Source organism: Lemur catta, chromosome 2, assembly GCF_020740605.2.
Source record: "Lemur catta isolate mLemCat1 chromosome 2, mLemCat1.pri, whole genome shotgun sequence".
NCBI lineage: Eukaryota > Metazoa > Chordata > Mammalia > Primates > Lemuridae > Lemur > Lemur catta.
In genome coordinates, this window is record NC_059129.1 from 119,579,951 (window position 1) to 119,724,129 (window position 144,179).

Here is a 144,179-nt window from a genome sequence, read left to right on the forward strand (position 1 = left end):
TGTTTTATTTTCAAATCACACATGCCTCCCTGAAAGTCTAACATGCCCCACAGAGGATCACTGATCTGGAATGTGGGTGATCTCAGCGGGATCCCTGGCCACCCTGGACTGGCAGTGGGGGGTGAGGAACACTGGACTTGTCCAGTTCCCTACTCTGCCTTGGGTTGGTTTATCTTTATTACCTTTATTATCACTCCTGGTATTCTGGTTCTATTAGGAGTGTGTGGCATGCCCCCCAAGGGAATGTATATGAAAGTTATATCAGTGATTAGATTAAGGGGAACAACGAACTGGAATAATGCAATTTGATAAACATATTTTTTTCTTTCCTTCTAGTTTGCCTCCTATTTATTGCATAAAGCAGATGATTCCTGAATCTAAAACTTGTGCATTGATTGGTTCTAATAATGGTGGAAAATTTAGAAACAGAGGATGCTATGCAAGCCAAGGGATTATTTTCTTATGAGCTTATTTTTTCATTGCAAGCTTATCTATGCAAGAGAATCATTTCAAAGTGCTGTTTCTTTGGCAGGATATTTTTCAAGGACTTCTTTCCATTATTAGTCAAAGAGTAATTTTAAAATCAGCAACATCTTTAGTTATTCATAATAATAATAAATCTTTGTATTATTATGTCTAATTATATTGTGTATATTATATAATAATATTACATCTTTGGAAAGAAAGAAACAGGAGATACAGGAGATATTGACAGCAGGGAAGGAAAGTCAAGGAATATCCAGAATCTTAGGAAAGGATATCTGAATGTTGCTTATTTTTTGAAAGCTGTGCAGGTCACCTTGGAACAACAGACTCAAAGGAAGTGAGAAGAGACAAGGATGGGGACAGAAAGAAGTAATGCTAAGCAGCAAACAAACCTTATGTGATTTCTTTAGGAATGAAGATAATTATGGCGGAGAGAGTGGGGAGAGAGGGCATGTCTGTTTATCTCAGTACAGATCTTACCAAAAAAACACAATGACTTTTATTTTTAATCCCAAATTTTACTTTAAAATAAAGGATCATTTTATTGCGCAGAGTTCTGTATATTTAGAAATTTACTGTGGATCCCCAGGCATGTATACAAATTTACAACAACTATCACCTCAGGGTAGAACGTGCTTTGAAACACCCAAGAACAACCAGTTTGTCTTCTCTGTGGTTATAACCTGTAAATTTTTTTTAAGGAACCTTTTTTTTCCAATATCAGGGTATGAAATTAGAAATGAATATTAACATAAAATATGAAATGCTTACAAGTTTCATTTGCCAGTATTTATTTAGTTTGAAACATTACAAAATAAAATCCTAGAAATTTTAGAGGAAACAAACCAGCACCTCAAAGTGGCCAGTCTACCCTTTAGGAATAGTTTGCCTTTAATTTGCAACTATTCAATAGTAATTGCAACAGGAACATCATCACCAACCCAAATGGTTCCTTAAAACTTACAAGTTCTTTCATGTCCAGAATGTTAATTAATATTTCAAAGAGCCCTTTTTGAGGTTGGCAGGGCAGGTAGTATTATTATGCTCATTTTTTAAAATATGGAAACCAAAAGCAGAAAGAAGTCAAATGACTTGGCTCATGTCATCCCACTATTAAATAGAGAAACTAGGACTTCAAGAAAGGTGTTCTGATTCCAAGGACTTTTCTTACCACATCATGACATTTCTTTACTTGTATTTACAAACAGCTGCAGAAGCCCATGAAATAATTCTTTTTGGGTGCAGTCCAGTTAGCATTCATGGATGCTGGGCACAACCCACCCATGTACTTCCCTTCCTTCCTGCCACCCGCTCCCCTTCTTTTCACCCACTCCTCAAACACAAATCTCCTAATAAAATATCTGCCACCAAAGAGGAAGTTGTGTTAGTAAATATACTTAAGAAGCAGATCTCTAAATATGCTGGATTTCAGAAAACAACTATTTTTAAATACATCTTATGACTACTCTGGGATTTCACATAAACAGATGGACACGTACGGCTTGATTTTGGACTTCCAACATCCCAAACTGTGAGAGAACAGACTTCTGTCAGTTTAAGCTACCCAGTCTGTGGCACTTTGCTATGGTAGCCCTAGGAAACTGGCCTTAAAACTCAGAGAATGGATGCCGGCAAATGAAAATACTGACCTCATATTTTAATTACATCAGTCCATTCTAAGTTTGCACAGAAAAATGAAAAAACAAAGCTTGTCAGGAAAACTTCTGGAAAAGAATTATAATAAAGAAAGACCAACTATAACATACATTAAATATAAAGCTTTAGTAATTAAAGAACATGGTATAGTTATGTGAATATGTCACTCAGTAGATAATAGTCTTAAATAGATCTAAAAATTTGGTTATTATAAAAGAAATACATGATATTTTTCAAAGATGTCTGAAATTCTCCCTTGCAATGTGATTTTGACACTTCTCATTTCTATGGGTCTGATTTGTGTTTTCTCTTCTTGAATCTGTATGGGTTTTGTAATTAATGTGGAAGTGATGCTACATGACTTAGAAGCTAGGTCATAAAATGTAATATTAATAACTACCACTTGGCTCTTGTGGGAAGTGAACCCATCCACCATGTTCTGACGAAGCCCAAGCAGACACGTGGAGGGACCACAAATAGGCATTTTGGCTGATAGCCCCCAATGAGGTCCCAGCTAATAGCCAGTAGCAACTAATGAGTGAGAAAGTCTTTAATCTTCATATGATTCCAATCTCCATCATTCTATCACCTCAGCCCTCAAATCTTCCCAGCTGAGGCCCTAGACATTGTGGAGTAAAGGCAGCCTTTTTTGATATGACATTTCTAAATTCCTGACCCACAGAACCCGTTAGCCTAATGCAGTCATGCATCACTTACAACCAGAATACATTCTGAGAAACATGTCGTTAGGTGATTTTGTCATTGTGCACACATACATTATAGCATGTACTTGCACAAACAGAGCTGTAACAGCCTGCTACACACCAAGGCTACATGGTATGCTCCTAGGCTACAAGCCTGTACAGCATGTTACTGTACTGAATACTGCAAGCAATTATAACATAATGGTAGACATTTGTGTGTCTAAACATATCTAAATATAGAAAAGGTACAGTAAAAATATGGTGTTATAATCTTCTGGGACCACTGTTGTTTATGTGGTCCACCACCAACTGAAATGTTATGCAGCACATGACTACATAATGGTTTTTCAATCGTGCCACTAATTTTGTGGTGATTTGGTATACAGCAATAACTGGAATAGGCGGGGAAAAGGTAGAGTATTCAATAAATGGTTTTAGAAAAAAATAGGTAGTCATTTGAAAGGTAAAACCTGTATCTTATACCAAAATAAATTCCCAATGGGTCAAAAAGTGAAATGTTAAAGCTTAAACAAAAAAGTTGCTAGGATAAGATTGGATAATTAAAAAAGAAAAGCAACTTGGAAGATTTTTAAGTGTAATATAAAATCCTGAAACCATATACAACCAATACATATGGCTACATAAAAATACTAATATATTGCATACAAGAAAACACTTATAAGAAAAATCATAAGCAAAGTCAAAAGATATTGACTGTATGATGAGTCAATAATAAAAAGAACAGCAACTCAGTAGAAAACAAACAAACAAACAAAAAGGAATAGCCAATTCACAGAGAGAAAACAAAGCAAATTCTTACAAAAAGAATGTCAGTCGTATTATCTGAGAAATATAAATAAACACTGCAATGAGTACACCCTTTTTCAGCCATCAGATTGCAAAAATAAAACTCGATCTGAGGAATTTAAAAGCATGAACCCTGAATCCAAAACTTGCCTGAGTGACTAGTTGTGTCACCATTGGCAAATTTGTTAATCTCTATTTTCCCTCAGCTTCCTCATCTACAAAATGGTAATGAAATAATAGTACTTATCTCTTAGAGTTTTATGAAGATTAAGTGACTAAATTCACGTAAGTCATTTAGAATATCACCTAGAATGTAGCAAACATCAACATGTGATCGCTGTTATTATTATTATTGTATATTGAGAAGTTAGGGGTGGGATAGGAACTCAAATGCATCACTTGTGGAAGAGTAAATCTGCTTACCCTAAATAGAGGACTATTTGCAAGGATCTTCAGAAACTAAAAAAGTGATGACCTAGCATTTTCATTTGTAATTATGGACCCTACAAATGTGGTCACACATGTGGAAAATACAGCACGTGCAATGGTGTTCTTTGTAGCATTGTCCTAGCAAGATTAGAAGCAACCTAATGTCTGGCTCCATCTAAAGGAGGTTGGTTTGAAATGTGGTTCATCAGTGCAATGGAATATTGTGAAACTATTGAAAACATTATAGGCTGCTCCTGAGCAGAGATGATGGTCACTGCCTCATACAGAGGGATGACAGAGGCACAGCTCTCTAGCTGTTGCTGTTTTGTAAACACAAGTGAAGAAGTCCCAAGCAGAGACAATCTGCAGTCACACAGCTCAGTGTCAGCCTATTGTAAATGCTCAATAAGTGGTAGCTGTTATGATTTTATTATTTATCATCATTTATTTTCTCGATATAATGGAGTCATCTCACAACAAGGCTCTCTGAGTTGTTTGTATCAGTGCCTATGAAAGTCATCATTGGCTTAAAGCCTTTGCTTCAAAAAAGCAACTCTGGCTGGGTGCTGTGGCTCACACCTGTAATCCTAGCACTCTGGGAGGCTGAGGCCGGAAGATCGCTCGAGGTCAGGAGTTTGAGACCAGCCTCAGCAAGAGCGAGACCCCCATCTCTACTAAAAATAGAAAGAAATTAGCTGGACAACTAAAAATATATATAGAAAAAATTAGCCAGGCATGGTGGCGCATACCTGTAGTCCCAGCCACTCGGGAGGTTGAGGAAGAAGGATTGCTTCAGCCCAGGAGTTTGAGGTTGCTGTGAGCTAGGCTGATGCCACAGCACTCTAGCCTGGCAACAGAGCGAGACTGTGTCTCAAAAAAAAAAAAAAAAAAGCAACTCCATGTCTCTCAGCTGCGGGCTAGAATGGTCTGTCACCAGCAGCTGTTTCCCAGCCGGCCCCAGTCATGGCTTACTGCTGAAGAGCATACTTTAAGGATTCACTTAAATCCTTAAAGTCCTTTTTGTCTCTGCTTATCTTTACTTCTCTGTGTTTATAATACAGCAACTGCTAGAGAGCTGAGCTGCCCATTCATCTCTTGTGGCAGCCTCGGCTCTAACTTGGGGAGCCAACTGCTTCCTTGGGGACAGACTGAAAATGTCCTGTCATTGTGACCTACAGAGTCCACATCCACCTGTTTTAAAAGACACATAATAATTTACCAAAATAAAATTTTGCTGCATTTTTCAATTTGTGATCTCTAAGATTCAAATGTCTCCATTCTGAAGAAAGTATAAAAATTACCAAAATGAATCTTTATGTTGCATTTGTCAGTTTGCTAAACATTCCTATAAAATGTCTTTAAAAGTCCAACTTTTTAGGATTGTGAAGAGAAAGCACATTCAATTCCCCATTATAACCTATGATAGAACACTTGCTACTTACAAAAAAATATCTTTATGGATTTCCTTCCTGTATATCATTCTGTGACTTGCTTTCTTTTCCAATATCCTTTCAAATGTATAACATTTCTTATTTACTGTGACTCCCTTTATTGTTTCTCTTTCTATTTTCAAAATGCATGTACCCAAATCATATTTCAAATGTACATTATCATTATCAGCCCTTTGGAGTTTGTTTCCTTATGAGTTCAAATGTCTCCCTTCCCTCTGATTTCTAAAACTATATCTGGCAATGTTGGAGGGTATCTTGAATTGTTCTCATCTATAAAAGCGAAATCCATAAAATTGGTGGTTTAAGAACCGATGTGTGAATAGTCTCAGTTTGTGACTCATGGTCAATTTGTCTCATTTCTTCCTATATACAGATCTTACACAACCAACAAAAACCATGTTTCAAAATCATCAGGGTCTGTGGTCTTATTTCCACTTCCTCTAGTTGGAAGCCCTACTTATACCTCAAATCTTGGTTCAAGCATCACTTCCTCAGGGAATCCTTCTTTGACCACATCCTAGCCCAGCCACAGACCAGTGTAGACACTTCACTTATATATTCCCCTAGACCCTTATACTTTTTCACCACAGTGTTTATTACAATTTTTAAAATTATATTTCTCTGCACTTAATTTGATTAATATTTATCTGTCTTCACTAGACTAAATTCCATGAGGAGGCTAATGTTCTCTTACTCTTGTATTCTGATCCTAGAATAATGCTTGGCTCATAATAGAGCTCAATAAATATTTGGTGAATAACTGAATTTAAAAATCAATGAACAAATAAGTGAAAAATGAATAAATGGCTAAGCCTCCAGCACATGGTGGCACTCAATAAAGTGATAGCTAACATTATTGTCAGTTCCCACTCCAGATCAATTTGCTGAGTATTTTAGTTTGTTGAAGACCTGATTATGACTGCAGAAACTGAAAGTTATGTATTCCTTCAAATACATTGTTTCTAATAATTGAATTGTTTCCTATGGTAGTATGAAAGATATATACACAAAGAAAGAAAGACAACATATGTTGTATGTATGTGGGAATGTGTATTAATAAAGCATATGGCAGGAGAATTTAGATTTGAAAAATATATGAAATAATTTTCATAAATTTTCTCTAGTAATCATGTATAAAATATTAATATATTGCCAAGAGGAAACAAAGTTAATTATTCATACATTTTTTCATTCTTCAACTTTTATTTCAATTTGAATATTTTAATACGATTTTTATAGTTTTAAGACACTTTTTTTAGGAAAAGTATATAATCCAAATAATATGGGAGATTTCTGGATACTTCATGATTTTCTGTTATGATAAAGTTAATTTTAATTTTGATCCTTTGTTAATTTTAATTTTCTCCATCACAAGGACTAAAAATTGTTTGATTATAGATCCCCACAGAAAGTTTGTGACTTGTGAATAATTACCATTCCATTCATCTTACATTTAATTTCTTAAAATGAATTCACGTACAGTTCATGAACAATGATGATATTTTGAGAGCTTTCTTTCATCCACCGGAATAATTTTGTAAATAGAATATTTACACATAGCAATACTCTGGTAAATCTTTCTCTTGGAACCAGAATATCACAACGTGTCTTTTCATTGGCTTTTCAAACTTATCGGTAATCTTACTTATATTTTCTTCCAGCTGTAGAAGGGAATTTTTCAGGATATGGATGGGCCAAGAGTTCACTGAATCACCGCATTCATTCAGTGCCTGGACGCCAGCGGCCCATCCCGGGTCTCGCTCCGTCCAGCTGTAATGAGCTTCCGTGCGCCCAGCCTCGCGCTTCGCAGGTTCCGGGGCAGCGACACCGTCTCCTGCCTGCGGCTCTGTGGGTGCGGCTCCTTCCGCCCGGAATACTGTCCGGCCTCTCGTGCTTTGGCTCACTCTTGCTGGTCCTTCGAGATTTGCTCAGGCGTCATTTTCTTCCGGAAGTCTTCCATGACCCTTATTCTAGTCAAGACTTTTCGTAGGCAGGGAAAGAAACCGACTACAATTGGTTCGTGGCAAAAAGAAGGGACTTTTCTTTTAAGAATAAAGTAGCAGGTAAACCCCTAAGACAGTAAGCAAGGCAGAGTTCAGCCACACAGGTCCCGGGCTCGGGCACTGAACATCAGGTCACTTCATATTGGCTCCTGGCTCTGCTTCTCTCCAAGTGCCTGCGGCATGCTTCCCTTTCTGTTTATACGAATACCAGATTCCTCCGCTGACTCACCTTGCACACAGCCCAGCATAATCTCTCTCGGCCCCTTGTCTACATCATGACCTTCCTGCTATGTGTCTGGTGCAAAATTCTCAAGTGACAGAAAACCTCAAGCCAAGCCAAGAAAACCTCAGTCACAGCTGAGTTGCTGGATTTCTGAGGCCTCCGTCTCTGTCCCAATCATGACCACAGGGGCAGGGCCGTGTCCCATAGTCTGTGGGCTGCCCCTTCTAGTGGCTGCCAGGGGAATAGGTTTTCCAAAGTGGACGACAGGAGGTGAAAACAATGACGCTCAAAAAGACAATGATTCTCAATTTGGGCTTGGTACCTTTCCTATGGGCTCCCACCACATTGTATTCCCTTTGATAACTCTTAACACACTGTATTGCAATTAACTCTTAATATATGTATCTGTCTTCCCACTGGGCTAGAAGTTTCCTGTGAGGATGGGCCATTTTAATTTTTTTTCTTTATCCCTAGTGTTTCTAATATACAGTAAGTAATCAAGAAATGTGTGTTCAAAGGGCAAGTATATTAGCATTCAGTGTGAACACTTGCTATCTTTCTTCCATATTGTTATGGTAATTATATGGTAATTAATCAAATATATTAATATGGTAATCTCTCACCTCTGTTTTGGAGTCCTAGAGTTCAAAGGCTCTGCCTTATTTTCTCCACAATTCAATAAACTTCCAGTCTTCTGCTGACAAAGGCAAGAGTCAGTTACCAGCAGTATGAAGTCAGAAAGAGAATCTGCCTTTCTAACTGCTTCTTAAACAGACTCAATCAATTTTCCTTTTTTTTGCCTCTAACAGAAGTACCTTGTGCAGCTCATTCTGCCTATAAATCTGGTTGCATCTTGACTTTCTTCACTTCTGTTTTAGGGTTAAGTTTTCTTGGATCTACCACAACAATTACGAAGTGTTCATTTGTTTGTCCATCTAATATTATAGTAATTACCTCTCTGATTCTCTGTCTTTGTGAATTTGTGCCTTTAAAAAAGTCGTTCTGCTGTTTTAATGTGGTTTTGCAAGAAAGTGAAAGTAAATGTATATGTTGATCCATCATTTTTCCCCCAGAAGTTCCTATTTGCATTATTTCATTTTTATTTTTAAAAGTCACCTTTAGTGAGGCATATTTTATATACAATGTTTTTTTTAAAATTTTACATATACTATTCAAATTATTCTTTCAACTACCTTCATTTCCACTGTTGTTATCTGACATTATCATGAGTCCTTTTCTTTTTTCCCAATCACATCCATCATGTCTTAACTTCATGACCTATGTAGTAGTTGTGGTTTGAATTGTGTCCCCTAAAAAGATATGTTGAAGTCCCAACCTTAGGCACATTGGAATGTGACTTTATTTGGAAATTGGGTTTTTGCAGAAATGATTAAAGTTAATTAAGGCATGCCGTAGTAGGATGGGCTCTAAAGACTGATGTCCTTAGAAAAGATGAAAATTTGGACACACACAAGTGAAGGCAATGTGAAGACACAGAGGGAAAACGCCATGTGAACATGGAGGTTGGGGTTATGCAGCTGCAAACTAAGGAACACCAAGGATTGCTAAGATTCACCAGATGAAGAGCATTTCCACCACTCCAAAAAGTTCCCTTGTGCCCATTTATAGTCAATCCCCTCCTCCCACGATGATCTGGCCAACACTTACCTGCTTTCTATAACTATAGTTTCACCTTTCTAGAATTTCACATAAAATTGTTTGTAATATTTCCTTATCTTTGCACTATTTGTAGGATCTGTAGTGTTTGTGTCACTGATTTCATTCACAATATTGGGAATCTGAGGCTTCTTTCTTTCTTTTTTTTTCCTAAATGTGATTAGAGCTTTATCAATTTTAAGTTTTCAAAGAAACATCTTTTGCTATTATTGATTTCTACACTTTTTTCTGTTTTTAATTTTGTTAGTTTCTGCTCTTTATTATTTTCTTCCCTCTGTTTATCTGAATTTAATTTGTTCATCTGTTTCTATATGGTTCATTTGAGACTTCTTTCTTTACTAATGTGTTAATGCTATAACTTTTCCTGTAAAATTGGCTAAGCTGCATAGTACAAATTTTGATATGTGTGTTTTCATTTTTATTAGGTTAAAAATATTTTCCATTTTTTCTTGAGATACTTTCTTTGACCCAAGGGTTATTTAGAAGTATGCTATTTAATTTCTAAATATGTAGGATTTGTTTTCATTCTTAGCTTAAATCTGTTATATTCTGAGAGCACACTTTGTATGATTTCAATACTCTTAAATTTATTAAGCCTTATTTTAGCATCTATGTTTTTTTATGTGCCATGTGCATGTTGTTATTGGGTGGTGTAGTTTTCAATACATGCCAAGTATGTCAGTTTGGTTGATATTGGCATTTAATTCTTCTATATCCTTGCTGATTTTCCATCTATTTGTTCTATCAGTTACTGAAAAAGAAATATTGAAATCTCCAAGTATTATTATAGATTTGTTTATTTCTCCTTTCAATTCTATGAAGTTTTGCTTCAAGTACTCTGTTATTAGGTGCATTCTCATCTAGAACTACATTTTCTTGATGAACTGATCCCTTTATTATAACAAAATGTCCTTTACCTTTAGCAAATTGTTTTGTTTTAAAAATTATTTTGTCTGATGTTATTACAGCCACATTAGATCCCCTTTGATTAGTGTTTTCATGGTATAACTTTTTCCTTCTTTTGTTTTATCCTACCTGTCTTTACATTTAAAGTAGTATCTTGTTAACAGCGTATAGTTGGGTCTTACATGTTTATACAATCAGAAAATCTCTCCTTGTAATTAGGGTGATTTTAATCCATTTGTTTTAAAGGTGATTATCAATATAATTGGACTAAATTTATGATGTTGCTATTTTGTCTTATTTGCCTCATCTGGTGGTTTTTGTTTTTGGGGTTTTTTTTTTGTTTGTTTCTTTTCTACTGTTTTTCTCCTTCATTTGGATTAATTTGGATAATTAATTATGATTCCATTTTATCTCCATTGTTGTCATATTAGTGCTTTGTTTTATTTTCATAGTGGTTGATCTGAGATTTACACCATACATCTTTTAACATGTCAAAGCCTATCTTCCAATAATTTTATACCACTTCACATATAGGGTATGAGCCTCACAACAGTACATTTCCATTTCACCCTCTCATCCTGTGTGCTACTGTCATGTTTCTAACTCCTACATATGCTATAAACCCTGTGATAAATTGTCATTAGTTTTTCTCAATTGAATTACATTTTAAAGAGAAAAAAATGAGAAAAATATATTTATGCAAACATTCACAATTTCCATACTCATTATTCTTTTTTGTAGATCTAAATTTCGGCCTGATATCAATTTTTTTCTGCACAAAGAACCTCTTTTAATATTTTTTGTGGTGCAATTCTGCTAGGGGTTTATTCTCTCAGATTTGTTTGTCTGGATATGCCTTTGTTTTGCTTTTATTTTTCAAAGACATTTTCACTGGGTAAAGAATTTTAGAGTAACAAATGTTTTCTCTCTCTCTGTACTTTAAAGATATCTCTCTGTTGTCTTCTGGCTCATATGCATTCTGACAAGAAGTCTGTAGTATTATGTTTTTTTCCCCTTTGAATACAATGTATCTTTTTTCTCTGGCTATTTTTAAGATTTTTTTTAAATACTAATTTTCAGTAATTTGATTATGAAGTGCCTTGATGTTTTCTGGTATCCTGCTTGGCATTTGTTAAAATTCTGGAATCTGTGGGTTTATAGTTTTCTTCAAAATTGGGAAATTTGGTTCCACTATTTCTTCAAATATTTTTCTTTCTCCACCTTTTCCTGAAATTTGAATATGTGTATGCTAATTACATGTCCCTTAGCTACCTAATGTTTTGCTAATTGCTTTTTAGTAATTTTCTCTGTGTGCTTGTTTTGAATTTTATTTCTATTGCTGTGTCTTCAATTTTACTGCTATTTTCATCTGCTATTTCTAATATGGTATTAAACCTACCCACTGTGTTTTTCTTTTCAGATATTGTATTTTTTATCTCTAGAAAGTACATTTGGGTCTATCTTGCATCTTCTATTTCTCTCTTCATTATGCTGATATTTTCCTCTAACTTCCTTAATACTTGGAGAATATTTATAATATCTAGTTTAAAACCTTATCTGCAGTTCCACCATCTCTGTCATTTCTGGGACTGTTTCTTTGATTGTCAATTCTTTCATTATTCATGAGGGAATTTCTTTATTTTTTTTGGCTATGTGCTTTTCTATTTCTGCTAAGAGGCAATTTAGAAAATTTATTGGGTTGTTTCATTTTTTTTAAAGTTTAAACATTTTTCCTTTTTTGTTTTGTTTTTTCTTTTTTTTGAGATGAGCTCTCACTATGTCACTCAGGCGGGTCTTGAACTCCTGGGTTCATGTGATCATCTTGCCTGAGCTTCCCGAAAAGCTGGGATTATAGGAATGTACCACCACATCCAGTAAAAGTTTAAGTTTTTAAAAAATGTCATTAACTTTAAATGATTATGAAGTTCTTTAGATATTAAGAAAGATAGTACTTTATGTCTTATATTCATTCCTTTTGTCAACAAATATTAGTTTGAATGGATTAGGAGCTACAAGGTAATTTTCGATAATCACTCATATTTTCTTAATACACTTTTTTCATGTATGTGTTTACATTTTTGTCTGCTAGAAGTTTATTTTGGAATAAAATGTGGGAGAGCTATCTTTTTTTTAAATTCTATTTTGCCAGTATTTTTGTTTTCGGTGGGTTAGGTACAGACATGTAGAGAGCTTTTCTCCCCCATACTCCATTTTATGAGAAATAACAAATCTGTCCTACACTGGGCCAGGGCTCAAGGTGTGATGCCCTGGATGATGTCACCAGCACTATGAGGAAGAACACATTCCTTGGGGCCCGTAGCTAGAATGTTCTTCCCTAACTCCCGAGGTTTCAAGAGTATTCTACAACTACGGCATCTTTGTATCAAATGTTCTCTCGGACGAGTGAGAAGAAAGGCCATGTGCTCACCCACGACTGGGCCCTCTGCTTCCCATGGTCATACCTACCCAGCTTTGATGATCCCATCAGTAGAAAAAAATAGATGTCCCATATTGGTGAATTTAAAAATGTTAGAATCTTTTATAAATACATATTGTATGTAATTATATCATTGCAGGGACAAAAGTGGGTAATAATTTTTGAAAAGAATAATGACTTTTAGTAATCTGGTACCTGACCAACCAGAATTATCTGCCTGCCTCAGAGCAGGGGGAAGGAGATAAAGTAGGGAGGCTTGGTTTTATCATGCCCAAAATACAAAGAAAATGTTATTGTTAGCTTTTAGCTACAAAAACAGAATTTTTAATTACCTAGTAAAGCAATAATCTTCAAAGCCAGGTGTTAAGAGAGAAGATGATTTCTCTTTCTTATTTTTTTTGAGATAGAGTCTTGCTCTGTTGCCCGGGCTAGAGTGCCATGGCGTCAGCCTAGCTCACAGCAACCTCAAACTCCTGGGCTGAAGCAATCCTTCTGCCTCAGCCTCCTGAGTAGCTGGGACTACAGGTATGCACCACCATGCCTGGCTAACTTTTTCTATATATTTTTAGTTGTCCAGCTAATTTCTTTCTATTTTTAGCCGAGACAGGGGTCTTGCTCTTGCTCATGTTGGTCTCAAACTCCTGACCTCAAGTGATCATCCTGCCTCAGCCTCCCAGAGTGCTAGGATTACAGGTGTGAGCCACCATGCCCGGCCAGAAGATGATTTCTAAATATCTTAAGTTCCTGCAAATATATTAAGAATGAGGCCTGAAAGCCTTCAATATTTAAGTTTACTGTAAACCATAGGAATATAGAAGTCAGGAGATGTTGTGCCATCCTGGAGTAAGAAAAAGTTGACTCTTTTGATTCCGTGGAGTATGGAAAGGAAGAGTGAGAAGAGTTCGGGGAAGCCCTCAGTTACACTCTGTTATCATGGCTTTCCCTGTTCTGAGCTGAAATCCTGGGTGTGGGGTAAGTGTTAGGTGAGGTGAATAGAAAGCCTGAAACAGAGATGTTTTAATGCTGCTTCTTGATTGGGCCTCCTGCAGGAGACTACTGGCCGAATGTTCCCTTCATCAACATGGGGGGTGCTACTTCCAAGAAAAAATAGCTGCACAGTGTGGCTAGGCAAAATTTGAGGTAGCCCTCTGAAGTTCTATTGACTCTCCTGTAGGAAGAGGGCAGTCCAGAAGCTTCCACATATCTTTTGAGGCTGTGAAAGGTACCTGAGTTGAGAACCAGTGGAGTAACACTATGGACCTCATAGTTAAATGAGGTGACCTTAACTCAGAGAGCCAAATGTGAAGAGCTTAGACCATGGTTGGATGGAGGATGTGATTATACTCAGAGGTGTCTGTGGTCTTCAACAACTGGTGCTGGAACAATTGTATATCCATGTATAAAAGAATAGATTTAGACTCTTATCTCACAATACACAAAAATTAACTCAGAATAGATCCTAGACCCAAATATAAGGGCTAAAATTACAAAATTCTAGAAGAAAACATAAGAAAAGCTTTTGTAGCTTTGGGTGAGTCAGAGATTTCCTAGATATGATTCCAAAATCATGTTCCATGAGAGAAAATATTGATAAATTGAATTTTGTCAAAATAAAAAATTTTGCTCTTTAAAAGATTGTTAACATTAAATACGTGCAAATAATAAATATGATAAAAGACTTGTATCTAGAATATATAAAGATCTCTTATAACTTAATAATTAGATGACAAACAAATCCAATAAAAATGGGTAGGAGATTTGAGTAGACATTTCACCAAAAAGGACATATAGGTGGCAGATAGTCACATGAAAAAATGCTCAACATAATTAGTCATTAGGGAAATGCAAAGAAAAACCACTTTGAAATACCTCCAAGCTCAGTCAAAGAGACTGAGAATAGCAAGTGTTGGCAAGTCACTGGTAATGCTGAGAATAGCAAGTGCTGGAAAGCATAACAGTATGGACTCATTACACTTTGTTGTAGGAGTGTACAACGGTACAGTCTCTTTGATAAACAGTTTCCCAATTTCTCACAGAGTTAAATAAACAATTTTCATACAACCTAGCAGTTCCATTCCCAGTTATCTACCCAAGAGAAATGAAAATATAGGCTCACACAGAGACATGCACATGAATGTTCATAGTAGCACTATTCATAATAGCTCAAGCTAGAAACAATCCAAATGTCCAGCATCCAGTGAAAAGATAAATAAAATGTGGTATATCTACACAATGGGTTACTATTGTGTATAAAAAGGAACTACTGATATATGCATCAGCATGAATGAACTTCAAAACATTATGCTACATGAAAGAAGCTAGACACAAAAGGCAACTTAGTACCATATTATTTATATGAATTTCCTGGAAAAGGCAAAGCTATAGACAGAAAGCAGAGCAGTCTTTGCTCAGGACTGGAGTGAGAGCAGTTTTTGACTGCAAATGTGCAGAAGCAAACTTTTTGAGGTGGTGCAATTATTCTAAAACTGGATTGTGTTAATAGTTGCACAACTGCATAAATTACTAAAAATCATCGAATTGTATGTTTACAAATGAATACATTTTATAATATGTAAATGACACTTTAATAAAGATGTTAAAATTCAGATTACCTGGCAACCCTACATTTTGTTTGAAATAGAGGTGTAAGAGATAGTGGAGGAGTGGCAGAGAATGTCGGCAACCAAGAAGTGAAGAACTGGACGGCTCCTCCCTTTAGACAGGGCGTGCATTTTCCAGTTTCCAGTTTCTATTACTCTCTATTGTATCTTATGCTTCTGGGATCAGTTCATTCATTTTGTTACCTGATTCCTGCAGACATCTCTCTTCTGTTCCAGAGCAGCAAGTATTCTTTCCCCTTCCTGAACCTCTTTGTAGATGCATGTTCAACAGTAACTCTAATACTTTCCCAGAGATTATAAATACATCATGCATAATTCATGTAAAAATTAAATAGTCATTCTCTCTTAGGGATAGTGATTGAGTGATACAAAAATGGAAAGGATAGATTTGAATTTTTAGGTAAAGTTGGTAAATAGAAAATATTTTGTTGGCATTTAGAGATAGCGCAATTTTATGATATCATTTGTAAGGCCATTTCATAAATGAGGAAACTAAGGCTCAGAGACATCTTAAAATTTGTTCAAGGTCACATAGTTATCCAAGCTTCTTGCTCCAGAGGGCATATTTTTGTGCTTTCAAATAAAAACAAAGAAAAATCAGGATGTCATACAAAATCTTCAAAATAAATTAATGCCATGAAAAAATGTTTTTTCTAGGCCTCATAAAGATTAAAGAGACTTGTGGTTCTTTTTCTTTTTAGACTTGGCTAGATGTCTTTCATGTTTTACTGGCGAATTGAATAGAGCTGGAGAAGCCCTGGAGCAGCTGCTAAAATAATTACCCTACAGCAGACTTCATTTTTTTACAAGCTAAGAAGAGTTGTTTCTCAACTTGGAGAAGTCACAGTTTAAACATAGATCAATTGGTTTTGTTTTATGTTTTGGCCTTATCTACATCTAAAGTTTCAGGCACCAAGGGAGAAACGTTTAAATATTTATGTGTTATAGTAAAACTCAAGGAATCTTTTAAAATCTTAAACTATCATCTTTACTGCTGTACTAAAGTTCTCAATCACTAAAGCAGAGTGATTTAGAACTAAGGATAAAACATCCATTATTCACCTTTGTACTAACTGGAGAAGTTGTGTTGCAGTTTTAAGTCTCATGACCTTATTGTACTTTGGAGTGTGAAGTTGTCCCTAGCACATTTTAGAATAAAGAAGACTGAAGCAAGACTTCATTACAAGCATTGCAATGTCCATAGCTAAACCATACGAGTGGCATACTTGACTCCACTTTTATTACTCTGATTTTAGACTTCCAACTGGGTTTTTGTAATTACCCGTAAAGTCCCAGCTGGCACAGGTGAGGCCTCAACTTAAGGCAGAGGCCACATCCTGGTGGCCTGTATGCCAGGTCCACTCTGCAGATGTGTTACATTTTGTTTGGCTTTTAAAGTGTTTAAAGAAATTGTTTTTCTGAATTTTGTAGGCAACATTTTGCAATCTGGAGAAGTCACACAACCATCTAAATTTCCTGCTTCTCTTGAAAACTCTGACCATCTATCCCACACGAGGCACACAATCCTGTCGAGTAAGTGCTGCACCCTTTAACAGGGCAGGCACATGGTTTGCCTTTGGCCATGTCTACAGGGGCTGCCTCACTCATTTTGGGTTCCTGACAGTCCGTAGACGTTTGAGATGTTTGTGACTCTGAAGACTACATTGACTTTTCCAGATGGTGAAGTCTTAAAGTGGTTCCTTGCTTTGAGATGCAGGGAGTATACTTCTTCCGCTTGTTTTGTCAGGTTCAAAGCCACTTTGGAATGTCTCCACTGAGTTGTTTTCAGAAGTTTTGACACTCATTTGACCAGTCTCAGTGGTGCAAATCTTTGCCCTTGAATCTGATTTTTGGAAACAGTCAGAGGAAAGTTTGGAGCCAAGTTTGGGGTAAAAAATATGTGACTATGAAATACTGAAAACCTGTTTCTCTTGGGTGGCTTATAAGCAGACTCAAAGGTAACTTTAAAAACAAAAGTTCAATAATGCTTTGAGGGAAGGCTTTTACTTCTTCCAGATGTCCATTGCTCTTTCTACTGTACTAAGTTCTCATAATATCCTATGTGTGACTCTATTATGCATATATGACTTAGGTTTTAATTTTTTTTTACAAGTTGGTCCTACCCCCCACTTTTACCAGACTGAGTGTCACTTGAAAGAAAGATGCATTTTGACTCATTTTTTTATATGATATGCACAGTGGGGGCCAAAAGTTTGGATTCATTACTTAATGAATGAATAAATCAGTCAGTATAAATGGAGAGCATCTCAAGTTGACTATTTTAAGGGGAATAACATCCATTCTTATTTTCTAAACATTTGTATATATTTCTGAACTAAAATACAATCTTAAGCACCTCCCCCCCCAACTAAATGGACCCCCTCTAGGCCAAGGGGATACCCTAAAACTGAGTTACTGGCCAGGAGAAGGGAGGTCAGACATGTCTCATCATGCCCCCCCTTTCTTCTTGGAGATATCCTTTGTAACCCATTATCAGGTCGAAGGCTGCACAAGACAAACCTGCAGGTCCTCAATTTACATGACAAATCACTTGAATCCGGGTATATGGCCTGTGGCTAGTGTCTGATGACTAACAGGCTTTCTTATCTTAACTTAAAACATTACAAGCTTTTAGACAAAGCTTCATTTCTGCAACCAACTACAAATCGGAGTCTTTAAACCCACCTATAATCTGTATAGCCCCGAATTTGATATGTTCTACCTTTTTGGGGCAAACCAATATACATCTTCCATGTATTGATTTACTTTACCTGTAATTCTTGTCTCCCTGGAATGTGCAAAACCAAACTGTAACCCAATGGCAGTGAGTCCATTTGCTCAAGGCTTCTTGGGTGTGGCTCTGGGAGTTGGTCCTCAACTTCGGCTCAGAATACACCTCTTTAAATTATTTTACAGAGTTTAGCTTCTTTTCTGTCCATACATGTAATCAAGATGCATTGAAAATTAATTGTTTCTGGCAAAACTTTTCTTCGTTCCTGAAGTCGGTCCTGGGAATTGTAAAGCAGTTCAAAGTCTCTAGTTTGCCCTTGACGAGTCAAGACTCACTTCACTAGCTCTTGTGGTTTTGCTGAGGAGCAAGGAAATGTAGAAGTTCTAGAAGCAAAGGTGAAACAATACCCACCAAGAATTATAGCCTTCTGTTCCTGTCCTAGTATATATATATAAAAAAGGCTTATCAAAGTATTTCGGATTGCGTTAACATTTTTTATATAGTTAACCAAGTATCAGTGTCAATCTCAGGAAAGCGCAACACCAACACTCTGAAACTTTTAGATTTAGAAAGTCTAAAAGAACTAATAACTAAGTACATTAAAACAACAGCAGCAACAAAACTCCAGAAACCACATAAAACCGTGGGAAACTAAACATGCCTTATATGTGTGTGTGTACAGTATATGTAAACCTATATATTTTAAGATAGACTCTCAGAGTGGCGTAGGGAGTGGGCGACAGGACTTTGAGGGAAGTGTTACTCGTTCCGACGTGGGAGAAACCAAGTCGCCTTCCCCCAGGGATCATTTGCATTTCCATCCAGAAACACCCAGGTGGGTCCCAAGACTCCGCCATCCCGCCTTTGAGAAGCCGGAACAGCATCAGCGGCCGCATCCTTCTCCTGCCCGCTCTATTTTGGGGCCCCATGAGCTCATGCCCTCTGCAGCCCACACTCTGCAATTCCAGTCCAGCCCGCGCCGCGAGGCCACGCAGGGCGATTCCTGCAAGTGTTCGCACGGTGGCCGGGGCGCGGGCCGGGGGAGGCTAGGGGGGAAGTTCAAGGCACGCCCACGTAAAGGACCCAAAATAACAGACACGCAGAGTGCCCGAAATCAGACAGGAAGCCAAATAATCCGGGGCGTTGAGTCGCTTTGCCCTCGCTTCGCGCGCCAGGCGCAGGGACCCGAGCCAAGGGTCCGACCGCGAGGGCGGGCGGGGCGCGGCGGGCGGGGCGGGGCCGCCGCGGAGCCTATTAAAGCCGCCGCGGGGCCTCGGGGCCGGAGCGCCCGGGGCCGCGATGGAGCGCGACGGCCGCGCGGGGGGCGGGAGCGGCGGCGGCGGCGAGGGCGGGCGCGGCCACCGGGAGGGCCCGGCGGGGAACGGCCGAGACCCGGGCCGCGGGCGTGCGGCCGAGGCGCCCGGGGACCCGCCGGCGTCCGCGTCCCTGCTGGCCCCCATGGACGTGGGGGAGGAGCCGCTGGATAAGGCGGCGCGCGCCCGCCCGGCCAAGGACCCCAACACCTATAAAGTGCTGTCGCTGGTAGGTCTCGGCCGCGCGCCGGGGAGGGCGGGGAGGGCGGCGCCGAGCTCCTGCGCCCGCGGCCGGGCAGCCTCGGGGCGCCGCTCCGCCTGCGCGCGCCTCCGCGGGCCTCGCAGGTGCCCAGCGCCGCCGCGCCCTGTCTGCATCCCAGCGGGACGTTCCCTCTCACTTGTGTTCTAAATGCTTATGAGAACAGGCTATTAAAAGTTGTCATCTTTAGACATGCTACTTCCTCTCCTCCGCCCCGAGAGAGTACGGGGTTCTTAGAGGGGAAAGATGACCGACCAGAAAGATGTTGGCCTTAGCAAGGTGCGGCAGCGTTTCCCCCTCTTCGGGGTGGCTCTGGGTGCGGTTGTGATGACTACCTGGATTAACTGACTCCGACTGGAAAGATTTAGCAGAGCTCTTGTAAGTTTTATCCGGAACTTTAGAAGACACTTTTTCTGTTTGGCTCTGTTTCGGAATTTCCTTGCAGCTGTTCAGAAATGCCATCAATATTCACATTATGTGACTGAAGAAACGTTTGTGATACAGTACTTTGAGGAACCACATTCCTAGAAAAGAGATGGTGTTGTATACTAAGTGCTTGAAAACAAACTTAAAGTTCAAAGATTAAGTGTCCTCCCCAACCACATGATGTTTGCATCTCCAGATATATTTTGCATCACGTATCACTGAGTCTATAATAATGCAATATTGAGGAGACTTGTTTACTTTAGTCTGAGTCACCTTTTTGTTGTTGTTAATGGAAGACTTTAGCTTTTACAACATGATCACCTAAATTATTTAGTGTCAATACCTTCAGGTGTTTCACGCTATGAGGTATTCAATAATTGTGCGTTGAATCTGCATGTAGCTCCAGTGTAAAACCATTTCTACATGGCTGGAGGTCCTGCAAGGTTTTCCATTTGCTAAGTTCAGTTTTTATATTTTTCCTATTCATTTAGTTATAGATCCACAATAGGTATCAGCAGAGGTCTACATTTGGAACAAGCTTTTCAGTCTTTGACACTTGTAGTCAGCTGATCAAACAGCATCCATTATGCTCTGATGATACAACTCTGGGGATTTGAAGTGTCTTAGAACTTCCACAAGTAGGACTATCATGGATATTTTTATCCCATTAATTGGGGTCTTTTGTTGTAACAGGAATTGGAAAGAATTCTTACCTTATGTCTTTTGATGGAATACTGTGGGACATTAAGTATCACCAGACTCATTGCTTTATTGTTGAAACTCTTATTTCATGACAACTGAGAGTGAAACCTCCTACTCATTCTTCCTTTTCTTTCCTGGTTCCATACCTTTCTTCCCCTAGACCTTCCTCAAGTGATGGACTCCCAAAGAGAAAAGTCCCCAAAAGGAGCTTGACAGTTGTCACCAAAGAGCTCAGGAACATGTCTTCTAGAGAGAAGCTGCAATAATAGAATTCCTTTTTTCAGATTAAACATCAGCACACTTTTCATAAAGCAGAAGAAGTGGATTGGACTAATTGCATTTTGGGGTTGTGATTAGGAGAGGTTGACCACTGTGGTCCTTGGCTACATAGTTTTAATCTAGCAGGATAAACAAGAGTTGCCTTGCAGGGTAATGATTAATCAGTGGCAACATGATTGTTACATTTTCCTGCAGTTTTCTCAGATAAAGTAAAATGATGTAGTTGTGTGGGAGTGGATGAAGAAGGGAAGATCCTGTCCTACTCTTACTTCTCACTCGTATAGTATTTGATCTTGGGGTGGACCAGAAAGCTGTGCTCAAGAGGCTTTTGGCCATGGGGCCTGGGAATGCTTATGTCTAGGCACTGAGCCAGACTGAGGAAAACAGCAAAAGGGAAAATGAAGTATTATTCTCTATATGCTTTGGTAGGTGTGTTAAATACTAGGTGCCTTTCTTTGCTTCCAAATCAAGTTTTGAACCAAGTGCAGACTTCCACTGAGGTTAGATTTAGAGATGTGTTTGAAATATCTTTCTTGTTCTCTGGCATAGTTTTAAGGGGCAGGTAATTTTCAACCACATTGCAATACATTTCCCCAGTTAGCTCTTCTAAAGCAGTATTTTTGTGCATTTATGACCTGCTGTACTTGTGAATACATATATCTCTCTGTGTATAAAGGGCTTTGTGTCTGGGTGCTGGTTATTGAAAACTACTTTCATGTTTTGATGAAAGAGTTCTTTATGAGAGGCAAAAATTGGCCTTGCTTATCTGAGATTTGGGTGTGAAAATTATGAATTCAGTTAGCTTGCTTTCCCTTCCCTTGCAATCCATTATCTTATCTCTGGAATACAGCATCAAGAATATTTCAGATAACTCTCTGCTCTTAATCAGACTTAGAATTGACATTGCTATTTGGTTTATACAATTTAGTATCTGTCCAGCCATAGTTTAACATTTTATTTCAAATTAACCAGAGCATAATAGAGGCCACAGAAGTCTCCTGTGTCCCTTATGATATTTGCTTCACATGTTATAATAAAATGTGCAAAGGATTTCTAGGAATCCAGCAAGACTGTTGTGTTTACTAGAGCTAAAATAGTACCTAACACTCAATGTCAGCTTTTGGTTGGCTGAAAGAATGCACTGCACTTTTAGTTAGACTGAGTCATACTTTGACTGGGAAAAGGGCGAGATAGGAAGACTGAATACGTAACCACAGACCCATAAGGCCTGTGAAGGTCAGGAATCCAGATAGAGAGGACACTTGGGTAAGAGCAGGGGTAAGATCAAAACTGGGACATCATTTTATTTGGGCACAGGGAGGTGGACTAGGTAGTGAATGAACAAAAGTTCCCAACTAAGGCCAATGTGTCTAAGAAGAGGCCAGACAGGGCCTCTGTGATAACTTGGATTCAGAATCAGAAATCTAGTCACTGGGCTTTTCCTCAGGTACAAACACCCCAAGTGTGGCTGTCTGGCAGGTACAAGTAAGGCCATCCTGCAGGTACGAGTGAGAGTCTCCCTCACGTATACCAAGGCCTCTTTTGTTCTGGTGACTTTGCTGTTATTCCCTGAATTCAATGTTTATGACGCTTGTGGGCAACTTTCTTCTCCAGCATTGCTTTCTATTCTTTTCTTCTGCCTTCAGTCATGTTCTGGTATGTCCCGCACTGGCACTGTTTATGTCTCAGCTGTTTCCTCTCCATGTAATCTCTTTCTCGGGCTTGCACAGCTACCCTGTCAGCAATATTTTTTATTTCCCTTCTGTTCACTTGTTCGATTAAATCTGTCACTCAGTTTGCCACCTCCTGCCCCCATCATGTCCTGATCACGACCCTGAAGAGAATCTCTAGTGGCCGTGTTGAGAGATCTTATGTGTTCTGTACAATAAAGGACTGGAGCCATGAACCTTTCTGGAATATTCATATAAATTTTTATCTATCAGATTCTCATCTTTTTCTAGCTAACATTTTCCCCTCAGGTATTAATATTTAAAATAAATGAATATAGTTTCATATGCAAATTTTTCTAGTTTGATTAATATGATTGCAAAATATTTGTGTAATTTTTAAGAATTTCATCTATATTATGGGCTTTTTGGACAAACCAGAGTGCTCAATAATTATTCATAGCTTTTTTCTTTCTTTTTTTTTTTTCTTTTTGCTAGAGGAAGAGGCATTTTGAGTTCCAGACAACCTAGGAACAAGTAAGCTTTTGGAATACAAGTTGTAATTAGAGATCTGCCTTTGGTTAAAATAAACATACCTCCATCAACCATGAAATATCCCCCAAACAAGAAAAAATAAACAAGAAAGCTTTTAGCAAATGAGCCCAAGGCAGAACGTGGATTACTCTTCTAAGCGTAAGTCTTGTGCAACAAGAACTGGTCTTCAGAATGCAGACCCAACTTGAAAATCCTTTGGCATCAAATAAAAACTGTTATGTATTTACCAAGGAAAGACTGTAGTAATACATTTAAGAAGGGTTTTCAAGAGAGTGACCAGAATGTTCAGCTAAATATTAACTACAAGACTCTACTCTCTGAGTCTTTTAGTTATCTGAGGTTTAGTTACAAGAATTAAGAGAACATTTATAATATTTTTCATTATTTTCTTGTCCTTTTAGTTTTTAGAAGGACCATTGGTAGAAATGTAGGTGGTATAAAAGTTTAGATGATTATAATAATTTATATGGCACTTTCCAGAAAGCATTTTCCTGTACATTTTTAATTGCTCTTCAGTGTGTCAACAACTCTGAAATAGGAAAGTATGGTGATAGTCACTTCTATTTTATAGATAAGGAAACCGAGGCTCAGAGGAGTTCAGTCAAGTTTCTCAAATATTAATGTATATAGAAAACACCTGGGCAGAGTTGAAGACAGATTCCTGAGCTCCAATCTCAGAGATGATGATTTAGAATATTTGGAATGGAGCCAAAGAATCTGCATTTTTTTCACAGGCACCTCATATTCAGATGTAGGCGGTACACTTATTCCATTTCTAGAAACAATGGGTTCAATTTATAGGCAAACGCCATACCATTAGTAAGAAATAGACTATGATAACAAGAAGGACTTTTAATTACAGATTTTTATTGTGGAGTAATGTCTAATGCCTTCCCATTCATTTGCCTTCTCCATGATGACTAGATGTTACATCCTGTTGATCAAGCTTGGTCTGCCATTGGGTTTCCATCTCTCCTTTGTCCACTTCTATATAAACAATATGTAAGTAGAACCTAAGAGATTTCTAGTGTGGTGATGCCAAAGATTGTGGCTATAGTGAAAGAAATGTGTTTAGTGACTAAATTTTCCTGGGTAGAAAGCAATATTAGCACCCTTTTTAATATTAGCATTAAGCCAATAATAATCATGTGTTTTCATGAACTTCCAATGTATGCAAACTTTTGATTTTCTGCTTTTGAGTTTCCTTCTTCACAGATTTTTAGAATAGGAAAATAGAGAGTCATGATAGAAAGTCATTTTGGAGGGAGTGAATTTTCATAAGCTTATCTCATTTACGCATAGATCAATCTCATCATATTTTAGAACTTTACACATAAATAAAACTGTCATTATGAGATTTTTTTTCCAAATATAGTCTCATGTTACTCCAGATATCTTTATGTGATTTGGGGTAAATATGTTTATAAGTGAAAGACAACACAAGTAGAACAAAGTTTAAGCTAAAATATTTAAGGTTGCAGTTCTCAAAGTATGGTCTGTGGATCCCTGGAGGCTCCCTAAGAACCTTTCAGGGGGACCTCAAAGTCAAAATTCTTTTAACAATAGTAGACATTATTCTCACTTTCCTTGTATTGACTTTACACTGATGGTGTTAAAGTAGTTGTGGGTAAAAACTGTTGGCGCCTTAGCAGAAATTAAGGCAGTGTGTGGTACCAATTGTGCAAGTAGTCATGCACTTGCAATAAAAAAAAGTTATTTTCACTAAAAAGAATGTCTTAGGTGGGTCATTAAAAATGTCTTTGATGAAGCAGATTTTATTAAATCTCAAACCTAGATTGCCTGTCTTTTTAGTATTCTATGTGACAAAATTGGAAGTACCCATGTAGCATATCTGCTGTATACTGAAGTACTGTTGTTTTCTTGAGGAAAAGCAGTTGTGTGATTAAGTAGGAAGCTGAACTAGCTGCTTTTTTTCCCCTCAAGAAACAACATGTTTATTTGAAGAAACCGACAAATTGTTTTTATTCAGACTTGGGTATTTGACACACATTTTCTCAAAAATGAATGATGTTAGCTTGTTACTGCAAGGAAAATCAGTGAAGATATCTGTTGCTTATGATAAAAATCTGAGCTTCCAAGCAAAAATTAGAATTTGGAAAAACTTGTTATGTGCCATTGAGAGCTTCAGAGCTTCCCAGTCCTTAAAGACTTTTCTGATGAAATTGATGATGATAGTAAGCAGGTGATGTTTTTTCATATTATTTAATGACATGTGTCAATATTTGGAATAATGATATAACTCAGTGAACCAATATTTTCCAAAGGATGATGTTACAAAATTATGCATTGGTATAAGTTCTGTTCAAAGTACAAGATAGACTAATGGATTTTAATGTAACAGTATGAAACGTTTGTTAGTATCATTTCAAATTTCATGTTGCAGTTTACTTTTAAGAAATTACCACTTGTAGAATTTGGGTGTAGTTTTAAAGAGGAATGTCCACCATCATCTGAAAAGGCTTCTTAGGGTTAGTAATTTTTAGGAGTATAATGGGATCCTGATACCAAAAGTTTTGTGAATATCTGCTTTTAAGAAAGGTGTACATTCAATATTTTAAGAACTAGGGAGAAGGAGAGTGGAGATTAATCTGGTTAAAATGGTTATATCTTTAAGTTCTTTTATAGATTTTAAAATACTTCTATATTTACTACCTTGTTTGGTCCAAACCACAACTCTATCATTATCTCCATGTTAGATATGAAAAAAATAATCATGGCTCAATTTCTTTTCGGGATTTTCCAAGATCACAAAATGAATAATTCTGTTAATATCATCTCAATGACTAGTTCTGGAATCAGTGAGAATTGGGTTTAAATCCTGCTACTGTTATTATCTATTTGAATGTGGATAAATAAGTTTCCTAAATATAAGTTTCCACACTGTAAAACAGAGGCAAAACCATATTAGAGTGTTGTTGGAAGTAAATTATGTGAGGTATATAAATTGGCACATAGTGTACGCTGAATAAGTGGTAGTTTTTATTTTTGTAATTGAAAAACTTCAGTGTGACTGTGAATTTTTTATTTTTCCTTTCTCTTTACATCCTTGCTACCCAAAGTGTGGTCTGCAGACGAGCACATCAGCATCATTTCCTTAGAATTTATAAGAAATGCAGCATTTTGGGTCCCACCGAAGACCTACCCAACCAAGGTCTGCATTTTCACAAATCCCCAGAGATTTGTGTGCACACTAAAGTTTGAGGAACAGCATTCCAGAGGGCTATGAGGTGGTATGGAAGGCATGCAACTGGGATTTCTGTAGCTGGGAATTCTTATTAACCCTTACTATGCCATTGCCTCCATACACGGTGCTATGATTGAAAAAATAAAGCAGAAAAACTAAATGTTTCTCCATAATATTAGCTGTGATTGCATTGGGTTGAACTGGTCATATTTGGCCCTTTTTCCTTCCTTAGACCTTGGCGGCACACTGATACAAGTAGCCCCAATGCTCTTGTATGTAGAGAACACCGTGTAGTCTCTTACTTTCCTTCATGTGCCCAGTTTTTGTCTTTCATGAACCTACCTGTGCTCTTGTTTGCTGCCTTTGCTTTAATTGCCTTTTCCTTACTCTGCACTGGCTTGTCTTTTAATTGTTTTTTGTTGCTCTCAGCAGTGTCAGTCTTCTGCCTTTGCTGTTACATGATAACATTCAGATGTTTTTCCAATTTAGCCATCTGTCTATCAGAATATCTTGTAGATTTCTCTTTCCAACACACCATCCATAGAACTCTCCTATTCAAAGTTTCCACTGCAATACCTTCTCAGCAATCAACAACATACTTGACACAAAACCAAAACAAAGGAATCTCATACCAGGGCTTTTTCAGGTGATATTGAATCGGGTTAAATGTCCTTGGCACAGATTTTATTCCATAGTACTTAATCATCCAAACATACTAGCTTCCTATAAAATGCCACCTAGAATCATCTAGATTAAACTCTCCAGGAGACTAGGAAACAGGTGAATGAAATATTCACAGGAGAAGGGTGTGGGTTAGGAGTACCATGAATAGGCTATGGTAGTCTTATCTATTTTTGGATTAACCAGGGAAATAAGCATGAAACAACTCTACTTATACATGATTTTTTTAAATACGTTACTGATCAGCTTTAAGGAAGTAAATGTGAAGAATGTCGACATATGCAAGTATTTATATGTTTGTCATCTCTTGGAAACTTTCAAAGAAAAAGAACATTGATTTTTTTATGGAATGATTCAAGCAAAGATCTTGAGAGATTGGGATCATGTAAAGATTCTAAACTCTAGTCACAAGAATTATTTGCTGTGTGACCTGTGAACAGTTATAATACTTTGCTTCTCTAACTTTCAATTTCCTTACCCATAATATGAGGGGTATGCATTAGGTGCATTTCTTCTAGTTCTAAAATATTTGTAACAGAACTTACAATATTTTTCCCCCTCTTATGAAATTAATACATATTGCAGAAAATTCAGAAAATACAAAAAAGTGTAAAGAAGAAAATAAAAATTGTTTTCGTCTTGTTATTTGCTGTTTAATATTTTGGGTTTCCCCCAGGATTTTTCTATATGTATGTAACAAAAATGGGATCATATTGTATTATATATACTGTTCTGTTGCCTTTTTTCATTTATGAGATTTTACCACTGATAGACAGCTTCTTAATGTACTTCTTACAATATTTTGAAATTTTTATTTTACTAACCTTAGTTCAATAGAAAGTCTTTGAAACTATCTCTATTCGTACTTTAGACATAATCAGTCCCCAAGAATTTATTATTTTTTTGTATATGTTTTCTGTTTTATTCATTCCTCAGCTCCATCTCTGTTGCCCATGTCTCTTCTTTATGGTTAGATTATTAGTTTTCCTAAAACAATGACTTCCCTACATTATGTTCCCACGCAGAATTTTCCAGGGACTGCCATAAGATACATCGCAAGATGTGTACTCCTAAGCTCAGCCTCCTTTTTAGGGTTATTTCTCATCACTTGGGTAACACTAGCCTTAATTGTTTGAGTGTTTATGAACAGTTTTATCCATTTGTACCAGTCCTGAAGGTCTGTGACATATGCATGTAGTCATTTGAGTTAATATTTGTTAACCACTTAGAATAGACCCTTGCACCTAGTAAGTGCACGTAAGTGTTTGTTACATGCTTTTATTGAGTTTACTGTTTGTCAGACCCTACGCTAAGCACTTTGTCTCCTCTTACTGGCACAATTCTTGGAGGTAGGAAGGAGCAAACTTGTTGGCTGGGGAGTGTGTTTTTTCTGGCACCCACACTTCAGTAGGACCCAGTGTCCCATATATTGTCTGGGACATGCATATGTTATATGCATAACGTGGAGTTAGGAGTTTGAAGGGCTCAAGTATTTTTCAGTCATCTTCTGCTTCTGGTACTTTGCCAGTTTAAAGAGTCAAAAAGGGACTCATGAATATGTCTTTCAAATGTTTCAACTCTGCTGAAACACACATGCCAGTCAGCTCAAACTTGTTATCAGAACATACTTTGTACAGATTATATCAGTTTTCTACCCCAGGAGTGATTTTTTTTTTTACCTCCCTTTTTCTCATCTAACAGCAGATACTCCCCAAGTTCCAACTCAGTGTATCCTCTTGCATGAAACATTCCTTAGATGTTCTTTGGCCCCATCTTCTCCGTCCCAGAGCCACTCCATTGCCACTTAATCTTATAGAGGCCATACAACATAGTGGTTAAGGGCCAGACTGCTGAAGTGTAAATCCTGTCCCTGCCAGTGACTGCTGTGTATCCTTGGGCAAGTCCCTTAACTTCTCTGTCCTAGTTTCCTTGCCTATAGAAATGGGGGTAACATTAGCTACTTAGTAGGTTTGTTTTTAGGGTTAAATTAATTATAAACTAATTTTTTTTTTTATTTTTTGAGACAGAGTCCTGCTCTGTTGCCCAGGCTAGAGTGCCGTGGTGTCAGCCTAGCTCACAGCAACCTCAAACTCCTGGGCTCAAGCAATCCTCCTGCCTCAGCCTCCCGAGTAGCTGGGACTACAGGCATGAGCCACCATGCCTGGCTAATTTTTCTATATATATATATATATTTTTTTTTTTAGCTGTCCATATAATTTCTTTCTATTTTTTTAGTAGAGAGGGGGTCTCACTCTTGCTCAGGCTGATCTCGAACTCCTGACCTCGAGCGATCCACCCGCCTTGGCCTCCCAGAGTGCTAGGATTACAGGCATGAGCCACCTTGCCCGGCCTAAAATTCAGTTTCTTAATCACACTGGCTCCAGTGCTCAGTGGCGACATGTGGCTCATTGCTCCCACATAGGTGGCACAGATATACGGAGTATTTTTGTCATTTTAAAAACTTATTGAATAGCACATAAAGATTGTGACATAGAGTTTTTTAATAAAACTTTTATAGTTCTTCAGCTTGTAATAATGTAAATGTGTAATACATAGCACTTGTTCAAGAAACATTTACTAAAAGAACAGAACAAATTAAAATAGTTAAGTTGTGAATGTTCTTATAAATATTTAAGATTCGTTATCCAAATGATTATGGAATCTAATTGACTTAACCCTAAATATACACATGAATAGGTGATACATTTATCAAATTATGTTTCCTCCCAAATTATAAATGCATGCATCCATTACCAAATTTTAAGTTCTGTGTTTAAGTTGCCACTGTAATTGTGATTGAGTAACCACTGCACCTTTACAGAAATTAAATGGTTGTTTATAGCTCCCTATTATCCCATATCCTGTGCTCAGTAAGAATTGCTCGAAGTCCTCTGTATGGTTGTCTTTTTGTTTCCACTGATCCCATTTTTTAAGGATAAACACAAGGTGCTCTAGTGACTGTTCTAAAAATTATTTCAGAAAAAAAAAAAAATTACGTAAACTTAAATTGCACATGATGTTCTTTCCACCTTTTGTTTTTCATCTCTGACCTACTTCCTGCATAGGTAAGATACTTGCCTAGCAAGAAAAAAAAAAACATGTCTTTTGGACAAGATTCCTAAGGCTTTACCTTTTAGTCAATCTGTTTAATCCACCGCCTGAGGGTGGGAAGGGCTGTTCTGCACCATTAACAAACTGCTTTCCCCTCTTTTCTGTCTTTTGAGGTGAACTAAACGTTAAAAATTCTTTGCTAAAATCATTCAATACTACATGTATTTAATGAGTCATATCTTTCTTGATAGTAGCTTCAAAAGAGAAACTATTTTCAGGATTTGGGGGCAATTTTTCTTTTTTTTTTTTGGAAGTCCAACTGAAGCAAGAACAGACAAATCTCCAATACAAGAGAATTCCAAATAATTTATGTAGAAACTCTATCAGCAAGGAGGTGGAACATAACTCTCTACCTCGTAAGTATGGGCTGGGCATAGTGACTTCTTTCCAAAGTTACTGTATGGTAAGGGACAAAAAAGTGTCTTTACAGTGGAGAAACCTGAAAAAGACTACCTCAGCCAGGTAATTAAGGCTAACATCATCAATGATACATCATATTGATAGCGTACACTCTTGATATGATGGGTTGAGGATAGAACTTTACCTCTGTGGTCTGCCTCCCCAAAATACATCATTCAAGTCTAATCATGAGAAAAACATCAGCAAAATTCCAACTCAAGGACATTCCACAAAATACATGACTCACACTCCTCAAAACTGTCAAGGTCATCAAAAAACAAGGAAAGTCTGAGAAACTTAGCCAAGAGGATACTAAAGAGACATGACACCTAAGTGTAATGCAGTATTTCTGGATGGGATACTAGAATAACAAACCAAAAAGGACATCAGGGGAAAACTAAGTCATTCTGAATAAAGTATGGACTTTACTTAAAAATAATGTATCATTATCAGTTCATTTGTTATAAAAAGTATACCATACTAATGTAAAACATTAATGACAGAGAAACTGGATGTAGGGTATATGAGAATTCTCTGTACTAACTTCACAACTTTTCTGTAAATCTAAAATTATTCTAAAATAGAACATGTATTGAAAAAGAAAAAGAAATAGGCATGATTGCATATTATTCTACTACAAAATTTCCATTGTTTAAAATTTTGGTCTATTTTCTTTTCATTATTTTAAATGCAGCTATGCAATCAAACTCATATATGTACATAATTGAGAAATTATTCTATATACAATGTTGATTCATCTTTTTGCATGTAATACTATTCTGTAAACATTTTCTTATATTATCAACAAATCTTTTTCAATCTATTTTAATTTAGGTAGGTCTGTCTATAGGTGGGGACTGAACTTGCACTTCATACATTTAAGCAATATATAATTTTTTAAAATCAACACTGCATTCATATCTGTTCCTTGCTTTGATGGACACTGGGGTCAGCTGCCTGCACTCCCCTTCAGGGATGAAGGAGTTGCTCCCCCAGCCTCTGGCAGTGGTCCACTACAGGGATTGCCTCAGCTGAAGAGAGCCCCCTTGCCCAAGGTCACACTCCTTCCCAGAGCAGAATGGCCCACAGAGTGGGTGAGGCCTCCACTGAGCATCACATGCATTGAGCATCCAGTGAGCACTGCGGCTCACCTTCCCCGCTGCATGGTCCTGTTTTGTTGCCTTCCCTTCCACAGGTGCTGCTCTCAATCACATACTCCAATAAAACCCCAGGCATGCATGTCTCCATCTGCAAGTCTGTTTCCCAAGAAACCCAAACTGTAACACTGCCTTTCCCCTGATCTGCTAGCTCAGTGAAATGACTTTGGCTACTACATCTTCCAGGCTCCCTGTCTCCAGGCGTCCGGCCAGAATAAGCCAATGGGAAACAATGAGAGAAATTGGAGGGTGGGAAGAAGGGAAAAATCAAAATTAACTCCCCTGTTCTCCGGGCTCCAGGAGGGACCCCTACAGTGGCTGCATCTCCCCAGGGTCCCAGCTCTTACAGGGACGCTCTAGCTCCCAAGCTCTGGCTTCATCACCTTTCCCTTTTGCCCTTCCTGCCCTCTAGGTGGTAGCAGCTTCCTTCAGTTACTCTTCTCTGGGTTGCCTCAGGGACCCACCATCCCCTGTCTGGAGATTTGCTCTTCCAACGTTTTTGGAATTTGTTTCCTATATTAAATTCTCTTGATTAAGTTACTAGGTACGATCTTTGTGTTTCTGTAGACTCTAACACAGTAAATAATCAGACAAAGATGTGTACACATTCCAAGGCACAGTCTAATCTAAATTTAATATATCAACATGAACTCATTGATCTTTGTTTTATACTGTGGATTACAACCCTGTACTATCTTACTTCGTTTCTCAGGAGTTAGCTTCTGTGACCCTCTGACATACTCCCATGATATGTGTGTGTGTGTGTGTGTGTGTGTGTGTGTGTGTGTGTGTATGTGTGTATACTTAGCATTTCTTAACTTTCTGGCATTATAAGATGTTTCAGGCTTTCAGGCTCATCTTGTCCTTTTTTTTTAATTACAGATTTTCTCTTGATACATAAAAATTAGCATTTATAATCAAAAGGCCATTTCTCCACCTACAACTTAGGAATGGATTTACATAAACCTTAGTGCCTGAACTCTATGCCTTTACCAAAGGAAGAAAAGTATGCATTACATCACCTATATCCCCGTAGTGCTATGCATGTGGAGTGGTTTTCAGGTATTTCTCTTCCTCCAATGAAGTGATGAAGAACCAGGTCATTACCTCTGAATGAGGCTGGCTGGGTGTGTACTTTGGGCAGAGCCAACTCAGATTCCTTCATTGATCATCTTACCTTGGGAATGATTTCAGCATAAAATCTGGGAGAAGGAGAAAGGCAAATGTCCTTCCTCAAGGGAGCCATCTTGGTTTGTACTACCAACTTGATAGATTTATGTCTGTTCAGCATCTGACCATCAACTCTGTAGACTCAAAAATCTCTCACAGTTTTTGGTGGGTCATGGGGTCGGGAAAGGCTTGGCTGGGCAGGTGCAGTTCAGAGTCTCTCATGCAGCTGCAGTCACAAGGTAACTAGAGTTGGAACAGCAGGGGATGGAGCGTCTAGGGGCTGACCAGGCATCTCTCTCTCTCTCATTTAGCCTCAGGGTCTCTATGCATGGGATAGTTTGGGCTTCCTCACAGCATGGTGACTATTTACTTGGCGGCCATTTACATGGAAGCTTAGGCTTTAAGAGCAACTATTCCAGAGATGGAGCTACATAATTTTAAAATAATTGGATAGTATTTTATGTTTGGATTCACCACAGTGTATTATATTTACTCCATTGTTTTAAACAGAAATTTAGATTATTTACAAGTTTTTGGTATTACAAACAATGCTACAATAAATAAATATGTGTGTACATATCTTTGTGTGCTTATGTGACTATTGCTAGCATATAAATTAATACAGTTGGACTTGGTGGAGTAGAAAATATGGACAGGTTAATGACCTTTTAGAAAGGGAATTATACTTCTATATGACAGTGTGCAAGTGCCTGTTTCTCCTCACATCCTTGCCAACACTTGCAATTATCAGTATTTTTAATGTTTATTAATTTCTTGGGTAGAAAAGGGACTCATTGATTTATAGTTCTTTAATTTTTTTATTAGCTATTGTAATTTCTTCAAATAGCTGGTTTATTACTTTTGGTATTTAAAAAACTTGGGTCATTTGTCTCTTTCTCCTTAATTTTTATACCTTATTATTTATCATGAAAACTAGCTTTTTGTCCTTTATTGAAAATATTTCACTGTAGTTTGCCCTACCCAATTTTGCCTGGTGGATGTTCTTTTTTTTTTTTTTTTTTTTTTTTGGCTTTATAGAAATTTCTAATTTTTGGATTTTGTGCCAAGCTTGTAAAGGTGTCTACCACTTATAATTATTTCCTTATCTTTTCTTATAGTGATTTTATTTTATGTTTAAATATTTACTCCATGTGCCATTTTTATTTTATTGTATTGTACTGTATTTTTTTGCTGTATGGAATACCATGACACTTTATTTTGTTAGAAGGCAAGAGATAGAAATCTCACTTACTAGACACCTTCCTCAAGATCTCCTTTTTTCTCAATAGATTGTTTTTCTTAAGAGGCTGAAGTAAATCAGAAGAATATATAAAGAAAGGCCACAAAAAAGCATCTTGCTATAATGGCAATTCTATTGAAGAGAGAAAAAATTTAAATAAACCATCAAACCAAGAACAGAAGTGTTGATATTTAATAATTCAGTGATCACTCCTAGGTGTTAACTATTTGTGGATATAAATAGAAGCTCTCATGGCAGGAGGCTGTATCTGAGGAGAGACCCTCCAGCCTTTGAAAGAGTGATCCTGCTTTGTTGTTGGGGTGTTTTCTGTCACTGACATTGTTGATGAGGTGCTTGTGTCTCAAGGTTCAGTGAGGGTGTACAAGTCACGGAGTGCAGGTTGACATCAAAGCTGAGGGAAACCATTACACTATCAAATGGATGTTTTATTCTTTGACCTTTAACTTCAGAGAGAAATGGTCTGTGAAAGCACTTGGTGAGATCTTGGAGAAGTGATTTGCTCACCGAGGCAGAAATTATAAGTACTGGTTGTTCTTTCCTTTGAAAATGCTCGGTACTTACTGATCAAAAATAAATGCGCATGATAGGAAAGAGTATAGCTGCCCTAGATAAATTAATTCTGTGGAGGGCTTGGAAGGATCCAGGAAAGAGTTTAGATATGAAGGCTGGTGGTGCAGGTGAGTTCCCGACCCCTTTTCTACTCTACCTGGGAAGTGAAGCTCCAGGACCGGTGTTCCAGGTGCTTGTTACGACAGGCTTGATAGTTTATTCCAATGGCCTGTGTTCAAACAAGAATTTTATCCATGTATATATTTAAGGTAGTAGTCTTTAAGAGAAGACGGTACAGGATTTAGGGTCAGGAGTAATCCAAATAAAGACAGAATCAGTTGCCAGGGAGAAGTAGATTTATAGATATTTTAGATTTTTTAGGGATCACAGAAAATATCCAGTCCAGCCCTATTGTTTTTACCAACAAAGGGACTTAGATGATATGACTCTCTTAAGATCACAAAGCTCCAAAAGTAATGTATATCTTAATTCAGATATAAAGGCATGAGAGTTATTGATCCCTTTGTGATTATGGCCATAATTTTGCCATACTTATATCTTTAATTGATAGTGGCTGAAATTTTAATATGTAATTGGTATAGTACTAATATTGTTTCTGCTTTCTTAAGCCAGCCTTTTAATTTGATATTTCATTTTAACCTGTCCTCCTAAAAATTTATTTTTCAATTATCATTACCAACTCCTGTGGGTTACTGATATAAGTTTTCTTTGAGTCTTTTCTTCAAATACTTGTTTACCAGGATAATTCATTGAAAAGCATGGAAAAGATAAAATGACTATTGGCTTAAATATCAAAGGTACCAAAATACGTTTTTTAGAGTACTAATGTTAATATACAGAAGAATCTGATGGTTTTATCTGTTCAACAGATGAATTCAACAAAATCTGTACTGTGTTTATTCAAAATAATTGTTTTGAACTACCCAGAGCCCCTAAGTGACTTGTGGGGAGCATTTAGGAACACCTGTATTTAAATTAATAATTTAAGGATTTCTCTTCTGTGCCTTAATCACAAAACTTGTCTACTTCCTCTGACTTCATTTTTCCTCACAATTATAATCTACTTTGATAAGTCCATTAAACTCAGCCTGTTTACTGATTTTCCCTACTTACTAAATAAGAGAAGTATTTGGCACTTTTTAAAATGCACCAGATTCACAGCACTATTTCTGACATAAATTAGAAGCAAGGACTAGTTGAAATGATGGCATATATACAGCACTTGTTAATCATTATTATAGAAAATGTGTTACAGTGGATTCTTGGAAAGTCAAATATAATTGCTGTGATATGTCTTTGAAGCAGGTTTTCGTAGATATCTGTCTTAATATTACTCATTTTAAAGCCAATATTTTCTCTTGTATGTTTGTGAAAAGTGCTGTACTGGCATCCAAAGGGCAGAGATTCTTTTACCCGTAGAAGTAGGAGTCCCTTTTAGGGAAAGTGCTTGTGATTTTAGCTTGCTTGGAACCTTGCACAGAGAGGTCCTAAAAGTGGTTTAGCAGTTGGGCTTGAGCAGGTAGTGACAAGTTCTACCTCGACCTGTGGATCTGTGCAGAGCCAAAGAAACCAGCAGTGTTCTTCTGTGTTATGTTGCCACTGGCCTCTGACTGCTCCTTCTAATCACTCATACAAGCAGTGGTTTGGTAATAATGGCTTTGTTGGCCAAGAACAATAGTGAGTTTACTAGCTTATTTTGGGTTTCTATTGTCATTGTGTGTATGTAGTTTAATAAGTTGTTTCAAACTTTATAGAGTAACTCTTCCATTACTCTTTCTTTTACCACTTCCTCTTCTATCATTGTAGTCTTCAGCCTATGCTATGGACTAACCAACTATAAATTGGTAGATATTCCTATAATGATGTCTGTAAATACTGACACCTGTTAATGAGATAATAAATATTACTGTTCTCTTAATTGCCAAGGCTGCCATGATTACTAGGATGAAGAACATTCTGCTCTAAGACAGTTATTCCCTGGCACTGTAGAGGCAGGCATTAATATTCTTTAGTATCTTCTACTGTGTCTCTTCTACTGTTGAGTCTAATCATTGAGTTAATTTTGTTCATTTCATTTTTCATTTCTAGAAATTTTATTTGGCTCTTTAAAAAACTTTCTGGGTCATATTTTATAGTTTACTATTTTCTGTTAACTATTATCCATCTTGCTTTATTTTATTTTGGACACTATTTGAAGAGTTGACAATTCTAGAACTGATGAAAGACACCAATCCTCAGATTCAAGTAATATACTAAATCTTAAGCAGAATAAATAAATAAATAAATTTTGACAAACAACACAATAACATTATAGAACACAAAGGTAAAAATAAAAATTTTAAAAGTATTCGAGAAAAAAGACATTTCCAATCAGATGGCTGGATTCTCAATACCAAGGATTAAAACATAACATAGTGTAATGATATCATCACTGTGCCAAAAGAAAATAATTGTATACCCAGTAGAAATATCTTCCAAGAATGATAACAAAACAAAGACATGTACAGACTAAGAAATAAGGAGTCTGGCATCAGGAAAACTCTAAAAGGTATACTATAGGCAGATGATTTCAGATGAAAGGTGAGAAGGGAAAATGCATAAAGAAAGTGGTAAATATTTGGGTAAGTCTAAATGAACTAATAAAATAATAACGTCTTAAATGGTTTAAAAGTTAGAATAAAAATAATATTAAAAGAGAAGAAAATCTAAAAAGCTACAACCTAACCATTCATATCAATAGTTTAGTAAAACAAACAAACAAACAAACACAACCTCAGAAAATGAAACCTCGGTATGAAAGGAAAGAAAAAATAAGGGTAAGATCAGAAATTAATTTTTTTAAAAAAGCATACAAAACAGTAGATTGACAAAGCAAAAAATAGAATCTTTGAAAAGTTGAGGTTACCCCTCCCTGGTGAGCCTGATTAAACAAAACAAACAAGAAAAAGAAGGCACAAATAATATTAGGGATGAAAAAAGAACACAAATAGAGATGCTACAGAGATTGAAAATATAATAAGAAATTATTATAAATAACTTTATACTAACAATTTGAAAATGTAGATGAAATGACAAATTCCAAGAAAAATACAACTTATCAGAACTGACTCAAGAAAAATTAGGAAATATAAGTAAGTCTGTAATCCATGAACCAGATCATTCATTGAAGCAGAAATCAATCAACTTTTTACACAGGTCTTTCTAGGTCCAGATAGCTTCACCACTGACTTCTACTAAACCTTCAAGGAAAGACTAATTCTTTATCCATTCCAAGAGCTTATTTTAAGTCAGCATAGCCTTTCATTTGATGATCTTTTTAATGTTGGTGTCTTAGAATTTCATAATGACATTCATAAGTATAAGCCTTCTTTGATTTATTATTCTGGATACTTGATATTAGGACCTTTTAATTTGAAGGCTTGTATATATCTTCTTGAATCCTGCTGAGTATACTTAATTAGATGATTGTTTCTAATACATTTTTTTCTTTTCCTCTCCCCCTTTTTTCTTTCTGTGTTTATTTAGACCTTTTTTGTTTGTTGAGCTCTGTTATGGGCTTACCTCAAATGACTGGTGAATCACGGTTGTTCATTTATATTTAAAAATAATGGTGGATTAGGTAGATTAGGAGCTTTGGGTATTCAGAGGAAGTTTGTTGATTGGAGTTTGCTTAAGGCAAATAGGCAGGGAGGGAGTTTACTGTTATGCTGAAAGCCCCTAAAATGTTAGAAGTGAGAAGGACTTCACTCTGGGTCACTAATACCTATACTAGCCCCTGTTGTCATGTTTACTGATTCTAAAAGTATATGGGTCCCTTGTGCAAACTTTGGAAAATAAGGTAAGCACTGGGAAGATAACAAAAATCACTTGTAAGTGCATTCATCAACCATGGATTTATGTATTAATATAATGATATTGTCTATTCTGTTTTATAATTTGCTGTTTGTACTCAGCAATATGTCATTTTCCCATGTCATTAAATATTCCTCTAAGTTGTCACTGTTAATGGCTGTATAATAGTTATATAACTAGTCCAAATTTTCTTTAATCATTTTCCTATTGTTGGACATTGTGTGTCTTTTTTTTATTATAAATAGTACTGCAACGTATATAGTTGCATCTAAATATTTGTACATAATTTTTTAACCTTAGGATAAACTCCAGGAAATAACATTTTTGAGCCAAAGCTATGGATATTTGAAGGCATTTGTTTTAGGGTTTTTCTATAAGTTCTTGTACCCAAAGTGCTTGGATCAGTGTAAGGCTATACTTTATGAAATGTGAGGACATGAATCTGTGGAAATGTCTAATATACAAATTGGTGTTTACATGGATGCTCTTTTCACTAGCATGGGTTGGAGAGCTGCTGTATAGATATAACTAGAATGTCCAGTACCATCATTTCCTGCAAAATAGTATGTTACATTTCTTCCCATCTCTATTATATTTTTTAGACCAATTTCTTTACCACTGCATCGTCTTCATCTACTTTTGAATACAGATTACTGTAGAATTAAAAAAAAGAGAGAGACATGTTAATGCACTGGTTTATGGCATTTCTTTTAATAGGAAATAGGGTGTACTGCAGTTTGATTAACACTAGTAAAGTTGTATTGCCCGTTTGGAAGAATCTATAGTGGACCTGGTCCTCTTAGTGAGCTTAAATATTCTTAGTAGAAACTGTTATTTACTTAGCAATTCTGTGCCCCCATCACCTATCTAGGCGTTTTCTGTACATTCAGCCAAGGATCTTGCCAACTTTGTGAGGTGGGTATTATTACCACTTTGTAGATTAAAAATGAGGCTTAGAGAGGATATGAGACATTCTTAGGTCTCGCAGTTGGTGGTTGTCTAGAAGTCACCAGAACGTAAGCTCCTGAGAGCTCTGCACTTGTTTTGTTCATGGGCGTGTATATCCAGCACTCGGTCAGTGCTTGAGGTGTAGTAGGGTCTCGAGAAACATTTGTTAAATGCTGAATAGATGAATTGACAGAGGTGAGATTTGAAACCCAAGTCATTTTGAACCTGAAGCTCATTCTACCAGGCAGATGTGAACTTCTTCAGAGTTTTAGTGTTATACTGAGAGACGGAGTGTGAGGTTTGCCCCCTAGTGATGTGCTTGTCAGTGCTTGAAGTCTCTTTTCTCCATTTTCATGTGACCAGTTATATAAATGGCTTCACATCAAATTTCACTTCAGTTTGGGAGGATCATCTTCAGATTAAGTCAAATGTAACTAAAATGATGCTGCATGCATAGGAAGCCAAGTGTGCATGAAAAACTTTTTGAGTGGACTTAGAAATTTTTTTAAAGAAAAGATTCTGACCTTTGTTTTGACCTTTGTAATGCTTACAAGTTGTTCAGGAACTTGTTATCTTTGCATCTCCCTTTGAATCTCCTGTGGAAGTTTCTTCGTACTGGATGTACTCATGAGGGATCTAATCCCCATCTTCCAAGAAACAAAATCCGATGAAGACTCACAGCACTGTGCTGGCCTGAGTTCTCAGTTCTTTTTCAGAAAGCATGCAGCTTTGGTCAAAGGTCAGAACTGATAGGCAATGCGCTCAGCTAATTCATTTCAGATGGCGTTTTTGTTCCATCTGTCACGTTTGAATACCAAGTCCAGCAATCTACCATTTCCTAAAAAAAAAAAAATTTCATTGTAGGTATCCTTTATATAAAGCAGATACAAAGTCACTTATTAACAAACTGACTTTGTCAATGCAGATGGGAAAAATTGGGGAATTTATGGTTTTCCCAAAATTATGTTTAATTAAATCACATCTTACTGATTTTCAGCTTAATGATTATTTGTTGAATGTCCACTGTGTCTGCTGTGCTAGATGTTGAAAATACAGAAATGAATAAGTAAATCCGTGCCTCCTTGGAACTAACTCACAGTCCAGTGAGAGACAGGCAAATAAACAAATGTCATGGAACGTGGCCAGGGCTGCAGTAACTAGGGGTGACGAAAGACCTAGAGGAGCACACCTGGCCTCTCCCATGAGGAGAGAGGCAGGCGGCTCCAAGCCTTCATTTCCCCAAATCTAGAGTTTGTAAATCCAGCATGTCACTTCCACATCTAAGTGCCACAGCAGCTCCCCACTGACTGCTCCCAGGACTCGGTCGCCTTTCATCGCCTCCCATTCCCCCTCCCGCCCCACTCCCTTTACACCCTGCCTGTCTAAATTCAAATCTTGTCACTGATGCTTGTCAACTTCACGGTCCTTGGCAAGTTTCTAACCTCTCTGAAGTTCAGCTTCCTTAAACTGGGTTAATCCTAATCTATCTCATAATATTATTGTAAGGATTACATGATCCTGCAAAAGTGCCTGGCCCATAAGAAGTGCTATGGAAGTGACAGCCATTATTGGTGTTACTGTTTTCTTTTTCCCAGACTGCTATTATCTTCCATACTTCTGTACTTTGCATGAAGCACCATTGCATATATGGTCCCTCCTAGGTGGTTTAATTCTTAGGTTGCTTTCCTAAGAATTAAGCTGCATGTTAGTTTAATTCATATCTTTATCATAAACATATGGCATCATTCCAGAGTTGTTGCCTTTATTAGGTTATAAACTCTGACATTAAAGTTTCACCACAAATTCTTTTTTTGTTTTGTTTTTATACTTCCCCACAGAATCTAAATACAGTGCATATTGCAGACACTCAAACATTTGTTTATTGATAGAGGGGGAAATCCCTTTTTTTCCATATCTGTCTTTGTAAAGCCTCCTCTCCTCTCCTCCCCTCCCCTCCCCTGCCCTTCCCCTCTCCTCTCCTCTCCTCTCCTTTCCTTTCCTCTACTGTGTTAAATGTTAGCATGTTAACATTTTTTTTGCATATTTCTATTGTAGTTCTTTTCTAGTTCCATTGCAATCATTCATTTTAATGTCCACTTCCCCACCCTTTGTTTCTCTATAAGGGTAGGAGTTGCTTTCATTGTATCTCTGGCCTTTAGCACCTTTTTAGCACAGGGACTGTGCATAGTAGACACTCCTATCTGAATGAATGCTTGATTAAAAAAAAGTATAGTACACATTATATTAACACCATTGTATTTGAGGGAATCAGTGAGAAAATAAATTTTTTTAAGTATATATGTCTTTTGGCTCACTTAAATGTCTAAGAAAAACCTGAAGATTCGGGGACTTAAACTACACAAGCAGAAAACTCCAAACAAATATTCTTTTAACACAGAGACAAAACATTCCTAAAACTTTGCTTTGACTTTATGTCTCCCAGTTTCATGTTTTCTAAGGTAAGATGTTTTTTCTATAGTTTCTAAGAAAATATAAAAAATACCTACATTGTTATGGAGATAAAAACAGATGATAGATTTTGACATTTCTGAATTAAATTACTTTGAGAAGAAAATTCAAACTCAGATTTCACAGCTCTGAAAATTGTTGAAGAGAAATTTCCTACTGAAAACCATTCTGATTGGGTGTTTTGTAACAGAGTAGTAGATATTCTAAATTTCATTTTTTACGGATGCAACTTTAAATGAGAAATGATACTATCGTCATACTTTTGTTTCAGTCCCATGCTATGCTGTCTTATTAAAAGTAAATCTAAGTGACTTCTTTTTAACAATGAAGAGGTGATTTAAAAATCAGCATGTGTCTTCTGCTACTTAACAAGAGGATGAAGAACTGTATAAACTGTGTATTTTAAACCATGGTGTATCCAGTTATTTTAAAACACCAAAGGCCAGAAAAGTGGAGAATGGAGGTGGTGCAGTGTTAGCGCTGGAAAGATTTTTAGAGGTCCATGTAGTCCAACCCTTAAAATTTATAGATGAATAAACTGCTGTCTAGAAAGCTTAACTGATCTGATGCAAATCACACAACCAGTTTGGGGTAACATTTGGGCCTGGGATGTAGTGAACTAACCCTTTTCCGTGCTTGTTTCCACAAACTGCCATCGTGCATACGAGGATGTTATATTATGTTTAGCTTTGTGTAGTGAAACTGTTAAAAGAGGATTAGAATATTCTCATTGCCTTTAATGGATTAACGATAGGAAATTGAGTCTCTAAGTAGATTTCTCTCTCTTTTTCTCATAATTATAATTTTTCTGACTAACTCATTTCTACTAACTGGAGAGTTTCTGATTATATTAACTTTGGCTGGCATAGGATCATTTGCTGACATTTAAGTAAACTTTTTATTGAAGTATAATGTACCTATAAAAATATATAAAAAATCATGTGTACAGTTTGAATTTTCAAAAAATGAACATATCCAGATCAGGAAAAAGGGTAGCACCAGCAAGTTTAGGAACATTTGAAGAAATAAAACATTTAGAGGAATGAAAGGATTTTGAAACTATATAATTTTCTCTTTTCTCCCCACAGGTATTGTCAGTGTGTGTGTTAACAACAATCCTTGGCTGTATATTTGGGTTGAAACCAAGCTGTGCCAAAGAAGGTAATTAGTGGTGTGTGTGTGTGTGTGTGTGTGTGTGTGCGCGTGCGCGCGCCCTTGTTCAGGATGTGATTGAGGTTAAGTGTTATCTCCTGATCCAAGGAGTACTCCATACATATTACAAATTTGATGCTGATTTGAGCCGCCTTCTTGAAGCTCTTTTATTATTTTAGCCATATAAAATTTTACTTACTTACAAAGCTTACCACAAAACAAGAAAGAGGACCTATGACTGAAACACAAACAAAAAACCCCCAAATAATAAAAAATCAACTAAGAACAATGATACAAACAGACGCGGCCGGCAGGTTCTAGTGCTGCGCCCCTGGAGTCCTGTCCCCTCCAGGGACTCCTGGGACACTCTCTTCCCCTAAGGAGTTAGTTGCTGAAGCAGCCCTGGAGGTTGCTAGGTTACCAGTTAGCATCCCTGGACAACTAGAAACTTATCAATACATGCTCTCAAGGTTTTTAAAATTATAGACCTTGGTGGTTTCAAAACAGTGCTGATACTTTTAAGCTTTTGGATACTTTTTTTCTTTATATTAATTGCAGAAATCTCTGTAACATTGACAAGAATAATCAAACTGAATCACAGTAAATTATATTGGTTATTATTTTGGCTCAGAGGTAGCTTTTTCTCCCCAGAAAATTAAATTATTGATAGTCATCCTAGAGAATTCAGTTTTGAAAATTGAACAAAATCTCCTGTTCAGCCATTATGTAATTGTAATTTTAGTCACTTAAAAACTTTTAGTGATTATGAAGCTGTCATCTATTGTTGAAATGAATGAAATGTAGTAATTTTATGTATTTAGTCTGTAAAATGTTAAGAACAAATGTATCTAAGTTTAAAAAACAGTAAAAAGTTATTAGTGTTCACTCATGTGGTCTTTTGACATGAAGTAATTTATCCTGACTTCAGTTTGACACATAAAAATGAAGGATTGAAAATAGCAATTTTAATCCAAGCCCATTATAGTATGCATCATATTTTAAAAAATTAATAGGAATGTATTATTTTAATAGCTTCCTCTCCCATCCCTGGGGCCAGGAAAGTTAGTACTTCTGACCCTAGAAATTATTATTGTTACTTCATGTTCTTAAAATTGCCGAATTTCCCAGTGTCAAATGAGAGTTAAATTCTATGGCAGTGTCTTATTGGGTAGTCACATAGTCACGAACTAAGATTTTTTTTGTTGTTGTTGTTGGATGTCCATTATTTTACATGTGTTTTGTTTCTTTCTCTCACCATCTTAATTTTCTTATAATCCAATAAAAACCTAACTTATTCAAGGTATCTAGTAAAGAGTTAAAACAATAAAATTGTTTTTCATGAAAAGTATTTTCCTTCCATATTCACCATTTATCCTTTCAGCAAAAAGTTGTTAGTACCAACTATACATCAAGCACCTTGCTGGGAACTAGGGGTACAGTTTGCTGGACAAAATCCAGATGTGATCTGTGTTTTTGAGAAGTTTGTTGTCTAGTGTGATACCTGTATATTAATCAAACAACTTGGTTACAAGTGGAATTAAGTGACTGAGGGAAAGGATGAGGTTTTATAAGAGATTAAAAAATGGAAATTGGGTCTAGCCTGGGGGAAGCCTTTCAGAGAGAGCCAGGCTGGGTCTGCAGGTGAAATGGGTGTTTTAGGTCGTGGCGGGAGAGGCAGTGCTGAGGAACACGTTCTGCACACAGTACTTCTTTACACCAAGTGTGAGGGTGACATACGTTAGGTATTCTTTCTCTTTCTACAATATTCCTAATCACTTAAAAAATCTTTCCCCACATTTAAAAATTTTGGGGAACCCTAAGACTGCTTAAGCAAACTTTTTCATAGCATAAAATATTCAGAAAAAGTCCTTGTTCTGACTTTTCTTTATTGTATCATAGGTATTTAAGTCTCATCAGACCCAGTAAGGCTTGTAATCAATAAAAGTTCTTTTTTCTATGGCAAGAGATAAAATCACAAACTCTGTACATAGAGTTACCTTCTGTTGTATCACTTTTTGTGTGTATTTATGAAAAGATTCTTGGGTCATTTTATTATCCCATCTGTATTTTCGAAAGCAGTATTTGAACCTATTCTGTACCTAACTAACTTAGCTGTACTAGTGGATGTTTGCTTTGTAATTATGTAATGATTAGAAACATCTAACTCATCGTTCATATTTTCAGTCAGGAGTTGCAAAGGTCGCTGTTTTGAGAGAACATTTGGGAACTGTCGCTGTGATGCTGCCTGTGTTGAGTTTGGAAACTGCTGTCTAGATTACCAGGAGACATGTATAGAACCAGGTAAAGATGTGCAGGGAAAAAATGGAGTTTATGGGCATTAGCAAAAGATCAAGGAAAGTTCTGCATCTTTTAGGTACATGACTTACCTAACTCATTTGAGGTTTTTAATTAATTTAGCCTGCATACACATTTTGACATTAGCCTTTTTACTTTCTTTCAACAGTTCGTTAGAGAAAATATTTTGCATAATGTGCCTTTGTGAAACATTTTATGGATAGCAAAATTGTGCCTATTTTTAATGTATGCTGAAAGCCTTTGTAGTCTAATTTGCATTTAAGCTAAGTTCTAAAAGGCTGCTTGAAATATGTAAATATTTTCATTATGAACCTCTTATAGCAAGAGTTCTTAGATGCCCACCTATCCTTTTTAAAAATAAAATTATCAGAATATGAAGATTTTCTCTTTGATTTAGACTTCTCTATATATGACATGGAATAATATGTAAATGCAAAAGAGTCAGATTTAGATTAAATTTTTAGAACCCGAAAGTGTCTGGTGGAAGAAACCAAGTCTACATGTGAATTCCATAATAATAACTATGTGTGTCCAAGTTTGAAAATGACAAAATTCTGGAGTTTTAGTGAAATAATATAAATTGATGCCTGCCTTTATCCCTGTTCAGAGTGGCCATGGTAGAGGCAGATTCTGTGAGTGACCAAGAGTTTTGAAATATTAGTAGTTCATTGTCTCTCATGGATCATACTTCAGAGGACAATTCTGTGTTCACTTTGGATGTGTTGAATTTGAACCATAAAACTCATTTTGTTGATATTTGTTTCTAGAACATATATGGACTTGTACCAAATTTAGGTGTGGTGAGAAAAGGTTGGTTAGAAGCCGCTGTGCCTGTTCAGATGACTGCAAAGACCGGGGCGACTGCTGTGTCAACTACAGCTTTGTGTGTCAAGGTCAGGCGTCCATGCTCTTACTGGGTTCTGCAGCAGCCTGGCATCTTTCCAGGTCTTAGCTGGGTTTTGTGCTCTTTGTTATCTTCTATATTAATACTAGGAGTCATATTTATTGGCCAACTATATTAGCTGAAAAAATGCTTTTAAAACTTTTTATTAAAGAAAATTTCAAACATACGCATGAAGAAAGAGTATGTAATCACTTGGCTTAATAATAACTATCTACACATGACCAATCTTGTTTTATCTCTAGCCACTCACTCTCTCAGGAGCTCTTCATGTTATTTTGATAATAGCTGCATACTTAATGCTGATTTGTGGAAAGATCCTTCTTTCAGTCCTGGCTGACTGTTCTGTACCCAGTTTCCTCATAGTAAATGAGGACAGCATCTACCATGCATTGAGAGAGTCGACGTGAAATTACTTTGAAAGATTGTAGAGCATTTTGTAAACTGGTAGTATTATAACATCTTGTTCAGGTATTACAGGTTTCCATGAAATCCCTTAACAGAACGTAGCTCTATATGATAGAGAACTGAGACATCAAAGTACCAAAGATTTTGATGGGGGGGGGATAAAGGAGAGTTGTACTCTTTGGCTGAAAATATTAAGAATTTGAAAATGGAAAGAATACTTTTAAGTTCTCACAAATACAGTAGGGCGTTTTAGTCTTGCAATTATATATCCATTTTTTTCTTTCTGATATAAACTAACTCTTATTTGAAACAGAAGAGCTCCCTTTATCATATTTATCTAGTGTTATGCCCCATGTTATCCAGATATCTCTTAATATGCTTTGTTTTTGGAATCTGTCTTAATGTGTCTCACAAGCATCACAATTATTGTTACTGTTAAATGTGAACAACTCATTTTATTTCTTGAAAATATTTCAGGTGAGAAAAGTTGGGTAGAAGAACCATGTGAGAACATTAGTATGCCACAGTGCCCAGCAGGGTAAGATTATATTCTGAGATACTCTTTTTTTTTTCTTTTTTGGAAGTGTAGTACCACTTTTTTTCTTTTTCTGAATTAAGATAAAAATAATAATCATTGTTTTACTAAATGTTTACTAAACAGGTTGAATATCCTTTATCTGAAATGATTGGGACCAGAAGTCTTTTAGATTTTGGATTATTTTTGGATTTTGTAATATTTGCATTATACTGGTTGAGCATCCCAAATCTGAAATGCTCCAATGAGTATTTCCTCTGAGCATCATGTCAACATTCAAAAAGTTCCAGATTTTGCAACATTTCAGATTTTATATGTTCAGATTTGGGATGCTCAACCTGTATTTTTAGCCAAATCTTATGCTTGGCACTAGTGGTATAGAGATGATTATAGAGTGACCTCTATTTTGGAAGCTAATGGAAAAAAGGCCATAATATTTAGTCCTTACTATTCATGAGTGCGAGACAGAAATATTTCTATCTTCTTAGGAAGTAAAGATCTTTACTTTCATTTGGAGTTTTGAGAGGTGAACATGTGGCAAATTACTTTATAGCTTTTAAAAATATTTTAGTATTTTGGTCCATTTATAAATTTTTGGGATAGGGAACATGTCTGTGAGAAGATGTTACATAATTTATATAATTCATGTTTATTCTTCTTGTACTTAAGATATTTTGTACAGGACTTTATATATACCAGGCCATCAAAAAGAGTTTGTGTGGAATTTAAGGGGTGGAGATTTTATAAAGGTGTTGACATATTTATTTTTGTTCCACTTGAGGTCTACTACCTCATATAATTTGAATTATTCATCTTCAGAAATATATATTTTTACCTCTTTAAAATGATGGTTTTTTCCAAACTATTAAAAATTTTAAAGTTATATTTTAGCTCATTTTGTTCATATTTTAATTTTTGTTATGTCTTTTGGATGGGAGAGTACATTTTTTAGTTTAAAACAGCAGTAATAACAGCAGCAAAAACTAAACCTAAAATAAATAATTTCAAGAGAAGAACCTTTTTTTCAAGGGAAACATCTCATGTACTCTAAACTGTCTTTTAAGGCCAAGGTATACTAGAAATTTGAGACTCAGTGAATTTTGAATCTTCCTTTGCCTTCTAAACATTGATCATTGTTTTTCAATTGCAATGTTGAATCTTTTAGTGGGAAATGTTACTCCTTTCTTTACAAAGGATCATAATTTAGAACTCTTCTTATTACACTGGGAATTAGTGTAGTATATTTACCTGATGGCCCACTAAACTGATTTTATGTTTTCTGTTGATTAAGTAGAAATAGTTTTATACAAATATGGATCATTGAGACTATGGGCAACTGATTCTGTACTCTCCCAGTGGAGCTATGTTACAGATACTAATTAGTTGAAATTGTATTAAAATTTCTTCCTTTTTTATGGGCTTTTTGTGTGTGTGTGTGTGTGTGTGTGTGTGTGTGAGGGTCAGATAGGAGGAGATAGGGTTGAAAAGGCAAGAAAAGCATCTTCATTGACTGTGTCTTCTTTTTAGCATTTTTAAACTTTTTTTTTTCTCATTACACAGGTTTGAAAAGCCTCCTACCCTCTTATTTTCTTTGGATGGATTCAGGGCAGAATATTTACACACTTGGGGTGGACTTCTTCCTGTTATTAGCAAACTAAGTGAGTAACTTCAGAGTTTACTGCTGGCGTGTCGTGATTTCAGTAAGATAGACGAGGAGGGCAGTCTTTTTTGGAAAAGTACTGGCAGAACCTAACTGTTTTATCAAAAACTTCTCTATGGCAAAGTAGTTGAACCTGGTAACAAGACACTAGTCTTTAATATTGTGATTACTCTGAAGATGACCTTTAAATACTTCTAAGTTAATGTAGTTATCTTAGGATTTTAACTTTTGTCCATTTTTATACATATTTATTCTTTCTCAGAATTTTGGATTCCTCTTGTGGAACAATCCTTTATTTATTTTATAAACATTTCATTTTAAAAATAAAATTTCAGAAACTAAAGGTATTTCTGATGTGATATTAGTAGTACAGACTACAGATACTTGTCTGCTAATTATTCTGTATTATCCAAGACCTTAATTGAATGATTATTGTATATGTTATTGATGAAATAGTAGAATGGTCTTTTCTTAATATTGATGCCAAAGTTTTAAATCACATTAACAGCCAGAAATATGTGTCAGTTGCTTCATCATTGTTATTGAAAAACGAAAAAAATCATATATGCATATAACAACTATAGAACATTGCTAGTCAACAGTCTTTAATATTTAAGTAGATACAGTAAAATATTGGACTGAAAAGAAAGTAAGTAAATACAACTATTTTAGTGTTCTTCTAAAATTCTAAAATATCATTTACTAGAATTGAGTACATGAGGTTGCTTTAAACATTAAAATCACTCAGTAAATGCACATGTATATCATTATGCTTGTCTTCTGAAGTGTCAGAATAATTTTTGGAGAGGTTTTTAAAATTTCAACTTTTAATTTTTACCTGAAAGATAATAGTTGTTTGTTTTTTTTAACGTAACTCACCATTCACCGTAAAAAGTCTTCAACTTTTTATGGACAAAGATCTGTTTTTACCAGCAGGCCCATGGGCTTTGAAGTTTGAATCCAGCCCTTTGTTACTATTAGGAGGAGAGTTGGTCTCCCTGGTACCAAACATGGCATCCTGAGTTCAATATTAAGGAGCTACAGGTACCTGTATATGAAGTTTAAAAGAAATCAATACACAGTGAACCCAAGCCCTAGCCCTGGAGAATTGAGGAATGCAGCCTGTAATTCTGAACCATTAGGAAGGCAGTGAGGTATATAGACACATGCCAATCCAAGGGACATTTTCAGGCAATGGAGTATTGACGTGCTGGAATCATTAGTTATGTGTTCTTTCCTTAATAGTAGAGGGAGGCGATGGGGAAGGAGACATCAGGGCTAAATCTGAAGGGCATCAGGAACAAGCTGACTTATGTACTTTCTCTGACCTGGAAGCAAAAGGTGCCTTTTGTCTTTAATGCAGCTGAGTTCATCCAGGGTTGGCTGCATCTGCATCCATGGCCTGGGATGCTGTCTCCCCTGCCACTGTTTCACTTTTATTTTAATTTGCACATTTAACTATTAGTGCATTTTTTTTTTTTTACTGCCTCTTGTATTTTAGGTATTTGACTACTACTATGTAGTATCAAAGATCTAGCAAACATCACATTATTATAACTTGTCCTTCTTGAACTTAATGTATTGATAAGTATTAGATAATTATTTAATTGACTTAATTATTTTAATGATTTTCTAAGAGAAAAATTAATTCTTATCTTTAACATTGAATTTGTATCCACAGTGTTGCTTTCTAATTATCCTGAATTTTTATCTGGTTATAAATCCCTCCTGGGCTCATTTTTTTTTTTTTTTTTACATGGTTTAGACTGCTGTGGTACCAAAGCTAAGTTAGGTAAATGGATTGTCAGATGTGTTTAATAACGATGTTTATTTTTTTTCTTTCTAGAAAACTGTGGAACGTATACTAAAAACTTGAGACCAGTATATCCGACAAAAACTTTCCCCAATCACTACAGCATTGTCACAGTAAGCTCTACATTTCAACTTTTATATATATGTTCACAGAAGTGAGATGGAATTGTAATATTTTCTAATTAGGGTTCAGATTAAAAAAGAATAACTTCTTTTCTAAGGGATAGTCAAACAAGGAAACTTAGGTACTGGTGTTTGCTACTAATTAGCTCTGACCTTGGGAAGGTCACTTTATCTTCTGGGTCTCCATTTTCTCATCTATGAAAAGAGGTATCTGAAGACCCAAAGAAATGATTTCCTGGTTTCCTTTCAGTTTTAAGTCTCTGATTCTTGTATCCTGTTTTTTCTCATTGGTTTTGTAGCTTGCTTTATTTGAGCCTAAAACACTGGCCCATACTCCTGCCTTGCCAATCATCTTGATGAGGAATTTAAGCAAGCCACTCTGCCTGACTCCAGATAGAATTACAGTCATGTTTTTGTTTCTGCCATAGTTTCCATATTAAATTTGAATCAGGAAAAGAAGTAGAATTCATTAACCTTTAGAATTGAAGCCAGAAAATTGGTATGATAGCTTGTATTGATACCAGCTACTCTGGTACCTAGCCAAAAAGGAGATTGTTCTGTAGAAATGATTTACTCAGGAATACAAAAAGACAACAGAGTGTTTTTTTTTTTTTCCAAAATTTGGGAGATTGCCTATTTATATAGATTGCCATCTATGGCATTACTGACTTATTTTCTCCTGTGACATGATTTAAAACACAAATACTACATAAAATCTTAAGCGGTTGATTATGTTTTGCCTTACTCAATTTTTTGTTCTTCCCTCCTTAAAGTTTATTATAATTCTTTGTAGCTTTAGTTATCAGTTTCTCTTTGATAGTTTTATTATTCTGTGACTTTATTTAACATTAAATAAATTTATAACTTGCATAAGATCTGTATTTTATCTTTTTTAGGGACTGTATCCGGAATCCCATGGCATAATTGACAATAAAATGTATGATCCCCAAATGAATGCTTCCTTTTCACTTAAGAGTAAAGAAAAATTTAATCCTGAGTGGTATGGAGGAGAACCAGTGAGTTCTTTGTTTATTTTAGCTACTAAAATAGTTTGCTATGTTCATCAATCAGAGTAAAATAAGCAGATTCCGTGGAGCTTTTTATAACTTACTCAATTTACTGTGTCTGTGGCCAACCTTTCATAAATGGAGATGAATACTGATAATCTGAAATACAACTTATATGATTACATAAAATGGGAGTAGTTTATCTCAGAGATGTGTTTGGGTTGTGCTGGGCCAGTTTTATTTTCTGATTAATTCTTCCTTGTAATAGTAGCATATAGCAGTAGTCTGGGGGTAATAGTTTTGATCTACACAAAGCTACTTTGTTTTTGAAAGAGGTAAGCCTTGGTTTCATTTGCATGTGCTCATTTAGGAGGTTCTTTCTAACTGTGATTTACATGTGTTCTCCTTTTTATTTTATTTTTCTTAATTGCTACAATAAGTACATAGGGTCCATGTGAATAATTTTGATATTCCTCTTAGATGGAAAAGATCATGTTTAATTTGCAGGTTATGAATTCATATTTTAGTTCTGACATTTAAAACTGTGTGACATAGGGTAAATCATTCTTTCTGTGACTCAGTTATTTCATATCTGTACTGTAGATAATATTGTTTACTACCTTGTAGGGTTATTGTAAGGTTTATGTAAGTTAATAATGCAAGATGCTTATAAGAATACTATTTGGAACCATGACTGGCAGTAATAAGTGCTTAATAAATGTTAGTTACAGAAGCAAAGATGTCATCAAATTAAAGACATATATATTTGTGATTTTTCTTCTTCCAAGAGAAACCTATTATATTAATTAGGGATATAGCTCTAAAAATTGCATGAGTTAATCTCTGATTATTTAATATATTTTTGCTGCTGCTTAAGAGTCATATTATGTGATTATTATAGTCTAATTGCTGGAGCTTGTTGACCTTAGAAACATTCTAGCATTAGAGAAGAATGCATTGGTGTTGCATGAACATGTATTTTCCTAAGAGGTGAATGTTTGCATGATTTCCTAATTTTCCTTCATTATCTCCTCCAGATTTGGCTCACAGCTAAGCATCAAGGCCTCAAGTCTGGCACATATTTTTGGCCAGGATCAGATGTGCAAATTAATGGAATTTTCCCAGACATCTATCAAGTCTATAATGGGTATGTGTAGATGAACTTTTTCTAGGATCTGTAATGTAGAACTGCTTATTTTTATGTCATCCTTTCCTTTCTACTGAGTCCTAAGCTTTAATATTTGAGTGATATGTTGGATAAAAAATGAGAACTGGCCAAATAAGAACTCTATCTCAATAAGTTTTAGATGGATGATACGTAGACAGTAAAACTAGACAGGGGTTTTTTAGAGCTTTTCTAGAAACACTGATAACATGTTGAGTTCAGACCTTTGGGTAGGAATAAAAAAATGAAGTCATGGTGAAAGCAGAGATCTGAGAGTGGAGGCACTGCATATTTTATTAATAACTCTAGGAAGAAAAAGAACTAGAAGGAAAAGATGAATGAATTAAAGGGGACAAAAAGGAGGACACAGGTAGGAATTACCCTCTAGTATCTGGAAATATTATTTAAAAGGAAATATTAATGGCACTTCTGGATTTATAATTCCAAATTACTTTAATAAATCAGCTTTCTAAGGTAAGAATCTAATTAGAATAACCTGCCAGTGATATTCAAAATCCGTGATGTATTGAGGAAAGAAAAACCTTTTTTTGGGAAAGAATTTCTTTGGCTGATTTTAGCAAGACTACCAAAATAAGTTTTATTTATTCTATAATTATGAAATTTTTATCACAAAATAAATACAACAGTATATTTGGAAGGGCAAACAGAAAACATCATAAATCTCAGGCAAGAAATGAATAACAATTTTCCTTGGTAATATGATGCTGGTTTGTGTTCTTTATGGTCCACATGAGCACAGTGCAGTGCCTGCTCTCCACCTTATTATTTGTAATTATTTTTATTCCATGGATAGTAATTGAGATTTTTATGTTCCATGGGGGATTCAAAAATTAGTAGTATATGGTCTCTGGCTTTTCAAGGTCTAGTGGAGAACACAACTAACTGTAATGGGATTGGGCAAGCACTCTGATGGAGGTGTATAAACAAAACCTTGTGTCCAGAGGACGGCAGAAGTAGTTCTGTTGAGGAAATGTTGCCTGGAGAACTGTTACTTGCTGCTCAAGTGCCTACTTCCCAAGTGTAGTAACAGTTCTCAGTGAGTGAATTCTTCATGAGGTACCCTTTGTAGAATGTGTTAACATATGGTTATCCATGTGGTGTGCAATGACTGTTCTCAGGTACATGCATAATACCCTCAGGCAGAGGATAGGCAGCAAGTTTTTAAGCCCAATTACAACTTTTATTTGTGTAAAACTTAACTTTTGTTCCTTCATTGGGAAAACAAATTTAAGGTTTTAAATAAAACTCATATGAATTCAAACACAGTAGATGCATTAGATTGCTTTAAAATCTCTTAATGCTATTTTCAATAAAATAGATTTATATTTTAAATCCATACAGTTGTCACAGATTTGTTTCATTTTGTTTATATTTAATTTTAGTTCAATACCATTTGAAGAAAGAATTTTAGCTATTCTTCAGTGGCTACAGCTTCCTAAAGATGAAAGGTATGTAGACAATTAATTGCTATTATAAATATGCCTTTGTCTAGTAGAGATGACATATTATTTAAAAATAGACTACAATAAAACCTTGCTATTGGGTATGATGCTTTTTATCTAAATAAACTCTTTAGTGAACTACTACAGCCACATTTTGAAGAATTTCAAACCCGTAAATTATTTGTTACCCCAGTGTTACGGAATTTTTAATCACTGTCAATTGCTGAATTATATTTTCCATTCTGTTTTTCAATGTGTTCATAAAATATTACATTTTGATACTGTTTGATTTAGACCACACTTTTACACTCTGTATTTACAAGAACCAGATTCTTCAGGTCATTCACATGGACCAGTCAGCAGTGAAGTAAGTACATATTTAACAGTGATTACTTCATTAAACCTAGTCAGCTAACTGAACCTTGCTTTGAAGCGGGTTTCCAGGCCATTCTGTAAAATTCTGTGATTTCTACAAAGAGTGAGTTTTGTGCACAATATTACTAAACCAAAGGATGTACTTTAAACAAAATAAGAGTTGGGAGAATTGTTTTGCTTATACTTTCCACAGTGCTAAATTTGCACTAATGATGAGTTAAATTCTGTATTTTCAATTTCAAAGCCTTTATCCACTCCATAGCCTTCTCCATTGGCCTAAAAACTAAGTGCCTTTTGAGAATTTCATAAACAGGTAAGACTCCAAACTTCTATGCAAATATAGGATAGTAAGTCAAATAGCAGAAGAAACCTCATATGAACTGCCCTTAGGAGAATGTCTTTGTTCATGATATCATGCTTACAACAGAGCTTGGGCATCAAAGGATGAGAGATTTTTATCAAAAGTATAGAGGTATTCAAATAATTATTCTTTATCGAGTAGTTTCCTAGAAATAGGAAAATAACCTCATGGACTGATGCTCTCAATGCAAGGTCTTGTTTGACCTGACACCCTTTCAGGAACTTAGCCAGCTCCTGGCTATGTTGGTGATCTGTGTAGTGCTTTAAAATGACAAATATTGTTTTCACTTTTCATGTGGCCATATTATTTTTGCATCTTGGAGTGCAGGAAGCCTTAGAACAGAAAATGATTTGAGCATCTTTTCTTGTGCCTCTAAGTTGACTTTCCTTCTGATATATATTTTGTCTGTGTCCTAAGATGTGAAAAGAAACAATAAGTAAGGATCTGCGACTATTCTTGGTCATGATAAAAGGGAGAAGAGGTATTGCCAGGGTCCCTCATGTCAGAATCCTTGCCTGGTTATCTTTAGCCCCATGTGATTCCAAGGAGTAAGTAATAGACTACAAACACACACTCTTTCTTAATAGCAAGGGCTTCACCCCCAAATTTCTCCTGCCCAGGTATCCCAGACTGGATAGTTTATGAGCCTCAAGGACTCTTTAGACCAATGCTTGCCCTGACATGTCTATCGTGAGCCCTGTTTTGGGGGTACTACTTGTTCTAAATGCCTACTTCAGTAATATCAGAGGAAAGAAGAGAGAAAAAAAGCAGACTCATTTTTCTCGCTTGAGTTTAAAACAGCTGCCTAAGCCATCTTCCCTTGGTTTTCCTTACCCTGGGTCTGCCTTAGATTTGCCCCTCTTAAAGAGTAGGTATCGCCTGGATTGCAGTCACCTTGCATAAAAGAGAATGAAGAGAGAAGGAAGTTGACCCTCCCCTAGGTCTGTTGTTATACTCTTTGCAGTCTTTCCATCAAAATCCATCTCCACCAGCCCCACTGTAGTTAGTAACTCGTCATTCCTTGCTTTCATTCTGTCCTTCCACTAAGCAGAAATGCTCCCTCTTAGACATGGGGTAAGGAAGGTGTGTGGCCCACAAAGTGGCTATGTCATAATTGGTCAAAGAGAAAAGTTTCTCGTAGCTATTGTCTTGTTTTGAACAATTGGCCAGATGCTAGTGTGATTTTTACTCTTCCACTAAAGTCACTGACACCTAAGACCTGTGTCTAGGTCAGTTTGGTTACAAATAAGTCTAAAGATCATTTTGTTACTGATTATCAGGTTATATACATTTTAAAATTGGTACTGTCTTTTCTAATTCACTAACAATTTGCCGCATCATCTGCTTTTCTGACTTATCTTCATTTAAGGTTGAGACCATTACTTTTTAAATCATATTCATTGATTTTCAAACTTTGTTAAACTCTAGCATTTGCTGGCATATCAAACCCACTTTTAATACTTAAAAATTCCAGTGCATGTTGCTTAGATATCTTTGAGTGAATGGAAGACCTTCGCTCATATTACAGTGAAAGATACTGACCAAGAATGAGGATTAAACTGATGAGATACATTACAGAAAATACACAGAAAATGGCACAAGAATTTTCCTCATGTGGTTTTGCAAGGAGAGAGGAAAAGATAAATGCCAGAAAGCAATTTGCCAGAACCACTTGTCATTCTTTATTCTTATGATATTCATATGCAAAATGCATGCAGTTTATAAGGAAATGATAGGTTGTATTTCTGTGAGTTCTAATTTAAAAATTAAGTACATAGAATTATAAGAAGCATTTTATAAGTAATTTTAACATTTTTGAAAATTAGGAAGCAGTATATTTACACAGTGACCATTTAAATAATCAGAAAGTACAAGAAGAAATTGATTGTAGAAAGTGAAGTGGTAATTAAGAATACATTGGTTTCTGGCCAAACACTGGAGTTGAGCTAATATTATAATATTTTCGTATAAATTGAGTCTAGTCTAAATAGCAGCATTCTAACCTCAGGAAGGAAGAGCTAATCAGATTAGCTAATGTCATTCCCAAAATTTAAGATTAAGCATGTTTAGAGTTTGGGCCCTTCCATTCTTAATGATCTGCAATTATTTACTGCTTTTTATGTATTTGACCCTGGCCTGTCCTAATCTAACCTGAATCAGCTCATCATAGTTGCATCCATTGAACTCTTTTATTTTATTTTATTTTTTTTTTAACAGAGCTAGCTTTGTATAGAGATAGCCATTACTATGGAATGTATCACATGAGATTGCTTCCCTTTCTCAGGTCATCAAAGCCTTGCAGAGGGTTGACAACATGGTTGGCATGCTAATGGATGGTCTGAAAGAGCTGAACTTGCATAAATGCCTGAACCTCATCCTCATTTCAGATCATGGTACTCTGAATTTGTATCATTTACTCTTTAGGTTAAGTGGTGCCAAAAGAAGCTTACTTGATTGATTTTTGTTTCCTGATTTCCTCTGAATGTTATAGTTAATTCTTTCTTTAAAATGTAGTTTCTTGTGGAAAAAAGTCTTTAGGAAAAAATTATATTAAATATAAAATATGAGTGAAACACAGAATTCACAGAAACCTAAGAGTCCACCAACTACAATGCATCTATCATCTTATTTGGGAAAGGCCTACACCAGGAATTTGAATAGTTAAAAAAATTTTTTTTCAACATTAACTTTACAATTTTAGATTTCATTGGAACAGATTGTTACCTCTTCAACTTTCTTTAGCATGGCAAATCTGACTTTAGAGGCAGTATATATTAATTTTGATAATATTTTAATTTCACTTTTACTTACTATGATCTTTGTAACACATTTGTGTACAGTTTGGGTACCATAGCAGCAGCATGCATACAAAGAAGTAGAAAGTAGGTTCTTCTTGTTTGTTTTTGTTCTTGTTGTTTGACTCAGAAATAATTACAGAAAGCTGTTTTTAGAAATAGTCTAAGAAGTTACATGCTGAAGTTCCAGTCCCAGAATAAGTCAGTCATATATTCCCAGTTAATATCCTCAATGATTTGGGGCAAATAACTGGGCTTTTTATATTCAGTCTAAAACTGTGAAAAGACATTCCCTTTCACTCACATAATGATATTTTAACACATAAATAAGGAAAAATATCAAACTAATTTTGGGTGAAGGAAAGGGAAAAGATTTTGAAACAAGTGAAATGGTGGATATAGCTGAAATTCTGTGTCTTACCTACCAGGTGTTTTAACTAATATGAATGCTAAGCCTGTGTTTAATAAATTAAATCCTGGAAGTGAAACAAATTCTACTTTTACATATTAAATTTTTCATTAAAGTTCTAACATGTTTGAGGATTTTTTTCTCTTAGGCATGGAACAAGGCAGTTGTAAGAAATATATATATCTGAATAAATATTTGGGGGATGTTAAAAATATTAAAGTTGTTGATGGACCGGCAGCTCGATTGAGACCCTCTGATGTCCCAGATAAATACTATTCATGTAAGTATATCTCTATGATAACTTTGAATATAGTCATATTAAGAATATATTTCTCTAATGTATTCTTATACATGATACAGATAGAGATGCATTATAGAGATACATTATATTTCTAAACTAAAAGGAATCAGTTAATTTCCTTTTCATGATTAAATTGTCAGTACAGATCTTTTGTGCTCAAAGGGATTTTATGGAACTGGATATGAGGACACAAGACTAACCTTGTTATTTGTGTAACAAATAATCTATTTGTTATTCATGGGCTAATCATATTATGTGATGAGCTTAGTGCTATTTTATTTTAATGTGTGTTTTACTTGTATCAGCTTAAAGATTGTACTTGAAAAAAGTTTAAGGGAAAAAGTCAACTATATTTATTCAAGTTTAATTAATGATGCTCCATTAAAATAACTTAGTTTTAGAATAATATTCTGTTACAAGCAGGACTGCTGACAGAAATGATTAATTCTAAAAGCAGTTGATTCTGGTTCTCAGAGATGCCTTCTTTAAAGCATTCCAATAAATAAATAAAGTATCTTTTAAGCAAGGAAGAAGAAAAAATCACACATTTTCCAGACCACATGTGGAACACAAACTGCCAACAAATGTTTAAAAATATTCATTGTTTTGTTTCCATCTTAGTGTTTAGGGAAAAAAAATTCATTCTTTTGCAAGTCAAGCCTATTTCATAACCATTTCCACCTCTGTTACCTCTCTCTCTTTTTGATTACCTTCTTTGATAAGTTTCAGATATGTAAAGCAAATTTTGTTTATGTTTGTGTTACAGTTAACTTTGAAAGAGAAAGAAAAATAAGATAAGCTTTTCTGCCAGTTACCAAAAATAGATTTGAAAAGACTGCAGTCAGATATATTTCAATAGATACTGTTGAATATTAATGAGGAAAAATAGATTCCACTGCAGGAAAATAATTATGCAAATATATTAACAGTGGCACAAAGTGCAGGCTCTATAAGCACAATGATGAGTTTTAATTAGTATTTTTGTTTTAAATTTGGAAAAGTAGCACATGATTGTTATAAAACCTGTTAGAAAAAGTGTACAGGCAGTGGCAGTCCCTAGAGATGTTTAGGATAGGATAGCTAAGCTTTAGCCCCACTCTTATCTCAGTTAGGCCCAAAAGTTTCCCAAATTAAAGCCAAAACTATATGAATATCAATTTATCTATATATGTACATAAAATATATATCATATATTCTTTTATCTGGATAACTTTCTCAAGCTTATATAAAATATGACTAAAAGAAAATTTAGAAAGCTAGACAGTTATTGACTTATAGCCCAACATACCCTAAGTAAATGCATGGGCTTACTCTGCAAATTCAGTTTTATAACTAGTCTACTTGCCCTTTCTTCTGAGTTTCCCTATGCCCCTCTTATTTGAAAATTTTGGAATTATTATTGAATATTGAAGTATACAAAGTAAAAAGTGACAGTTTCCTACCCTAAGTCTTTCTACTTCCCAACTCAGTTCCCCTCTGTAGAAACAACCACTGTTAAGTTTGGAATGTGTCTTCCAGGTGTTTGCTGTAGACATTAATATAAAAAACACATTTTTATTTTTACACAGGAAATCATACTGGCTCTAGATGGATATATTGATAGATGGATAGATAGTTAGATGGATGTTTAGATGCTGGGTTGATAACAATGGATGGACAAACAGATGAATAGATGGATGGATGGATGAATGAATAGACATGGATGAACAGATGGATGGATAGATAGATATTCTGTAACTTGTCTTTTCACTTAACAACATGACATTGTATCATGGGTGTCATTACAGGGTGGTCCCTATAGATCTGTCTAATTCCTTTCCATGACTAACATGTAATGACTTAAATGAACTGTTTGAAACCCGCTTTGGCATTTAAACATAGAATTTGAGTCTGATATTCTACATTTTTGTATTATTTTTATTTTGAATTATAGCATACCATCAACTATTAATTGTTATGTTTGTACCTCTACAGTTAATTATGAAGGCATTGCCAAAAATCTTTCTGTGAGTATCTGTATTTTTCCATTATCTAGTTATTGTTAGTTTTGTATAATATACATTTAGAGAAAAGGTTTAGTATCTGTTCTTGAAATTGGAGGATTAGAATTTTTGAGTATGTGGGTAAACATGTGCATGTTCTGTAGTTTTTAAAGATCTTTAAGGCTATGTCCCACCAATCTAGATTTGAAAGTTTTTAAGAATTTGTTTATTGGCATTGTTAAATTTATATGATAGTACAAGAGATAATTTTAAAAAATTGAAGGAAAAAATCCTGTAACTGTACCATCACAAATACTGTTAGCATCATTATGTATTTCTTTCCAGTCTTTTTTATGCCTATTTTTTAAAAAAATAGGTTTCTCTTCTAGTGCTGAGTTATCTACACTACATTTTATACTTGATACATTTTAAGTCATGAAGAAAATTCTTACAATTGTAATTATAAGGGTGTTTGAGAATAGGATCATCAGTGGTAACATGAATGTAATCTAGTGACGGTCTAAGACTGCTGGGGCTTTTATGCAATAATAATTATGATTTCTTATAAAAATCTAAACTAGCTTGGAACATTTGCCTTGTACATCATATAAGTCGTAAGAACTCTTAGTTTTCCGTCTGTGACTTATTAAGCAGGCTGGTAAAATGTTTGTGAAAAAAATTCATGTGGTGTTAGAAAACAATCTTAAGAAATGTTTGTACTCTAGGTAATAGTTTTCATTGCCTCTTAAAATTTCAGTGCCGGGAACCAAACCAGCATTTCAAACCTTACTTGAAACATTTCTTACCTAAGCGTTTACACTTTGCCAAAAATGAGAGGATCGAGCCCTTGACATTCTATCTGGACCCTCAGTGGCAACTTGCATTGTAAGTTCTGACAGTCTCCCAGGTAAACTTAGCCTGATCTATTAGTAATTCAAGGTAACCATTGGGCCCTTTTACATAACGTTGTTAGGTGAAAACTGTGCAAATATGATTCTTTTCACCCTTACCCAGATTTTTCAACCTTGGTATGAAGATATTTAAGTTGAATAATTCTTTGTAATCCTGTACTTTGTGGGATATTTGACGTCTCCCTGATCAGGTGAAAGTAGCACCCCTCTCCAATTGTGACAACCAAAAATGTCATAGCCATAGCCAAAAGTCCCAGGAGAAGGGGGATCACCCCTGGCTAATAACCATTGCTCTGGCCTTTCATCTTCATATTGATTACTTCCTATGATCTATTACTTCTTCAATGTCACCACTTGCCGTCACCTCTCTTCTACCCATTACACTTATGTCTAAGCATATTGTCAAAGCTCAGCACACAATTGGTAAAAGCACTTTATACTAATAAGCAGCTATCTTCATTAGACACAGTTGCTTTTTCATTCTCCTCATACCAATACATTCAATAAGCCTTAGTTAATTGGTGTGTTTGGCTAGTTATTTGGATGGTTAATGTTAATATCTCAAAACCTATTCATTAACTTTTTTGATGATCGCCAACAAGCTGGTCATGGTAAATATTCCTGTCAAGCAAAACCTAAGCAGTAAATCAGAATCCAATCAACAGAATTCCACTGTCTCCACTCTTATTAGAACACTAGGTTTTTAGTGTTTAGAAAAAGAATATGAAAGGAAGGACAGTCCTTACCATCATGGGAGAACTAATATTTAGTCAATATCTAAATACTATGTTTCAAGCATTGTTTTAGCCTATATCATTGAATTTTTACAAATAAGCAACATGAAAAATTGAAACCAAGAGAAGATAATTAAATATTCTAAAGTCACAGCTAGTTTATAGCATAGTCAGGATTCAAAACCACTTCTGTCTTAGTGCTAGTGGTTTTTCCTTCCTTTACTATGTTACTTAGAGTTGATCTGTCCATGAAATAAAAGATAGAGGTGACCCCTTGCTACTTTCAAAGCCAAGCAGTTTTAGTTACCTGTATGTTGGTTTAACACAATAGTTATTTATTCTTTATTAATGAAATGTTATGGTTATCAATTATGTTTTACAAATGGACTTTACATTATTAATTTATGTATGTCAAAATTAGGAATCCCTCAGAAAGGAAATATTGTGGGAGTGGATTTCATGGCTCTGACAATACATTTTCAAATATGCAAGTGAGTAAAGCTATTGTACTTTTTTAAAAAATAGGATTAAATCCATAGAAAAAACTGATACATAAAGTTTTAGACTTATAAACAGACTATGATTATGTGTCTTGAATGGGAATTTATGGAGCATATACTTTCACAGAGCTGTTTTTATTTGGACAAGAAAGTAAAGAACTTTGTTAAAATTTTGTATTCATATTTCATGAACATGTGACTTATACCTCCTACTAAATTTCTAATAATTATTTTGCATTTATTTGTGTTCCATTGAGAATATTGCTCTACAGTAAAAGAAAGCAGTGATTTAATAGAGAAGAAGGTATCCTACTTATGTTCTGAAAGGAGATACTATATTTACCTAGCACTCTAAAATTTTCAAAATACAGTCAAAATAATTATTTAATTTGATCCCTGCAGCACTGCATGAGGTGGGCAGGGTGAGGTTTATATCCCATGTCATAGATGAAAAAGGATTTTCTCATGCATTCTTTTCTGATTGTCAAGTCAAGAATTATAGTAAAACTATGAGAAATACCCCAGATGTCCTGAGATACATGTGCAGTTGGGGTTAAAACAATATCCCACAAGTGCCATTGGGCATGGTAGTTTTCTTTTTATCTTAACATAACCAGTTTATATATGTACGACATAGATAATCTTATTTTTTGACTATATACATAACTGAAATGCACTTATAACTGTTACTTTTCTGGCCAATATAGGCCCTTTTTGTTGGCTATGGACCTGCATTCAAGCATGGTATTGAGGTTGACACCTTTGAAAATATTGAAGTCTATAACTTAATGTGTGGTAAGTGTGAACAGGTAGTTTCCTTCCATTCTGAAAACAGAGCTGGAATAGGATTGTCAAAAGTAGGTCATGTGGTGGGCACCTTTGTGGAGATGATGGTAAGGCAAGACATATTTTCACCTTTCTTCTTCCTAACCCAGAGTCACTGAAGAAATGGCAGGGAACATACTGTCCTGTGACTTACCTGTTTTTCCCAGTAGGCTGCACGTGGGTGAAGTACAACACTCACAGCGGGGTGGTCTGTACAGCCCCAGTGTCTCGCCCTTTGTTAATTATGTGACTCCTGAGTCAGAGTAGTGATAGAAGCCAGGGAAAAGAGATGGGGGCAGTGAAAGGTGAACAGAACAGGTAGAACCTCCGGTATCGATAATAGTTGAATGGATGCCAATGTCAAGGTTATAGAAATGAAGGAGGACCCATTAGGGATCTTAAAGATCTTGGTTTACTCAGTACCTTCTGAATTAGTACTTTTATGGTGGCATATTGAGTTTTAGATATTATTTCCTTTTTCTGATACTGATACTGAGCGTTTACAAACCTTAAATATGTCTTAAGTATAATTCTTTTTGTGGGTGCCTCTATACTTTAAATAAGTTAATATGTCTTAAAACACTTAAAACAGCACCTGGCATATTGTAAGTGCTTTACTGTATAAGTATTTTCTGTCATTATTATTAAAGGCAAAAATTAGCTGGGTGTGGTGGTGCATGCCTATAGGCTCAGCTACTTGGGAGGCTGAGGCAGGAGGATCACTCAGAGCCCCGGAGTTTGAAGTTACAGTGAGCTATGATGATGCCACTGCACTGTAGCCTGAAAGACAGAGCAAGACCCATCAAAAAAAAAAAAAAGCAAGAGTTCTAGACTCAGAAGTGGTTTTGAACCCTAGGTCTACTACAGTAGTGACTTGGAGACTTTGAGACCTTGGGCAAAGCACTTGGATTACTTATCTACCAAATATTGATGATAACATATTAAATTATTTTGGGAATTAAATAAGAAAAATATTAACGCAGTTATTGGGATATAACACACATTCAATAGATGGTAACTGTACTTATTGTATACTTTAAAATCAGAAATTTTATAGTGAAGTACAACATACATATCAGTATTTCTATTAAGAATAGCATAGTCATAAATACTTTCAAACCCAAGAGTTTTATAGTTTTATTTTAGTTAAAAAGTAAAGGACTCATATATATTTGTTTAGTTTTAAAAAAATAAAGATCATAGTACAAGTCTACTATTTATTTGGTTTTGAAACTTTGTAACTCTTTATCATTCTTGAAATTATGCAGATTTACTGAATTTGACACCAGCTCCTAATAACGGAACTCATGGAAGTCTTAACCACCTTCTAAAGAATCCTGTTTATACCCCAAAACATCCCAAAGAAGAATACCCCCCCAAATACTGCCCTCTCACAACAAACCCCAGAGATAACCTTGGCTGTTCATGTAATCCGTCGGTAAGTATCATGGAGAAGTTTAGCCCATTATGTAGGGTTTTATAAAACCTTCTGTATAGCATATGCTGTGGAAATACTTAATAATCAAATTAAAATTTATGAGTAGGTAGATACACATATATTTATTTTTAATTCTAGGGACACATGCAGATCTTTTATAATTTATTTTTCTTCTAATTTTTGCATTTTTCAACTCTATTTTTGTCCCTTGGTGCCATGGCTTGACTTGGGTGCAGGTGAGAAGTCTAGTTGAGTCCTTGAGCATCCTGAATCATGGAATCTGTGCTGTTATCCTAGCAGTGAGGTCTTGAGTTCAAAGTAAACCAATCACAATGTTCCTTCTCTAAAGTACAGTTCAACCTATTTTAAATTTGGGGGGAAGGCCGGGTGTGGTGGCTCATGCCTGTAATCCTAGCACTTTGGGAGGCTAATGTATTAGGATCACTTGAGGCCAGGAGTTTGAGACTAGTCTGAGCAATAGTGAGATCCCATATCTACAAAAAATAAAAACAATTAGCCAGGCTTGGTGGTGAGCACCTACAGTCCCAGCTACTTGGGAGGCCGAAACAGGAGGGGAGGATCATTTGAGCCCAGGAGTTTGAGGTTGCAGTAAGCTATGGTGACACCACTATACTCTAAGCCGGGCAACAAAGTGACACCTGGTCTCAGTCAATCACACATTCAGTCAATCAGTCAATCAATAAAATAAATTTAGAGAGAAAAACCCATTTTGGGGGGTACAAAATAGATATGTACACTGTTTTTTTTTTAACTTCTATTTTAATATATAGTAGTTGTAAGAAGATAAAAATGCCAGACAAGTTAGGAACAAAATTGATAGCATCCATAGAGATAGCAATTTGGAGAGCAGTTTATTTCATGCTTTCCATTTTGTTTTAGACTTGACTTAGGCTTGAAGAAAGACTTATAGAGTATAGATAAGAATTACAAAGCAGAAATTGTATTTTTATCTTTTAATTACTGGTGTTAGGCTTGTGCTAGCAATTCTGTCTTTTTGTAGCTGTCATGCCTCTCCTTTTATCCTCCTCATCAAAAAAAAAAACTTTTAATAATACAAGACTATTGTAAATTTGATCTTGGTTCTATGTTGGCTCCATTAACCTATAGGAGTTATATGTTACAAAATTAAAACATGTCTCTTGATTCTTCAAAATAGTTTTATGAACTTTTATAGATTTTTCCAATTGAGGATTTTCACAATCAGTTTGAACTCTCCACGGAAGAAGGTAAGGCATGTTACTCTCAAGCTTGGAATGTAAAAGCAGGCTTTTTCTGGACAGTGTGAGCCACAGAAAATTGGTTTGGGGCATCATTTGAGAGTAACCATAACATAGGGGGAGTAATGGATCTCCTTATGAAACGTAGAGATCTCTTTGCTTGATAGTCTAAGCTGTTAGTCATAAGGAAAGAAAAAATTTTTTACAGTGGAAATAATATGTGATGTATTTAGTGAAAGCTGAATCACCCTTTATGAACACAATGGAGGTGTTTTGAAATTTTGAAGACTTTTATAGCTTTATAGTAGAGAATCAGATTTCCATTTAAAATTCCTATATTCCTGTCTCACCTGGTTATTTTTTATTTTTAATTTCAAAATATTAAAGGGCCACAAATGTTTTTGTGGTTCTTAATTATAAGAGATTATAAATTGATTTGTTTATCTAAAATTATTTCTTCATAACTTTTGAATAATAATTAAGAATATGCAGAAAATTGATGAAATTTTTCAGTTGTGCATTGAATGTTCAGAGACACTTTGATACACTCTGATCCTTAAGTTCCTTAGCTCTCATTGTTTTCCTGCTGGAATAAAGAAGTAAATTCTGCATTAATCGTGACTTGCCCCTGTCTATATAAAGTTCCTACTGTAAATGTTGGAATTAGAGAAATCTTTGATAGCCCTGTGGTAGCAAAGTATTGTGGTAAAGGATAAGAGTTTCAGAATTGCGTAGATCTGAGTTTGAATATGAACTTAGGAACTATATCTTCATGGAAAAGGTATTTCCTGTAAGCTGTTGTTTCCTCATCGGTAAAATCCCTATAACCTTAATTCATAGGGAGATGTAAAAATTAATTAGATAATGTATACAAAGCACTCTACAAAGCACTTGACACTTGGAAAAAGGGCAATAAACAGTATCTATATTATTATTGTTTCATTCAATTTAATCTCATAATTTCAGTTCTGAATTGTTTGCTTTCTAAGTACACATATCATCCAGAAAACCTGCTTTCTGGAATATGTGCTGAAGAATTAGTAATTAAAAGAATGCTAAAGAATTTCTGGTAATACAAGTTCTAATTAACTGCAATATCTAGCAATTTCATGTAGTGCTGTCTTGTGATATCTTGATATTACATTGACCTTTCAGTGTCCTTATAGGCAAAGCTTGCAGTGAACCCCATTTGTTCTGTTAATTGTTTATGACTCTGCTCTTTATAATTAGTTTTCTTAATAGTTAAAATAAATTTTCTATATGGTTAAGTATAGGAAAGTGTTAGATGAGTGTATCATTATGTATTATCACTTAATGCACACTAACTACATTTAAATGGTGGTTTCATTTTCCCCCTACAACCCAAGAGAAGATTATTCAGCATGAAATTTTACCCTATGGAAGACCCAGAGTTCTGCAGAAGAAAAACACCGTCTGCCTCCTTTACCAGCACCAGTTTGTGAGTGGCTACAGCCAGGACATCCAGATGCCCCTTTGGACATCCTACACCGTCAACAGAAATGCAAGTATTTGTCACCTCTTTCGCTGTGTGCAGCTATTTCAGATTATCATTAAGCAAAACACTGAAAGCATAGTTTCTCACTGTTAATCTTGGCCCTATAATCAGTTCTCAAGTTAGAAGAATACCGAACAGGGAGTCAAAAAAATTCAGTTCTAGCTCTACCACTAAGCAGCTACGTGACTTTGAGACTCAAAACCAATTTCTTCTGTGAAATAAGGGGTGTGCTGTAAAGGATTCTCTCTTGCCTTTTTCCCCTAGTTTTACTATTTTATGATTCTGATTTATAATGTCATGAATTTAGGAGCAGTCACAATTATTCATTTCTAAATACATAGCTGTATGAAAGTATTTCCCTCAGCTGCCCAAATCTACGGGGGTTCTCACTGAGGGGGAAAACCATCAAAGCTCAGTAACATCACTGCACAGAGCATCCACACGAAGACCCCCACCCCAAACCAGGGAGACTCCAGAACCCAAACCTTGTCCACCACCGAGACCAGAGGAGTCAGACCTTGAACAAAAGTGAGGGTAGATATCCCAGGACAGGGCCAGCCTTCCCCTCACTCCCACCACCCGATGTGCTGGGGTAGAAAGAGGAGTGGTGAAGGAGATAGTCCTTGAAAGAGAGAAGGCGGTGGAGATGAGATTTAGATTTTATGTGGAATTGAAATTTTAAACTAGACTGACCAGACTTTGAGAACCTGAAAGTGAGTGGCAAGCTAGAGGATGCCCTTAAGGAAGGGAAAAAGGGATTTGAGAGAGCATAGTTGAGGATACCACTTGGGTTTAAAAAATAACTACTGTAAATACTCGGTGAGATTGCTAAATAAAAAAAAGGGACATGTGTATATGTACATAATTTCTATGTTATAAAACATATATACACATTCATATATTTCTATGAAGTTTCTTGAACTTCTTTGATTTTAATTTTCGAAGACAGCCTTCAAACACTTCAAATGGTTTTTTTTAAACTTGACTTTCTAATATATAGCAGTCTACATCATGTTGTGTAGGCACCACATCCTATTTATTATTGTTTAATACCTTAATTATTGTGTTTTTTTATTTCATTTGAATTCTCAGTTTTCTTGTATAATTAAAGCTACATGAATTCACAGTCATCACTATTCTTGAGGTTTTTACATTGCTGTTCAGTGGCTTTCCTCCCTGTCCCCAGCAACTTTTGGCTTTGTATTTGGGGATGGAAGGTAGACTTAAATCTCTAAAAGTCAGCATTTTATAATATGAAAGCTTAAGATTCTGTAGATAAAAACATTATAAACAAAATTATCACAGAATACAAAAGTCTTTGGACATATAACTAACAATTAATATTATAAAGAATTTTTATATTTCAGTTAGAGAAAAGATGAGTATACTAGTAGAAAAGTGGAAAAGTGGTGAGAAGGACACGAACAGATAACTAGAGCTTCATAATGTGATGCTATAGCTTATCTTTAATTATTTATAAAGCAATTTCCTTCTCTTCTCTATGCCCGACACCTGATAGTTTTTTTATTTTGTTCTTCAGGACAATTTCTCTACGGAGGACTTTTCCAATTGTCTCTACCAGGACTTTCGAATTTCTCTTAGTCCTATCCATAAATGTTCATTTTATAAAAATAATCCCAAAGTGAGTTATGGGTTCCTCTCCCCACCACGTAAGTTTCTTCTTCCCCCGACCTCCCATCTCCTTATCCTCTTCTTCTTTTTTGGTTTTCTCTCTTGTTTGTAAATCTATCATACTTTTTGACAAGATACATAACCTTGTTTATTTATTGGTGAAAATTGTGAATTAGAAATATAACTATCAGGGAGAAATTTTAATCATCTAAAAACTGAATTTTATAGAAGTTGTTACTTTTGTTTGGAGGGTAGTTGATACAGTGTAGATACTGCAGGTAGAACACTTTTTACCTTTCTTTTCTGTGTTTCTTTTGAATGGAATTTGAGAAAACTGTGTGAAATTGGAAGGATATGTCAGGGTTCTTAGGAAGGAGGTATAACTTTGTTGTTTAAAAAGATAATGTGATTTGTCAGAGAATTAGGTAGAGGCTAAAGTATGCTGGCTTTCTCACTGTTACAGAGCCTCTAGGGAATGACCTTTTTGAAGCTTAAGTGTTCTATTTTTCGAAGTGGCAAATTTGTGAATGAGAAGACATTTTGGGGCCAGCCTTAAAAGGCAAAAATCAGAAGATTCCAGGTGCTCAAATGCCCCCAGCATCCAGTTCAGTCCCCGGAGTAAGAATCTGAAGTCAGAACTTGGCTATCGCATTATAAAAATAGACCAGGTCCAAGGCTCAATTCATACAAAGAAGCCTTGTGCGGCATTTTGAGGCCGACATCCCGTGATTTTTTTCTGGGTAGTAGGTGTTGTTCTGAAGCCAGATACTCTCTTTTTTCTTTTCACTATGAAAAAGTTTAAGGAAAGAAGATTGCCAACATTATTCACTCTAGTTGAAATAAGGCATATAAGGTAAAGTTTAAATATGTTTAATTTGGGGTTCTTCTTATTAAAGTGTTTGTTTCTTTGATGAATTCAGCTTGAAATGAAAAGATTTAAATATTTTATTTTTTTAAGAACTTTGACCAAACACATTACATTTTCCCTGGACTCAGTACCTGGGAAAGTTTTACAGGTTTAAGATGATACTCAGCTAATTTTTTAAAAATTCTTCCCCCTACACCATGAGAAACTATAAAGTTTTCCTTTTTGTGTTCTTTGTAGAACTAAGTAAAGATTCAAGTCAAATATATTCTGAAGCTTTGCTTTCTACTAATATAGTACCAATGTACCAGAGTTTTCAAGGTAAAAAATTTTAACTCTATATTTTATGATTTTAATGAATTTCTGTACACATAGGTATAATTTACATTTAATAGACTTAATGGTCTAAATTAAATGAATAAATACCAAATATACTCTTAAAGGTTTGTTTAACTTTGAGAATACTAGTATACAAAAATTCTATAAATATTAGAATTATTATATATTCCAATATGTATTCTGCTTTGTATTTAAATGTTTATAAATATTTTTGGTGAAAAAGTATATGATTTTCTTCCCAAAGTTATCTAGCTAATACAGTCTACTGGCACTTATAATAACTTTCAGTCTATCCCTATTTAACTATTTGGAAGTTCTTGATAATTGTTTTTGTTTTTAAAATGAATAGATTTTACATCATCATTAACTATTGTAGAATTTGACTTTTAGAAGAATAAATATACATTTATACGTAAATTGATGTTTAGAATATCAAAGTATGAGCATATAAGGTGATTTTTACTCTACATTTAGAATAGTTGTGAATGTTTTAAAGGGAATATTCAGATATTAATAGTAAATCTGAATAACATATCTTGTTTGTGTTTGTGACATTGTTATGCTTCATGATGATATGTGAACATATGTTCAACATGATACATTTGTTCAGGGATGCCAGAAATAGAGTTGGATTCAACATTTGCTTATTAGTCCTTCCAAAGGCCAAAGCTGAACAATGGATTTTTGGCCTCACGCAAAGATGAAAGCCAAACTTGACTTTATCTCTAATTGTTACTAATGCTGATTTTGAATTATAGTGTTAATTTATTTCACATGACAGCATGGTACCTTGTTCTTTTGAAACTATGCTGTCTTCCTTCTTGTTTCAGTTATATGGCGCTATTTTCATGACACCCTACTGCAAAGGTATGCGGAAGAAAGAAATGGTGTCAATGTCGTCAGCGGTCCCGTGTTTGACTCTGATTATGATGGATGTTATGATTCTCCAGAGACTCTGAGGCAGTAAGAACATATTTCATTACTCTTAAAAATCACTGTTGAACTAGGAATGGGAGTGTGTACCTATAATCCCAGCTCAGGAAATCTGAGGTGGGAGGATTGCTTGAACCCAGGAGTTGGAGGCTAGCCTGGGCAATATGGCAAGAGCCCTATCTCAAAAGAAAAAAAAAAAAGATAACTATCAAATGGGATCACCATCCAGTTGAGTCAGCAGAACTTTTTTTATCTGGTACTATTCATATTTATGGACATGACATTTCTGACTATACTGGAAGCTTCTTGAGATATCTGATTAATTTTGATGTTTTGCTAAATGTTCAGTAAAATATTTTTTAGGTAAAAGAAGTAATGTTTCACCCCCATTCAGTTTAGTTGAGTAATACTTGAGCTCAGTTTCAACGCTGGAACTCAGTGTTTAAGATCTCTGTGTGGCTAATTGTTAAGATGCAGTCTTCATATACTGTCAGTGAGATGAAGGACTATATGGTGTGGCTACAGATACCCTGAGTCTAGGAATGAACAGGGTTTAAAAACTGTAGTGCTTCAAGTCTGGTAGACTTTGGTTGGAGGGGAATGATAGAGCGATCATCTTGAGGAGACTATCAGTGGTGCTGTTTTTATAAAATGAGAGAGGGAAGGAGGGAGAACATTTTAGAAACTGGTTGATCTTTGTGAAAACAATATTTACAAGATTTTTTTGAAGCAATTTTGCTATTAAGGCTACAAGAAAAAGACCTAAGACTCTACTGAGATTCAGCCCTTCTCTTGAGAACTTCCCTACTCTCCCGAACTGACTTAGGTATATGTGGCTTACACGTATATCTCTGAGAGCACATCAGTTTGTAAAGTGCAATTTTTTTTATTATATCCCTTGAGGCATAAAGGTGCCTCACAGGATATAGCACTAGACTGGGTGAAGGAGAACTTCATATGCATCCTACTTACAGCTTCAACTGGTACTTTCTGTTTAAATCTATTTTACATGTTATGACTCCACATAAGATCATAGTTGAAAACAGTGATTCCACTACCTTAAATTTTGAAAGATGCTGAAAAAACAAACACAGCTTTAAAACCAAAGAAAATAGGAGAATTACAGTGAGGGAAAGATGCTTGGGAAGTCTTTGATAATATGCTACAATTAAAAAAATTAAGTCCTTACGATAGGAGAGAATATGCAGTTAAAACAAAGAAGAATTCACATGTCCTCTCCGAAGGAACAGTAATAAAACATTCCTAACCAGTTCACTCTCTGCCCATTATTTATTCATAATGGCATAGAATTTAAAAGACTAACAATAATGGTTTAGATTCTTGGTTATAGGTGTTCAAAAATGGTATTTTCTTTTCAATTCCAGTGTCTTTAGGTAAAACTAAAAAAAAAAAATTCAAAATCCAGTACATTTCTACATAAAATTATTTGGACTGTGTTTATCTGTCTTCTCATTATTACTCTCAATCTGGCAGACTATGTTGAAGCATTATGATTACTAACTTCTTACAATAAATTTAATTGTCTGAATTTGATTTTTAGACGTCTTGTATTAAAAACTTACTCTGCTCAAATATTCATTAAAAGGAAAATAGTTACTTCTTTTTAAAAGCAAATATTGACATATTTTTCAGAAACATCAGAGTCATCCGTAATCAAGAAATTCTGATTCCAACTCACTTCTTCATTGTGCTAACAAGTTGTAAAAGTAAATCCGAGATTCCCTTGCACTGTGAAAACTTAGATACCTTAGCTTTCATTTTGCCTCACAGGACTGATAACAGTGAGAACTGCGTGGTAAGTAGCCTTTGTACATTCCTTTTATATATTGAAAATACAAATGTATGTATATTTGTGTATGTGTCTTACATCTGACATTACTGTGGGAGAAAACACAACTTTTGAATACACATGGACTTTGGAATTACAAGATAGTTTTAAATCTATCCTTTAAGATGACATCTTTGGAGAAGACTACCCTTGTCTATTAAAGACACTAAAAATCAGATCAGAATCAAACTTTGTACAGTCCAGCCACTGAATTCTAGGCTTATGTGAAGGGTGAATTTTCTCTTGTTTCAAAACTGGATTTATAATTCCCAAAGTATCAGCACTGTTATAAATTAGTCTTAAAGTTATAGTTAGAAAGCATTTCAAATAAATTTTCTGTATCATTTTATTATAAAAATCTTTTCTTATCTATTGTCATTCTAGTGATTGGAAACAATTGCTTTATATTAACTTATTTGTTCAGAATTTTAAAAATCTAGATTATAGGTTTGAACATCAAAACTATATAAAACTAGCAATTTTTAAGTTTTTCCTTATTGTGAGCCAAAATGCTTTTCTTTCAGAGTCCTTCCCATACTTCCTATTTTTTTTTTCAAGTGAAGTTACACAAAGTAAGTCTAGACCTGAGTTGGCAAAAGATTTAGCTTTCATACCAGTCCCAATGGACAGGTGGATACCTGGAGTTCTGTGGTCAAAAGGATCTTGAGACCCAGTCTGAGCTCAGTAGGAAAGAGTGCTGCATTTATTCTTTCTTTCGTCATTTCTTTGAGCCAGCCATTCATTCCTTTGATAAACATTTGTTGTCAGATCCTCTAGGTACTGAGGACACAGCTGTGAACAAAACAGTAATCTCTGGTATGGGCTCAGGAGTGGAATACAATGACCCACTTGCCATCCCTGATGTAATAGTGTTTCTATGTAGTGGTCATTAAAATTCATGAAGCTATACCTTTCCTTTATTGTTTCTGTGATAACCTTTCAGAATTATTTGTACCTCATAGAACACATTGCTCATTAAGTTAATTTTCCTTATTCTTCGGAATCAAATACAGAATAGCAGGAGTTTGACTGGTTAGATGCCTGATGAATATCTAACTCTGCTAAAAGGTCAATATTGGGGCACTTTTGGACACATACCAACTACTCCCTTCTTCATTACGTTCTATTGTTTGAGAGAAATTGTCATTAGGTGTATTAGTTAGAGTTGGGTTCTGCAGCAAATAACAGAAACCCCATTGTAGTGACTTAAGCAAGTCAGGGGTTCCTCCTGGAACAGAACGTCCAGCTGTGTGGAGTCTTACGATGGTGCTTTGGGTCAGTGGCACCGTTAGGGACCCCGACTTTTCCTGTCTTTCTGCTCTGCTGCTCTTCACATGTGGCTTTGGCCTACATGGGCTAAAGATGACGTCTGTTTCTTTACATATCATGTCTTAATTCTGTCCTCTCCCCGAAAATAAAAAAGGCAGCCATAGGCTTGTGCTTGTGTCTCATTGACTAAAATGATGGTAAGTGTTATGAGTTAGGCACTGAGTTCCTTTTCCAACTCCACCATTCCAAAAGCTGTTTTGCTGCTATCTTAAATGAAAACATTTTATCAAATTCTACAATGGCAACATGGCTAGAAGATACTAAATATTGGACTTGAACTAGAGAGAGGATTATTTTAAGGTATACCATGCATATTTATTGATGCCTTCTGTTTCACCTCTGAAGTAGTGAAGGGTTAGTTGGATATTGGCCTGAGAGAACAGATTTTTTGCATGTACTTTTTATCTGCTCCTGTGAATGTTGGAAGAGATGGCAATTACCCACTGGTCAAGTAGTCCACTGAGTCAGGGCTGTTCCCCTTTGAGCCAAAGAATTGTCTCTAAGGATTGCTGCAAAGAGGGAGACTGAGTATTGAATAGTGTGTGGTTGGAGGCTAAAAGGAAAATGGAGGTTGTTGGTCTGTTTTTTATGTGAAGTCTATATTTATGAGTTTCAACTAATAATGTCCCAAGGGCATATTAACTTTTATTGAAGGACGTCTTTAAAGTACAATCATAGCCCACCAACTAGTAGATACTTTCTTCATCTCATCTTCTCCAATGGCCATTTTCAGAAGAACTTACACTGACGTGGGTGTGTGATTTTTCACCTACTACCATCTCTGGTAGTCAACTACCACCTCTGCTTCCATTTGCCAAATATCTACCTTTCATTCTTTTCTTATATCATCTAGGACTTACCCTGTCACCAGAAATGAAATTCCCCCAAACCATTCTTCATGCAACTATGTAGATAACATATTCTCACAAGAACTAGTGTTTGTGTAGTGCATTTGCACACATCATTACATTTGATCCTCAAAATAACCTCATAAAGAGGATACACATTAGGAAAGCAAGACTCATATGTTAAATGACTTGCCTTAGTTTACCTGATAGACTGGTTATAGAACAAGGACTCAAATCCAGCTTTCTTTATGTTAATTCCCATATTCTTTCTACCATGCCATTTGGTTTCTGTTTTCTAATATTTATTTTAACCCTGCACTGTTGAAGTTTCTTGCACCTGTGCAATGCATGACCAGATATAATTTCTTTTTCCCAAATTTGTTTAATTTCACAATTAAACAGACATGCACCGTATATATTAGAGGGTGAACTCCTCAAGAGTGGGGATTACATCTAACAAGTCATGCGGCCTCTGCCACTTCAGAGCCAAAATGTCATAAATGATTGAACTGGGGAGATGGAGAGCTTATAGATGTGAACTGACTATTCTCTGGTGACGTTTCTTTTTTATTTCCCATCCTCATAGCACGGGAAGCACGAATCCTCATGGGTTGAAGAGTTGCTTATGTTACACAGAGCACGGATCACAGATGTTGAGCATATCACTGGACTCAGCTTCTATCAACAAAGAAAAGAGCCAGTTTCAGACATTTTAAAGTTGAAAACACATTTACCAACATTTAGCCAAGAAGACTAATATTTTTTATTCCAAAAACACCATAAATCTTTTTGAGAGAACCTTATATTTTATACAGTCCTCTAGCCACGCTATTGTATTGTTCGAGAAACTGTCTACCAGCGTAGAATGGAATCCTCTGTGATACAGACATCTCAGGGAAACTTGTGGACAAGGCACAGCAGTAGGAGGGTGTTCCTGTTGAGTCTTGCACATATCTGAATGTGTAAGAATTATACATATTCAAGTTTTGAGGAATAAAGACAGACCATACCCAAAACTGCTTTTCTACTTCTCTTAACGGAGAAGTGGCTGTGAACAAATTGTCTGGACACCAGATTTTTTAATCTTATTGTTGGTAATAAACCTGGATGGCATTGGCAAACACTGACTAGACTAATTAATAGAATTGGAATTGTCCATGTTACATTTCTTTCTTTACAAGATTTAAAAGTGGTTCTGTATTCCTTTTAACTTGGAGTTTCATTTCCTATAGTTTTAATCAAAAAAAAATTAATGGAAGCCAAAATATTTATGAGACCCTATTTCTACCTTTTCTGTATACCCCCTCAAAAGCCAAATTATTAATCTTGTGAGTTTTTTAAAATTGTGATTGGATTTCTTCAGACTTAATGGTTCAAACAAGTTAAACTTTAAGGGAAGATCTGTGAGTTGAGTATACCTACCTAGGAGAAAATCTTACTCTCCAATTGTACAAAAAAAGAAAAATAGTCCCATCCTGCTCATTGGTAATTAACATAGGCTGAAAATGGCTTTAAATATGATCTTTTAGACTGTTAAAATTATGTCTTATCTTGGTGAAACCTCAGAGAACTTGTCAGCGCATAGGAGGCATTTTTCATTGGCATGATAGGAATGTTTCCCTCTGTGCCCAAGAATGACCCCACCAGCAGCAGAGCTGTTTTGCATTAAGGGGTTTATTTTGAAGTTTCATAGATTTGAAGAGAATATGCTACCAATCTCTTCATATCTTCTTGGTAAACATGATAAATGACCCAATGAACTTGATTTCCCCACTGTGTTGACCATACCCTTTTGTCCTTACCTGTGAACCTTCAAAGGCTACATTAACTTTTAGGCTGTCTGGGTCCTATTGAGGTATAATATTAGTACACCAAAGATTTTTATATGTTCTTCATATGATCACTCTTTAACAACCTAAGGGCCAGCCATAAAGACCTTCAAATAATATAATTTGCAACTGAAAATTATTTAATAGCTTAAAAGGTTTCATTAGTTTTTGGTTTAGTCCCATGGTTTCCGGAGGCTCTGTATAAATATTTTTTCAGTCTTTTTTCTCTCTGTTGTTCATATTGGATAATTTCTATTGTTCTGTCTTCAAGTTAACTGATTTTTTCCTCTGTTAAATCTGTTCTGTTGTTGAGTCCATTCATTGAGTTTTATATTTTAGTTATTGTCTTTTTTATTTCTAAAATTTCCATTCAGTTCTTCTTTATATCTTCTACTAGCTGTGAATTTTTATCTCTTTTCTGAGAGTTTTTGTTTTTTCATTTCTTTCAAGTGTATTTGTAATTGGTTGTTGAAGCATTTTTATGATGGCTGCTGTAAAATCAGATAATTCCAACGTCTGTCATCTCAGTGTTTGCATCTATTGATGGTATTTTTCTCATTCAAAAAGATTTTCCTGCTTCTTAGTATGATGAACGATTTTTAATTGAAAGCTGGATATTTTAGGTATTATGTTATGAGATTGTGGATCTTATTTAAACATCTGCTTTAGCTGACTTTCTCTGACAACACCCTAGCAGGGGAATTGGGGGCACTGCCTCGTTATTTCCAGGTGTGGCTAGGAGTCCAGGTTCCCTGCTCGGTCTCCATTGACATTTGGGGTGTGAGGGGCCCCTTGTTACTGCTGGGCAGAGTGGGAATTCACCTCCTTATTAGGCCTCCATTGCTGTCTCCATGGCTAGGATGTGGGGTCCCTTTTCCTACTCCCTATGGTCTCCACTGATGCTATGGGACAGGGTTCACCCAAAAGGCATTATCACCAGCTGAGGATGAAATTTCCAGTTCCCTACTCAGCCTTCTCTGTCACTACCCTGGCAGGGGAGCTGGGGTACTTCTTTAGGGCCTGGTAAGGGTGGAAGTCTGGGCTCCCCACTGAGCCTTTGCTGCGGTAGGTAGGGCCATGTTTTATCCCATAGTGTTTTCTTGGGATAGAGCAGTGTTTATTCTTGCGAGTCTACCCATTTTCTGGACCTTTGGCTAGAGAGAATAGGCCTGTCTTGGGGCTTTTTTGTTTTATCCGCACTCATTGGCATTTCTAAGTTGCTGACTTCTTCAGTGCCAAGTCTGAGATATATGAGCTAAAAAGAAAACTCAGGGAACTCATCACAGTGGTATTCCTCAGTTTCCAAGGTTCCTAGCCTATCTACCTTCTCCACCATTCAAAGTCTTCTTATGTTTGTTCTATATATGATATCCAGGATTTTGATTTGTATGTAGCAGAAAGATATCCATCTTTGTTGAAGTGTCTCACAGATTTTTATATATTCTTCAAAACGTGCAGACACATGATTGACTCTACATAAAGCATCTTAGCAGAGCTTAATTAAATGGGCAGATAGATGGCTGTTCCCCTGTCCCTTTGCTAGACACTGAGAATATAAATAAGAAGTTACAATCCTGACAGTCTCAGAGAGGAGGCAATAGAAGTATAAATGACGCCTAAAGAATGGTCGATGTTATAATGAAGCCATGGGCAGGGTGCCAGGGAGCACAAAGGAGACACTGGGTGCTTCTTGGCAATATCAGCAGTGCGCTCTTTAGCAGAATAAAGAAGGGGCATTCTGACATTCCTTGGATGGATACATTTTTGGCATTTTCCCATTTACAGCGACTTCTGATTATTTTCTACGAGTATCACCGTGACCAACTTATGATGTACAACTGCTTTATTTTTCTTGCTATATTATAATAATCTGTTCTGAAAGGAAATGTCATACTGTAAATGTTATGCTGACTTTTGAAAGAGCATCCACATCTCCTACTTAGCTGTTTTTTCTGTTGCTCTCATACAATATTCCTTTTTTATTTTCTTGAAAGAGACTCCTCCTTTCAGTATTTCAATGGTTTAAAATATGTGACTGAACTCCACTCCCCTAATTTGAATCGTAAATTCACATGACCATATATGGCAATGTCTTTATCCTACTTTTTCCAATAAAGGCTATTCTTTGCTTTTCATTTACCTTGAATTTTCCTACCATACCTTAAGTCAGTACTTCTTAAGTGAGGTAAGTAAATTCCATAGGAAATTTAGTAGCTAGTTAGCTCATTCATGACAGAACAAAAAGCCTGGCAGAATTTTAAAATATTTCCAAGAATCAGAGAAAAGAGCACAAACCTTAGGGGGAAGAAGGCAAATATTCATTCTCCAGCAGAATAAGTAGTTTTGTAGAGTTCAGTGACTGTTACCAGTTGGCCAGGTTCTGTTTAAAAAGAGATGTGTATAAAGCAGACACAACCCTCTCTTCTACCCCTGACTTTTTTCTGTTATGAGCCACAATAACTGTCCTGCCCTGCGCTGTGATTCATGCTTATCTATCATAAGAATGGGCATTTGAACTTTGAAACTTCATGCTGAAGTTTATCACAGGAATTTGGTGAGTGAGTGCTTTCATAAGCATTAAGGAAAATTTTATTATGGCTACAGCCCAAGGACATTTCCCCTGGTTTTTAGCCAGTCTAAATATTGTAAGAGAGAGAAACTTCTGCAGAGTATCGGTAACTCTCAGCTAAATGTGGATTTACAAATGAAACTAACATATATACAGAATCTTGGTTGCTTTCCTATATGGCTTATTGGGGGTGGCGCAGAGGAGTGAGAGGGGGTGCTTCTCTAAGGGTATGATAGTGGGTTCAAGGGAGTCCAAGGGTTGTTGACAATTAACCATGCTGTATTGCTGGAAGGAGAAAAAAGATCCAAAGTTCGCTTCAGGTTCACAGAGTAAACATTTCTGATCCATAACCCAAATCCTTGTTTTTGATGTTTTTATTACATTTAATCCTACTTCCTGGTAAAAGCAAGTAACAGGTACATATATTCTTCTAGTGTTTAGAATGATCTGAAACCAGAACTTGTAACTTCCACAGAGATTCTTTCAATGTCAAATTTTTGTATTTATCCTTTCTATTGTAGTGATTGAAGAAAAAACATGTTTACTGGAAATCATATCCAAATCAGAACCCACCGATGCATACAATATGTCTTAGCATGGTAGAAATGGAAGCATTGCTGGAATAGGTATGTAGGGAGCCAGAGTTCACCTCTAACGGCCCCCGCCATTAGCTCTGAGTGGGCTCTTTGTGTGGATGTAGAAACCAAATTGACATCAGGCAGATTAACAAGTGAAGTGAAAAGTATACAAATTTTGTTAGTTTTACATGTATTTGGGGATATTCACAAGCACGAGAGAGTGAAGTCCCAAAACATGGCCAAAGCAAGATGATTTTATACTTTTTAGACAACTATAAATTTGAGAAGAAATGAGAGGACAAAGATGATCTGGCTAGGGGCGGTAAATTTCTACAGGAGTCACCAGGAAATATATGGGGAGGTGTGAAACTCGTGGAAGATGAGGGTTACTTTGCTAAGTATATTCAGGTCCATTGCAGTCCCCAGTTCTCAGGCTTTGGTGATGGGCCTCTTTTCTCACCCTGATACGGGGGGAGGGTGGGGGTACCCTTTCCAGAGGGATCTTTATGGCATGCTGCATGCAGTAAAGGACAGGTCAGCTAGCCCTTTCTAAAACTAAAATTTCTTCAATGTTTTCAACTTGCAGTAATATACCAGTTCGGTATATTTTGAGGTAGCACATCCTTTGCTCTTTCGGTATTATACCCATGGGATGCTAAAAGCAACATAAAAGAAACCCTTTTCATACTATCTCAATGCTGTTCTTTTATATTATTTATTTATTTTGAGATGGAGTCCAACTCTGTTGCCCCAGGTAGAGACCAGTGGCGTCATCATAGTTCACTGTAACCTCAAACTCCTGGGCTCAAGCAATCCTCCTGCCTCAGCCTCCCAAGTAGCTCGGACTACAGGCATGCACCACCATGCCAGCTAATTTTTCTATTTTTTGTAAAAATGGGGTTTTGTTCTTGCTCAGGCTGGTCTTGAACTACTGAGCTCAAAAGCGATCCTCCCACTTCGGCCTCCCAGAATGCTTGGATTACAGGTGTGAGCCTCTGCACCCAGCCTAATGCTGTTGTTTTAAATTTAATTTTACTCTTGTCCACAACTTATTGATTCAAGGGACAAATGTAGTATTTTAATAAAAACTAATGCTTTCATTTATAATGTATTTTTAATTTCATATATTTCATTATATGTTGGAAATTTGGAATGTACTTCAGCTTTCACATAGTAGAGATACAAAGCAATTTAATAAATATACAGGAAATAAAATTTTTACATCCCTTGATAATTGTGCCCTACAATGTCCAGGTATTTTTCACTCTCAAAAAACTTTTATGGACATACTTAGATGGTATTGTGCTGGGTGTGACATAAAGGAAATAAAACAGGGATCTCAGAACTGAAAGTTTGTAAGTTACTGAAAACTTGAAAGAATTTTAAGTGAGACTGAAATTTTCTCAGTCCGATTATTGGATCTCATTGTTCAAATTTTCAGTCCTTAAAATCTCAGAGGACGCCTACAATTTTAAGTTCTCTATTATAAAGTATTCTATACCTTGAAACAATTTTACTGTTTTGAAAAATTACTCACTTGTATTAAGGTCCACGCAGAAACAAGGTGGTGAATCTGTGGGGCTTTTTGGCTTTTTTTTTAATTTTTTTTTTTGGGGGGGCACTTGTTTTGAAGATATCACTGCAGTCTTTATAGCACACTTTAAGACACTGGCAATGGAATAGATTTGACCAGATCAGGGTTGACAATAGATTTCAAAGCCGTGTGGACTCTGTGTCAGGGTGTTAAGCATTAGGGGTAAAATGGGGAACAGGACAGGTGGGATGTGTGCCCCCTTGGTGCTCACTTATCAACATTTTACCTTTATTTCAAGGTCTAGCCCAAGGCCAAGTCCTTATGAGCCCAGTGCTGTTCTCTACCACTGAGGCATCTGTCATGCGAGGAGGCCCCTCTGCGTTGGAGATAACAGACTGCACATCCCCTCAGGCTAGTTCTTGTTCCGCAGTTGCAATACTAGTCCGGATGTGTAACGCAATTTACTGTTCCATAACCTGTACACAATGTTCTTAGATGGCATTGTGACCTACTAAGAAATTGCACCCAGACCCCAGGCTCTAAATCCAAATACACGGCTTGCTAAAGGCGGTCTTTGCAATCATAAAATGAAATAAAATAAATTTAGGGTAGTGTGGTTATAGATATAAGGGAATTGTTAGCTTCCACTTGGGGCATCCAGGGACCTGGCAGGATCCTATCCTAAAGAGAATACGAACCTCATAAGGAAATAAGAAAGTCCAAAGAAGCTGCACTGTCTAAACATCTCCCAGCCTGTGATCCTCTGTACGAAGCGAAAAATAGCTCTGAGCAGTCTGAGCTATGTGGGGCATGCAAAATTTATCCGGCCAGAGAAACAGTGTATGGGATATCCCCCTCTCCAAATGTCCAGGGGCAATTGTTTAAAGGCATTTTGTTCCTGATTTGCTGCCTCATCCATGATCTTCATGTTCCTGGAATTTGTGATAACAAAGACAATGTATAACCAATCAATAACTGCTGTTATTTTAATGTAACCTCTTGGTAAACAACTTAGGAACTGCCTCTTCTTTTTTCCTTTAAAAACCCCACTTGTAACTGCTGCTCATGGGAGCATACATTGAGGGCAACTTGAGTCTATGTTCCCAGGTCACAGTCCTCAAACTTGGCCCAAATAAACTCTTACTTATGTTAATTTTGCCTCAGTTTCTTCTTTTAGATAAATGTCTATTGTATTTGCCTAGAGTGTATTCCTTGAGCTTATTCCTGAAAACCATAACCATGATGAGATTTATGTGTCCAGAGTGTGCTAGTTTACAAGCTCTGCAGATCAGTACTGTGGGATTTTTTTCAGTGGCTATAACTCGCATTTAGAATTTAGCATATATTTCCTATATTGATAGATTCCCTGTCATGAATTGATTGTCATATCTCCAAAGTCATCTGTTACTGAGAACAGAAAACATCTTTATATCCAGCATTTCTAGAATAGGGTCTGGCACATAAGAATTGCTCAATAAAAAATGTCCAGATGAATGTAAACCAATGGGACGATCCTACCAAAGACATCCACTGAAGATAGCTAAGGAATTACAGGTTACAGACATGCAGCCAGAGGATAATCACACAGAAATTAATTATTTTTACCTCCCTAGTTTTTAGGTGCCAGGTGATATTTTCGATGGTATTTTTTTAAATGAGTTCATTTGTAGATATCCTTCCCGGTGCACAAGGGAGAAATTTTAAAAATAAGAAAAAAATCAAGAATGTTTTTCAAGAGCCGTTCACAATTGTCTCAATGACTCCATCCAGTGGAAAGTCTGCTGCCTTGTGAGCTGAAGAGGAAAGAATGAGCTTTACAGAGTTTTGGCATCTCAAATGAAAACCTCTCTAGAAATCACAGTGTTTCTCCAACAACGAGCTGCTGTCATAAACATTCTCTGGCAAAGGTGGAGATGCGTGGAAATGTCTCTTGTTTCTCACATCCATCAAGTCCAGGTAATCCCTGGAGTTTTCAGGATATTTCCATGCATTTTACCCAAGAGGAAAGACATTTTCCCACCCTTTCTTCTATCTTTGCAATTCAGAATAATGGATTGGCATTGACTAAGAAAATAGTGAAGTAAGAGGTGTTAGAGGTAACTAAAGACACCCTATCTGCCAGGTGTCTAGTGGAAAGTTGATAGTGAAACTGAAATATGGAACATCAATTTTCATAGACCCAATGAATCAGTAATATTGTCATAACTGAGACATCTCTGAAAATAGATCAAATATGATAATCGTAGCTACCATTCACTAGGTGCTTATTTTGTTCTAGACATTATACCAAATGATTTACATATATTTTCTCAACAATTCTGTAGTGTGAAAATATTAATCCTAACCCTGGCTAGTGATCAAGCAAGAATTTAAATCCAGGTCTTGGCAAAGCTCATACATTTAAATAGTATGTCATATTTGTCTCCTTAAAAAGCACATTGAAAATGTTCAAGTTCCTTCATCAAGTTCTTCTCCATCAAGAGTTACATTCCAAACCAATTATGTAGATAGATTTATTAGTAGTATATTATTAATAGCATGAAATATCACCAATGAAAGAGTGCACTTAAAAACAAAACCAAGAAAAGTTAACTCTCAACTAAAAAATGAGCAAAAGTGTGGATTAAGACATTCATAGGAAACAAATACAAAGAGCTAATAAAATGATAAAATAAAAGTAATGAATATTTTTTATCTTATTAATAAATATAAGATATGCAAATGACATATTTTGGGAAAATGTTAAAAAGATTCAGATGCCTACTGCTGTGAAGGTGGGATTATAGGCAGTCATACCTTGGGGACATCTTATGGCACAAGGTGCTATGACCTATCTGTGGGTAAGTTGATACTTGTGTTCCAAAAGTCTAAAATTTGTCCATAAACTATGACCCATATGTCAGTTTTTAAAATTTGTTCTGAAGAAAACATTATACAATTTTATGAAAATGCAAAGTGATGTTTAATCTAAATGCAAAGTGATGTTTAGTGAAAATTGTTGACTCTTAGAGAAATGGTAATAATATAGTATGTTTACATAACAGAATATTTTTTAAAAATTTGATGTTTATCTAAATTTACTGAAGTTGAAAACCTCACAATATATTAATTGGAAAAGACAGCTTTTAACGTAGTATAAGATAATGTATCCATTTTGGTGAATGGAAAAATTGAGTCCCTTTTCCTCCTCTCTTCTCTCCTCTCTTCTCTTCTTCTGCTTCCTTATCTGTCTTCTTGTTCTCTCTGGAAGTTTATGTTCTAAAATGTTAACAGTTATTAATATATTTGAGTTGTGGGGTTTGAGGTGATTCTCACTTTCTTGTTCCCCTATAATGCATTGCTTTTATGTTCTGGAAAAAAAGCATCAGTAAAATTCATTTAGGCAAAAAAAACCTTAAATGGCTTAAAGTATTTGAAGTGTCTTTACCCATATCTATACATGTGATAGTAAGTGTGCAAACAGCAGAAAATAGCCAGTACCTAAGAATATTGATTAGGTGCAGTTTAAGAATGAATAAGTGATATTCCCTCATTATATTGCTGTTTGCCTTAGTGATGTTAACACAATTCTAAAAGGCTCATACTGGCTTGAATTCTGCTAGACTGCACAAGACATTTGTTTTTTCATCATCTTCCTCTCCACTTTCAAGTGTTTCTTCCTTGCCCACCTTCCTTCCAGTTCCTCACAGAGGAAGTGTGTCTCTTTTTCTCAGATGTGACTCCTCACTTCCTGCAGGTCTTTGTTTCCCTAATCATTAACTCTTCTCTCTCACACACTCATCTGTGTTTTCTACCTCTGTACTGCTTCCGTCTCTCTGCTTGTATATACATCTGTCCTTCCATATTTCTAAGTCTTTACCCTGTTCTCTCTGCCTCTCTCTCAGCTTCTGCCTTTACTGTGGGACAGGACACATAAGTGGTTTACATTTCCTGACTTTGTTACCTCTCCCTTTTGGGCGAGAAACTTTAACAAGTTGGCTTTTTTTTTTTTTTTTTGAGACAGAGTCTTGCTCTGTCACCCAGGTTGGAGTGCAGTGGCATCATTGCTCACTGCAACCTCAAACTTCTGGGCTCAAGGTGAAATCTATTTCCCCATTCCTTGAATGTGGTCTAGCCTTGTGATTTGCTTTGGCCAATAAAACATGGCAAAAGTGACATTTTGCAACTTAAGGCTGCCCTTAAGAGGCCTTGCAGCTTCTGCTTTAGGCTCCGAAAATGCTGCTACCACCTTGTAAGGGAGCCCAGATTAGACTACTGAATGATGAGAGACTATGTAGTAGAGACGATCAAGCTACAGCCAGCATTATGGCCCTAAATGAGAAAGTAAGGTCGTCTTATGCCCTCCATGCCCAATAGAACTGCCAGATGACCACAGCTGAATGTGTGGTCCCAGCTGAGACATCAGAAGAACCTTCCAGCTGAGCGAGCACAGCCATGGAATAATGATAAATAAATCATTCTTTTGAGCTACTCAGTGTGGTTTTTATGCAACAATGTCTACTGGGGCAAATATGAGCATCTGAAAGCAGGTGGTAGTATAAGTGCAACTGAAAACTTATATCATTGGCTTTGACCAAGCCATTGGTAGAGGCTGAAAAACGGTAAAGAGACTTTTGAAGACTGAAGAAAGTATGTGTGTTGAATAGTGTTGGAATTATTCATAATCTATCTCCAATAGTAACTTAGAACATAGATACCTAATGAGCCAGGGGCTCTGGCTAAGGAGATTTTCAGGCAGAAGTAGTAAGTGCCAGTTGGCTTTTGTTATTTATATATAATAAAGTATTGAAAGAGAGTGATAAGCTAAAGAGAGAACCAGAATTGAAAAGAAATACAGATACCTTAGTACTTTACACATCCTAAGTGAGATATCAGCATCTAAAAGACTTATGGGTGGATATGGCTTTCAAGGCTTAGCATGAACCCCAATAAGATTCATAGGAAACCCAAAGTTTTAGAGAGAATTGTATCAGATTGGACAGGAAGATATAGAGACAGTTAAAAAGAGGCCTCTGGAACCTCAAATTTCTATGAGTAGTAAGCTCAGAAAGCTTTTCAGCTGCAAATATAGGTCATTTTTTATTAAAAGGGGAAAAAAAGGCAGGTGCCTCTGAGAGGGCAGGGCTGAGAGCTGAGGATAAAATGCATTAGGACCTCACTCCCAGAAAGCCCATCAGAGCCTCATCAAGTAATTATCCCTGCCCTTGAATGAGGAGGAAGGAGCAATTAGCCCCAGCCAGATTTTATAATCACTAGGAACCAACGACTGCTCTGAGATGCCCATGCTTCCTTTGTGAGCAGGAGCATCTATGGCAGTGATCCTGTTCTAATCTCACTGTTATATGTGGGGTGCATGGGAGGAAGAGGACTTGTTTTTTAGTTCAAGGATCTTTATATTCAGAGATGCCACACCTGAGGACCTGCGCCTAGGGAGCCTTATTTGCATTCAGAACTTATGCAATTCGTGGGCCTTGAGTCAGATGCAAGACTAGGTAAGACTTTGGGGGTTTGGTGAATGTATTTTGCCTGTGGGAGGAATGTAAAGTATTGTGGCCAGAGAGCAGACTGTGGAAGATTGTTTGTAAATATTCACACATGAGCCCCTGTGCAATGTGATTTTGCCACTTATCCCATTAAGATATGGAGTCTATTTCTCCACCTTTTGAATCTGGACTCATGCCTCAGTTTTGTTTTGTTTCTAGCATATGGTACTACTGTAACAAATGCTAATGGTCAAAATATCCGTCACACTATATGTAGTTTCTTTCAAGTTTTCTTTTTAATTGTGGCAAAAGCATTTAATATGAGATCCACCCTCTTAACAAATGTTTGTGGGTATAATAGACTATTGTTAATTATAGGTACAATGCTGTACAGTAGCTCTCCAGGACTTAATTATCTTGCATAATAGAACATGGTGGAAGGGATATTGTGTATTCTCATGGAACTTCCCTGCAGGCATGTACGGAAGTACAGGCTAGACTATTGGATGATGAGAGACCATGTGGAGAGAGTGGTCTTGCTGACACCTGGCACCGGTAAGGCCATTTTGGGCCCTCTAGCCCTAGTGGAGCTGCCAGATGACTGCTGTTACACTATTTACCCCACAAAAGCCATTAAGAACGACCCAGCTGAGCTCAGACAACCCACAGAATTGTAAAAAATAGGAAATTGTGTGAAACCAATAAATTGGGGCATAATTTGTTATGCAGCACTAGCTAAATAAGATAACTGGCTTCTATCCCAAAGTAGTCACGAAAGGAAAAAGGTAAAGATACACAGTCAATTTGCTTTTCTTCATATTTCAGAGAATTAGTGAGAATAATCAAGATTCTGAAGGGTTAAGTGGCAGAGTTAGAGCCAGTTCTGGCTTTGCTTCTCTCATTCAGAATCTTCTGTATATTTCAGAAGCATTAGTTCTGTTTCTCCAGTTAAGTGGGGCATAAACCAGTCTTCTGCTATGCTCATTCTTATAATACAATTTGTCATTTTTAACCCACTCTGGCGTCCGTCCCTCTATTGTGTGGATGAACCTGAATGTGGTTCATAGCAGTGCTATTCACAATAGCCAAGGGGTGAAAACAACCTAAATATCCATCGATGGATGAATGGATAAGTTAAATGTTGTGTATACATAGTGCTGCTATTGACACGGGTTTGCATCAGCATGTACAACGGTGAGGAAGGACAGGGAGGAGGAAAAGGACGTGTTGACAACATAAACGCTAAATCCTGCCGGGATGGGAAATTGGCAAGTTTGTTATGCGTATGTTCCACAGCAATAATAAATATAACAGCAGTAAATACGATTGAACTTTAGAAACATTGTTAGGACCACAAATGAAGGCATCACAAGCAGGCAGTAGTTAGACTCCAACTCTAAACTAAGGATTTGTTCTCCCCCTGCTGGCCAGTCCTGGAATTGTTCAGTTTTGTGACGTAACCAGGGCAGCTTGAGTGAAAATGTTCTCAGTTAAGATTGCTCCTTTCCTTAAAATGTAGGTGCTTTTGTTCACCAAAATATTTCCTTCAAAAATACCAAACTCCCATATATTAAATTATTCTCTCATGAATTATTTCATTTCTTTCTTTTTGTAATTTTTAATTGACAAATGACAAATTGTATTTTACAGTATATGATGTAATGTTTTGAAATGTGTATACACTGTGGAATGATTAAATCACATTCCTCCATTTCTTAAAATGAACGTACAATTTATCTGGATATAGCTCACTCATTCACCAACCTTTATTTAACCTGTAGTATACACTGATGTGCTAAACACTGGGGTTTCACAGATGACACTGGGTGTGGACCCAGGTTTGATATCTAATAGAGATACACAGAGATGTAAATAATTACATTAAATTCAGTAAAGGCTTGTAAGTGTGACAGAAGCCATTTATGTGCTAGAGCACAAGAACTGAGGCATAAAGGAAGCAGTAAAAAGGTTCAGCAGAAGTATAACTATTAAATCGGATCCCTGCCCTTAGAAATCCCCAAGAAGAGGTAATTTGTTCATACATAGGCACACAAACACACTAATTGTCAAAGAGCATTCTCTCTCTAGTTTTGCTAGTTGGATTTTTAAAAGACATTTTTTTATTTGGAAATAATTAGGGATTCACAGGAAGTTGCAGAGATAGACAGTATAGAGAGGTCCTGTGTATGCTTCTCCCACTTTCCCTAGTGATTACATCATCAAAACCAGGGAGGTTTTATTTTTTTATTTTTTTATTTTTTTTTTAGAGACAGGGTCTCAGTCTTGCTCAGGCTGGTCTCAAACTCCTGAACTCAAGTGATCCTCCTACCTTGGCCTCCTAGAGTGCTAAGATTACAGGCGTGAGCCACCCACCATGCCTGGCCATGAAACCAGGGAGCTGGCAATGGTATGAAATGTGTGCATAGTCTATGCCATTTTATCATATGTTTAGATTTGGTAAGTATCACTACAATCTAGATACAGAACTATTCCATCACCACAGAGATCTCCCCTGCTACCCTTTCACAATACTACCCACCTCCTCCTGCCGCCATCCCTAAACTCTGGCAACTATTAATCTGTTAAAAGATGATGTTGGCACCAGAGGTGACATCTTATAGGGAGACATAGACATGCAAATCATATAAATCAAATGCAGAAAATAAACAGCCCGTCATCTCATGAATGTTATTTAAATGGAATCATATGTGACCTTTTGAGATTGGCATTTTTTTCCAATAGGCACATTTTCCTTATGATCAATCCAAGTTGTTGCATGTATCAGGTTTCTTGCTTTTTAACTGATGAGTAGTATTCTTAGTAGGGATGTACACAGTTTGTTTATTCATTCACTTAGTGTAGGACATTTTGAGTTATTTCCAATTTATATCTATTACCTATAAAACTACTTTGAACAAGTGTATGCAGGTTTTTGTGCGGGCACAGAATTTTTATTTCTCTGGGTTAAATGTCCAGGAGGATAATTGCTAAATTATGTAATAAGTGAATGTATATTTCTTTCTGAGCAACTGCCAAACTATTTATCAGAGTGGGCATAACATTTTAGATCACCACCACCAGTATATGAAAGATCTTAGTTTTTCCACATTCTTTCCAGCATTCTGTGTTTTCATTATTTCTTGTTTTTGTTGTTTTGATAGGTCTGCAGTGATATCTCATAATAATCTTAATTTGCATTTTCCTATATGCTGATGATGTTCAATGTGTTTTCATGTGCATATTTGCCATTTGTATATCCTCTTTGGTGAAAGATCTCATCATATCTTTGACTATTTTCTAAGTGAATGGCTTAATGTTTTATTGTTGTATTTTGAGAATCCTTATAAATCCTAGATATGAGTCTTTCATCAGATATGTGGTTTGCAAATATTTCCTCTTAGTCTGTAGCTTGTCTTTTCACCTCTTTACAAGAACTTTTGTAAGACAAACATTAATTTTGATGTAGTCTAATTTATTATTATTTTTTTTCTTTTGTAAGTCATGGTTTTGGTGTCAGTTCTAAGAACTCTTCACCAAACCCCGGGTCCTAAAGATTTTTGCCTATAATTTTTTCTAAAATTTTATAGTTTTACATTTTACTTTTAAATTTATGATCCAAAAATTTGCTTCAATGTTTGAATGATGTGTGAGATTTAGGTCAAGGCTCACAGTTTTGCTTATGAATAGTCAAGAGTCCAGCACTTTAAGTAGAAAAGGCTATCCTTCCTCCATTGCAATGCTTTTGGACCTTTGTCAAGAATCAGTTGGGTGTATTTTTATAAATCTATTTCTGTGTTCTCTATTCTTTTCCATTGATCTATCATCTGTCCCTCCACCAAAAAGTTAATCTGTTCATTGTATCTATATAGTTAAGTCCTGAAATTGAGTAGAGTGAATCTTCCCACTTTGTCTTTTTTCAGAATTGTTTTAGATATTCTAGTTCTTTTGCCTTTCTATATAAATTTTAGAATAATCTTGTCCTTATCAATAAAATATATTGCTGGGATTTTGATAGGAATTGCAATAAACCTATTTAACAACTTGGGGACAATTGACATCTTTATTATGTTGAATTGTCTAATCTACCACAGTATGTTTCTCTATTTATTTAGATCTTTGGTTTCTTTCATTGATGTTTTGTAGTTTCAGCATTTTTTTATTAGATTTACACTTAAACAATTTTTTTTAGTGGTTGTAAATGACATTGTACTTTAAATTTTAGTTTCTAAGTGTCTATTGCTAGTATATGGAAATGCAAATAATTTCTGTTCTTGAGGTTTTTTTTTTTTTGGTAGATTCCTTGGGATTTTTGTACATACACACCATGCCATTTACAAATAGGGACAGTTTTAGTTTTTGCTTTCTAATATGTATCTCATTTCTTTTCTTGTTTTATTGCACTGACTAGAACTTCCAGTACTATGTTGAATGGCAGTGGTGAGTGCATATCTTTGCCTTGTTCCCCATCCCAGCAGGAAACACTGTCTTTTACCCTGAAGAATGATGTTAACTGTGGGTTTTTTTTTTTGATGTTAGCATTCTCTGTTGATAGAAATGAATGTAACATTTTAATTTATCTACCACTCAAAGGTGCAAGAAACACCACTTTATCTTGATGTTTTTCAATCAAATTAAATCTGAATATTAGTTGCTATGCATATGATAAGCTTCTATTTTTTGTATAAAATAGTAGTTATTTTTCAAAAAATACTTAGAAAAAGTAATAGATAATGCAAAGAAAAAATGTGCATCCCTGGTAAAATTTTATAATAATCATATTAGCATATTCATAAATAATTTTAAATTTCACCTTGCAATGATTACATGAAAATCAGTATCACATTAATAATTAACTTATCGATAACTTTAGAATATATTTTGTGCCTTTTCTTGTTTTTTTTTCCCTTCTCATAATGAAGTCCTTATCCTTGTGAATAATAAATAAGTCAGTAACTATAATTGGCCCTTGCAATTATGTTTTATTAGAATAGATAAGCTCTAATCACTCTGTCAAAAAATTGAGCTGAGTCTCATCTTAACGACAGGGTAACTGGATAATATAAAACCTCTAAAATATTATTAGATCTTAGTGAAGTATCACCCTTGAATATTTTTAGTTTAGGGAATATTAGGGGCATTTGATGCAAAAATGCTCATGAACTAGGTACACAGATGCCATGGGAATTCCTTGGGAACTAGGGCCTGGGCCTGTCCATTTTGAGTATTCACTGGGAGCTCTGAACACTTGTTTCTCAAGGGCCACTGAAATCAGGGCCAGTCAGTGGGATCTTCACCAGGCTTGTGAAGCTCTCAGAATGACTGGCAATGCCTGCAGCTGCCAGTGGAGACATATCTCTAAATTGTCTAGACTTTTTTCAACTGGCTTCTCTTTTAACAACTGTAGTGACACCAGAGGACCAAGAATTGAAAGTTACAGCTGCTTAGAGTTCAGTTGGATCTTGAGCTATAGTTTGTCCTTGAGTGTTACATCTCTTCCCCCAGCAGGTGGCAGTAAGCAATTATGAGAAATCCTGTGACACGCATCAGTGTAAGGGACCTTGGAGTTTACTCAGGGCTACCTGGAAAGGGTAACTCTTGTGTATCCTGAGAATATGAAGTGACCTTGTAAGCTGGATATCGACTGAAATGCTGTTTTATTTGGTGCCTCTAATCTGGGGAAGCGGTGCATACTGCATGAGTATAAGCAGATGGGAAGCAGAGCTGTTTCAGCTGAACAGGGGAATGAGGCGTGAATCCTACCTATTCAGTGCCATCTGCCCCAAATACAGCAGAACTCTGGGACTTTGAAGACCCTGTTCTGGCTCAGCTTCTCAGTGGAACAAAAGCCCCGTAATTCTTACCAGTCACCTCACATTCAGCATGTTCAAACCAAGAGGTGGTGTACTGGAGCCAGCCTCTACCTGCTCATAAGAGCCAATTGATAAATTGTCAGAGATTTTGCAAGCTGGCTGACTTCACATTGGTGTTTGAAATTGGCCAGGGTGGAAGCATTTGCAATAGAATCTTCTCAAGTTACAAACCAAGACCTTCCCCTATCTTCAGCTGCTTGTTTTTATTTACCAGCATTCTGCTGATCCAAACACACTTGCCTCCTCCCTTAACAACACCCCTTTTCCTGTCCACACATCCCATCAATCCCCAAACTTTTCATATCTCACTCCACAAAGCCCAGTCCAAATTCACCTCCTCCTGCAGTGACACTGAACTTGGCTGCCCTCCTACCATCGCCTCTTCCTCCCTTGCCTGTGGCTTCCTGAAGCACATTGTTTATGTCACAGGGTAAAATACTCTTTTATAATGGTTGTTTCTCAAGAGTCTAGTGATAGACTCTAGACTCTGTGTCTCAAGGGTGCTTTGAGGCTGCATCTGAGAATTTGTGGTAACCTCAGTGGCTGCGGTAGATCTTGGCACACAGGAGACAGATGCTCATTAAATAGTTGTGGTTTTGATTATCACCACAGAATAATTTTCAAATTCTTTTACATTCCGCCATCTGACCCCAACCAACCTATTAACATTATCTTTTATTTCTCACCTTCATTCCTCCTGTTATATTTGCTCCATTGTGCTCCACCCATGGCCCTTGGTGGGCCCCGTATCTACCACACATCTCCACGTTTGGGTGTGCCCTTCCCTCCCCATGGACTGCCTTTTCCATTTCCTTAAGGTCTTGCTCAAATGCCATTTTCTCTATGAAGCTATTTTCTCCTTTTCCTTTCAATTCTGCCACTGTAAGTAATCTGATCTCTCAACAGCATGAGTCTTTAAATGTGTCCACTAACTTCTACAATTCTGTTAAAAGGGGAAACTGAACTAATCCACTGTGGTTGACTAGACCGCAAAGTGGAATGTCGGAGTTCATGAAGAATATTCTGAGAGCCTTGCCAAAGTCACTCCCTTGTCCAGACCAAACAGAAGAGAGTGGATGATGGATAGAGGTTTCGGATGTAGGCTATGAAGAGAGGGAGGAAGGCAAGGCTGGCAGAGGCAGAGTCCTATCTATTTATAGCGGTTGTCTGTTTGGCAGAACTCCTGGAGGTGAGAGGGCTATTTGTGCTCTGGTTCATATCAAAGGTGCCCTGCCGTCCAGATCTGTTAGCTTTCCTCATAAAACCGTGTTTGGAGAGATACCTCTTGGGAGGGAATTTTGGTTTGAAACTGGAAGAAAGAAAGCCCGAAACTTAATTGGGAAGCAGAAGATATATCAAGGGGGAAAAGGCAACAATTTTGAAGTAGAAAATATCTTGTGAGGAGTAAAAATAGTAGCTTTTAGGTGGCTTATGAGGAGGTTCGGCTGCTAACCCTTTCATTAACTGACTGCCCGGGCCCCACGGGGACTGTCCTTTGAGGGCTGGTTGCTGCCTTTGATGCTTCTAACCAGCTGTTGTCACTACTCAGGCTGAAGGTCTAGGGAGACAGGTAGCTTAGCAAAGAGTAAGAGAAGCTTTTCTAGCCTAGGTGTTTGGGGAAAGCTGATCTGTCTATCACTTAACAAGAATTGGTTGAGCACCATGTATGTGCCAAAAAGAGTCACAGGTACTGGAATGGGGGTGGGAGGTGTTAGAGGAGAGATACAAGGACAAATATGTGATGTTAATATTTTCTTTCTTTTGGTGCTTCGAGTAAAGTGAATAGTTTTCACTTGTCTGGGAAGACAGACATATAAAATAAACAGAGAGAGAGAAAATAAACACACTTTTCCAGCAGAAAGAGAACACTATATATGACAATTAATGTTTTCCACTGAACCTGGAAATGACTTTGGAATACTCTCAACACAGAGCTCGGGGGAGCCACTACTAGGCAATTCCCATTTGCATAGAGCAGAGAACTAGTTTTCATCTCATTGTCATCCCTAACTGATGTTCTGCTCCTCCTTTCTGTTTACTCTTGGGGTGAGGATCTAATTTTCCTGTTTTTGTGCCTTAACATTCTCTCATGAAGGATGATTTTGATCTATGTTTTGTAATTTTGCATTGTGAACTCATCTTAGGCTTTATCTGTGGAAATCCTCCACAGCCTGGCTTGGAAATATACCTGTCCAAAGGCATTTCCAGTTTGCTTTAGTTGGACACCCTGGAGATGTTAGCACACTGGGATTTTTATATTACTCTCCTGGCTTGGGGTTTCCCAGACTACATAGGTGGTGCTATTTCAAACCTCAAGCTGTTTTGTGAGAAGACTCACAGATACGTATATGCCGGGGCAATTTTTTTCTATCTAGGAAAACCAAACTGTTTCTCCTTGTGCTAGTGAGTGGATCTTTTTCTAGTCCATCTCTTCAACCAACAAGGCTTTGGTTCAGTAAGGAGGATGGCCATGGGTTGGTGGTTGCAGTTTCAGCTTCACCTGCTGGGTTCAGGGTTTCATATTCTGTGCTCATGTGGATGCTAAGACCCAAGACTCTTGGTTACTTGGACTGGAAACCCTCTTGCCTTCCAGGAGAGCCTCAGTGTTATTTGTCACTCATAGCTATAGTTTAAAATTTCTTATTATTTGAAGGCCTATAGAATTTTTCTTTTTTCTTGGGAGCTCAAAAATGGATTTTAAAGAACATTAGATATATTTTACCAAGAATTCCTAGGTTTGTGATGGGAGAATGTCAGGTTATCCACAGCCCAGAAGCAGAAATCCATCCAGCAAATCTTTAATACCTAAGGTCATTCAAGCTGTCCTTAGCACCCATGCCCACATAACAGCAGAGTGAAACCAGTGACAGCTATTCCTTCTCTGGTTATTTGAACCCTTTACAAATCTAGATACAGAAGACTGAGTCCTGTTTGACTCTCCCCAAGATATAAAAAGATGTTATGTTATAGGCATGTCCCCTATCACCAATATTTGGTGTATAATTATCATCAAAACTTTTCTGTGTAATTTTTGAAAGTACAACTGCCTTGAACAAAAGAATCCATTGTCTTTGTTTTGAGGCCTTACTCTGTCCTACAAATTATTCAAGAACTCCTAGGGATTATTCAATACAAAGACAATCAGTACTCTTCCCAGCCCCAGAGAGAACTAAAAGTCTGTTGTCCCTCAGTGCAGTTATGCCAGTCATTGCCACATGGTGTCACTGTTGAACATGTGTCCTGCTGGGTCCAGAGGTCAGTTGTGAGCTGCTGCAATTTCATCCTTGCTGGTAGCCTCATTTGGACAAGAAGATTACAATTCTTTAGTTCACTCCAGATTTTCAGCAATTGTATTCTAAAGTATGACAGAGTAGCCAGTCTTGAGGGCCTTTAGCCTGAGCCAACCACCATGGTGCCAAACTGGCTCTTTCTCACTCAGATTTTCCTATCCTCTTGCATTGCAATAGTGTTTAGACTGCATATATTTCTTTCAAGGATATTAAGGTTTCCACATTCTTTTAAGTTCTTACTTAATACTAATAAAGGTAATAACTTTCACTGATACAGTGCCTTACCATTTCATAATTTATTGATCCTTAAAACCCACTCTATGCAGGTAGCACTGAAGCCCAGAGAGGGAAAGTGACTTTACCCAGGGAATTCTACAAATTAATGGAAGAGCTAGAACGTCAGTATTCACTGTATCACCAACATGTCTTTTGGACACTTGGTAAGGAGTCAGAGATAAAAAAAAAAAAAAGCCCAGAGATCTCCTTTATGTCTGCACATACCCTTGCTCATTTACAAGTAATTCCCCGCACTAATGGTCTGCAGCTCTGAGCTTATTCATCTTGAGCTTCTAGAGTCTAGCAGCTGCAAACACAACACTAATGGATGTCAAGTGTGGTCCTTGCACCAGGAGTATTAGCATCACCAGGAAACTTGTTAGAAATGCAAATTCTCAGAGTCCACCTTAGTCCTATAGGGTCAAAAACTTTGGGGATGTAGACCAGCAGTCTTTGTTTTAACAAGCCCTGCCCTGTGGATTCTAATGATTCTGATTAAAGTCGAACACATACAACGTTTTGTCTGTTAGGAACTCTAGATAGAGTGCCTATGGACATAAAGTTTTGAAGGCCTACAAAAATATTTGTAATTTGAAAAAAAGTTTTTCTCCACATCACAAGATAAAAATACTAAACTGTAAATCAAGAGTAATAAATATTTCATTAATTATCTATAGCACAAAACAATATGTCGAATTATTCAATTAACCTGAATTCTTATAATTATCTACATATGTTTAAAGCCTCCAAAAGTAAGTGTATACTTGAACCTTGTTTTGTTATTTAATTCTTGAATATAGAGACTCAACTATTCATATGGCGTCTCTGCAGATTAAGGTTAAAAATTTGGGAATGAAATGATAATTGTCAATTTCCAGAGATGTCTTCAGTTGACCACAAGATGTCAGTGTAATACAAAAGAAAGAACAAATGGCTATATTGCCATGGAGTCCCATTAAAATGTCCTTTACAACTAAAGCATTATAGGAAAGTAAAATTAAAACAAGAACAACAACAAAAGAAAAAAACACACCAAAACTACATATAATTCTATTAGTCTATTGTGGCAGGGTGTCATGTTTTATTTCTATTTTCTTCTCCCTGCTCTTTTACCTGTGTATTCTCTAATGTAATCAGCTTAGATGTTTATATAACATAAGGTGGAAAAGAAAAAGAATTTTTACTGAGTGCTTGTTATATATCAGCTACTATGTGCTACTATGTGTAACATGCTTCAAAGGATCCATTGAATGAAATAGTAAATTTGATATTTGCATTGACGTACAAGGCATCTATTATTGCTTCCTTTTACAGGTGGGGAAACCTAGGTTTAGGAAGGTTGAATTACATTCTAAGGTCACAGACTGGTAAATGTATATCCAAGATTTAAATGCTGGTCTTTGAAGCACTAGAAACCTGTGGGATTTTTTTCACAATACCCTGCCGCCTCTCTGAGAAGTAGCACCAATAGTGAATATTGTCTCTAGGTAAATTTTTACTGTGCAAGAAGTATTGGTGGCATCAACTATTCCTTTGGGATCTGAAAATTTGTGAAATAATTTAGCTTTTCAACGCCAGTATATGTAGGCACATGTACAAAATAATTATTCATTAAGTACGAGAAGTCCAGATTTGCTATATTTGAGTTGAAATTCAAAAGCTAACATTTAAGGGGAAAATTTCATTTAAGAAAATCTATTTTGAAACTTTATTACTCCCTGCTCTCTTATAAGACTTGAAATGCAGCAAGTCCCATCAATCTGTTTTGTATTGGTTGCTTAGAGGTAGTCCGTGGCTACTGCATGATTTGTCAAGTATACAGTCACCTCCTAAAAATAGTATTTATGGCTTGATCATAAGCCTGCCTGACAGAATAGCCCATAGATACTATTGACAGATGATTGTCTGTTATTGTTACTGCAACTAGGGCAAACGTAATACGAAAGGTTTAGTTCATAAACACTCCTTTCATCCAAGTCCCTACTCAGAGTCTTGGAAAAACATCCCATTGAATGGCCCAGGGCTCCCCTACCTTCTACCTCTCTGCCCTCAGTATTTTAGGAGGAAGTCTAATTAAGGAATGAAGATCCATCACATATAATTTGCTCAGCAATAAGTTCATCCAAGCAAATAAGGAGCTCTCATTTATTTTAGTCCTTAGGAAGTTATAGATGAGTATCTATTGATATGGCAAGATGTTCTTGATATTTTGAGAAGTAGAAAAAATGGTTACCCAATAGGTTGTACTGTATTTAACCACTGAAAATTATATTTTTTTTTTTTTTTTTTTTTTTTTTTGAGACAGAGTCTCACTTTGTTACCCGGGCTAGAGTGAGTGCCGTGGCATCAGCCTAGCTCACAGCAACCTCAAACTCCTGGGCTTAAGCGATCCTACTGCCTCAGCCTCCCGAGTAGCTGGGACTACAGGCATGCGCCACCATGCCCGGCTAATTTTTTTGTATATATATTTTTAGTTGGCCAGATAATTTCTTTCTATTTTTAGTAGAGACGGGGTCTCACTCTTGCTCAGGCTGGTCTCGAACTCCTGACCTCGAGCGATCCACCCGCCTCGGCCTCCCAGAGCTAGGATTACAGGCGTGAGCCACCGCGCCCGGCCTGAAAATTATATTTATTAAACAATTTAGATGGATGCACACACCAGCATGTAATAGAGCAGTGGTATTCAGTAGAAATATGTATCATATATATAATTTAAAATTTTCTAGGCATCTTATTACAAAAAGGAAACAGGTAAAATTAGTTTTGATAATATATTAATATGTTCTTAAGTATATTAATTTATACACTTATAGTTATATAATTATATTTTATATAAAATATATACATTTTAACACATTTATATTTAAATATATATTAAGTTAATCTATTAATAACATATTTTAACAATATGTTAATACTGTATAGTAATATATTAGTGATGTATTTTATTTAACCCAATATAAATTATTTCAAAATATAAGCAACAAAAAATTACTGATATTGTCTACATTACTTAGTTTTTGAAATCTGGTATTTATACCCACAGCATGTCTCAACTTGGACACAATTTTCATTGAAAATATCTGATCTTTGCATAGACTTTGTAAAATTTATGGCTGAAGAAATAGACTCATATACCTGTTATTCTAGTCATATAAAAAACACTTTATAGAAAGTAAATTGAGTATCACTGCTTAAACTTAAATGAATGAAAATTAAATAAAGTTTAAAAATTAGTTCTCTAGTTGCACTAGCTACATTTCAAGTGCTCTGTAACTACTTGTGGCCAGTGGCTACCGTTCTGGACAGTGCAGTGGTGAAATATTTCCATGGAGTCTCAAATTGCATTTCCACTCACAGACCTCAGAGGATGGCTTTTCCTGTTCCTGCTAGCTTATCCTGCTCCCAGGACCATTTCTGTCACCGGGCTCAGTTCTCTGTGTCAGGCTCCCAGTGTGCGGTGACATAGATGTCACACTGCATAATTCCACGAGACACCATGCACACTGTCATGCACTGCCAGAGGCCACAAGATGATACCATCAGGTCAGGCAGCCTCGTTATCTAAAGCCTGGCCTGATGTGTCAGTGCATCCAGCACCCCCACCTCCTCCATGATGCGCTCTGCTTGACCACCTCAGCCCCCTTCCAAATCTGCTCCTGGTTAGGGCGAGTGGCCATGGTTCCTCTGGTGACACTCTCTCCAGAAGAGCATTTTGCCATGATCTCTGACATGGAGCTATTAAGGAGCTCCATGATCAGAGATCTCTTGAGGAAGTGTCTTGTCTTCACGCTCCATGAAGATCCATGAAGAAGACGGGATGAGATTAGGCCTGAGGGTCAGGCTCGTCCACTTGGCCTACATCAATCAGGACATTATTACTAAAAGGGAAAAAAATTATTTAAAAAAGGACAGTAAAACAGCAAAACAGTAATTGCATGCAAGAAGTTTACTTTCTGAAACTGGGTGAGAAGACATCTGACTTTATCATTAGAACCCATGGAAACAATTTTATTGACAGTATAACAATTGTCTCTCCTTCAAAATCCAAAGGAAACCTGGTGATATTCAGACTGAAAACATGAATTCAATGGGAAACAGGAAAAGTCAGAGGCCTGATAAGCTTCAGCACAGTCAGATAAGTCCTTTCATCATTGAGATCATGTGCCTGGAAGAGTAATAGGGTTAGAAGCATAAGCATAAAGGAGTGAGAGCAAGATGTGGAAATCATTTTGAATTTTGGGAGCAGGAGTGTGGCTTTACTTAAGAAAGGAATTTGCATCTGCAACTGGGCAGACTATTTGCTTTAGATAAATCAAATCAAGAAGAGAGAAACACATGAGAAAGAATATGGGCTTTTCTAGGATGACAGTCAGAGACCCTTCCTTGAAAGATCAGTTCAGGACAGCCAAATGTCCAAGGGAGGAACCCTTAGGGCCACTCCAGGAAGAGAATACTTCTTGCAAGGAGCCTGGAACAGGAGTTAAGAGGCCTCTGGGAAGACTGGAGATGGTAGGAACAGGTGTCAGGGCAGGAGTTCTGGAGTCTAGGGGAGCTGTTCTTTGAAGCCAGAAAGTGAAAGGTGCAAAAACATGTACTTAAAGCAAGGTCTTCAACAGCTTTCACCTCCAGGAGGCCACAGAGATGCTAATGTCTGTTTCTCCCCACTCCACTCCTTCACCTCTATTTCTTCTTTTTTTCAATTGACTTTTTTTTTTAATTTCAGGGTATTATGAGGGTACAAACATTTTGGTTACAAGGTTTAACTTTGCCTCACCCAAGCCAGGGCTAGAGGCATGCCCTTCCCCCATACGATGCTCACCGCATCCATTAGTTTTCACCTCTATTTCTCAGTTGTTTTTTTTTTTTTTTTTTTTTTTTTGAGACAGAGTCTCACTTTGTTGCCCGGGCTAGAGTGAGTGCCGTGGCATCAGCCTAGCTCACAGCAACCTCAAACTCCTGGGTTTAAGCGATCCTACTGCCTCAGCCTCCCAAGTAGCTGGGACTACAGGCATGTCCCACCATGCCCGGGTAATTTTTTTCTATATATATTTTAGTTGGCCAGATAATTTCTTTCTATTTTTAGTAGAGATGAGGTCTCGCTGTTGCTCAGGCTGGTCTCGAACTCCTGACCTTGAGCGATCCACCCGCCTGGGCCTCCCAGAGTGCTAGGATTACAGGTGTGAGCCACCGCACCCGGCCTATTTCTCAGTTTTAAACTCAAGTTTCTAGCTTGCGTCCTGCTGTCTCACACATAGAGTCTATTCTTTGACTTTTTGGCAATACCTGACTTTTCAGTTCAGTTTCTTCTTCAGGCTCAATTTCTGAGCTCCATTTTGAGAACGTGTTCTTCCTCACCCAGAATAGTTCTGGGATAAAGTATCTGCAGGGCTATTTATTCACTGGGCCACATATGCACAGATCCTGGAGCCTATGGGCTTTTCAGAGGCCCATGAAAATGTCCAAGTCCTAAAAAAATATATATATGCTTAAAATAATGTCAGAAAACTCAAAAATTGAAAGTAATAAATATTTAATTAAAATCTACAAATACAACACTATGCCAACTGTATTAATTGTCAAATTTAGGATTTGTACAAATTTCATTGCTTTCAAAAATAATTTAGGAAGATGAAATTTCTTACTTTGAAAGATTTCCTAAGTATACATGATGATGATAGCTAACAAATCATAACCAACCGTAAATCAAATGCTACTTGTAGCCAAGTAACTTCAAAAGCAAAATTATAAACATCCTTTCAAAAACTTTACAGCCAAAAATTATATTTAATGTGGAATGAGGGTTTGTTTTGATATGTTTTGTAGGATGTAGAGTGGAACCTCCACAGTAGGGTTCTGAGGGCCTATCATGGCCTTAAAATGACCCTGAAACCCCCTCTCCACCCAGCCCATACCTGGCCTTTCCCTTTCCTAGGTAAAACCATTTCACATAGTAGGCAGTGTGCTGTGTTGAGAAGAGCCAGTGGAACATATCAATTTTCAGCAGTAAGAATTTTGGCAACTTCATTAACTCCTCAGTCCTTTCATTTATTTGAATATACAGATATTCCTGGGAGGGTTTCAGAAGATGTGACCTAGTAGATTGGTAGTATAGTCTGGAAAAGAGAGATGGATTCAATCCTTATACCTTGTGGGAGAATAGTTTTGAACAGAAGAATAGAAATGAACTTAGAATCAAGCACTTAACTCAGGAGTTAAAAACTACCAGAAGCTTCAGAACCTCAAACCTTATCAAATTTGATAAAACCTAATGGGTGAAGGATATATTTAAGATGATTAGACAAATTTTGTCTCGTGGTAGATTCCATTACTGTTCCCAAGGATCCATTCCTGTCCCTGTAAGATAATCGTGCACTCCTCATCCATTGCCGTGTTACCTGCAGCACCCCCTTTGGCAGAATATACTTCCTGCACCATGTCATGTTGGCCATGTGACTTGCCTCAGCCAATGGAAGTGTACGATGCCACATCTAAGCAGGAGCTTTAAGGGCAATTGTGAGATTTGTCTCTGCCTCTTGGTCTCTCCCCTCTGCCTCAAGAATGATGTTATGTCCCAAATAGGCTACTCTTTTAGCCTGGTTCCTAGGATGACAAAACACATGGAGCAAAGCCACAGCAACAGAGGTCCTGTAATTGTGCCAGAAATAAATGTTTGTTGTTACAAGCCACTGAGCTTTGGAGGATTTTGCTACTACAGGAAAGCTGATTAATATCTGTGTTCAGGAGGAAAACTCCCCAATAGTTCTTTTATTGATCTAATTTGAAAAAGAGGCTTTTCACATTAATCAGTAGTAAAGAAAACCAGTGTGTTCCACTCTCCAAGAATAGCACTGCACATTATTTATGGTAACTAGCATTTTAACAGAATTGGAGAGTTAATATAAAGTTAATTTTTGTGCTGCCCATGTCACAGTGCCATGGGGTTCCACGGCAGAACGATCGAAGTGAAGTTATCGAGGTATATGAGTGGCCAATACTGTTACTTACTTGTCCCTGATGACATCTTCTAGGACTTACCGACATAGGCATTTTGCATTTTCCATTTACAAGTGTGACATATTCTTGTTGCCAATTTTGCTACTGTTAGGAATTCTTTGCAAGGTATTTCTGCACTTCATGGGAAAGCAACATTAAATAAACCAACTCTTTTCTCAATGGCTTCACTTAGCACACTGCTTATTTTAGCAGGGTGTGAATCTGTTCATTCTTCTCTGAGCTCTAGATAAATGAAGTACCTTGACTCAGAAGAACATGACCTTTTATTATTTAAAGTAGCAATTACAAAGATTTCTGTTGTTGTTGTCTCTGGTTTATTTTTATTGATCGATTGAATGTTAATTTTAAATTTTCTTAGTGCAGCCATCTTCCCAGGCAATGAAATTTTAAACAAAGCAATTGTCTTTCTTTTGGAAGCTTGGGATTATGCACTGTTCTGAACATTTCTGTACTAACCCATTGTCTGTGTACATACTTTTATTTGTCTTGCCACGTAGGCTTCATCCCTTCATTCAGCAAATATTCACTGATTGCCCACTACACGGCACAGCACTGAAGATACAGTGGAGAACAAGAGAAAAAACAGCCTGTTCTCTTGGATTTAATATTCTTAGAAATTTTCAGGAAAAGATCAGCCTAGGTAGAGGAAATAGAAAGTCCAAAAGCCATGAGGCAGGGCTGAGATGAGAGCACTCAAGGAACGGCCAAGGGCAGCCTTGCTGGGATGAAGTTTAAACGGGGAGAGTATTAGGAGATGAGGCTGGGGAGGTTGAGGAAGTCTAGGTAACAGGGGCCTTGTGAACTACTCTAAGGACTTTAAAGTTTGTTCTAATATTAATGAGAAGCCTTGGGAAGATTTAGATATTAGAAAGATTACTCTGGCTGCTGACTTGAGAAAATATAGTAGAAGAGCAAAGGAGAGGAGGGAAATTGGGGAGGCTATTGGAGAAATCCAGGGGAGGGATGTGCTGATGGGGACAGGAGCTGTGCTGGTCGGTAGCAAGCGGTGGTCAGGTTCAGGATGTATTCTCCACTGGGACTTGCTGACAGGTTGGCTGAGGTATGTGAGCAGGAAAAAAAAATCAAGGATATCACCTCAGCTTTTGGCCTAAATGACTGGATAAACTGCTCCTGCTACCTGGCATGGGAATGACTGGGGAAGAAGCAGAGTATTTATTTTTTGTGGAGGGGGAGGGAGAATACATATTTTGGCACATGAAAGTGTTATATCTAGGAGCAAATTATTGGTTGCTGGGGCTGCTACTGTCCACAGGCTTGCTACCTTGAAGGCTGTCACCTTTCCTCCTGGCTTTCAAATATTTGCAAGAGCCACTTAGATACTCTGTAGACCATTTTCATTAGAAGCCAGATGAACTTTGAAGGAAAAAGAGGCTCCTAAAAGTCATCTGTTGTGGTTCTCATTGGAGAGAGAGAGAAAGGCCCAGAGAAGTAGGCATATCTATTATCACACCATACATGTAGTAGACATTTGTCATTTGTTTTTGTTTTCATTGCCTCACTTTCATTCTGATAACTGTACTCAATTTCTCTCTAGTGCAGGGGTTGGCAAACTATGGCCTGTTGTCCAATTATGGCCTGCCTTTTGATTTTGTAAATAAAGATTTATTCTACTGAATTCAGTCCATTCCATAAGCTATTTACATATTCTATGGCTGATTATTTGTCTTGTATTTTTTGACTTTGGAATTTAAATGCAAAGTATCAATTGTTTAAAAAGATAATTAAATTCTTTAAATGATCTACTAACGACATTAGACCTGATAGATTAATTTATTTTTTAAGAGACTACCCCTATATTCATGTGATAATATAATTATATAACTTATTTAATTTAACAAATTTATTGAGAATCTTCCATGTCTAAGATGAGTTTTGAGCTTAAGAATTTTGGCACTGAAACGGGGAGGACTAAAATAAATTCATAAGCAACTAGAACAATGCTTTCAAGTACAACTTTCTGTGATGATGGGAATGTTCCATATCTGTGCTGTTCAATATGGAAGCCTTCAGCCACGTGTCCCTACTGAGCATTGAAAATATTGCTAGTGTGACAGAGAAGCTGACTCTTACATTTTATTTAACTTTTATTCATTTAAATTTAATATCCATATTTGTCTATTGGCTACCATGGACAGCAAGAAACTAGAGTATAGGTAAAACTGACATAAGTGGTAAAATAAAAGTTATGGACAGTGTTTGTTAGGATATTTTAAAAGAAAGAGGGCTGTTAGAAGGTTCGGGGATTCAGGAGAAGATTTAAGGATTCATGGAAGTGAATTCTGGGAAGGGCTTTAAAGGATGCATAAGGCTGATTTATATGTAAATGTGTTTTGCTTGTATACACATACAAACACATGCATTATGGAAAAAGCAGGAGAAGAATTTTTCAGGCAGAGGGACTAGATTGAATAAAGGTAAAATGTGGAAACTATTTGGAAAATATGAGTAAGCCTAGTTTGGCTTTTTATAAAAATTATGTACAAGAGTAATTTGAGATTCTTCTGAGTAAGTCCTTTGAGGTCATTTTGTAGATCTTTAATATCCATGCTGAAAAGATAGATTTACCTTGATAACAGTTAAGGAGCCATTGAATTTTTTTTTTTTTTTTTTTTTGGTGAGCAACCAGCCTATGTAACCAGAGATATTAATCTGGTGGCAGTAATTAGAATGAGAATTGGGGTGGAACAGGAAAACAAATCAGTAGGCTCATACACATGTTGCAGTCAAAAATAGTGAGACCTGTAATGAGAATTACGGAAATGGAAAGTTGGAGATGGTTTAAAGAGATTTTCTAAGCTTGAAGGCATGTGAATATGTGAATAGAGATTGGTAGCTGCTTCCCAAAATCTAAAAATTTCTGAAGACAGGATGGCTTATGGTAGTAAATTCAACCATCAGGGTGAGAGGGGACTTTGGCACCTGGGAATAAGATGGGAGAAACCCTGGCTTAATTTCAGTTTTATGAAGACTTCTTGGAAAAAGTCAGCATTTCTATTGCTTACGGAAGCATGTGAGAGGCTAGAGGAAGGGCAGAAGTGATAAGACTAATCCAGGGACTGCTTGGTTCCCTTAGGAAGCCACACTGAGGTAGATGTGAGCTGTCTGTATAGATAGTGGGGCTAAAGAGAGACATAACTGTCCCTCTATGAAGGGTTAGATAGAAGAGGCTGGAATAAAGTTGGTCACCAAGCCACAGAAGCTGGGCCCAGCACTTACACAGTTTCATCAACAGCAGCCCGGTGATCCCAGGTGAAACCTTCCTTTTCACTGACAAGTGACCAGATACATAAGATAAACCTGCTTCTGTCATCTCTCCAGGACCTCCCTTCAATCCGTAGAAACTAGACGTAGAAAAGGAAGAAGGTGAGATGTGGGTTAAGGGTGTCTTCCACCAGAGACAGTTTGCTTTTCTCCTACCAGCTGCCTTGTTGGTACCATAGCCCAGGACCACATTATTTTAATGAATAAGCTCTATTTTTTAGAGCAGTTATGTATGCTTATGTACACATATGCTTATGTATGTTTATGTATAAGTGAAATGAATGACAGCAGTGATAACAGGGACAGGAGGGAGGAATTAGGATTATTTTGTTATTGTAAGGTGCTTGCACTACCCATGAAGCAGGTAGTGTTATATGAAAGTGGACTTGGATTAGCTGTAAATGTATCTTGCAAAGTCTAGGGCAACCACAAAAAAAAAAAGTAAAGAAAAAAGAAGTATAATTGATATGCTAAGAAAGGAGAAAAAATGGAATAATATAAAATGATCATTTAATGCCACAAAAGACAAAAAAAAAAAACATGTGGAAGACAAAAGTAGGAATAAAGAACAAGGACAACAAATAAAAAATAGTAACAAATATGGTGGATATTAACTACATTGATAATCACTTTAGACATTAGTGGTCTAAATACAACAATTAAAAGGCAGAGCTTGTCAGAGTAGATACAGAAACAAGATCCAAATGACTGTTGTACATAAGAAAGCCACTGATAAAACAACAATAAGTTAGACTCTGGCAAAGTAGTTTCTTCTGAGGGCAGGCCTTGTGGAAACAGAGCACTCTGATATATTTCAAAACGGTGACTTCTCCCTCCCCCTGCCAGAAGCGTGAGGGGATTTTTCTCCAATATTTTGGGAGGTAAAACTCCCCAAAGTGCATTCCCCATGACTGGGTCTGGGTCCACTTTTTATAGAAATGAATCTCTAAATTGAAGTTAAAATATTTAAATGTGGGTGAAAGAGATATGGAGGATTCAGTGATAATGGAATGTTTCCACCTGGGTAACAAGTAGATTAATACTGCCATTAATAGAAATGCAACATCACATGGACAAGCTGGTTTTGAGGGAAATTATGAAGCTGTCTTAGTGTGGAAGGTAATAAGACCAATAGTCTTTCTGTTTTTCTCCAAAATCAAAGATGATTCACTTAAGCGTGTTTAAACAGAACCAAAACAACACCCTCCACCCAAAAACTCTTCAAGTAGGTGGTCCCCAGACCTAGTTCTCTATGAGATACACCCAATGGTGCTTTCAGACATCTCCCAGTAGAAGCTCTTGGCTGTTGCTCCTGGCAAGGGCAGCTTCCAGCAGTGGTTAGCCTGGGTTTCCATAGCAGCAGCTTCCAGGGGCCACTCCCATTGGCCTGGGTCCTTACCGCAGCAACTCCTCCCGCGGATCTTCCTGCTGGTGAATGCTGCTCTAAGTGGTTACCTGCAGCTCCTGACTTCTTTCCCCTGGAATCTCACTCAATTATAAAAGGTTCGACTTTAAAGGACCTCAATCTCAATCCCAAACATCTTCTTTAAAAAGCTTCTGAACTCCCTTAATGGCTAGAGGGAGCATTAATGAGACTTTTAGCAGCACCTCTTACAAAGCCTTTTAGGAGCAATCACTTACAATGCCCAACTGTTCTTTCAAGGTCTTTTGTATCTCTACCAGCTACTATTCACACCTCTGGTAGAAAAGTCCCATGGACAGAGATTCTGGGCTTCTGGCTTGAAAGAATGATGAGTGTTTTCTCATCAGGGGGTGCTGTGTGTATTTTGGTTAGCTGAGCAATTTGTGTATACAGGAGGTCACTAAAACAACCACGTTTGGAGTGGTGCAACAGAAAGACTACCACCATAGATAGAAAATAGACAAAGACTCCTACCAAAAAAGAATGAAAGCCACCAAGAGTTGTATGAGTGAACTATGAATGTGTGTTATATTACTCAGGGTTCTGTTCCTAGTTGTTTTTCTCACTTTCTTTTGCTGTTCACCAAGGCTGAACATACGGACTGACTCTCTCAGTGCTCAGGCAGAGCCCCTGTCCTCTCCAGCAGTTGTCTCCCAAAGGTCACACTAGAAAGTCCAGAACTCCTTCCCCCAAATATCCAAATCTAGAAGACTACAGCGTTAGCTAATACCTCCCATGCCTCCCTTCTCTTGCCATATCCTGATATTGATATTGAGACATCTACGCAAATGGAGTCCTGGGAATTGGCCAGAACTCCCAGAGCTACTTAAGGTAAATATTCAAACTAGCCTAATAACACTAAGATTAAAATTATGAATGATATGGAATAATCTCCACACTGGGATTCATCAGATCAAATTATGGGTAAAGTTTAAAAGCAAATAAATAAAATAACAGAAGTCATGTTGCAGAAAATATTTCCTAAGCCCTTGGTTTTAATGTAATTTTCAGTGCTTGATGATACCTCCCTAGAGAGGATATAACAAAGACTGAACCAGGATGACATAGCTCAGAAAAAATTTAGCTAGGGAGGAATTCAGATTAGGGAGAAAAATAAGAAGTTGGGCCTATTTTCATTTAAAAAAAAATCCTTCTGGAATGACATAAAAGAACATTTTTTAAAAAATGAAAAGAATAAAAGTGTATCTTTTTTTAAAATGCAAAGTGTTTCAATTTTAAAGGACTTTAATCCCAAATATCAAATAAATCAGTGTAAATTGGAATGAAAAATGGAGAACAGTCAACATTGTCAACACTGAATGAAGATTTGTAAATTCAAAATGTGGATCAAAATTTCCCAATTCAAATTGCTTTTCTGAATCTTGGATTACATCTGGTTTGTTTTAAATTCATCTTTATTTTCTAACTTTGAACTTCTTTATGTAGCACCCATCACATCAGCAGTTAAATTGGGGAACTTTATGTGTTTTTTTATATTGTTTTTATAAAGATGATGACAGACTGGAGGCCACTTGAAAATACAAGATAATGAATACAAGATGGTCCTTAAACAATTAGGTGCATGGGCCTTATTATAATTCTCTTTGTTTTTATTATTAGTACATCTTGGACTAGAAATATATTTGCTATAGTATCAATGTTTATTTGTAGCCTAGCCTTTGCAGGGAATGGACCTGGATGCCCTAAGTGACATTTATCAAGCCGAGTTTCTTATATGAAAGTGAGTCTTTGCAGAGTAACTTGAAAAAACCCAAAAACAAAACCCAACATCTGGGTTTGGTTTAAAATATGTATTTATTCACAAGTGAGTAAAAAATGACAAAGTATCACCTCCTCCCTTCTTTGGGCTTCTCCCACCCTGCTCCGCGATGATTCAAAAATGAGTGTCTCTAGTTGCTGTTTTTTCTGGTTTTTGTATTTTTTTTTTCTTAATTAGGTAAAAGCAGAGAGGATAAGAGCAATTCTTGTTGTTCATAAAAGTGGTATTTTCTGTCCATTTTCCTGTCAGTATCTTGTTGAAACACACGCACACATAATATAATGTGTTGATAACCATTGTTACTGAAGTGGAACATACATAGTGGGACGTTGTTTTCTACATGAACTCCAGAAACCTTAATATCTTGCCGTGCTGTATAATTAAATGATATTTATTGTGTCCCATTAAATATACATCAAATAAATAGTTTCATAGTCTCTATTCATTAGTGTCATTTTGGAATTATGTTTTAATGAATGAGCCTGCTGATATGTTAATAAAATAAATGTCAAAAGAGGTCAACCTGTCCTCTGAAATTTAAATAAAAATTGGCATGAGTCCATCTGATGTTAAAAGGGACATGTAATGCTTCCTTAAGATACTTGTGCTTTTCGAGGGACTTTCTTCTTAGAGGTACTTCTACCTTTGAGTTTCTACCCTCATTAAATGGTTCATCTCATCTTGCATGCATATGGTGCTGTAGTAGTTTATGAAATGAAACTTGTTATGTGTACTATGTATTATCTTTCTGCAACTAATCACGTGAAAATTTACAAACAAGTTTATTTTTTCAGGTTATAAAGTAATAACTACTCTTTGTAAATACTTTGGAAAACATAAAATATTATAAAGATGAAAAAAATAACTCCCTGATAATCCCTTTAAATGTTTTGGTAAAGTTCTTTGTAAAAAGCGCTTGAATGCATTTATTGAATTCTTAAACTTATGATATACTTTAATAAAGTGTGCCAGGTTCTCTTATACCCCCACCTCCAAAGTAACCACTAGCTTGACTTCTGTCACTGTTGATTAGTTTTGCTTATTCTTCAATCTCATATAGATGACATTATTTAGTATATATGCTCCTTTCACTCAGTATAATAGTACCATATTATTGATGTATATTATTGCATTGCATAAATATTCTACACTCTATCCATCTTCCTGTTGATAAAATTTGGATTGTTTTAAGTTTTGGGGTAGATAAAACTGCTTTAAGAATTTTTTTTCTTTTCTTTTTTTTTTTATTTCAGCTTATTATGGGGGTACAAAAGCTCAGGTTATATATATATTGCCCATGTCCCGCCCATCCCCCTGAGTCAGAGCCTCAAGCATGTCCATTCCCCAAACAGTGTGCCTGGTACTCACCATGTAGTCATACTTTTGCTCATTTCTCTTGGATATATACACCAAAGAGAAACAGTTTGCTATGTAATAGGTAGGTATGTTTAGCTTTAGTAAATGCTACCATATACTTTTTAAAAAGTTATTGTATTTCTCTAAATTATACATGTTAACTGTGCTGACATAAATTATGTTAGAATTTGTTGACCTAATGCAAGTCTTAACGTGTTTTATGTTCTTGAGATATAAATTCTGATTAATCAATGATACTCTACGTTTCCTAATAACTCTTCTTTGCTTATGTTTTAAAAATCAATGTAGAAGATTGGTCTACATGTCTATTTGGATCCTGTGTTTAGACTGTGAATCTAACTTAGTATTTTAAGAATATATTTTACTTTGTTTACTTTATTCTTAGTCTTAGTTACAGCCTATATATAATAAGTATGATTCATGAGGTAAACAATAGTCATAAACTTACAGAGTATAATCTTCCATGATTTTATTTGTGGCATGGAGAAATGGGGTAAAAGAATATACTTAATATGCAATGAATATGAATTCCCTAGAAGTTGTATGTATGTTGCACATACTCCTAAGCACATGGCTAATTAAGATATAGTGGCCTGAATAGCTAAGCCACTTATTTATTTATGTACTATGAGCTGTTTATCTAAATCCAAAACCATGAAAAACTCTACGATTTTTTGGCATTTTCTTTGCTATTTTTTAATGAGAAGGTGGAATATGTATTCTTTAGAAAAATCTCTTGTTATAAAATAATGCATATTCGTTTCAGAAAATTTAGAAAAGTACAAAAAACTATTTAAAAAGAATACAAAATTACTTTAAACTAAACATCATGAGATGAATACTATTGATCAAAGATTTATTTTTTTAAAAAATGCCATCTCTAGATTATGTCTGGGGTTGGTACTGATTGGGCCAATATCTTGTGAGGCACTATGAGGTATGAAGTATACAAAAAAATGATACTAAAATCATCATTAAAATTATATTTTGTGTATACTGAATTGCTTCCCTATCATCTGCAGAAAGTAACCAATTAGATTTTTTTCTTTATTATTATGAACTAATAATATATAAGCATAGTTGGTAATCTTTATGCACTGCCATTCTCATTCTTATTGAAACTTAATTGCCTCAATTGCCTTATCTCTAGTAGGAATCTCTTCCATTTATCTTCTGAGTCCTTTCGATATGATCTTAAGGGCACTTGTTAACTTCTTTATTACCTAATATGAAAAGACGTTCTGAACATAAATGTATTTATCTTACACATTTCTTGTCCCAGACTTGGAATCAGCTATTCCCCAAGAAGCCCTAGTTTCTTCAGAGGAAAGTAACATTTCAAGAGTACAATCCGGTCCTAGGGATGTTCATTGTTCTTGAGTTGTCATTCTACCTAAGTCTCTTCAGTGGGCAGATGTCGGAAATAAATATGTTTAGATGTATGTGTATGCATGCGTGTGTATATTTTAAAAGGTAAAACACCTCATGAGTGTATGCTGATATTTCCAGTTCAAATTCAGGACTATAGAATTTTACTTACCGTGTTTATATTATATCTATATTTTTTGACTTACTCACTGAGAATACTAGTACTTATAAACACTGGGGATAGGATGAGCATACTCACAGTACCTGATTTGCTTTATTCCATATCCCACACCCAACAGTCTCCGAATAACAATATTAATGTCACCACCATCAATAAAAGCAGTTAAATTTTTGGGGGGTAAATCATATACTATCTCTATTCTCTCCCCTACTTTTTATGGTTATACTTTACACTGTCAGAGCATATAGCCACCTTACACTATACTTTCTCCTTTTTAACCTTAATTTAGTCTTAGTTCTAAAGATAAGCTATATTCAATTCTCACTACTAGTACTTGTGTTACTAATAATATCTCTCAGTCATTTTCATTGTTTGAGAGTGTTTGCTAGTAGGTTCCTCAGGAACGGCTCACGGGAACAATATGCCGTGAGTTTTTGTATGTTTTTAATAGTTTATTTGTGTCCTTCATTCTGGAGTGTCAGTTTTGAAGGAAAAAAATTCTTTCTCTCACATTTTTTCCCTTAAGTATCTTAAATATGTTATTTATTATTTTCTGGCATAAAGTATTACTGTCAAAAATCTAATGATGAGCTAATTTTCTTTTTACTTAAAAGGCTCGTGTTCTTTTTGCCTTCATGTCCAGACAGTTTTACCTTTTTCTTTAAATCCCAGCAATTTTACTAGAATATGTCTTGGTGTTGGCTGATTTTATTAGGTACATGGCATGCTACATTGTTTCCTTATTATCATTTGTGTCTAACATCATTTTCTTAATGTTCTTTTGAAATAGTACGTTATCGTTTTGCTATGTTTTGTAGACATGTATATCTCACATGCTTTTATTATCCGGAGAAATGTCATTCTGTCCTTTAACTTCTATTTTTATATGGTAATTTTGTAAGTGATTTGGCTTCAATAATTTTCTTTTCCTAATTTATGTAAAATTAAATTTTCCTAAACTTTGTTCAAGAAGGAGGCTTGGTTTAGATAGCTTTTCTAAATTCACAGAGTATCCTCTTTGTTTTCTTGCAGTATTAAAAATATGGCAGTTTACTTCCTGAGATTTTGGGCCTCTGTTCCCCTCCTCATTTTAATCTAGGTCTTCTCTTAATGTCTTTGTTGTCCCTGACCTTCTCAAGTTTTATTTTTTCATATTGTTTTTTACATTTACAGATAAAGTCATACTTCACCATGTACATCGTGATGTTTTGAAGCATGTATACATGAGTGAAGACTAAATCTAGCTAATTAGCATATGTGTTACCTCACATAGTTGTCATTTTTGTGTTGATACTTTACTCTCTTAGCATTTTTCAAGAATACAATGTGTTATTAACTAGGGTCACTTTTGTACAATAGATCTCTTAAACTTATTCCTCCTAACTGAAATTTTATATCCTTTGACCAACATCTCCCCAATTTCCTTCTCCCAACCACCCAGGCCCCTGGTAATCACCATTTTACTCTCTACTTCTATGAGATCAACGGTTTTAGATTCCACATACGAGTGAAATCATGCAGTATTTGTCTTTTTGTAGCTGGCTTATTTCACTTAACATAATGTCCTCCAGGTTCGTTCATGTCACAAATGACAGGGTTTCCATCTTTTTTATGGCTGACTAGTATTTTGTCATGTATATATGCTACATTTTCTTTATCCATTCATCTGTTGATAAACACTTAGGTGCATTTCATAACTTGGCTATTGTGAATAGTGCTGCAATGAACATGGGGGTGCAGATACCTCTTTGACATACTGACTTCATTTCTTTTGGATATATACACAGTACTGGGCTTGCTGGATCATATGGTAATAACATTTTTAATATTTGTGGAATCTTCATTGTATTTTCTAGAATTTTCTATAATAGCTGGACTAATTTACATTCTCAATAGCATTGTGCTGGGTTCCTTTTTCTCCATATCCTCACCAATACTTGCTATCTTTCATATTTTTGGTAATCACCATTCTAACAATGAAGTGAAATCTCATTGTGGTTTTGATTTGCATGTCCCTAATGATTAGTGAACATTTCTTTTTCATGTACCTATTGGCCATTTGTGTCCCTTCTTTTGAGAAATATCTATTCAGTGACCTGCTCAATTTTGATTCCACTCCCAAGAGTGTGGGGGTCCTCTCTTGGAAAGGCGCCCTGGCTTTTAAGTTTTGTTGGAGTGGTCGGCCAAAACCCCTACAAGTTTCAGCAATTGTTCTCAAATTGGCTTCCTGTATTTCTTGTGAATATTTGCTGGCTGTTTTGGAGGTCTCCTCTTCTCAGAAGCATCCAATACCCTGTTGTTTCTCTGCTTTTTTCACACACATGCTGACACAGAGCAGTTCTTAGGGAGGTTGATGATCTGTCCCCACTCATATTTTGGGGGCCAAGGGGTGTCTTGTCACCTTATTTTGTTATAAATATTGCTTATAGGGTTTGGTTTTGCAATCTAGTTATTCTGTTTTTACGTGGGGATTTGGGAAATCTGAAACCTATGCTTCTACTACTACTTTTATCTTTCCAGAATTCTCTGATTCTTTTCAGAACAGTCAAGCTCATTTATCATGGCCTTTCTTCTTTGCACTTGTCAATTGACAGAAAGTAAATGTGAACTAACAATGTACTCTGTGTACGTGTATATGTGCGTGTGTGCATGGTGTGTGTTTATTTGGGGAAGTGGGGTGCTGCTGCTGACAGCGTTGCTATGTACGTATGTGGTGTATTCTAAAAGCCAAATGTTTTGACCAGAAATACTCTTCACATTTTGAACACTGGAAGTTTTCCTTTTGGTTTGTGGTGTGGACACTGTTTGTAGAACGAGTCTTTATTTTCAGGTGTATTTTTGTCTCTCAGAATGACACTAGCACTACAACATTGCTAATTACCCTGGGAAAGGTTAGTCTGTCTGCAATTTTTTCCCCCTATAATCCACAGCTATTCTCATCTGGACAAAAATGGGTTTCTAGTTGCCCTTGGAGTTTTTCTTTTGTTTGCCATTCACTTCAGTTCACTTTTCTGTAGAGTAAAAACCTACCTGGGTAGGTATGGTATAATTTCCACACCAGGGCTTCTTGAACAATTTCATTTTATCACTTATAAACCACTTGGTAAGGTGGGACTTACTAATATTGAGGTCTGAGAAAGCCAAAGACTTGGGAACATGGAAGAATTGCTTTTAAGACATTTCTATTAATGTTAATGAATGGAAGATTTGCTTATCCTTAATTTCCTATTTATGCCATCATTGGTCACTGGTTGTTATGGCAACTGAAAACAGAATTATACAAAATAAGACTTATTAAATGGCTCCATTTTAATGTAGAGTTCATTTCATACATTTCAGACTTAACAGTAGGATACTGAAGTTCAGAAATAGACCTACAGTAGAGCATACAATTTAAGAAAATATTTAAACATTTTTCATGTGCAAGGCAGGTAGACTAGTTTGTGATGTGAAGGGTTGGAAATTAACTTGCAATGGCCAGAGAGGTCCTAAACGCAAAGAGGACCAGGTGTAATATAACAAGGGTTAGTGGAGACTGAAGTAATCTAGAAAGAATTGAATTTAAAGTGTCTATAAATTACTGTGAAGGTAACAAAAAATGCCTGTGAACTCAATGTGGTGTGCACGCCTACAAATCTGTGACACTTAGTTCAGTGTGAAGTATGTTTATGTAAAAATGCTATGAATTAACCAATTTATTAATATATATGATAAAAAATTTAGAACATTATTGATGAATTACTTTAAGATAAATATTTCCTATTTATACTCAAGAAAACGCAGAAATGTATAGAAGAATAAATGAATAATCGAGCCCTTTATAGAAAAAATATATACTTTATTTTCAACTAGAAAGGTGCAAACATGTAACTTTTGGTCACACTCTCAACAAATAAACTGTCCAGAAAACAGTCATAGTCAAAGTAGAAACAAATGCTGCTTCCAGGTGAAAAAACTGATCAGCTATATAGAGTCACTCATGTTTTTTTTAAAGACCATTTGTTTATTAAAAGTGAGGCTACCACATTTCCTACCTAGAATTCAGACTTCCAAGGACATTGCTGCCTCACCTTTAGTAAACAATCTGTTTTGATGGACTGTCACTCTAACTGAGCAGAATTTCCATTTATGTATCCATTTCATGCTTTGAATTATCAGACAAGTTTTACATCCTACCTATGGTGTTCAGAACTTGAGGCTAACATTGAAATATCAAAGCATTAAAAACAAAAACAAAAAGGTACAACTTTAAATTAACTTAGATAACTGTACAAATATATATATATATATATACACACACACACATACACAGTATTTACAATATCAATAAAAAAATCTGGCTTGTTACAGGCAAATTAACTTGCCACAAGCTGTCCAGTCTAATAGACAGGATTCTGATTCCTGACCACTGTCATTTGAATCAGAATGTCAGAGCTGAATCTGCTGTTCTGACTTAAAGAACAACTTGACTCAGCCTCATGATGGCTGGAGAATGGCACATCTTAGCTGTCGCTGGAGCTACGGGCAGGTCAGCGAGCATGCTAAAATTTTCCTTCTCAATTACATTCCAAATAGCAGGCATATAGCTACTTTAAGATGACATGCGATGGTACCATCCTTTCTACTAGTGCCCTCCCACTGCTCTTAAAGCCACACTTTAGTATACATTCTGGCACAGTGTGCTAATGTAGTCCCACAGTCAAGTCTTAACTTTCTTCAAACCAGTGTCTGGGGTTGATAGGCTATTTGTTTGACATGGCACAATGTTCTGAATTGGGTGGGAATTTTTTCCCCCAGTTAGAAAAACAGATTTAAATAACTTGTGCTACTGAAATCATCTTTACATAAAAATGAGATGTGACTCAGTTCAAGTTCCAGTCTAATGAGTTAATGTCTCTCACTCTTTGGCTTCACGCCATGTCTCCATACATCTTCCTGTAGTACAGTGACTCAAAGATGTCATTGTCTCCGGGACAATTGTAATGGCAGGCACAGGTCTTGATGAACATCATGCTCTTTTTCATGACCTCACCGTCAGGACACTTGAACTCCACAGGCAGGGTGGTGGTTCTGTGAGGGGTGCAGCACCGGCCATCGGTGCACACTCCGCAGAATTTAGCCCGGTATGTCTTCACGCTGGTGCAGCCAGAAAGCTCGAACTTGACAGGCTTGGAGATTTTGGGGGTACGGATGCACTTTTTGCCCTTCTAAGGGAAACAAGGGAGAAGAGAAAAAAAAAATTAATGACTCTACAAGGGGAGTGGCCTTCTTCAACCCTCTCTTCTAGTCTTGTGTTGTCTGACTTCTGTTTATATTTTGAGGAGAGGAAGTTTGAGTCTCATTTGCCAGTTTTCCAAAAATAGACATGGCCTCTTTTGGAATGTCTTGAATTAACTAACACTGTGGAGGATTTTGTAGTGGAAAATTGGTGGTTCCTATTACACAATCTCTCACTGCAGCAAAACAGCTCAATGGTTAGATATTTTTGGAGATAATGGGGGTATAACAACAAGGGTGACAAGAGACCTAACTTTGGTGCTATCTGCTATCAATTCGGTGAAAATTAGCTAAGAGGAGCAGAACTCCTACCTTAATGTTCTCTTCCAGGTCAGCTTCGCAAGGCCTGACCATGCAGAGGCGGCTCTGCTTCTCTAGCCTGCAGAAGGCGTTGTCATTGGTAACCCGGGTGGAGATGCCCATCCCACAGGTCTTGGAACAGGCGCTCCACTCTGTGGTCTGGACCAGGCAGTTGGCTCGGATCATAGTCGGGTCTGGGCCAAACGTGTCTTCCAGTCGGTAAGCTGTGAGAGCGCAGCACACAAACGCAAGGTAAAACGACTGGATGCGAGATTTGCCCCCTTCGCTTGACCCACTCCCTGCGACAGAGAGTGGCAACACTGCCTTAGACAAGACGCAACTCACCGGCCAGGGCGGGGCCGACCACGGTTTGGTCCTTCGGCTCGTCACACACCCACTCCTCGCAGCATTTCCCGGGCAGTTTGACCCTCCTCGGGGAGGGGCAGTCAGGGCTGGGCAGGCGAACGTCCATGCTGCACAGGGGCACGCAGCCCACCGCCCCGTCCAGGCAGGTGCACTGGTATTTGCAGCTGCTCTGGAAGGACTCTCCGCTGCGGTACACCGTCCCGCCGAAGACGCAGGGCGCACCATCCTTGGCTGCAGGAGAGGAAGGAAGGGAAAGAGAGGGGATGCGGAGGTCAGGCTCGGGTTCCCCGCGCTCTCACAGCAAGCGCCGGGGCTGTGAGCGGGGACCGAGGCTGCAGGGGGCGGGCTGGATGCAGCTGGAGGCAGAAACTCCGCTGCAGCGCTTTCTTTTTCTAGCGGGCGGGCGGGCGACAGGGAGGAGGTGGCCGGACGCCGGGAGGCGGGGGCTGCGGGTCTTACCGGTGCACACGCCGATCTTGCGGTTGGCTGGGGAGCCGAAGTCGCAGAAGAGGCCCTTGTGCGGGTCGCAGGGGTCGCGCTCGGTGCACAGCTCGCCCAGCTGCTTGGCGCAGACGCGGCAGCAGCCGCAGCCGTCCGGCACGAGGCTCACGCCGGCCGGGCAGCGCGGCGCGGCGGGGCACTGGCACTGGCCGCCGCAGTCCTGGCCGACGGCCTGCCGCAGGGAGGAAGGGGCGGTGAGCAGGCGCTCGCTCGGCGCGCACGCCCTCCCCGGCCCGGCCCGGCCCCGGGCCCTCGGCGGGGGCTCGCGGCGCTTACCCGGCTGCAGAGGGCGAGGAGGAGCACGAAGGCGAAGCGGACGGGAGCCACGCCGGCGGCGGACATGGTCGGGGCGCGGTGACGGCGGCGGCGGCGAGGGGGGCGCGGCGCGGGGGGCAGGACCGGGGGCGCTGGCGCTGGCTCTGGCCGGAGATGGGCGCCTGGACGCGCCGGGCTGTCGTCTCTGGGGCTGTCGGTCGGGGCGGCTGCCGTCAGGCTGGAGGCGGTCGGTCGTTCGCCTGAGGTGGCAGTGGCAGTGGCGCTGGCTGCCTCCTCTCGGCGGGGAAGAGTTGCTGTGTGAGGCTGGGGCGGGCGGCCCCGCGCTTTTATACGCTCCGGGCGGCCGGGCTCGCCAATGAGCTGAATGGAGTCCTACACAAACAGGGACATTCCTCGCATTCCTCCCCACCTTCCTGCCTCATCAACTCACACCGGATTGATCCTGACCCCTTGACACTCAGCATTCCTCCGTCTGAAAAAGCTGGCACACTCCAGCTCACCAAAAAAAAAAAAAAAAAAAAAGCACAGTATTTCCAGCATCAAATAGGATTTTTCCTCCTATCCTCTTCACATTACCCCTGATAGATATCATTTAAAAACACACCAGCAATTATTATGTTTTAAATACCATTTCTGTTTCTAATAGCTTTTCCCTGTTCTATCCACTGACATAAATTCTTTTTTAGGAGGTAGGTAGCTGAAGAGGCAGACCTCAGGGATGCCTAAAAAGTCAAAAGGGTTTCCTTTTATTGATTTTGTAATGATTTGCTATAGGCTCTTGAAACTTTCCAGAGAGCAGAAAAGGAGTGAGTTGCTTTCAACCATTTGAAATCTGCAAGACATCTACCTGCAAAACCCTGAATTCTGTATCTGAAAAGGAGGAATTTGATCCTTTGTGATTTGAGATAACGGTTTGGTGCTCATTGCCAGACAAAAAAAGAGAACAAAGCCAGGGCTCTGAGTCTGGGTGCAGTTTCCTGGGGGAGATTTCTAGTACTCTTGCTTTGTTTTAATGCATGTAGGAGTTTTATTGTTGAGGGTATAGGGAAGGAAAGAGGACCAGTGACTATCAACATTTCCTGAAAAGTGGGTCAGTTGTTATGTCAGAATAAATGATTCTGTGTTGGGTAGGTAGAAGCTCTGGGTGTCAGGATGGGAATACAGGGATGAGAAGAGGGGAATAAGGCAGGAGGAGGACAGCAAGTGGTTTGGGGTTTACTTGGGGGCACTTTAAACACAGTGCGATAGGGTCTTTGAGAAATGAGTGAATTTTCTTATACTGAAATCTGTAATCTTCAAATGTGGATTGGATTTGGTTTGTCTTGAAGTAAAAAATTTGCTTCTATAACAAGAGTAGTGTACCCTGTTGTATCTGATTATAAGCTAAGATTGTCAGTGAATAATAGGTTTTTAGTGACTCCCTGCACATCTGTGACTAGTGAATGTCACTTACTACCCACTTACTAATGGAGGGAGGTCAAGTCAAGGAAAGAATAGATTTTCTTCTTCCTGCTTGTGTGCAGATGTCAAGCATGACCGATAAATCTAAGCATATCTCCACAGGTTCGCTAAAGACCTAATTAATTCACTGTGCTTTCATTTAGAATATGTTGTTCAGTGGCTTTTTGAGTTAGTAACGCCAGTTACCATGTTGTGTAAAGAGAGTGATTCTATGACTGTGCCATTTCTGTTTTCTGTAATGCCATATCATTTGACACTGGTGTTACCAATGAGTAGATTCGTTTAAGTTCCTGATGCTTCAGAGTATAAGTTTAAGATAAGCATATCTGTTTCTGATACAAAAGGCCAGCTTTAGAAACAACACATTATAGATTTATCCCTTGCAAGCAGCCTATTTAAACTGGCCAAATTTTTAAAGTTTCAATTCATTCTATTGAAAAATAGCCAAGAAAAAAAAATAACCACTCCAACTTCAGCCTTGACCGCATCATCTGTGCACAATTACCTCGTTAAGCAAGCCACATGTTGTACAGTGTAGTTGCATGTCAATAGTGTGAAGGGCCAGCAAAGGGAGCCTCTGAAGCTCAGGAAGAATTTTCATCATTGTTATTTAATGTTCTTTCCAAGCATTCCTCAAAGAGAAGAGTCCTAAGAGTTCCTATTTAAAGAAGGAACATTCCAAGTTAATAGCCACATGTGTATTAAAGGCAACTTGGCCCCCAACTTTTTCTTCCCTTGTGGATGATTTTAAAAGTCCAAAATATGTGGGAAGCCACAGTGAAATCTTTCAAGACCTAAACCCCCAATTACATCCACCACTAATGGTTGGAAAGGTGTGGTGGATGGGGAAGGGTAGGGATGTGAAGTGCAAGCCTCACCTAAGGTGGGATGTGGGATTGGTGGTGAGCCCTGGTAGCTTGCAGCTGAGGTAGATGGGCCAATGGTCGGGGAATTTTTGAATCCTCAGGAGAGTCTGAAAGCTACCACCAACAGCTTCATGCAGGCAGCAGGGACACTCTCATTCATGGAGGGGATAAATTGCTGTACTGGTTTATAGTTGGGTGACCGAGGTTGTATTCTTGGAACTGCCTTTCATAAATCTCAGAGTAAGTCACAAGCAAGAGCCGTATTCCCAAGTTTCCATTTATAGAATTTTTTATTGCATGGGGTTCATGAGGGTTAAGTAGATGAAAATTCTCAGGGACTTGTTGCTTTTTTTTTTTTTTTAATCTTTCTTGATTTTCTTTCTATCCATATATAACAAGTATATTTCCATTCTACTCTCTTGTTAAAAATGTCAAGACACATAAAAAGAGTTTGTTTATATTGTAAAATTCACTTGGTCCCTTGAAGTCTCAAAAAGTCTATAGTCAGTTTTAAATGGATGATTTTCATATTAGTTAAGAGAAAATAAGCATACTGAGATATATAGAATATATGAAATCTCAGAATAGAAAAGATTCTGTGCATTTTAAGGTTAGGTTGAGGCTTTATAATCAAAACTTCTTTTGAAGGGGTTAAAATAAAAGATTATTATTAAGAGAGTGACACAGAGACAGAGAGAGAAAGACACACACATATACATACTCCCAGAGAGAGAGAGAGAGAGAGAAGACACCCAAGACATTCACAGACTCAAAAGTATGTTTTCATTGTGATACAGACCATCAAGTGCCAGGAAATTTAAAGGGAAAGGCTGACACTCCATCCTTAATTCATTGCCATGGAATCTGAATTCTTGCACTATTATAAATGACTCAGCAAATGTTTGTGTGTGCCTGAGTGGTAAAGTGGAAATAGTGGCTTTTTATGACTTTGTCCAACTCTGACTTATCCCAACTCTTGTGATTGACAGCAGGTCAGAAGTGGGAGAAAAAGGTCTTTGAATTTGCGTGCAAAATGGTTAAGATGCACTAATTTTGACTTGTAAGCAAGTGTTTGTCTAGCAAATGCTTTTTCGAGAGAATTTTTTCCCCCCTGGTAAAATGAGGAATTCACTAAGCTGGCCACTGAGTCCTGTTTACCGAGCTATATGAGGTATGCGTGTGTGTGTCTACTAGGGCATCATTTGTACCGATCGTTTGGTTAAGTCTCGTAAGATGTTCAGCTGTGGATGTACTACATTCCTTCCCTTATGTTTTTTGTTGTTTTTTCCCCCCTAAAAAAAAAAGGTTACTTGATCAGGTATCAGACACAGAGAAAACCTGGCAGGACTACAGAAAAGTGGCCAGACTTGGAGTGTTTGTGTACTTAAAGAAGGAATCTTGCACATTTTCAACTTTTAGTTGTAGACATTTTCTTATAAGAGCAAGTAGGAGTCAGTGCCAGCCCTCAAAGCGGAAATCAAAGCTCCCAAGGAAACATACCGGGAGGAATGTGCCTCAGAGCCAAGACCCATACGCAATGCATACACTGAGCTGTCAGAGTTAAAGGAAGTCTGGCCGTATATGGGCATCTGGACAGTGGACAGTGAGCCATTTGTCCTTTCCGTGGGTTGGGAGTGGGCTTCTGATGTTTCTAGAGAACCTCAAATTCAATCATGTAAATTAATTCCACCAAAAAAAAAAAAAAGAAAAAAGGTATGCCAGAGGCTTTTGAGAAATAGTAATAAATATTATTCTGAAATCTTCAGGGACCCTGGCTTGGCTTATGTGACCTTCTGTTTGCTTCAGATGAAGGTCAAGGAGAGGGCGTATTCGCTGGGCATTCAAAAGTGGGGACAAGCGGATGTTTGCTATCTAAATTACATACATTACCTTCGTGCTGGTTCCTCCTTATAATTAGTTCTCCGACTTTCTTGGGATATTTTCTGATGCAAAGGTATTCGTCAGAAGGCAGTCAGGGCTGTTGCATGTGGGTTGTGTTTTATGTTTGCTTGTTCCTTGCTTGTCCATGGAGTTGGAGGCCAGAGGCGTGAGAAAGGGAAGAAAGTTTCAGTTTTTAATAAGATATTCTTTCAATTTACCATTTGTTTCACTGATTTTGTTCATTTAGTTAAACTCTTGTTCTACTAGTTTACTTAGAATCCTGTGTTGCCTGTACTCAGCTTTTGTTAATCTAAGGCGGTGACACAGAAAGTGGATGCCTCTAGGGGTGAGCCGCTGTGGCCTCTAACACGTTCTCTGCCAGGTTAGAATCTCAAATTCATTACAGTTTAGCAGCCAGGAGTATTTAGAACTCCTTGTTTTATCAAACTGAATGTGAAGATTCCCCTTGGTGATACTTAAGGTATATTTAAGTGAGTGGGAAGGAAAAAGAGGGGAGGTGACTGTTCCTTTAAAAGTGTGCTTTGGGGAGACCAAATCAATAGGTTTAGGAGGAAGAGAGAATTGGGACTAGCTAACTTATTTCAAAGAATAGGAGTCAGTGAAAGGACAAATGTTTTGAAAGGACTGGTGTGAAATATACATGAATGTTTCCCTAGGGATTTTGGGGTGGGGGAAGAAGAGGGAGGGCAGTGAACTAGGCCAGGCCCCATCATGCATCCTTGGAAATGAACTCCTACTTCTGGCCAAGAGGCCTGAGGTCCCCTCTCACAACTTTTGGGCTCCCTGGGATACTTTTAGAAAACCATTAGATACAGCCTGGAGGACTGGTTAGGAGGTGAAGGTGTGAGTTCCATACCTGCCATTTACCTTCCAGGTGAACTCAAGGGAAGGCATTTACCCTCTCTGAGCCTAAAATTTCCCACCTATTCATAGTTACTGTGCAGTTCAAGGAAACAATATTTATGAAATCACTTCCATAGAAGGTACTGGAGTTTTAAAATTACCGTTCTCTTTCATTCTTCAATGGTTCTTCCTTGCCCTTAAAACTAAGTCTAACTCAGAATGACTTTAAAAGCCCAACACAGTTTGACTTTATAACACTGTCCAACTACACGGGGATTTTCAAGAGTTACCACTAGGTGAGAACACAGAGAAAATCAAACCCTACTTCTGCATTTTTTAGATTAGATGTTCAGAATTGATAGAGACATTTAACAAATGTCACTTTTTTATTTGTCTTATACCTCTCTCATCTCTTATATGTCACCTGTATGACAGGAATATGGCAGTGTGTTTCTGTTTTAATCATAGTTTTCAGGATGCATAAAAAGAAATTCTATACCCGGCTTATTTTCATTACCTGATAGTATCTAATCCCTTAATTTCCATTATATGTATATAGTTTTCATTCATTTTTTTCGGGGGAGGTTAGGGAGTTCCAAATAGTCTTCTTTTCTTCAATGAAAAATATGTAAGCTACCACTAATAAGAATAAATAATAAAGAAACAACTAAAAATTTATTATTGACTGTGTCCATGATGTTTTGTTTAGATTTGAATTGCGTGGAAACCAAGGTTGTATCCTTTGCTTAACATGATGCCACAGACTTTTACACTCTGTATGTATTTGGGCTGACAGTTTTCTGAAACTCCTGGCGTCAAGTGATCCTTCTGCCTCAGGCTTCTGAGTTACTGGGATTACAGTCGTGAGCCACCGCGTGGGCTGGATTGACAGTTTTCTTTCATTTCAACTTTGTAAGGTGAACTTATGTAGCCATGGTGGTGACAGGTAAGTTTTCAAATGAAAAGCAAACTAGTAGCAAGTATGTCCTAGAATGCTGAAAACTAAATTGTTCAAATTGTCTAAAGAGTTTCTGAACTATTTTTGTATGTGTAAATTTTTAAATAAATATGCATGTGGGAATCATATATTAAAATCTTAACACATGGATAAGGCTTTTTGAGAAAGTATCTTATCTGCTAAGTTAGAATTTTCACCATACATAAAGAAGAAAATCACATTCTACTTAAACTCTTGACAGTATCAGATTTGAAGTAAAATTGAACTAATGCATTGTTTAATTTGACATTAGAATGCACAATGCTGATTTTGTCTGATCAATTTAACAGGAATGCTTCTTAGAACTATGTCTGGGTACGTGAAATAGATACCCAAGTTTGACTATATAACCTTGCATTTATATATATAAATCTTATATTTACAAAGCCCTCTCACAGATACCATCTTACTTTAGTTTTATAACAACTCCATGAGGTATCATTCTCCCCATTTTGCAAGTGAGGAAATTGAGGTCCTAGGGTGCTAATATAACACAAACTTGGTTAGAGGTGGAGAGGGAATGTGTGAGTTTTAATTCATTTCTTCTAAAGAAAACACCCTTGCCTTTTCTTCCAAACTTCACTATTTCTTTTCTTCACATTCTGTATACAGTGATCTCTGAACACTGTATGTCCTTAATATAGTTATCTCAGATCTTAAACCTTCAAAGCTTGCACCCTAGAAGACAAGTAAAAACCATGGACTAATGAACAATCAATATTATTCTATGGTCTGAGATAAACACAAAATAGAAAGATAATGTTTACTGAACTGTATTAGTAGAGAAAGTTGAGCTTAGATTATTTTTTAGCAATAAAGATGTTTGTGATTTTGCTATGTAGACAGATGTGTTGCTTCTTATTTGCCTAATGAACTGATACAGCTAAAAAAGGAAAAATGAATCAAGATGATAGGTATGCTTTGGGAGGCTTAATATCAGGGCGTGCACTGCTATTGTGACATCAGCTTCAGCCCACACTGCAAGTGTTGTCTCTCATGCTGTGAAGTCTTGTTTAGGCTGAGACCGGGACCAACCACAGGCATCATAAAGTTCTTCTTGAATAATTGTACCATGCACTGATAAGCTACCCTAATGAGTAAATATCGTGACAGAGTATGGGACAGGCCATCAGCACTGAAGCAATATCTACTACAAACATAGAGTTTTCACAAGTATCCCTTAATAAACATGTTCCGGCATGTTATTGACATAGTGTTTATTTTATGAACTTGCCTTTTCTGCAAATGCACTTTCCTCAAGCTGCATACACTTTGTGTTTCAGGCTTACAGTTCTCCCCTTCTCTCCTTTAGCCATGGAAGGATTTGATTTGAATCATGACTAGTCCATGTTGTTAATGGAATGAAATTTATGTCATAACTGCACATGACAGAGAGTGAGAGTGTTGTCTAGGAATGGCAGGTTTATAATGAGGGAATTTTCTTATTGACCCATGCGTGTGTGTGAAAGTCAACAACTACAGGATAAAGTTTCATATAACCATAGACTTGCTAATGGCTGGAAATATTTCACCATTAAGCTATTTTTCACATGTAGATGATGAAAGCTTATTTTGTCCAAATGAATTTTTGGCAGCATTTTCATCATTTCTAACATCTCTGTGTTGGTTCTTCTTGATGGTGGTTCGCCCTGTTGGTTCCATGTGTGGGTGATTTCCTAAGGTTCCAAGTACTAGCTTTCAGCTCTGTAGGTAAGCAAGCAAACTCCTGGCCCAGCATCAAATAGACTTTGAACCAATTTTACTTTGCAATAGGGTTGGACACAGCCATAGCCAAATGTATCCCTTGTTAGCTTAGACCCCTTTCCAGGCAGGTCCATCCCTCATGGGTCAAGCAAATTTTTCCTAGCCAGCTTTTGAAGCAGCTCTCATGGGAGGTGGGGGGAAGGAGCTGGATGCAGGGGCTGGGGGAGTGCCCCAGCATGGTGGTAGCACTTCTGTCTCTCATACATTCTCATTGTATACACAGAAGCCTGGCCTTAATCTAAGGAGGACTCAAGAACTCCAAACTCCTATGTTTCTCATGCATCACATCCAACTTGCCAAGTAGGGCAAATGACATTATGTTGAGCAGAAATGGCCATCTGGAAGCCATTTCATCTACCGTAAGTGACAAGGATGAGGGGAATTCTTAGATTCTGCATGTGGAGGCAGGAGGCCACAGGCAGCAGCAATGCACCAAATGCATTGACAGACATATCACCTGGCATTCTTTAGAGAAGCGATGCTGTGGGTCATTTTGCTTAGGCTTCCTTGTTTTTCCTGGCACCGGTGGTGGTAGGGAAATACTGCTGTTGTGCTGTTTCAGGCAATCCACTCTTCAACCAAGCTAGGCGTACAAAAGCAAAGGGGCGGTGGTGTGGGGGAGACACCAATAGATCATTTTTAAAACACTTAGGATTTGTATTTTGTTTTTAAGATCTTAAGAACAGAGCCTGACAAAATAAATGTGCTTCACATTTAATTAATTGAACAAGATTTTTAACAATTATAGTTTGACATTCTAGTATGAAATTTTATGACTTAAAGTACGTGAATTTTATAGTTTAAAGCATTTCATAAAATTAGCTACCATTTTGGATTTAGAGAGGCCAAATTTTTATCTTGATTTCAAGTGTTCTATACATAGAGGTAATAATATAGAATTAATCTGAGTATAGAATTTGCAGGACTTTGTATTTCTCTTTCTCATTATTTTAGGAGAGTTTTTTTCCTCTATTTATCTGTACGTTTAGCCCTATTATTAAATTCATGACATGAAGCAAACTTCTTGATCCCTCTAAGCCTCCGTTTGCTTCTCTTAACTTGGAGATAATATTGGCACCCACTTCATGAGATTTCATAAAGTTGTGACAGTTAGCAAGGATTAAATACCAAAAATCTTATAAAGCCCCTAGAACAATACTTGTCAAGACTAAGTACTCAATAAATGTTCATTAAAGTAAAATAAAACTTTCTTTTAGTTCATCTCTAAATATTTTTAGATACTAAATTTCTACCTTAGCATATTTTCCATATATTAACCCTTAATCCAGTAGCTTTTAGGGTCATGTATTATGCATATTACACTGAAAAAAAGTAAGAATGTCATGACAGTTCACATTGACAGCCTTTTTCTAGCAAGAAACATACCATTATTGAATGATTTATGAATTGTAATTCTGTCTTTAGGATCTTGTTTTTACTTTTTTTTTGTCATCAAATTGCCACAGGGGGGAGTATAAGTTCTTGAAAGAAGCAAAGAATTCAATTCAAGGGATTTGGTACCAATTATTATTAAAAATGTCCATATCTAAAGCATCTAAAGAGATTATATTAATACCTGTAGAAAGTAGAAATATTTATGGTAAAATAATAAATTAAAATCCATTGTTTAACTTTGGATTTAATAATTTTGTGATAATTTCAAAAGCTGTATCTGGAAAATGTCTCGGTGTGACATGGAGATGTGAGTGTGTGTGTGTGTGTGTATGTGTTTGTGTACACAATACTGATGATGTAGGAGAAGGGACAAATGTAAGTTTCTAGTTTCTGCCATTAAAGTCATGAAGTGAAAGAGGGAGGGAGAGAGAGAAAGAAAATGAGAAAGTGTTAGTCTGTATAAAATGAGGATGAGAATGGCTTGGATGCAATGATGTCATAAGGCCTCACAATATGGATAATACTGAATGCATTTTGTACATATTTAGCCTTATGAAATTCAATAACTAGATGAGACAATTCCAAAATAGAGAGAACTGTTCAAGTGGAAAATGAAATATCCCTTTGAATAATACAATGCAATTAACAGCTACAAAAGCCATGACCTAATTTCATAATACTAATAGTCAAAGACATGGTTATTTCCTCTGCCTCTTTGAAACAAGTGAAGTACTGCAAAAGTCCTAGGGAAACAAAATGGAGGATCTTTAGGGTTGAGTAGTTTGGTGATGGCACCAATGTGACCCTTTCCCGATGGGAGGTGATCATCTTTTGCAGATGATTGGTCAGCCTTCCGTCTCTCTGCTTCTTCCCACAAGTCTTTGCTTAGGACCCCCTGATCTGCCACAGTTGGTGCTATCTTGGCCACACTCTTCCTCACCTTCATCCCCTCCCCATTTGGTGCAGTGTTCTGAAGAAGCCCCAGTCTAAAGATTCTTTTTCTTATGGGATTTCTTCATGTGTGTCTTTCCTGTTTGCAACATACCAGGCTTATTGATTTTCTGACTTGTTGAGGCCTTTGTACATGGCTCACTTCCTTCCATTGTGTCCCTTGATGGTTAATTTTGTGTGCCCACTCGACACACCGAGGGATGCCTAGACATCTTATTACAAATTATTTCTGGATGTGTCTGGGAGAGTGTTTCCAGAAGAGATTAGCGTTTGAATTGGTGGACTAGAATAAAGCAGATGGCCTTCCCCAATTTTGGTGGGCCTCATCTAATCCACTGATTGAAGTCTAAATAGAACAAAAAGGTGGAGGAAGGTTTGATTCACCCTCTCTCTCTGCCTGACTGCTCAATCTGGGACACTGATCTCCTGCCCTCGGTGGTCCTGCTTCTTAAACCTTCAGACCCAAACTGGAATCTAAACTATGAGCTCCTGGCTCATGTTCTAACTACACCACTGGCTTTCCTGGGTCTCCAGCTTGCAGATGGCAGATTGTGGATCTTCTCTGCCTCCATAATTGTGTGAGCCAATACCTTATAATAAATCTGTTTATACATATACATACACACATGTATATATACATACACATATATGTATATACACATGTATGTGTATATGGCTATTTAAATTTAATGAAAATCAAAAATTCAATTCCTCAGTTGTACTAGTTGCACGTCAAATGCTCAGGAGCCACATATGGCTAGTGGTTACTGTATTGGATGGTGTGAGGAACCTTTCCATCATTGCAGAAAGTTCAACAGGGTAGTGCTGGTTGAGACAGACCTCTACTCATGCTTTTGATCCAACTTCCTCCTGTCTTCTGTGGAACCATGTTCTCTCTTTTCGCCTTTCTCTTGTCTTTCAATTTGTTTTTCTCTAGTGGCTTCTTCTCAACCTATAAACGTGCACATTTCTCTCATATGAAAAAGAATAAACCCAAACAAATGAAATACTACAACACTCCCTTTGTCTTACACAGCCCTTTTGATACTGCTTTTTTCACCCTGAAGCTCCTAAAATACATGCACACTCACACTCACTACAAACATACATGCAAATCCCCTATGTCTACCATCTCCAAATACACACCTTCTAGTTGCCATTCAGTCCATGGCAATAACCCCTCCTGACCGTTGCACAGTAAATTTTACCAAATAACCTCTTTGTCACCAAATCTAGTGGATTCTTTTCAGCTCTCATGTAACTTGATCTTTCTGTAGGTAATGCATTAAATCCTGTTCTCTCCAGCTCTTCCACCCTTTCCTTTGATCTCCTTTGCAGACTCATTTCCCTCTGCCTCCTGCTGTGACGTGGGTGACCCATAGTCTTTTGTCCCTGGTCTTCTTTTAACTGCCACATTGTTGATGGTTCCCTGCTCTCTGGATCCCAACCAGAAACTGTTTTCTGAGTTCATTTGTGCTGTTAAGAGGATGTTCATGTGAATGTCCTATGCAGATTTTACAGTAAGAATATTTTACGAAGTAAACTAATTACCTCCTCCTCCCCATTCCAAAATCTGTTCCCTTTAAATATGTTCCCTGCCTTAGTGATTAGAACCACCATCTTCCCAATCACTCCGTACTGAAACCGGCACATTGTCTGATATTCTTTTTTCTCTTTCAATCCCTATATTCAGGCAGTCGTAAAGCTCTATGGACTCCACCTCTCATTGTATCTTCTTAACACATCATGTTCTCAACATCTTTTACCTGGATCAGTGCATTAGTCTTCCTGTTACTAACTGGTAATCTGACCTACATTATTGTCCTCTCCGATTCATTCTCTCCACCTCTGCCTGAAGAATCTACCAATGTGAAGTGCTTATTCACCTGCTTAAACCCCCCCCCACATGGCTTCCCCTGCCTCTAAGATAGCCCCTTTGTTTCACGCCTGTCTTCTCCATTCTTCTCTACCACCACTGCCCACCACTCCTGCCCTACTCCTTGTTTCTTACCTCCTACTTTGCTCCAGTCCATCTGAATAACTTAAAATTTTATCATGCTATTTATTTATTTATTTTTGGAGACAGAGTCTCACTCTGTTGCCCGGGCTAGAGTGAGTGCCGTGGCATCAGCCTGGCTCACAGCAACCTCAAACTCCTGGGCTCAAGCGATCCTGCTGCCTCAGCCTCCCAAGTAGCTGGGACTACAGGCATGCGCCACTATGCCCGGCTAATTTTCTCTCTATATTTTTATTTTTCCAACTACTTCCTTTCTATTTTTAGTAGAGATGGGGTCTCGCTCTTGCTCAGGCTGGTCCCAAACTCCTTACCTCTAGCTATCCCCCTACCTTGGCCTCCCAGAGCGCTAGGATTATAGGCATGAGCCACCGTGCCCGGCCTATCATGCTACTTAATGCCTTTGCAACTTGCTCACATTGCTCTTTTAGTGCTTGGAGGAGCAATAAGGTGTACTCACATCAAATAAACCTTTGACTGTAGTAGGAAGCTCTTTTTAAATTTTGGTCCAATAAATATATACTCACACATATACATACACAGTGAAACAAACTTTATAGAAAAAATTTTTATTGTTACTATATGTGCTGCCCATGGTATTTTAAAATCTATTCCATTCCATTTTAAAGAAAATTCTAGTTTTCATCACCAAGTTTATTTTATTGTCTAATTGAATCTAATATTGGAAATAAGATTTATATATGTGTGTGTATATATTTTCTTGAATCCAAAATGATCAGGATAGGCTATCTGAATAAGAAATAGAGGGAGATGGTGTGAGGATGTGAGGTTTGGGGATGCAGAGATGCTGTGGACATTTTGGGAGCACCTGTAGTTTCTGGGTGACCAGTGATGAAGGCACTACACTGAAATACAGAGCAGAAGAAAACCTTGATTTTTAGTGCTAAATCAAGTTAGCCCTGTCTCTCAACTTAGCAGTTTCATGAGCCAATATGCCCCCAGCCCCACTTAAAATATAGTTCTGGGTATTGTGTACTACAAAATGTCCTAGATCAGGGGTGGGAAACCTAGGGCCTTCTAGGTCCTTAAGTGTGGCCTTTTGACTGAATCCAAATTTAAAAGAACAAATCCTGTTATTTTTATTAATACATTTTTGTTCATCTTTTATATTTAAAAGGAATATATTTAAAATATCAAAGAATAAAATATGTTTCAATGAAATAATCCTCCCAGACTGACTGGCACAATCAGAACATTAGTAAGCCATAATAGCTAATTGGACAGCTGCTATGCTCGTGATTTAGTTCTAACTTGCCCCACCTGACTGGTGTCACACCTGCAGGAGGGTGATTGGTGAGAGTTTATGGGGTTTGAGTACACCAGTCTGTTATCAGCTTTTGACAATGGTGCACTGTGTTTCTGTTTGAAGTGGAATTTATGAATAGTTGCATAGCTCCACAGTATTTTTTAATTCTGTCTGCTTAACAGCTCATCATGTCAAAGAAGACCAACAGAATGCTGAAGAAAGAAAACAGATTTTTTAATGAGGATTGGGAATTGCAATATTATTTTGTTTCTGCTAAAGATAAGATGATTTGCTTGCTTTGTCGTATTGCAATATTAACATTAAAGAAATTCAATGTTCATCAGCATTATAACACTCAAAAGGACCATAAACATTTTAAATTAGAGGGAGAGACATGAAAGGTTGTATTGCAGAAATTGAAAGATTAAAAGCAAAGACAATTCTTTCAAGCAGCAATAAGACCTGGGAATAGTGTCACTGAAGAAACTTATAAAGTAGCTTACATCCTTGGGAAAAAAGGGAAGCTATTCAGTGATGTAGAAATTGTGAAAGAATGCATTGTCAAAGTTGTAGGATGCTTAGACCCTAATAACGTTTCAAAGTACAAACGACTGCTTCTTTCAAGAATAACCATAACCGATCGGCAGTATGAATCAGCCTTTAACTTAACAGAACAACATGCAATACTTCAAAAGGAAAATATATGTTATTCAATCACTTTGGATAGTCAGTTGATACTACTGACTCAGTGCAGGTTTTATACTTCATTCAGGTCAGACAGCTTTTCTTTGCTTCAAAGAGTTACTTGCTTTGGGCACTCTTACAAACAGAACGTGGGGGATAGATATCTTTAACAACTTTCAAGATAAATGTGAAGTTGGACTGAATTTGGTAAATTTAGTGAGTGTATGTACAGATGGTGCACCTTCCATGACAGGAAAAGATGAAGGGTTTATTGTACAGATAAAAAAATGTATTAATAGATCCAGATGCTCTCATTTCTTTTCATTGTATCTTGCATCAGCAAAATCTCTGTGTAAAAGCTACTATTTTAAGTGACACCTTGCAACAAGTTATAAGTATTGTTAACTGTATTCATGCAAATGTAACTTGGCATCCTCAGTTTTGAAACATGCTAAAGTTGAACAATGAAGTATTCAGTGTGGATTTGCTATATCATTCCAAAGTGCGTTGGCTATTGCAGGGACAGGTGTTAGCCAAAATTTTATCTCTGTGAGAAAAGATAGTTAAATTTTATGAAGAACAGAATCAGCAATGTGAATTATTGAAAGATTTCTATAGCAGTGTAGCATTTCTGTATCATATCATGTCAAATCAAAAATGACTTGAATATTTCTTTGCAAGGTAAAACTAAGTCTATATATGATATGTGGCAAAAAAGTCTAAGCATTTCAGAAAAAAGCTATCTTTTTTCAAAAAACTTCTTCAAAAGGAAATATTGGATAAGCATTTTCCCCAGTTAGCAAACACCGATGAGCGGGATGATATATGTAAATCATTTGAAGAATATGCAGGTGTTATAAACCTATTAATTAGAGAATACAATGAAAGGTTCAGTGACATTGAGAATCATGACATCTCACTCAAATTAGCATTTCAGCTCTACTTAGATGCCTTGATATCCCCAAGGCACTGAAAGAATTGCAGATGGAATTAATTGAGCTCTCAGTAGATGACATGTTAAAGTCATTGTAAGATGCTAAGAAACATCCAATTGAAATATGGAAAAATGCAGTAGAATATCCATGTGTTTGGCAACATGCCCAAAAAATGCTTTCTTGATTTTCAAACAGTTATTGCTGTGAATCTGTATTCTCCTACCTAAGCCAAATCAAGATGCCCTTAGGTCACAAATGGCTGATACCCATCTAGAGGATCAGCTGAAACTATAGACCTCCATACTGCCACCAAATGTTCAAATGCTTTCCAATAAAAAGCAGACACAACAAAGTCATTAAAAGGTTAGTTAACATTAAAATTAACAAATATTTTTCATTGTTTGAAATTATTAAGTACATAGTAGTTAGATTTTTACAATATAATGTACATTTTTAAGTATATCTTATTGAAGTTTCTTTTTTTAGTGGTTACTATTATTTTATTAAAAATATTGTATATCATGTAATTTAAGATGCCATTGATTTTAAGATGCATCTGGAATTCTGAGATTTTAAAATCGGAAAAAAGTCTTAGAACTTATGAAATATAGTTATGGTAATTAATTATAGTAACAAGGGTTATATTTAGGATTTTAAGCGTTCTACCAGTGGTGGTTTAAAGCAGCTTGTATAACAATTCTTTGTGATGTTTTTCTTGTTAGAGACACATGTGACAAACTCTTGGGACATGTTGCACAACTTGTGGATCCTAGTATTTCTTTGCTTACTTTTAACAAGAAATAGATCTGGCATCTCTGGGAGCATCAGATGATTTTCAGAAACTATACAAAATGAGTTCATTTTCAACTTAAGAAAATGTTCTATTTATATCCATTTGGAAGGTAAAGAAAGCTTCCGAGTTAATGGCTATGAATTGTAAGGCAACAATCTGGAGACAGCATGGTGATTTTCTTTTAAATCCACTTTACTGAGGTATGATTGATGTGTAAAAAGCTGTACATCCTTTCTGTATAAAATACAGTGAGTTTGGGGATATGTTTTATTTTAGGCTGATAACTTCAGTCTCATATAAAACTCTACACTTATACGTCTATGCTCTTATATTCAATGTATTCGGAATTCTTTGGGCATCAGGGATCTGGATGTTCATTTCTCTACCCAGATTTGGGCAGTTTTCTGTCATTATTTCTTTTAATAAAGTTTCTGTCCTTTTTCTCTCTCTCTGCTTACTCTGTAACTTCCATAATGCATATTTTGTTTCACCTGATGGTGTCCCATAGTCTTTTAGGCTTCCTTCACTCTTTTTCATTCTTTTTTCTTTTTGTTCCCCTTAGTGGATAATTTCAAATGATCTGTCAGTTCTTTGATTCTTCTGCTTGATTGAATCTGAGAATGAAGCTCACTTTTGAATTTTTCTGTTCAGTCACTGTATTCTTCAGCTCCAGAATTTGGTTCTTTTTATTGGTTTCTATCTCTTGTTGAAATTCTCATTTTGTTCTTTTGTCTTTGTTTGTTTGTTTGAGACAGTGTCTCGCTCTGTTGCCTGGACTAGGGTGCTGTGGCATCAGCCTAGCTCATAGCAACCTCAAACTCCTGGGCTCTAGTGATCGTCCTGTCTCAGCCTCCCAAGTAGCTGGGACTACAGGTGCACATTATCAGGCCCAGCTAATTTTTTCTATTTTCAGTAGAGACAGGGTCTCACTCTTAATCGGGTTGGTATTGAACTCCTGAGCTCAAGCAATCCTCCCACCTTGGCCTCCCAGGGTGCCAGGATTACAGCCGTGAGCCACGTGCCTGTTCATGTATTGGTCTCCTTGTTTTGGTTAGTTGCCTGTGTTCTCCTGTAGCTCATTGAGCTTCAAGGTGATTAATTTGAATTCTTTGTCAGGCCATTTGTAGGTCTCCAATTATTTGAGGTAACCCCCTAGAACTTTATTTTGTTCCTTTGGTGGTGTCATGTTTTTTCTTTATTTTTTCATGTGTTTTGTTTGTTTGGTTTGTTCTTTGAAGCCTGGCATTGCTGTCTTTACATGTGAAGAAACAGTCTCTTCCTTGTCTTTACTGTCTAGTTTCAGGAAAGAAAGACCTTCACCAGTCAGCTTGACTAGAGATTCTACAGTTCTCTCAGACCTTTGCTATGAATATATACCCACACCACTCCTCTTGTTTCTCTTGGGGGGCATGCAAATAAGTCTTAGGGTTATGTGCCTTCTCTTGATCCCACAAAGCCAGGCTAGGTGCTGAGCGTCTCCTGTTTATTTTCCCTAGGGCAGTGCCCTGAAGTATTCAAGGTTGTGTGCCTTCTTCCAGTCCAGCAGGAGCCAGTTGCCAATTTTTGTGTGCTGTCTTCAGGGGCCTGCACATGCCATCTGCAGGGGAGGGTGAGGTGGTGGCTACAAAGTGGGAGCATGGAGTGCTGGGGGTTCTTGTCAGTTAGCTGAGGAGGTCTGCAAGTGAAACGTTCCCGTGAGGTTCATGGGCAGATCTCTTGCCGCAAGCCGAGACTTTGTGGCCAACTGTGGAGAACTGTGTGTTGGTTGCTGTGAGCCTCCACCTCTTTTCCTTGTTCTTTGCTATCCCCAGACTATGCATCCATGAAAATTTCCTTAGTGTTCTGGGTGGACAAAATAGAAGTGGGCCTGTTGGGCAGAATCATGGAAGGCTGGGAAAGCCAGCCACTCACTTCACTCTTACTTTCTCCCCTAGGAGAACTCGTGGGTCAAAGGGGCCTCTCTTGGCACTGAGCTGTGCTGCCTTCGGGGAGGATGATGTCGGTAAAGTGAAATATTTTTCTTACCCTCTTCTGTGTGTCTGTTCTTGGAGATTTTTGCTCTTCTGAGGTGCTGGAATCTCTTAACTAGTCTCCCAGGCTCCTGTAAAGGTATTCTCATCATATGTTATTGATTGACAGATCTCAGTTTTGTTTCTTTAATTTTGCTTTTAAGTTTGCTGCACTTCCTCTTAAAACTATGGGTAAGGCAAGGCAATTCAAATGTGGTTCTGGGTTTGCCAGGCTCACGGTAATCCTCCCCATCAGTCAGTCCCTATCCTTGCATGCGCCCCCAGCTGGGAAGGAGGTGTAAAAATCCTTGGGCAAGCATGGTGTGGAGCTGGGCAACTGGCCTAATTGAAGTTTCTTGAATGCGGCCTTATTTGATTACAGCTAAATTAATGCAGCCTTCCAGCAAGAAAGGTTTCCCCACCCCTGTCCTACCTCATACAGACTTCACCAGTGTGAGAGAGATATAATTTTACTTTCACATTAATATTTTCTAATATAATTACTTGTAGCATTTTCAAATTCTATCGTAGTGTTAGGATATACCAATGTTTTCCAGCCTTTTTTTTTTTTTGAAAAAAAAAACATAATGGAATATATAGAAAATGATAACATTTTTATGGCATTTTGGGGCAAAGACTATCTAAAACCTCTAAAATTCTATTAGGGAAAGGTATAGAAATTCTTTGGTTTAAAGATATCAAAGATCAAAGGGGAGCTTACTGGTAAATTGCTACTTTTTTTTTCTGAAGTTTCTAGGTAATTTAAGGTATTTCTTGGAAGTTGACTTCTGAGTATTTGTGAATAACCTCTCACATAGCATCAAGTACAAACAAATCCACCATTGAATGGATTCCTTATGTAAAATTTGGGAACAAGCTTGAACTATAAAATATTCTATAAATATTCTATATTTGGCTAAAATTGCATAATTACTAAGGTGTTAGGAACTATGATGGTATATAATATAGCATATTTATATCAATTCATAGATGAGTATTTTGTATTTATTGATTATATAAATAAAATTTCTGAGGCTTATGCATTCATACCTGGTAAGTTTGTGTTTTTCAGAATACTAAGGAATATAGTGTTTATTTTATTCAAGCCATAATTTATGAGTAAATAATTCTCTAGAAAATTGGATAGTAACACTAGTAGGTGTTTAGGAAAAGTTGCTGATTAACCGACTGGCTGATGGAATTTAAAAAATTAATGTAGTTGTCAAAGTTGCCTAACCTTAGGCACAAAAAGATCTTAGTGTAAAACTCTTCCAGACTAATAAATATATTCAAATGCCCCAAATTAAAAGTCAGTCAGTCACTCATTGTTGTTTACCTCTCAATAAAATAAATAATTCACAAATATTCTGAACATTTGTTATATTTCTAGCATTGTGTTAATCACATGGGATATAAGAAGATATCTGGTTCTTGTTTACACAGAGGTTCTGATCTATTTGCAAAAGCATGATCTGTTTGGACTAAAAGTTTGACCAATGATCCTCACAGTTGCATGACTTGAGAACTACAGGACACTGAAAACTCTGAAGGATTAGGGTAATAGAATATGTCATGAACCTGAAATTAGAACTTTTGAGGAGCTTTGAGGCACAGATTATGATAGAACCATGCATCATGAGGCTTGAGAGTTCTCGTTCAAGTGTCAGTGAGTCAGTGGTAAGTTATTAAGTGGTCATGGAGGGATATAGCGCTAAGTATTCCATGAGTGAAAAGGAAGAAGTAACCAACATGCAAAAACTCTGCCTGACTTTTTTTATGGACATAAGCTGGGTTAAAGGATGAGGAAGAGAGGAATAGCATGGCCATTCAGACCTTAGGAGTCGTGTGAACAGTATTGACTTTGGGAATGCTCTGGCATGGGTGGAAGAGAGTACGTGATCTGTTTTGACCTAAGTCAACATGGGGATGAGTTGGAAAGATTAAGGAACGGCTGCAGGGTAGGAGTCAGAATCCCAATTTCCATGATGGGGTCATTTTCAGCAGATAAACCCTTCTGCATAAATAATCATGTAAGCAGGACAGAATGTGTAAGATAATATTAATCGATTGAAGGCATTGGGGAGCAACCAACACAATTAGGGCAAAATTATGGTCCTTGAGAGAAGAGAAGCACAAGAGATGAGCTTAAATGCTCCCTGGCTGCTTCTATGAGGGCATTTTCTAAATCACAGCACAGGTGAATGAAATATAGGAAGAAAGTGGCATTCTTACTGGATTAAGGAGGAAGAAGTCAGAATTTGGGGCAACCAAAGTGGCTAAGACCAGAGGAGCAAAATTCTGGAGAGGTGGAAACCACAGAAAAGTAGCCCAAATATCTGCATATGAATTCTTCTCAAGTCATTTGCTAACTACTCATCTGCACCCAGGACCCCAAGAAACCCAGAGCAAAAGAACATCTGGATGGCCAAATAGCTAATCTGAGATATTTTACGGCCACATGGTGTTGGGGAGAGACACAGGCATTAAAGTGCTGCCAACATAGAGGGACTATGGCAAACCACCACAGGCTTTTAGTGAGACCCTCTGTCAAGCTCTAGGAGTAGGGACCATACCCTAGGAAAAAACTGAAATAGACAAGCTCTAACAGAATTTTAAATCAGGCCTAGACAGGATCAAGGTGATCTGCCAGTAATTGTTTTCTGTCTGCCAGAAGAAAATTTAACTCTCCTTGAAGGAAGATATCATTCAGAACCTCACAAGTTTTCATCCACAATATTCAGCATTCAATAAAAAACGGCAAGGCCTGCTGTCAAACAGGAAGAAATGACCTCAACCCAAGAGAAAAAAAGACAAGAAGCCCATAGAGAATTTAGATATATTAGGTAAGGACTTAAAAGTAACTATGATTAACATGATCAAGAAAATAGAGAAAATAATGGACGACATAGATGAAAAGATGGAGAACTTCTTCAGAGACTGGAGTCTATATAAAATAACCAAATGGATGTTCTAGAACTGAAAAATACATTATTTTTATTTTTATTGTTTTTTGAGACAGAGTCTTGCTCTATTGCCCGGGCTAGAGTGAGTGCTGTGGTGTCAGCCTAGCTCACAGCAACCTCAAACTCCTGGGCTTAAGCGATCCTACTGCCTCAGCCTCCCGAGTAGCTGGGACTACAGGTATGTGCCAACCATGCCAAGCTAATTTTTTCTATATATTTTTAGTTGGCCAGATAATTTCTTTCTATTTTTAGTAGAGACGGGGTCTCGCTCTTGCTCAGGCTGGTCTCGAACTCCTGACCTCAAGCCATCCACCCGCCTCGGCCTCCCAGAGTGCTAGGATTACAGGCGTGAGCCACCATGCCCGGCCGAAAAATACATTATTTAATGTTAAGAATTTTGGATGTTTTGAACCGTTGGGTCAATTCATCAGAGCATGGCGAACTGGAAGACAGGTCAAAATGAAGCAAAGAGAGAAGAAGGATGAAAAAACAGAATAGAGTATAAGAAAACACGTGGTACACAAACAGACTTCTGGACTCACTATTAGTTGGAAGGAGACTTCATACTTAGCTCTATGAATCACTTCTTTCTAGACCATTTGATGCTATTAGAAACATACTCAGACAAATCTAATTCCAGTGCTGATTCAAAGCATTTGAGTTTTCAAGGTAACTTAGGGAATTGAGAGATATTTTTTTAACTTTAATTTTAATGGAAAAATTTGGTTTTTTTAAAGGAATATCTTTGCCAACATTTGACAACTTCTGAAAAGAGAACTGAGTAAAAGATTCTGGGAAGTAGGAACAATCTGGATCAAGTTTTCTTCCTAAAGGAAATAGTACAGTGTCGTAAGAATATATTAATATTTCCATGTTTTATTTCTTTTTCATTTATTCTGGTTTTCATTCCAAAACTATTTGGATCAGTGGAAGGTCCCTGCTCCCTTCATTTTCTCCTGTCTGCTGGAGATTGTGCTCCTTGCCCTTTTACTGTATTAAGAGTCTATAAGGTTTTCCACTGTTGGAAAGTTAGGCAGAAATCAGAATTTTTGCTCCAAGTCCTTGTAAGTTGCAGCATGGTGTAATTTCACCAGCTGCAATGCACTTCTTATGAGTCTTAAACTATTTCTCTTGAGACTTTTTGTGTTTTGCCTGTAGACCCACCCTGACACCACTGGGGAAAAAGAATATATTCTGACAATAGTCTTATTGGTTCCTTAAGAAAAAGATAAAAATATGGAAGGCCTATTTATGAAGACTCTAATGAAAAGTGGATAGTATATTTTATCTCTTTCCTATTCACTGATCCTCAACAAAAAATTAACCAAAAGCCAATGTTCGGTATCATAAAACACTGGCTATTTTGTATATCCAGAAATGGCTCCTGGCTTAGAAAAAATATTAGATTCCCTCCATCTCCCTACTCACTCCACAACTTCCTCCCAAATCCTTGATGGTAAAGAGGTACCCCCTGGACATCAAGAACACATGAATCTAATTGCAAGTAACTGATTGCCCCACAACTCTGCCCCATGCAGTTTAATGCCCCAGTTTCTGAGGGTAAGAAAAGACTAGGTTTGGTATATAAAAGATGGCACAAGCAAGCTGTAGGAAATACTAATTACAGTATTGAAGTACCTTAAAGATCTTTTCTAGATTATGACATGCTTTCACAAATGCTATGTCATTTAACTTTCTAAAAAATTGTGTGAGGTAGGAAGAGTGAATATTATCATCCCCATTTCACAATGAGGAGACTAAGGTAGAAGAAGTGACTCAGCCAAGCAACAGCTAGTAAGCATTAAGCTGGGACTCAGGCCGTTGTTACTATTCAGTGTTAACATACGTACTTAGGAAGCTTGAGTAGCTTGGTAGGGGGATGCAGGCAGCATCGTTACTGAAATGCCTTCATAGTCTGCAGTAAGACTGTGCTTACCTCCAACCCATAATAGTAATAGACTATAGTTTGGAATACTATTTTAGTGCTAGTGGAAGATAGGTGTTCTATATTTCAGAAGCCTTTTCCAATGTGAATCCCCACATTCTTCTGGGAAATGGTAAAAGACAAAAAGTTTCAGAAACTTTTGAAACTTTTGTCTTTTATTGTTGTAATTCAGACTTCAAAAAGGAGGAAATGGATCCCTATAAGTGGTTTGAGAAACTCTGGAGGATGTTCTTGGGGATGTGCAATAATGATTTGTCCAGATAAGGGCTTTGAAGATCCAGTCATTTAAACTGTCTGCCAGCATGATGCCAAACACATACGCATGTTCTGTGTAGGTACTCTTAGTATCCAGGTCATGATGGTAGACAATTCTCCATGGGTTTCTCACATTTCTACATGTCTTGTGAGCAGAGGAACTGACTTTATTCCATTCTATCATTTTAAGAATGTTTTTACAGTGAACAGCCTTGGAAGATGGAGATAGCGTCTCCCTCCAGAGCAAAGGGCAGGCATGCATATTGTCCCCCACAAAAGATTCAGTTTCCCTAAGCTCCAGGTCCTTCTCCTATGATTCTTACTGTGTGCAAGTGCCACCTGATGCTCTTTATGTTGTCCTGTGAGAACTGGCACTCCAAGAACTGATACTCCGGCTGCTGCTGTTGCTGGAGAGTACTAAAGTCAATGGTTTCTGATGCAGGATTGTCACATCTTCTTCCAGCATCCATGAAAGTATGACAGGCTAATTGTTAGCTTGCAATAGTTTTTGCAGTTCTTGACAAATCACAGGGCATCCCCTTACCCCATCTCTAGCCTAATGCGAAATAAAAAAAAGTCACAAGGCATTTAGAGTCTGTGCATATGCAGTTTTCTGAGTGTTTTGTATTTCTAGCAAGATGATTCTGACATTTCACAATTAACCATTGTCTGTGAAAACCA

The 144,179-nt window shown here is 37.0% G+C and overlaps 2 protein-coding genes across 3 annotated transcripts; one reads left to right on the forward strand and one right to left on the reverse strand.

The window, feature by feature from the left end:
- Positions 1-19,418: 19,418 nt before the first annotated feature.
- ENPP1 (ectonucleotide pyrophosphatase/phosphodiesterase 1) lies at positions 19,419-76,998 on the forward strand. Of its 2 annotated transcripts, none has more exons than XM_045544374.1 (25): positions 19,419-19,673; positions 43,244-43,316; positions 45,492-45,608; positions 46,391-46,516; positions 47,410-47,470; positions 49,028-49,125; positions 50,974-51,053; positions 51,959-52,078; positions 53,107-53,216; positions 54,638-54,703; positions 54,992-55,064; positions 57,718-57,826; positions 58,786-58,917; positions 60,913-60,944; positions 61,678-61,805; positions 62,987-63,056; positions 63,773-63,860; positions 65,159-65,328; positions 66,524-66,575; positions 67,934-68,088; positions 69,623-69,752; positions 70,820-70,900; positions 71,749-71,881; positions 73,505-73,667; positions 76,464-76,998. In XM_045544374.1, exons 1-25 carry the CDS (start codon positions 19,431-19,433, stop codon positions 76,632-76,634), a joined length of 2,781 nt encoding a protein of 926 aa, XP_045400330.1. In that variant the 5' UTR covers positions 19,419-19,430; the 3' UTR covers positions 76,635-76,998. The 2 variants fall into 2 exon arrangements, with proteins under 2 accessions (XP_045400330.1, XP_045400331.1); XM_045544375.1 differs by lacking the exon at positions 19,419-19,673 and adding an exon at positions 24,222-24,334.
- Positions 76,999-117,551: 40,553 nt separating this feature from the next.
- Positions 117,552-120,540, reverse strand: CCN2 (cellular communication network factor 2). The gene is made up of 5 exons (XM_045544377.1): positions 120,455-120,540; positions 120,137-120,350; positions 119,657-119,908; positions 119,324-119,535; positions 117,552-118,941 (listed from the first exon to the last, which is right to left on the reverse strand). The coding sequence occupies exons 1-5, from the start codon at positions 120,518-120,520 to the stop codon at positions 118,645-118,647; spliced, it is 1,041 nt and encodes a 346-aa protein (XP_045400333.1). The 5' UTR covers positions 120,521-120,540; the 3' UTR covers positions 117,552-118,644.
- Between the last annotated feature and the right edge of the window lie 23,639 nt (positions 120,541-144,179).

Bases quoted from the DNA above. Each gene is read 5' to 3' on its own strand.
- ENPP1 (XM_045544374.1), top strand. From the start codon at position 19,431: ATGGAGCGCGACGGCCGCGCGGGGGGCGGGAGCGGCGGCGGCGGCGAG. The intron at 46,517-47,409 runs GTCAGGCGTCCA...AAAATATTTCAG, and splicing joins CTACAGCTTTGTGTGTCAAG to GTGAGAAAAGTTGGGTAGAA. The intron at 63,861-65,158 runs GTAAGTGTGAAC...GAAATTATGCAG, and splicing joins AGTCTATAACTTAATGTGTG to ATTTACTGAATTTGACACCA.
- CCN2 (XM_045544377.1), bottom strand. From the start codon at position 120,520: ATGTCCGCCGCCGGCGTGGCTCCCGTCCGCTTCGCCTTCGTGCTCCTC. The intron at 119,909-120,136 runs GTAAGACCCGCA...CCTCTCCTGCAG, and splicing joins CAAGATCGGCGTGTGCACCG to CCAAGGATGGTGCGCCCTGC. The intron at 119,536-119,656 runs GTGAGTTGCGTC...GCGCTCTCACAG, and splicing joins GGTCGGCCCCGCCCTGGCCG to CTTACCGACTGGAAGACACG.